General features: G+C 43.9%; 2 protein-coding genes across 5 annotated transcripts in view; both read left to right on the top strand.

The window, feature by feature from the left end:
• LOC134355029 (volume-regulated anion channel subunit LRRC8B-like) overlaps positions 1–22,290 on the top strand; it is a 69,944-nt gene extending 47,654 nt beyond the window's left edge. Inside the window, exon 3 of the mRNA XM_063064687.1 lies at positions 21,668–22,290. Within this exon, the coding sequence (XP_062920757.1) occupies positions 21,668–21,940 (273 nt within the window). The 3' untranslated portion in view covers positions 21,941–22,290. The remainder of the gene's footprint in view (positions 1–21,667) is intronic.
• An 8,862-nt stretch (positions 22,291–31,152) lies between these two features.
• Positions 31,153–127,850, top strand: lrrc8c (leucine rich repeat containing 8 VRAC subunit C). 4 transcript variants are annotated; one of them, XM_063064684.1, is made up of 6 exons: positions 45,769–46,400; positions 55,903–55,996; positions 57,394–57,434; positions 60,392–60,534; positions 111,974–114,297; positions 127,667–127,850. In XM_063064684.1, the coding sequence occupies exons 3-5, from the start codon at positions 57,422–57,424 to the stop codon at positions 114,257–114,259; spliced, it is 2,442 nt and encodes an 813-aa protein (XP_062920754.1). In that variant the 5' UTR covers positions 45,769–46,400; positions 55,903–55,996; positions 57,394–57,421; the 3' UTR covers positions 114,260–114,297; positions 127,667–127,850. The 4 variants fall into 4 exon arrangements, with proteins under 4 accessions (XP_062920755.1, XP_062920754.1, XP_062920753.1 ...); XM_063064685.1 differs by lacking the exons at positions 45,769–46,400; positions 127,667–127,850 and adding an exon at positions 31,153–31,257 and having other exon boundaries at positions 111,974–120,935; XM_063064683.1 differs by lacking the exon at positions 127,667–127,850 and having other exon boundaries at positions 111,974–120,935.
• Positions 127,851–144,179: the final 16,329 nt, after the last annotated feature.

The following is a 144,179-nucleotide window of genomic DNA, read 5'->3' as shown; positions in this document are numbered from 1 at the left end:
GGATTTGAAAGTTGGAGGGGAGGGGGAGATCCAAAATGATAGGAGAAGACAGGAGGGGGAGGGATGGAGCCAAGAGCTGGACAGGTGATTGGCAAAAGAGATATGAGAGGATCATGGGACAGGAGGCCCAGGGAGAAAGACAAGGGCGGGGGGAAGGAAACCCAGAGGATGGGCAAGGGGTATAATCAGAGGGACAGAGGGAGAAAAAGGAGAGTGAGAGAAAGAATGTGTGTATAAAAATAAATAACGGATGGGGTACGAGGGGGAGGTGGGGCATTAGCGGAAGTCAGAGAAGTCAATGTTCATGCCATCAGGTTGGAGGCTACCCAGACGGAATATCAGGTGTTGTTCCTCCAACCTGAGTGTGACTTCATCTTTACAGTAGAGGAGGCCGTGGATAGACATGTCAGAATGGGAATGGGATGTGGAATTAAAATGTGTGGCCACTGGGAGATCCTACTTTCTCTGGCGGACAGAGAGTAGGTGTTCAGCAAAGCGGTCTCCCAATCTGCGTCGGGTCTCGCCAATATATAGAAGGCCACATCAGGAGCACTGGATGCAGTATATCACCCCAGCCGACTCACAGGTGAAGTGTCGCCTCACCTGGAAGGACTGTCTGGGGCCCTGAATGGTGGTAAGGGAGGAAGTGTAAGGGAATATCAAAATCAGCCTGAAGAAACTCAACATTACATCTAAAAACTGGGAAGACATTGCACTCAATAGCTGCACCTGGAGGAAATCTGTTCAAGAGGGAGCTGCACTACATGAGAATGATCTCCAGTGTGCCAGAGAGAACAAGTGGCAGCTCCTAAAGGAGAGACTGAACAACTAAAAGACTCAGTCACTGACCACAGCCACCACTTACTCGTGTCCTACTGTATCAGAATACGTGGATCCTGGATCAGCCTCTACAGCCATTTGAGCGAGGAGTCACTAATAGACAATCCCTTAGGGGAACATCATACTCGGCTCGAGTGATTGCATTACTACTACTCAATGTTACAACTGCCCAGCCACTCTATGCTTCCTCAAGTCTGGCCGCTGAGTCACTGTCTCACCACTGAAGATATTAGACAGGTATAACATCCTTTCTGCCCACAGAAAGTTCTATAGTCACTTTTGTAGTCTGGTCACAGTTACTATTCAACAGGCAATTCATGAATAGCAAGCTCCCACATAGACCAATGTGCCTCGATGGCATTGGTTTATTCTTTCAGGTCATGAGTTATGACCTGCTGAGCTCCTCCAGCACCTTGTGTGCATCGCTCTAGATTTCTGCAGAATCTCTTGTGTTTATGATTAGTATGCCCAACCCCTGAAGTCAGAATCCCCTTCCCTGACTGACAACCCAATTCTCCCCTATCTGGAGCCTCCCTTTACAGCAGGAGTTCCCAGCCTGGGTTCCACATAACCCTTGTGTTATGGTATTGGCCCATGTCATAAGGAAAGTTTGGGAATCCCTGTGAAATTGATTATCAACGCCACAGTCTTTGCACAAATCATGCACCTACTACATCCGTCAATGCAGAAGAAGCTCCCGACATCTCTTCCTCCATACTCACAACACAAATTAAACTGCCGCGCTGTTATTTGTCCTTTGGCTCGGCTAGTCATCTATTATTTCAACACAAGCTGCCACACAGTGCAAGTAAGCATTGGTTTGTAAAATAGACCATAAAACCATAAGACATAGGAGCAGACTTGGGCCATTCAACCCATCGTGTCTGTTCCAACATTTGATCCTGTCTGATTTATTTTCCCTCTCAAACACATTCTTCTGTCTTCTCCCTGTAATCTTTGACACCCTTACTAATCAAGAACTCATCAATCTCCGCTTTAAATATACCCAATGACTTGGCCTCCACAGCCGTTTGTGATAATGAATTCCATTCCACAGATTCACTACCATCTGGCTAAAGAAATTCCTTCTTATTTCTGTTCCATTATAGCATTTAGGTGCCTAGTATTTGGGCATCTTTGTATTCTGAGGCTGTGTCCTCTCGTCCTGGACACCCCCACTATAGGAAACATTAAATACTATTATAGGATAAAAACCTCCTCGAACAAGACCACAACTTTGTCATTGGGTTTGGAGGCTTTTGTGACTCAATGACCAGGAGAGCTATGCTGACTGGAGTCAGGGCTTTATGCTTTGGCTCTTGGTAGGGTCACCCATGCCAAACAGATCAAAGGGTAGAGGCCAGACTGAGAGTGGTTCACTGGTCCTCCAGGTTCGGGGGTTCAGCTCAGGGCTACCAACACTGACTGGTAAAACAAAACCGTTATGGAAACAGCAATGAAGAATCATTCTACATCTGAGTGCGACGGTATTCCTGAGTCTCCGCCTGAGACCTGCATGACTGAGAGTAGTGAAAACTGAGAGGAGGCTACTGACATGATGAAGGAAGCCCTGAACACCACCAGAGATGGAGGACCTTCATTGCTGCCCTAAATGCCAGTGATACAATGGGCAGTAAGTAAGGACAAAAAACTGGTGCAGCAATTGGAATAGAAATCCAGCATTAGGGGTTACCTTTTCATTTCTATCATTTTTGTCTTTATGGTAAAAACTGGTCAATGTGTCCACTCTCTATATATGTCAATCACGCTCTGTTGACTCACTAGAAGACAAGGATTTTTTTTCATATACTTAAGGAGGTTATCCAGTTAGCTACAATGAGGTATTGCTATTGTCAAAAACAAATTCATTGGAAGGGTAGTTAATTTCTGACTTCAAATATGTTATGGCAATACGGGGCATCAAGGTAGCATAGTGGTTAGCACAACGCTCTACAGTACAGGCCACCCGGGTTCAATTCCCACTGCTGCCTGTAAGGAGATTGTATGTTCTCCCTGTGATCCTCTGGATTTCCTCGGGGTGCTCCAGTTTCCTCCCACCGTCCAAAGACCTACCAGTCATTGCAAATTGTCTTGTGATTAGGCTAGGGTTAAATAGGTAGGTTGCAGGCATTGCAGCTCAACGAGCTGACTTCTCTAACTTCCGCCATGAACATCGACTTCTCTAACTTCCGTCCTCCAACCTGATGGCATGAACATTGACTTCTCTAACTTCCGCTAATGCCCCACCTCCCCCTCGTACCCCATCCGTTATTTATTTATATACACACATTCTTTCTCTCTCTCTCCTTTTTCTCCCTCTGTCTCTTGCCCATCCTCTGGGTTCCCCCTCCCCCTTGTCTTTCTTCCCGGACCTCCTGTCCCATGATCCTCTCATATCCCCTTTGCCAATCACCTGTCCAGCTCTTGGCTCCATCCCTCCCCTCCTGTCTTCTATCATTTTGGATCTCCCCCTCCCCCTCCCACTTTCAAATCTCTTACTAGCTCTTCCTTCAGTTAGTCCTGACGAAGGGTCTCGGCCTGAAACGTCGCCTGTACCTCTTCCTAGAGATGCTGCCTGGCCTGCTGCGTTCACCAGCAACTTTGCTGTGAGCTGAAAGGGCTTCTTCTGCAGTGTACTTCAATAAATAAATAAATCTGTAAATCTCAATTTCATCTTTTCATTGTTGACATTATGCAATTGAGATTTTATATTAGTATTGAAATTATACTACTGTATACAGTACTGTGCAAAATTCTTAGACACACATATCTATAGCTAGCGTGTCCAGACACTTCCACAGTCCTCTAGTAATTTTATGTACTGCACTATACCACTTCTACAAAAAAAAAGCTAATTTCATGACATATGTGAGTGATGATAAACCTGATTCTGATACGGGTCTCTGTTGTGGACTGAGAGTGGGAAGGGGGCAGGGAGAGGGGAATCATAGTTGGGAAAAGGGGAAGGGAGAGAGGAAGGAGTGAGACGCACCAGAGAGACATACTGCAATGACCCATAAACTAGTTGTTTGGAATCAAATGACCTTGCTTGTTGTCTCAGAATTCAGTGTGTCTGGAACTGCGCCAACCACGGCTCCTGGCAACCCTTCCCTGCCATTCTCAACATCCTTTGCTCCTGCCAGATTTACAAACTTACTCTCCGCTCCACATTGACAAATGCAGTACACTGCAAAAGTCTTAAGCGCACTAGCTGTATACAAGACATTTGCGTATGTCACTCAAGTAGGCTGTAGTTAAGAGATTTGATCTTTGTTAAACAGTTTACAGCTGTAAACTGAATCCTGAAGAAGAATCTTGGCCCGAGACGTTGAATGTTTGTTCATTTCCATAGATGCTGCCTGACCTGCTGAGTTCCTCCAGCATTTAGAAAACATAGAAATCTACAGCACATTACAGGCCCTTCTGCCCACAATGTTGTGCCGACCAGAAACCTCCTAGAATTTGCCTACCACATAGCCCCCTATTTTTCTAAGCTCCATGTACCTATCTAAGAGTCTTGTAAAAGACCCTATTGTATCCATCTCTGCCACCTTCACTGCCAGTGCATTCCACGCACCCACCATTCTCTGTGAAAAACTTGCCTCTGATATCCCCTTGTACCTACTTCCAAGCACCTTAAAACTATGCCCCTCGTGTTAGCCATTTCAGCCCTAGGAAAAAGCCTCTGGCTATCCACACGATCAAAGCCTCTCATCATCTTATATACCACTATCAGGTCACCTCTCATCCTGTCGCTCCAAGAAGAAAAGACCAAGTTCTCTCAACTCATTCTATTAAGGCATACTCTGCAATCCAGGCAACACCCTTGTAAATCTCCTCTGCACGCTCTCTCTCGTTTGTGTGTATTGCTTTGGATTTCCAACATCTGTGGACTTTTTCGTGTTTACAACTGTGGACCTATCTCTATCAACCAGTAAAACGCATTTTACTGACCTGTTCTCATAGAAGGTTTATCAGTGGTGGCATGATGGAGCAAAATGATTTTTTTTCACATTAACTTAAGTAGCTTGATAGGTGCAGAATTGCAAATGAGCTCTTCAGGCACCTGAACAAGTTTGATCTTTGTGATGCAGGCTTTTGAAATGGGATATCAATAGTTCCTGTCCTGGCAGAGATGCTGCTCGACATGCTGAGTTCCCCCAGCCGATTGTTTGCTGCTGTATGTTCAAAGGTTCAGACAAAGAGGAAGGTTTCAAGTAGCTTCCTATAGGAGAACATAGACAGGTTCAAAACTGTGGTCCTGTTTACATGTGTGGTCCTGCTTCAGAACAATACAACAATGAAAAGGTCAAGCAGTCAGTAGCTGAAATAGGATGTGACTCTATTACAACGGATAAGGCTAAGTGACTGGCCTTTCAAATAAAGATGAAGATAACGAGTGGCTTTATTTATCACATCTACATCAAAACATGCAGTGAAATGCACCGTTTGCATCAATGACCAACACGGTCCAAGGATATGCTGGGGGCCTCTAATAACCAAAAGTGTCACCACGCTTCCGTCGCCAAAATGTGCCCACAATTTACTAATCCATATGCCTTTGGAACATGGAGGGAAATAGAGCACTCGGAGGAAACGTATAGGGTCACAGGGAGAACATTCAAACTCCTTACAGAAAGCTGCGGGTATTGAACACCAATCGCAGGTACTATAAAGCATAATGCTAGATGTTATGCTACCTTGCTGCCCTTTGTAGAACCACTTTCTTTTTTAAAAATGCCGTCAGTTATTTGTAAAGTCGTTGTAAATTGGTAACGAGAATGTGATCTCAGTTTTCGTTGGGACCGTGGAAAACACTGGACAACAAACTTTTTCGAAAGCATTGCTTTCTCAGAAGTTTTTTTGTTTACGATAGACCACTTGAAGCTGAACACAAATATAATTTCAGACTACTTGTGTCATGTAGGAGTTTGGAGGAACAAGAAATTAACTTATTTGAATATGTGTTTAATTGCATAATGCTGCAGATGTTTTGCAATAGTTCAACTAAGCTAAAAATGTTTTGCTGATGATTTTCATTTGTACTCAGTGCTTAAGGCTTTTCACTTAAGTGTCCAACAATAATCAACCAGCATTGATGGATTCCAGTTGCCCTGATATCGTTTCTCCATGACCGTAATGTCCTAGTGAAACCTTTCACCATGCTCATCACTGAATGGGAATGCAGAAAATTAATCTTTAGAGATAAGTTGAATTTCATGGTTTCAGCTTACATTGTGGGCAACATTTTAATTGATGTGAATTATGAATTGAAATAACGAATATGTGTGACTTTTTTCAAACATGGTGTGTGATAGGGAAATTTCATGGTGATTTTCATAATCAGCAACCCTAAGTCCATAAGATGCAGCCAAGAGTATTCAGGAAGCAAAACCTCTGTTGTCCAGAGAAACATTTGGAAAATTTTAAAGGTTCAAATGTTCATTTATTATCAAAGTACTGTATGTATCCATATTCAACTCTGTGATTCGTCTTCTCCAGATAGCCACAAAGCAAAGAAAGAATTTTAAATTAGTTCAGAGAAGCATCAAACCCACACCCTGCACAAAAAAATAGCATTTCAATCATCAATCCCAAAACCCTCCTCCCCCTCCCCTCCACACAAAACATAACAAGAAGATCAACGCAGAACCATGGTAACATCCTCCAACACCACCAACATCATCAAAAGCGAAGGACACCACACGAACGCAGAGGCCTATCCAGCGATAGCCACACAGCAACAGGCCACTCACACACTCTTTCTCTGGTAAAACGCAGGTAGCCGGTACTGAACTCTGACTCACCTTCTGCATTCGCCTCGATGTCTCAATCTTTCTCGATGCTTTAATTGGCGAAATGGAGTCGAACATTGGCTTGCGTCCCATTTCTAAGTTTCTTTGCACCAAGGTTGTCCATAGCAGTCTGTAGCAGGGACGGATTTCCTTTGCTGTTTTCCAGCGGGGAACCTATTTGACCAAGGCCTTTGATTGCACTGCTGGATTATTGAATGAATCAAATTTCAGCACATCACGGTTGAACAGAAGAGGACGAGACGATTTCCCCTCTGACTATCTCAAGAGTCAAGGCATTTGAGAATGAACCTGAGAACTGTCCAGGTGTCATAGACTCATACAGCACTACAGCACAGGAAAAGGCCCTTTGGCCCATCTAGTCTATGCTGAACTGTTATTCTGCATAGTCCTATTGGCCCTTCATACCATACCCAACTATGTACTTGTCCAAACTTCTCTTAAATATTTCAATGGAACGGGCATGCACTGCTTCTGCTGGTAGCTCCTTCCACACTCTCACCACCCTCTGAATGAAGAAGATCTCCCTCATGTTCCCCCTTGTGGAGAAATTAACTTTTTTTTTAAAGCAAATGGAATCCTGGTGTTTGAAGGAGCAAGTGATATAAACAGCTCAAAATGCCATGACATGTGATAAAAACAGTCTCTTTTGGGGCTTGACCTTGAAGTATTAGTTATGCTGAACAAATCTTAGCAAGTTTGCAAGGAGATTGCTTATTGTTTATTTGTGCAGAACCTAGTTTACTTCAATGGGAAGGAATCGGAAATAGCTGAAAACTTTAAGCTTGGGACAGGAGCCAGAAGCAGTTTGAGGCAATAGCGAGGCCTTGTATGACAACCTTGCTGCTATTTTAGACTGCGCCTTACATGAAGGACTGGCTGATGACTTACAGCAGTTGATTGGACAAGACCTGCGTGTCAGTTACTGTGCCAATGGAAACGACATCCCAGAATGCTCTAGCATTTCATCCTCCGCAAACAACTGGTTTCGCTGCGGTTCACATTCTGGTAACTACGACCAAAAAGCCAAGACAAGCAGCAAAGGCAGCTTCAGTAACAATCTGAAATGATATCAAAACATGAAGATTGCACAAACTGGAATTTCATACAGATAATAAGGAACACAGATGAAAATAGAAAATGTTGGAATACTTAGCAGGCTGGACAGCAACTGTGGAGAGAGAAATACAGCTAATGATCTGATCAATGGCCAATGATTAGAATTGTAGTGAGAGGAGGGCATATTTTATATTGGACAGCTGGAGAAAGGAGTCGACAGAGCAGAGGGAATAAACAACGTAATAAGCCACAGTCTATACCCAAGTTTTTCTTGAATCATTTTGGATAACCGGTTGGTCCAGCAGGTTAATTTTGAAAGGAAGCGATATAAGATGGCTAATTGAATCCCAAATTACTTTGCTGATAGGATGCTTCTCGGATTGGAAGCCGGTGACCAGTGGTACGCTGCAAGGATTGGTTCTGCGGCTATTGTTGCTTGTGACATATAATAATGACTTGGACGTAAATGTAAGAGGTACGATTATGAAGTCTCCAGATGACACAGAAGTTGGTGATGTTGTGGCTAGTCAGGCAAGTTATTTAAGGCTACAGCAGGATACAGAACAGATGGGAAGTTTGGTGGATGGAAGTTAATCCTGACAAGCTGGGCGGGCTAGTGATCGTATAGACTCATTGGAATGTGCTGTATTGCTCAGGGAATTTATGAGCAAGGTGATGCATTTTGAGAAGTCATTTTTATAAGGACATGACATATGCTCTAAATGGTAGGGTGCTAAGGATTATTGATGACCAGCAAGCCCCTGGTTCCCTGAAAATGACAACACTGTTAGATATGGCGGTGAAGAAAACAAAAGGCATATTTGCTTTCATATGTCAGAGCACTGAATATAAAAGTTGGGATATTATATTACAACTTTAGAAACCATTGGTTAGATTGCACTTTAAGTTTTATGCACAGTTGTAGTTGGCACACTATTGTAATGAAGTTAAAGTATTGGAGAGAGTGAAGTGGAGATTCACCAGATTGGAATAATTTAGCTATGGGAAGAGAATGGATAGGAGTGTTTTGTTCTGCCTTAAATAATGGAGGCTAAGCGATCACATGATAATAGACCATAAGTCCATAAGACATAGGAGCAGAATTAGTCCATTTGGCCCATCGAGTCTGTTCTGACATTCAATCATAGCTGATCCTTTTCTCCCTTCCTAGGCCCTACTCCCCGGACTCCCCCACCATGAAAAACATCCCTTTCACATCTACTCTGTCTTGGCCTTTCAACATTCGAAAGGTTTCAATGAGATCCACCCCTCATCCTTCAAAATATCAGCGAGTACAGACCCAGAGCTATCAAACGTTCCTTGTATGATAACCCTTTTATTCCTGGAATCATGTGAACCTCCTCTGAACCTCTCCATGCCAGCACAGAAAAGGAGCCCAAAACTGTTCACACTACTCAGGGTGAGTCCTCACCAGTGCCTTATAAAGCCTCAGCATCACATCCTTGCTCTTGTATTCTAGACCCCTTGAAATGAATGCTAACATTGCATTTGCCTTCCTCACCACTGACTCAACCTGCAAGTTAACCTTCAGGGTGTTCTGCACAAGGATTCCTAAGTCCATTCACATCTCAGATTTTTGGATATTCTCCCTCTTTAGGAAATAGTCTGCACATTTACTTCTTCTACCGAAGTACATGACCATGCATTTTCCAACAAGCCCTTCTGCAGCCTACCTCTTTCCTCAACACTACCTGCTCCTCCACCAATCTTTGTATCATCTGCAAACTTGGCAACAAAGCCATCTATTTCATCATCTAAATCATCGACATACAGCATAAAAAGAAGCGGTCCCAACACCAACTTGTGCGGAACACCACAGGTCAATGGCAACCAGCCAGAAAAGGATCCTTTTATTCCCACTCACTGCCTCCTACCCATCAGCTAATGCACTAACTATGCCTGTAACTTTCCTGTATTATCATGGGCTCTTACCTTGGTAAGCAACCCCATATGTGGCACCTTGTCAAAGGCCTTCTAAAAGTTCAAGTATACAACATCCACTGCATCCTCTTTATCTATCCTACTTGTAATCTCCTCAAAGAATTCCAACAGGTTTGTCACCAGGATTTTCCCTTAAGGAAACCATGCTGACTTTGTCCTATCTTGTCCTGAGTCATCAAGTACTCCACAGCCTAATCCTTGACAATTGACTCTAACATCTTTCCAACCACTGAGGTCAAGCTAACTGGTCTACAATTTCCTTTCCAAATCCTTTCCTCCTTTCTTAAAGAGTAGAGTGGCATTTGAAAATTTTCCAGTCCTTTGAAACCATGCTAGAGTCCAATGATTTTTGAAAGATCATTACGAATGCCTCCACAATTTTTACCGCAACCTGCTCAGAACCCTAAGGTGCAGTTCATCTGGCCCAGGTGACTTATGCACCCCTAGGTTTTTCAGCTTTTTGTCCCTTGTGATAGTAACTCACCCCCTTCAACATCTAGCACATGGGTAATTATAAGAGGCACAGACAGAGTCAATACCCAGAAACATTTTCTCGTAGAATGAGTATCAGAAACAAGAGGGAATAGGTTTAAGATGTGAGTAGGGGGTTTTAAAAAGGATTGAGGGGTAATTTTTACACTGGAAGTGGCTGATACCTGAAATGCACTTCCAGAGGAGTTGGTGAAATCACATATAACCTCTAGTAAGATAAATTGCATTCTTGACCTCACGATCTACTTCATTATGATCTTGCATCTTATTGTTTACCTGCACTGCACTTTCTCTGTGGCTGTTACACTTTATTCAGCATTGTTATTGTTTTACCTTGTTCGGTCAGTGCACTAATCTATACGAACAGTATGCAAGACAAGCTTTCCCCTGCGTCTCAATACATGAGGCAATAATAAATCAATTCCAATTCCAAGCCCTCCTTCATTACAATAATTTGCATGATTTGTAATTTAACGTCTGGATTAAACTGCAGTGTGGGTGTAATGATAAATCACTTGAGAGATGATGGGCAAAGGTAATCCATTATTCCTTAGACCCTCAAGGGGCAAGCACAATGCTGTGCAAATTAAAAAATAAGCACTCAAATCAACTTTAGAATCAAATATTCAATCAGATTTTGACCTTCATATATCAAAGTACTGAGTACAAGAGATGGGATGTTATGTTGAAGCTGTATAAGATGTTGGTGAGGCCTAGTTTGGAGTATTGTGTGCAGCTTTGGTAACCTACCTATAGGAAAGATATCAATAAGATTGAAAGAATGCAGAGAACTCTTACAAGGATCTTGCCGGACTTGAGGACCTGAGTTATAGGGCAAGGTTGAGTAGTATAAGACTTCATTCCCTGGAGTGTAGGAGAATGAGGGGAGACCCCATAGAGGTATACAAAGTCATGAGTGGTATACTGTAGATGGGATAAATGCAAACAGGCTTTTTCCACTGAGGTTGGGTGAGACTAGAACTAGAGGTCATGGGTTAAGGGTGAAAGGTGAAATGTTTAAGGGGAACTTCTTCACTCAGAGGGCAGTAAGAGTGTGGGATAAACTGCCGATGGAAGTAGTGGATGCAGGTGTGATTTGAACATTTAAGAGAAATTTGGATAAGTAAATGCATGGGAGGTGTTTAGAGGCTATGGTCCAGGAGCAGGACAATGGGACTAGGAAAGATAATAGTTTGGCATGGACTAGAGGGGCTGAAGGGCCTGTTTCTGTGCTGTAGTGTTCTGTGACTCTGTGATTCCATGAGAAATGAGTTATAATGCAAAGAACAACAAGGGAAGCCAAACTCTGAAGAGAAATTCGAACCTAAACTAAACGAAATATCAGTCGGCTAATTTCTTTCTAAGTACAAAATAACCCTGCACAGTGTCACAGTGTATACACCAGTGGAAGTCTTGATGAGAAAAGGATTGAACATTTGCCTATGCCTTTCTTGACCAGTCCCTGTGCAAAAATCTCCCCCTCAGATCTCCTTGGGGTCTAAGGTTGAAAACACATGATTGAGAATGCCGGCTGGTGGTGTAGTGACATCAGCACTGGACTTCAGGGCAGATGGTTCAGACCCAGCCAGGTCCCAACCTGGGCAACAGCAGTATCTGTGCGGAAGGAAGGCCTGGCAACCTACTTCCGTATCTTACCACGAAAACCCTATGGACCCTATGGTCCATGAGGTCATGTCGAGTCCTAAATGACCGAAGAACAACATGAGAATACTGATTGTGAATGATGATAATTATTACTTTAATGCTATGGAACATTTAAGGATTGTGCCATGTGACTAACTGCTCTCCAGGGTGCAACAATCTTTTGTAAAAAGTTTGTCAATAAATTAATACATTTTGACTACACCCTTTTCACAAGTCTGCAAATTCTGCAATGGATTTCATGGGTGTCTAGGAACCCAGTGACTCACACATTCTTTACATGAGTCACAGACATCACCACGGGACTCTTCAGAAAGAAGGCAATTACAAGCAAAATAAGTGTATTTATGTTCTTACATCAGATATATAAAGTTCATGCAAGTTTCAGAAGCAAAATGAATTTGGTGAAAAAGTCTAACGTGCTCAAGTAGAACAAATAATCTCTGCTGGGGATGAAGTTGCCTGTGTTGCATCCAGTGTAGACTCTGGGGACTAAGGGACCAAATCCAAATACATCACAGGACCATCAGACATAGGAGCAGAACTAGGCCATTCAGTCCATCCCACAATTCCCACTACATGCACATCAGCCACTCTTCTCCACAGGCTCTCAGCACCCTTCAGCTTTCCCATGCACTGTCACTTCACACTTACCCTCCACACCCCATACCTACACTGACACAGTCACCGTCCTGCTCTCTTTTCATCTGTCCTGCTGCAACCGAGAATAGTTTCTTTAGTCACTTTATCGCTTCCTGTCACAGTCAACTTGCTCCTGCACCTGGTGTCACTTTATGTACATCCAATCAGTCTACGTGAGGTACTGTGCAAAAGTCCTATTTTGTTAATATAGTTTCAGATGGTCTGGCCTCCACAGAGCCCTGATCTCAACATCATTGAGGCTGTCTGGGACTACCTGGAGAGACAGCAGCAAGCGAGACAGCCAAAGCGTGCAGACCTGTGGTAAATGCTCCAAGGTGCTTGGAACAACCTACCAGCCGATTTTCTTATAAAACTGCTCGACAATGTACCTAAGAGAATTGATGCAGTTTTAAAGGCAAAGGATGGTCACACCAGATATTGATTTGATTTAGTTTTTAACTGTTTACTGCTTTTCAGTCATTTTCTTGATATTTACAAATTTTTCAATTCATTATTTTTGAAAGCATCTTTATTTTATCTGCACTTAAGACATTTGCACAGTACCGTATAAGCTAATCTTACGTACGTATATATGGCCACACTCAAACAGTTACTTGTACATCGTGTTTTATAGGATTAGTTTTATATTTAAATGTATTGTGTTTGTTTTGTTTTTTATTGTGTTCTTTATGATAATTGTGTTTTTATAATTCTGCATCGGATCTAGAGTAACAATCATTACATGCTCTTTTACACTCACATACTGAAGAATGACAATATATTAACGATCTTGAGTCTTGAATATTTGACGTTGGGAACCTCTGCCTTCTTAAAGGAACTTCACAGTGACAAATGTTCTTTTTCATTGGAAAGGCAGCAGAGATTGAATCTCCAACTATCAGAATCAGGTTCAATATCTCCTGCAGGTATCATGAAATTTGTTGCTATGTGTCCTAGAACAATAACCAGGAAAACACTAGTTCAAAGTTCATATTTCAAAGTAAGTTTATTATCAATGTATGTCTATGTTACAATATACTACCCTGAGATTCATTTTCTTGCAGGCATTCACTAGAACAAAAAAGTACAATAGAATCAAAGAAAAACTACATACAAACAAAAAATGACAAACAGCCAATGTGCAAAAGAAGACAAAATGTACAAATACATAAATAAATAGATAGTTAGATAAATAATACTGAGAACAAATTGGAGAGTCCTGAAAGTTAGTTTGTAGGTTGTGGAATCAGTTCAGTGTTGAGGTGGGTGAAGTATTCCACGTTGGTTCAGGAACCTGATGGTTTTTGGTTAATAACTGTTCTTGTACCTGGTGGTATGGGAACAAAGCATCTAAGAGCTGACTGCTGACAAAACAATGTGGCACAAAGTGCTTAACGGGGCTGATGCATTGACTTTTATCATCATTTCCTGCTATTATTCTCAGCAAGCATATTTCTCTTTGCAAGCACTCGTATCTATTTTCTGGAATGCCCCTCTGGTTCTGTACCATTATAAGTTGCCAGGAACTTGTTTAGTGAATGCCTGGACTCCAGCTTCCTGAGTTTTAGTTCAGGTTTCTTGGGATCTTTTGTTGCAGTTTGTTGAGAGATGGGAACGACTATCCCACGAGGCCTTGGAAATGGTAAACAACAAGCTACACTGAAGTTTTCCCTTTGGTTCATGTCTGTATCTTAGCTTCTTGCCAGAACTTCTTGGAGATGGTTCAAAATAGAGATTCCACAGGACTCTAAAGTTATAATTGATTCAATAGTTTTAAAATTAACTCATAGTGAAACATAAAAAATCTCTTTGCTAATATTTGACCTTTCATACAACGTACAGAGGAAATTTCTCAACTCTCATTTCTTAAAACAAGATTGGTTTTCCATGAAAGCACATCAGAGAGAAGCCTCTATCACTGATCTCTCTGGTGTGGCAGTCACTGCAGGAAAAAGATATTTGCAAAAACTACGGTAATGGATTTGCAATTTGCTGCCTGGGAAAATAACAACAATGTGGATTGGCCTTCTGCTGCAACCATCAGGGAGGAGGTACAGGAGCCTGAAGACACACACTCAATGTTTTCAGCAACACACATCAAATTTGCTGGTGAACGCAGCAGGCCAGGCAGCATCTCTAGGAAGAGGTACAGTCGACGTTTCAGGCCGAGACCCTTCGTCAATGTTTTCAGGATAGCTTCTTCAAAGTTTGAAGTAAATTTTATACTCAAAGTACATATACTGTATGTCACCATTACAACCCTGTGATTCAATTTTTTCAGGATCATAATCACAGGCATGTGTCATGAAATTTGTTAACTTTTCAGCAGCAGTACATGATAAATATAGAAAAAACTGAATTACAATAGTTATATATGTACAGTTCATTAAATAGTTAAGTTAAAATAAATAGTACTAAACAGAAATACTCAATGGCCATAGTCAATGAATCTATGGGATGATAGAATAATCATAACAGAATCAATGAAAGACACCCAACTAGGACATTCAATCAGAGTGCAGAAGGCAACAAACTGTGCAAATATAAAACAGAAAATAATAATAATAAATAAATAAGCAATAAATATTGACAACATGAGATGAAGGTTCCCTGAAAGTGAAATTGAGTGAGGTTATCCCCTTTGGTTCAAGAGGCTGAAGGTTGAGGGGTAGTAATTGTTCCTGAACCTGATGGTGTGAATCCTGAGGCTCTTGTACCTTCTTCCTGATGGCAGCAGTGAGAAGAGAGCATGTCCTGGGTGGTGGGGGTCCCTGATGACAGAGGCTGCAGATTCCTCCCCTCTGCTTTCAGATTTTTCTAAGTACAATGAACCAGCCTATGGATACTACCTCACTACTTTTTGCTCTCTTTTCACACTGCTTATTTAATTTTTTAATGTATACAGATATATTTCATTGTCATTTATAGTTTTTTTAATGTATTGCAATGTACTGCCACCACAAAGCAACAAACTTTAGGAAACATGCCAGTGATATTAAATCTGATTCCCTCTACTACAGTTGCTGCCTGGTTCCAAGTGAAACGTGAGCAGGGACTCAGGGAGGTGGCAGTAATTAAACAGCGGGCACAGAAAAAATGGGCCAAAAGGCCTCATTCTTTGCTGTTCCACTCTATGAGCTGATGATTTGCTCAGCCAAGTGTATGCCCAGAGAGTGATATATTTCAATACAGTACACCAGCGTGGATGTTATTCCACACACTTGTTGAAATTCCATTTTTCATCCCTCTCACTCTCTATCTTTACAATCAATTCAGTCTGTCTTTCACTCTCTCTCCTTCCTGTTCTCTCTCTCCAAATCTAAGATTCTGTCTCTCCCTCTCCTTCCTTCTCTCTCCGTATCTAAGGTTCATTCTCTCCCTCTCCCTGTCCCTGTCTGATTCCTTCTCGCTCTCTCTCTCTCTCTCCCCCCCGCCCCTCTCCCCCTCTCCTCCTCTCCCCTTCTCTTACATCCCCTATTTCACACTCTCTCTCCCTTTGAAAGGGCAGGTCAAGAAGCTGGGAATCCTATGGCCGACTTCCTGTCATCGCAAAGCTTTTGCACCATCTGCAAAGCTCGTTAGGAAAGTGATACCCTAACCACCAGCTGCCTGGACGAGTGGAGGCTCAACAACCTCTCAAGAATCTAGACACCATCCAAGATAAAACCCAACCACGTGACTGACACTTCATAATTGCCCCAAATAAACCTCCCACTACCATTAGTGAGCCCTGGTCGCTGTGAAGAGTAGACTAGGTAAATAAGCCTCGGTAAGAAATTACAATGCATTTCACAGGAAGGATATAATTCTGGATATTAGAAGAATGAGGGGGATCTCATTGAAATTTATCAAATATTGAAACACCTAGATAGAGTGGACATGGAGAAGGTGTTTCCTATAATTAGAGGAGTCTAGAAACAGAGAGAACAGTCTCAGAATAGAGAGGTGACCCTTTAGGACAGAGATGAAGAGGAATTTCTTTAGCCAGAGGGGAATTCATTGCCACAGAAGGTTGCGGAGGCCACCTTCACAAGGCTGATAGGTTCTTGATCAGTAAGGGCATCAAAGGTTACAGGGAGAAGACCTGAGAATGGGGTTGAGAGGGATAATAAATCAGCCATGATGGAATGCTAGAACAGACTCGATGGGCAGAATGACCTAATTCTGCTGTTTTGTCTCATCGTCTAATGGTCTAATGGAGGGTCCAGAAAAGATGGTTTCAGTGATGAAGGATTTCACCAACTGGTTTAGATTGACACATGGAAATTATAAACTGCAGCTGCTGGAAATCTGAGTTAAATGCTGGACCACTCAGCAGGTCACACTGTATCTGTGAAAAGAGAAACAGGGCTAATGAGGGAGAACCCCTCACACACAATGTTTGCAAGACAAAGGAAATGACTGTGGACTTCAGGAAGGTGAAGTTGGGAGAACACACATCAGTCCTCATTGAAGAGTCCACAATGGAAAGGGTAAGCTGCTTTAAGTTTCTGGGTGTCAACATCTCCAAGGATCCATCCCAGGCCCAACACATCAATGCAATCATGAAGAAGGCATGCCAGCATCTGTAATTTGTTAGGAATTTGTGGAGATTTGGTATGTCATCAAAAACGCTTGCAAGTTCCTATTAATGTATGGTGGAGAGCATCCTGGCTGGTGGCATCAGAGCCTTCAACGCACAGGATCGCAAGAGGGTTCTAGACTCAACGTGTTCCATCATGGACACAACCCTCCCTGACGTCATGGGAACTTCAAGAGCTGGTGCCTCAAGAAGGTGGCATCATCATTAAAAATCCTCACCATCCAGGATGTCCCCTCTTTGCGTTACTACCATTGGGGAGGAGCAACAGGAGCCTGAAGGCACACACTCGACAGCTGAGGAACAGTTTCTTCCCCTCCGTCATTAGATTTCTGAATGGTCCACCAGCCCATGAACTCTACCTAGTTACTTACTTTTCTAACTATTTATTTAGTTTGCCATGTACAGTAATTTTATATCTGCACTGTACTGCTGTAGCAAAACAACAGAACACACATCATCTAAGACAGTGATAATAAACCTGGTTATTGTCCTGATTCAGAGGGGGGTGGGACGGAGAATTAAAGGAACAGCCAGCAGGAAGCTAAGGCAGCTCTGGGTATTGAATGCAAGTGCTATGCCATCACTCAATTTGCACTTGGAAAATATTCTGAACTCTGAGTACAGTGCATCAGAATTGCAAGTGAATCACTGTTGCATCTGGAAGGATTGCTTGGGTCACTGGATGGTGGAAGGGATGAGGTGAAAGGACAGTATCATTACTGTATCTTCCATTGACTTTCATTACTAATCTTACTTCATCAACGTCTTAGTCCCATCATCAGGTACCGTGTATTTCCTTTGTCCTATCCATTCCTCTCCAGCTTCTCCTCCATCTAACTTGTTTTCTCTTTCTTTCCATTTCTGACAAAGGGTCAAAGTCAATGTATTATCAACGTATGTACCATACACAGTACCAGATACTACTTTGAGATACGTTTTCTTGCAGGCATTTACAGGAAAATAAAGAAATACAATAGAGTTTATGAAAAACAATGCATAAATAAAAACTAACAATTAATGGGCACAAGAAGAAAAGTGTGCAAAGTAATATATATAGCATAACAGTTAGTGCGACATTATTACAGCTCCAGGCGTTGGATTTCAGAGTTCAGTTCTGGTGCCATCTGGAAGGAATCTGCATGTCCTCCCATGGAATGGGTGGTTTTACCCCAGGTGCTCTGGTTTCCTTCCACAGTCCAGAGACATACCGGGTAGGTTACTTGGTCATTGTAAATTGTCCCCAGAGCATGAGTTGTTGAATCCTTGGAAGTGCGTCTATAGGTTGTGGAATCAGTTCCGTGATCAGGTGAGTGAAGTTATCCATGCTGGATTTTTCCAGGATTATAGCTGTTCCTGAACCTGGTAGTGTGGGAGCTATGACTCTTGTACCTCCTGCCAAATGGTAGTAGTGAGAAAAGAGTGTGGCCTGGATGGTGGGGGTCTTTGGAGATTGATGATGCCTTCTTGCTGCAGCGCTTCTTGTAGATGTGCTCAGCGGTGGGGAGGGCTTTTCCTGTGATAGACTGGGCTGTAGCCACCACTTTCTCTAGGCTTTTCGGTTCCTGGGCAATGGTGTTTCAATACAAGGCTATGATGCAACCTGTCAGGATTATCTCCACTGTGCATCTATAGAAGGAACTGAAAGAACACAGTCTGAAAGACTGTGATAAACTTGGTGGATGATGACGTGTTGTTGCTCAACCTAATGCTGAGTCTCATTGTAATAATGTAAAAGAGGGACTAGAACGATGGGATTGCTATATTAGAAGCTAGGATTGTCTCAATGGATCAACTGCTGTCATGTGCTGTAACAATTCTATGATTGAATGATGAATGCAGTGAAATAAAATGCTGGAATCAATCATCTGGTCAGTTCTCTGTGGGAACAGAATCAGAGTTCAACTCAGAGACTTCACCATTCCTCTCTCCAATTCCAACCTTACTCCTTCTGAATGCAGTGCTCTCCACTCTCTCTGCACTAATCCTAACCTCACCATCAAATCTGCAGATAAGAGGGGTGCTGTAGAAGTCTGACGGACTGGTCTCTACTTTGCTGAGGCCAGGTGACAACTCTCAGACATCTCCTCTTACCCTCGAACAGGACCCCACTAGGGAGAACCAGACCATTGTCTCCCACACTATCACTGACCTTATTGATCTAGGGATCTCCCATCGACTTCCACCAACCACATAGTTCTCTCACCCCACACCTCCTGCTTCTATCTCCTACCCAAGATTCATAAATCTGTCTGTCCAGGTAAACCCATTGTTTCTGGTTGTTCCTGCACTGCCGAACTTATACTGCAACCTTGACTCAGATTTATCCATCCCGGTTCAGTCCCTTCCTACCTACATCCATGATGCTTCACATGCTCTTGATCTTTTCAATGATTTCAAGTTCCCTGACCTCGATCATCATATTTTCACTATGGCTGTCCAGTCCCTACACTCCTCCATCCACCATCAGGGAAAGCCTCAAAACTCTGTTTCTTTTTGGACACCAGACCCAACCACTTCCCCTCCACCACCACTCTCCTCTAGCTGGTGGAACAGGTCCTCACTCTCAATAATTTCTCCTTCGGCTCCTCCCACTTTCTTCAGACAAAAGATGTAGCCATGGGCACTCGCATGTGTCCCACCTATGTCTACCTTTTTGTCGGCTACGTGAAACAGTCTGTGTTTCAAGCTGACACTGGTATCACTCCCCAACTTTTCCTAAGCTATACCAATGACTGCATTTGTGCTGCTTCCTGCACCTATGTGAAGCTCGTTGACTTCATCAACTTTGCCTCCAACTTCCACCCTGTCCTGAAATTTACCTGGTCCATTTCCGACTCCTCTCTCCGCTTTCTCGATCTCTCCAACTCTATCTTTGGAGGCAGCTCATCTACTGATATCCTTTAAAACCCACTGACTGTCACAGGCTCCTGGACGATATTTCTTCCCACCCTGTTACATGTAAAAATGTCATCCCCTCTCTCAATTCCTCCGTTTCTGCTGCATCTGCTCTCAGAGTGAGGCTTTTCATTCCAGAATGAAGGAGATGTCCTCCTTCTTCAAAGAAAGGGGCTTCCCTTCCTCCACCCTCAACTGCATCTCTTCCATTTTGCGCATGTCTGCCCTCATCCCATGCTCCTGCCACCCCACCAGGGATAGGGTTTCTCTTGTCCTCACCTACCACCCCACCAGCCTCCGTGTCCAGCACAGAATTCTCCATAACTTCTGCCATCTCCAACAGGAATCCACCACCAAAAACATCTTTCCCTCCCCCTGCTTTCTAGTTTCCTCAGACATCACTCCCTACGTGACTCTCTTGTCCATCTGTCCCTCACCACCGACTCCCTGCTGGCACTTATCCTTGCAAGTGAAGCAAGTGCTACAGCTACCCCTACACCTCCTCCCTCGCTGCCATTCAGGGCCCCTCACAGTCCTTCCAGGTGAGGTGATACTTCATCTGTGAGTCGGTTGGGGTGATATACTGTATCCGGAGCTTCTGGTGTGGCCTCCTGTATATCAGTGAGACCCAATGTAGTTTGGGAGACCACTTCGCCGAGCACCTATGCTCCATCTGCCAGAAAAAGTGGGATCTTCCAATGACCACCCATTTTAATTCCACTTCCCATTTCCATTCCCATTCTGGCATATCAGTCCATGACCTCCTCTACTGCTGTGATGAGGCCACACTCAGGCTGGAGGAGCAACACCTTATATTCTGTCAAGGTAGTCTCCAAACTGATGGCATGAAGATTGAATTCTCAAATTTCCACTAACACCCCCTCACCCTTCACCATTCCCCATTCCCATTTCCCTCTCTCACTACCTGCCCACCACCTCCCTCTGGAGCTCCTGCCCCTTCCCTTTCTTCCGTGGCCTTCTGTCCTCTCCTATCAGATTCCCCCTTCTCCAGTCTTGTATCTCTTTCACTAATCAACTTCACCCCTCCCACCTCCCGGTTTCACCTATCACCTGCTACCTTTAACTTCTTCCTTCCCCTCCCCCCACTTTCTTACTCTGGCTTCTCATCTTTTCCTCCAGTCCTAATGAAGAGTCTCGGCCTGAAACATCAACTGTTTACTCTTTTCCATAGATGCTGCCTGGCCTCCTGGGTTCCTCCAGCATTTTGTGTGTGTTGCTCCAGTCAGAGGCCTTTCATCAGAAGTGAAGATGTTGGAAGGGATAGATAAGACAAAAAGGGGAATACCTGCAGTAGGGTGAGCTCTTTTGGGATTAATCAGGCTGTTAAAGAGTGATTATACTTCTGTGGCTGTTAACAGCAGATCTGTGGGACATTACCAGGAGGTGAGGTTATACTAATGGACAGAGAAAAGGTCAGCCTATATCACAAGTGGATGACTTATGGAGAAAAGCTCACTGGTGATACCGTTACCTTATCTCTGTACAACTTAAACCTACCCTTTCTATCTCCTTTTCTCAGCTCTAATGAATAATCTCCAAACTGAAATATCAATTTTGTTTATCTTTACTACAGATGCTGCCTGACTTGTTTATATTTCAGATTTCCAGCACCTGCAAGCCTTTGATTGATTTTCGTACGTAGTAAATGTTTTACAGTGGCTACCCTGTGACTCATTTGAAATCTGACATTCTTTTACAGCTGGAAGTTTTACCAAATGGACTTTTTCTGTGCAAGAAACTGCAGACTTTGCTTGTTGGGAGAAATAGCCTGACAATATTACCTCCTACAGTGGGTGATCTGGTGAACCTTGTGTCCCTTGAACTTATTGGAAACCAGTTGGAGATCTTACCTGAAGAACTGAGCCGATGCAGCTTAAAACAGGGTGGGCTTGTGGTGGAAGAGATCCTGTTAAACACATTACCTGCTGCTGTCAGAGAACATTTGAAAGGAAGTGATAAAGACCAAGTATAATCAGAACACGTTTCCAAATTGACTCATCACTTGCAGATGCTATGGGAAGAAATCTCCATTTTCTATTCTTGGTGAGGACCTTGGATTGCAGCCATGTGCATTTTCAGTGAGAGATGCCAGGCACCCAGGAGACATACATACTCTCCTCCCCCACAAAAAAAATCACTAAATGGACACGTGAGGGAATAAGTCGATCTTTGTGAAGTATTGTGCTAAGGGAGAAGGAAATGAATTGAACATTAATCAAGAAACTGAAAATGGCAGTGTAATGGTAAATCAGTCATCCTCCTTATAAGGTGACACCAGTTTGCTGCTGCCTGGCTTTTTGTAACATTTGCAGGACATTTAAATTTGCACATTGTATAGTCTGGGAATCTGTGGGTGGGGGTGGGGCGGAACTTATATTGCAGATTTCCAAAGTAAATATATAAAGTTTTAAATAAAATTGGATTAAAAGACTTTAAGAGATTTTGTTTAAATCCTGAATTCAGTTTCTTTTCTAATGAACAGTCTCATTGTAGGGCCACTCCCACCCCTTCCACAAATCCACAATTTACTCTGTGTCAAGCCCTTTGGAAATTCTATGTACTAACATAACTAAAAGATTTATTCATATTTCTCTGCTCTGCACTTTAAACTTATTAACTTGGGGAAACAAAACCAGAGCATGCCATGAATTGCATTACGTACTTCTGAAAATGCACTCAGTGGCCACCGGGTGTATTTCACGGTCTTCTGCTGCTGTAGCCCATGCGTTTCAAGGTTCAACGTGCTGTGTGTTCAGAGATGCTCTTCTGCACACACAACTGTTGTAATGAGTTATACGAGTCACTGTCGACCTCCTGTCAGGTGGAACCAGCCTGGCCATTCTCCTCTGACCTCTCTCATTAACAAGGCATTTTCACCCAGTGAACTGCTGCTCACTGGATGCTTTTTGTTTTTCACACCATCCTCTTCAAACTCCAGAGACTGTTGTGTCTGAAAATCCCAGGAGATCAGCAGTTTCTGAGATACTGAAACCACCCTGTCTGGCACCAACAATCATTCAATAGACAATAGGTGCAGGAGTAGGCCATTCAGCCCTTCAAGCCAGCACTGCCATTCACTGTGATCATGACTGATCATCCACAATCAGGACCCCATTCCTGCTTTCTCTCCATATCCCTTGACTCCACTATTATTAAGAGCTCTATCTAACTCTTTCTTGAAAGCATCCAGAGAATTGGCCTCCACTGCTTTCTGAGGCAGAGCATTCCACAGATCCACAACTCTCTGGGTGAAAAAGTTTTTCCTCAACTCTGTTCTAAATGGCCTACCCCTTATTCTCAAATTGTGGCCTCTGGTTCTGGACTCCCGCAACATTGGGAACATGTTTCCTGCATCTAGCATGACCAATCCCTTAATAATCTTATATGTTTCAATCAGATCCCCTCTCATCCTTCTAAATTCCAGTGTATACAATCCCAGTCGCTTCAATCTTTCAACATATGACAGTCCCGCCATTCCCCAATCAAAGTCACTTGAATCACATTTCTTCCCCATTCTGATACTTGGTCTGAACAACTGAATCTGTTGTATATACTTTTTATTACAAATTATTATAAATTGCACATTACATATTTAGATGGAGACGTAACGTAAAGACTTTTACTCCTCATGTATCTGAAGGAAGTAATAAAGTCAATTCAATTCAGTTGACCATATCTGCATGCTTTTATGCATTGAGTTGCTGCCACATGATTGGCTGAGTAGATATTTGCATTAACAAGCAGGTGTACAGGTGTACCTAATAAAGTGGCCACTGAATGTATGTTTTGGAAAGATGGAAATGTGTTTAAATATTTTGTGTGTGCTTTTGGTCTCATATCGTACGCAGAAGTGATGTGTTTCAGCATCACTGCTTTAAGACACTTCCCAATACTGTATTCCATCCGCCACTTCTTTTGCCCATTCTCCTAATCTGTCTGAGTCCTTTTGCAGCCTCCCTGCTTCCTCAAAACTAATTCCTCCTCCACCTGTCTTCATATTGTCTGCAAACTTGCCCACAAAGCCATGAAATTCATCATCTAGGTCACTGATATACAACATAAAAAGAAGTGGTCCCAACACTGACCCTTGTGGAACACCACTAGTCACTACTAAAACGGGACATGACTGCGCGAGTGCGTGGAGGTCAGCCAGTGAGAACAGTGGGAAGAGTTTAAAAGCGAGCAGAGTTTAAAAGGTGATGGTTATTTCTTCAGCGGTTTCAACAGGGCATGAATGCACAAGCACGTGGAGGTCAGCCAGTGAGAACAGTGGGAAGAGTTTAAAAAGAAGACAGATTTACAGATCGGGCATCGGCGGAGCGGGCGATGGAGTAGTGGGAGACAGAGTAGGAAGGCTTTGGCTCAACAGGGCTTAGGTGATAAAGGGTCGAGGCCAGGTAAGTTATCTGTTTAAAATAAAGACAGAAAGTATGTGTGTGAGGCCAGTTTTCTGTGCTCGGTGTCAGATGTGGGAGGTCCTAGAGAGTCCCGGAGAGAATTGCTGGGGGGTGGGAACCGAACTGAAGTGACGGAGGAAAGGGAGGTTGGCTCACAAATAGAGAAAGTTTGGAGACAGTGCGAAAGGGAGGATAGGCAGGTAATACAGAAGGGACGCGCTCAGACTGATGGTTTGAGATGTGTCTATTTTAATGCAAGGAGTATTATGAATAAAGCAGATGGGCTTAGAGCATGAATCAGTACTTAGAGCTATGATGTTGTGGCCATTACAGAGACTTGGATGGTGCAGGGGCAGGAATGGCTACTTCAAGTGCCAGGCTTTAGATGTTTCAGAAAAGATAGGGAGGAAGGTAAAAGAGGTGGGGGCGTGGTACTGTTGATCAGAGATAGTGTCATGGCTGCAGAAAAGGAGGAAGTCATGGAGGGGTTGTCTATGGAGTCTCCGTGCGTGGAAGTTAGGAATAGAAAGGAGTCAATAACTCTACTGGGTGCTTTTTTTTAATGGACCACCCAATAGTAACAGGGACATCGAGGAGCAGATAAAGAGACAGATTCTGGAAAGGAGTAATAATAACTGAGTTGTTGTGGTGGGAGATTTTAATTTCCTAAATATTGATTGGCATCTCCCTAAAGTGAGGGGTTTAGATGGGGTAGAGTTTGTTAGGTGTGTTCAGGAAGGTTTCTTGACACAATATGTAGATAAGCCTACAAGAGGAGAGGCTGTACTTGATCTGGTATTGGGAAATGAACCTGGTCGGATGTCAAGTCTCTCAGTGGGAGAGCATTTTGGAGATAGTGATCACAATTCTATCTCCTTTACCATAGCATTGGAGAGGGATAGGAAGTTAGGGAAATATTTAATTGGAGGATGGGGAAATATGAGGCTATCGGGCAGGAACTTGGAAGCATAAATTGGAAACAGATGTTCTCAGGGAAACGTACAGAAGAAATGTGGCAAATGTTCAGGGGATATTTGCTTGAGGTTCTGAGACGGTACGTTCCAATGAGACATGGAAAGGATGGTAGGGTACAAGATCTGTGGTGTACAAAGGGTGTTGTAAATCTCATCAAGAAGAAGAGCTTACAAAAGGTTCAAAGAACTAGGTAATGATAGGAATCTAGAAGATTATAAGGCTAGCAGGAAGGAGCTTAAGAATGAAATTAGGAGAGCCAGAAGGGACCATGAGAAGGCCTTGACAGACAGGATTAAGGAAAACTCCAAGGCATTCTACAAGTATGTGAAGAGTAAGAGGATGAGATGTGAGAGAATAGGACCAATCAAGTGTGACAGTGGAAAAGTGTATATGGGACCGAGGGGAATAGCTGAGGTACTTGATGAATACTTTGCTTCAGTATTCACTACGGAAAAGGATCTTGACGATTGTAGGGATGACTTGCAGTGGACTGAAAAGCTTGAGCATGTAGATATTACAGAGGAGGATGTGCTGGAGCTTTTGGAAAGCATCAAGTTGGATAAGTCACTGGGACCGGATGTACCCCAGGCTACTGTGGGAGGTGAGGGAGGAGATTGCTGAGCCTCTGGCAATGTTCTTTGCATCATCAGTGAGGATGGGAGAGGTTCTGGAGGATTGGAGGGTTGCAGATGTTGTTCCCTTATTTAAGAAAGGGAGTAGGGATAGCCCAGGAAATTATAGACCAGTGAGTCTTACTTCAGTGGTTGGTAAGTTGATGGAGAAGATCCTGAGAGGAAGGATTTATGAACATTTGGAGAGGCATAATATGATTAGGAATAGTCAGCATGGGTTTGTCAAAGGCAGGTTGTGTGTGGAATGGGCTGCTAGCGGTGGTGGTGGAAGCAGAAATGATAGGGACTCTTGAGGGACTCCTGGATGGTGACGTAGAGCTTAGAAAAATAGAGGGCTATGGTTAAAGCCTAGGTAGTTCTGAGGTAGGGACATGTTTGGCACAGCTTTGTGGGCCGAAAGGCCTGTATAGTGCTGTAGGTTTTTTATGTTTCTATGTTTCGGACCCCTTATCTTACAAAATTTGTAGAAAGGATATGCTGAACATTGGAGAGAGTTCAAAGGAGGTTCACGAAAATGATTCCAGGAATTAAAAGGCATCATAGGAGGAGTGTTTGATGTCTCTAGGCCTGTACTGGCTGGAATTTAGAAGAAGGGGGGGATCTCATTGAAACCTGTCGAATATTGAAAGGGCAGGATAGAATGGATGTGGAGATGATGTTTTCTACAGTTGGGGAGTCTAGGACCAGAGGGCACAGCCTCAGAATAGACGGGATGTCTAGTTAGAATGGAGATGAAGAGGAATTTTGTTAGCCAAAGGGTGGTGAATCTGTAGAATTCATTACCACAGGTGGCTGTGGAGGCCAGGTCATTGGGTGTATTTAAGGCAGAGGTTGATAGGTTCTTGATAGTCAGGGCATGAATGGTTGCAGGGAAAAGGCAGGAGAATGGGGTTGAGAGGGAAATGGATCTCCGTAATGAAATGATGGACATGACTCAAAGACCTATTTCTGCTCCTATGTCTTAAGGTCTTAATATTTAACACTGGCCCATGCACGTACACGAAGAAACAGTAAGGAAAGCAACTCCAGACTTCAGGGGTTTGCTTTGCTTCTGTGTTATTCCTTACTTGTATCCAAGGAAATGTGCTTAACTGTGAGTGTTTACATGGCTCGTCCATGTTGCAGGTCTAACCAACAGACCGAAAGAGTGTCACAGAGTCATAGGATCCTAGAACATCAAAAATTACAACACATTACAAGCCATTCAGACCTTGAGGTTGTGCCGACCTTTTAACCTACTCTAAGATCAATCCAACCTACATTGCCCTCCATTTTTTCTTTCAATCTTGTGACTATCTAACAGTTTCTCAAAAGCCCCGAATGAATCTGCCTCAGTCACCACTCCTGTCAGGGCATTCCACGCACCCACCACTCTCTGTGTAGAAAGACTTACCTCTGACATTGCCCCTATGCTTTACTGCAATCACTTTAAAAATTATGCCCCTTCTATTAGCCTTTTCCACTCTGTGAAAAAAGTCTCTAGCGCTCCACTCAATCTATTCCTGTGATCATCTTCTATACCTCTGTGAAGTCACTTCTCATCATGCTTTGCTCCAAAGAGGAAAGCAGCAAGGAATACACCTGTTTAGACCAACTTGTCCATCCTGGCCATGTTTCTACATGAATTATTCCCTTTAGCCTGCATAGTCATAGAGTTGTACAGTACGGAAAACAGCCCCTCCACTCAACTAGTCCGTGCTGATACCAAGGTGTCTATTCAAGCTACTTGCACTTGCCTGCATTTGGCCCATATCCCTCCAAATCTTTTCTATCCATGTACCTGTCCAAATGTCTTTTACATGTTGTATTTTTATCTACCTTTACCACTTCCTCTGGTAGCTCGTTCTACTCTACATTCTCACCACACTCTGTGTGAAAACCTTGCTCCTAAAACCTTTCCTTTTCCTCTGGGAAAAAGCGCTGTGACCATTCACCTTACCTATGCCGCTCACAGATGTATAAACCTGTGTGAGGACACCCATCAGCCTTCTGCGCTCCAGATGGAAAAGCCCCAGCCTCTCGATGTAAGGTGTGGGAGCAGAATAGTACCACTCGCCCCAGTCAGTCTGCTCCACCACTCAACCATAGCTCATTTATTTTCCCTCTCAACCCCAATCTCTTGCCTTCTCTCCATACCGTAGACACCTTAATTAATCAAGAACCTATCAACCTCCGCTTTAAATAAACCCAATGAATTGGCCTCCACTGCCACCTGCAGCAAAGCATTCCACCGTTTCACCACCTGTCTAAAGAAATTCCTCATTGTCTCTGTGCTAAAGGGACATCCTTCTGTTCTGAGCCTGTGACCTCTGGTCCTAGACTCCCCCACTATAGTGAACATCCTCTTAATGTCCACTCCATCTAAGCTTTTCAATATTCTGTAGGTTTCAATGAGATCTTCCCCTTCCGCCCCACCCCCTATTCTTCTAAACTCCAGCAAGTACAAGCCCAGAATTATCAATGCTCCTCATACATTAACCCTTTCATTCATGGGATCATCACGAGGTCCAAAACCTCCTCTGGCCTCTCCAACGGCAACACCTCCTTCCTTAGATAACGGGCCCAAAACTGCTCACAGTACTCCAAGTGCAGTCTGACCAATGCTTTGTAAAGTCTCAGCATTACATCCTTGCTTTTATATTCTAATCCTCTGGCAATGAATGCTAACGTTGCATTTGCCTTCCTCACCAAGTACTTAACCTGCACGTTTACCTTTTAGGAAATCCTGTATTTGAACTCCCAAGTCCCTTTGAACTTCCAATTTCTGAACTTACTCCCTGTTTAGAAAATAGTCTATGTCTATATATCTTTAGCCCTACAGTCCTGGTATCATCGTTGTGAATCCTTTCTGCACCCTCTGAAGCTTACTGACATCCTTCCTTTAAAGTGACCTCCAGGTATTTTACCGTCGCCAGATTAGAATCATAGAATTAACAGATCCCTGATACTGAAATGGAAATTCTCAAAACAAGATTCCCAGACACACCTCTTATGAAATATTGGATTCAGAGATGCATAACTTGCTTTTCAGCTAAAAGCATCATTTGATGTTCAAATATGGCATTCCTACAAACATAGGAATTGTAGTTGCTATTATTTATTTATTTGAGATTCAGTGTGCTTCCGGCCCAATGAGACACATCTCAATTTTACCCAGGTGACCAATTAACCTATTAATTTATTTGTCTTTGGAATGTGGGAGGAAACTAGAGTACCCGAAGGAATGTAGAAAGTCCTCGCAGACAGCGGCAGGATTAAACCAGGGTCACTGGCACGGTAATAGCGTTATTATAACCGCCTGTTGGTGAAAATTGAAATAGCCTGGAAAGCCAAGAGAGCCAATTTCTGTTGGAGGACCTCAGCGAGTCAGGGAAAACTCTATGGAGGGAAATAGACTCAACAATTCCAGTTGAGACCTTTCATCTGGACCAGTGTTTCCAAACTTTTTTAGCTTAAGGCCCTCCTAAACCACCTTCATACTTGCCAAAGTCCCTCTTAGACACAATATACTTTCCAGCACCCCCCCCACCATAGTGTAAAAACATGTCTACTATATGCTAACATGAGAAAAATGATTTTGCTTTAAATTTTTATTTGTCTTTAAATCTACCTGTGCACTATACAGCAGCTTCGATATCAGTGTGATCCTTGAGCTTGATGGTTTTTAGCAAGAGTTGAAATATCTGGTTCAAGTTATGGTAGTAAAAACCTTAAGTGACAATGTTCAAGCAGTTTCTGTTTTTTGTGAGTATATGGTTCACTGCACTGAAGCCTCTTTCATCAAGGTAGGAGGAAGTAGTTTGGCTCTTCTCCAAAGACCAGGAAACTTCGTATGACAGTGTAGCCACATACCACAAAAGCTAACATTCTTGAAAAGCACTTTTGCTTCTTCATCATATTGAATTTCAATAAATTCTTCTCGCAAGCTCCTGTTCTTCCACCTTGCAAATAAATGCGTTAATTACTCAGTCCGGATTTTCCAGAACATTAAAATCCTTGAATTGATTTTCAAAATCCTTCTTCAGTGACTGCAGATGTCAGCAGTACTCTAGCAAATCACGTCTGTGAAAGACAGTAACATACGTTCCATGCAGGGAAATTGTGAGAACATTCTTCTACCAATGTTTTGCTTGTATATTTCCAATTTGCTGATAAAAATAGATGCTGCACTTTTTGCCTGGATTAAATTGAAATTCTCACCCTGCAGTTTCATATTTAGTATGTTCATTTTGTCATACAGATCGGCTAGGTATGCCACATCTCCACATAGTTCAATCTTGTTTCCCCAAGCTCTTGTTGACTTTGAACAAAAATTCAACAACAGTGTCAAAAAGATCAAAGAAACATTCTAAGCAGCAGCCTTTTGACAGCCAATGCACTTCCGTGTGAAGCAAGCAAGCATTCAAATTCTTCACCGTTATCTTGGCATAACTGGGGAAATATTCTGCTCTTTAATGGATAAGCTTTAATTTTGTTGACAACAGCTATTAGAAGTCATGCTTGAAAAAGTTGAGGGTTTTGGTTGTGAGATGTTGATGATAAATTACACAATAGATTGCAAACAGAAATGGAATTTATTTTTCATAAGTGCTACTGAACCAGCATGGTGACCTGTCATATATGATTCCATCTGTTGTACAAGAAATCATGTTCCCAATTGGAATACTTTTATTCTCAATATAAATTTTGAGAAAGTCATAGATTGATTCTCTGTTGATATTTGTTTTAACTTTTTACAAAAGAGAATCTCTTCATAAACTTTTCAATTTTTGACAAACCATACATATTCCATTAGCCTCGTTGTCTCACACAGTTGACTCATCCAGTTGTATCCCAAATTCTGTTTGTCTTTGTAGCTCTGTGGTGCATGGTTGATACTCAATGCCTCCACTCATTTTGTCAATAGGATGATTTTAAAATACTGGTCTCCATTTTGAGAACAGTAGTGAGCATTTCTGATGCAGCAGGCACTATTAATCTCTCACCAAATGTGTGAGAATTTCCACAGATTGCTATCATTTTGGAAATGTTATAAGCAGTAATGAAACCACTATCAAGGTTATTTTTAGCTTTATTGGCAAATGACTCGATGTGCAACGCTTTTAAAATACTTCTCTCATCTTCTGGAATTGAGTAATAACGCAAGTAGCCTTTTCAGGGTGTGTTTTACGGAAGTGTTCCTGCAATCTTGATGGTCTCATGGCTTCAGTAGACAGTACAGTTTTACAAATAAGACACACGGGGCATCGCTGTTCTGACAGGAACGGAATAAAACCACACTCCAGGTCTGTAACGCTGTATTAACGCAATTTCTGCAGTTTCCGGTTCTTAGCAGGATTAGAATTCAAAGCTTCACCGCCTTCAGACTCAAGGAGATCGCTCCATATGTATTTATCTATCATTAACAGGGCTAAATTGAATTTTAAAAATTAACACAGACTGGGAATGCCTATCAGATGCCGACGACGGCAGCGAGTTGACACGGTTGGAACAATAGTAGTGGAATGCAAAGGAATGGCGAGGCGAAGATGAAGACGATCACAACAGCGAAAGTTACATTGACAAAGATTGGAACTTGAATGTTAGTCTGGAGAGGGCTGGTGTTCGGCAAGCTACTTTTAGACTATTCCAGTTCGCGCGATTGACCAATCACGTTAGGGTTTCATAATCCCCAAAGATGGTTCTTAACCGCACACACGAAACTGAGGTCGCTTTGAACACCGCAAGTGGAATCCTCGCGGTCGGCAGGTTCACTGACTTTGGTTCCAGCGCTGGATCGTTGCGTGACCTGTTTTCTCTAGAACTGTGAGAAAGTTGAAAGGGTGTACTTGATTGTTAAAATTGCATGAGTTCGTTCCGTGCTGTGAGTCAAAGGGAACTGTTGGCCACCCTGGTTGCTAATTGATGCATCCCCAATAATGTCTGTTTGGTCGGATGAGATGTCAGAAGCTTTGTCATGGCAGGTGCTCAGGTCTGTGGAGCTACGGTTCTTCCAGTGTCGCACTCTTTTTTTTGGGGGGGGGGGACTGCCTGCTCTACTAACGGTGGGTCAGGTCTCATGCCTCAAATTAGAGTGCCTCTTACCACCCCGCCCCTCCCCGCCAAGAATCATGAAATGCCCCCGGACGACTTCTATTCCCTAACGCACCCCCCTCCTCCGGTTGGGAATCACTGATCTAGACTTAAGGAATAGAGGGGAGATGACTGGGGTGGAGGGATGAATCAAGAGCAGGTGAATCCAGGTGAGGAGAAGTGATAGGGAAATTGAGGAGGGGCGGGTGTGAACAGCAAGAAGCTGCAAGGTGATGAGTGGAGGCAACAGATGATGGACTCTGATGGGAAAGGTAAGTGGAACACAGATCCAGATGATGGAGATGGGTTAGGCGGATGGGAACAGCAGAGGAGGAAACCCATTGGGAGGAATGAAACAGTGATAGGGAGCAGGAGGGGGAGTTTGGATTATGCTGGAGAACCTGGTAAAGCAGAAGGAGAGGGAAAGGAAAAGCAGGGCAGTAGGTTATGGGGAATTGGAGGGTTCAATACTGATGAAGTTGGGTTGTACACTATCCAGACGGAATATTAGGTGTGATCCTCTAGCTTGTGTTTGACCTCATGTTGTTACAATGGGGCATTGGGGGGTGAACCCAAGTGCAGGACACAGACACGGAGGTAACATTAACAGAAGTGTATTTTATTAACAGTTGCCAGGAAGGGAGGAGGGCGAGGATTAGATGCTTACATGGACATAAACGTTGGACAACAAACTGGAGGAGCCAGGACTCGAGATGACAAAACCAAACAACGACAGACAATTCGTACCTTGGCTCGGAGGAGCGGCAAATGGCCTGCAATCCTCAGCTGGACACGAGACGACAAAACCAAACAATGACAGACAATTCGTATCTTGGTACATGAAACGGCAAACGGCTGGCAATCACTTAGCTGAACATGAAGAGACAGAATTCCGGAAGCAACCCCAGGCACTGAAGCCACTTAGAATCCACCATTCTCGGCGGCCTAGAACATGCATTACCTCACTGCCTGAGGAGTCCAGTCTCAGCGGCCCTGGAAAGTGCATTGCCACCCTGGCTGCGGTGTGCCGGCCATCGAGTAGATGTAAGCCGGAGTTTTTATGCTGCCAATTCGGATGAGGATCAGGTGCCGTAATCAAGGAGCCCGGTAGAACACGGGGAAAAGGAAATTAACTGAAATGAGGAGTCAGTGGACCGGACCGTGACACATCCTGGCAGTGGAGGAGTATGGACAGGACACTGTGGGAATGGGGAAATGGAATTAAAATGGTGACCAACCAGGAGCCACTGGATAGCCAGGCATGAATATTACTTCTGAGGGGCAAAAAAAAAGAGAATAAAGTTGATTGGAAGGAAAAGGGAGACAGAGGAGAATAGAAGAACATAGAGAAGGAAGTCTGGGATTACCAAGAGGAGACCAGAAAGAAATTAATGTGGGAAAAATAAAAGAGCAAGAAAACCTGGAATGGATTTTCATGTTTTGGAATGTGCCCTGACCTAGTTTCCTTGCCATAAAGAAGATTTACAAGGATGTTGCCGGGACTTGAGGACCTGAGTTGTAGGGGAAGGCTGGATAGGTTAGGACTTTATTACCTGGGTCCATGGACCCCTTCCCTAATGGTATTGGTCCATGGCATAAAAAAGTTTGGAAAACACTGCCTTTTCTTATACGTTCTAGATATTGATAGGATTTGATAGAGGTATAAAAATTATGAGGGGTATAGATAAGCCAAATGCAAAGCAGGTCTTTTCCACTGAGATTGAGTGAGACAAGAGGTCCTAGGTTAAGGGTGAAAGGTGAAATATTTAAGGGGAATATGAAGGGGAAGCTTCTTTACTCAGAGGGTGATATGAGCGTGGAACGTGCTGCCAGCAAAAGTGGTGGATGTGGGTTCAGTTTCAACATTTATGAGAAGTTTGGAAAGGTGCACGGATGGGAGGGCAATGGAGGGCTATGATTTGGGTGCAAGTCATTGGGAGTAGGCAGATTAATAGCTTGGCACGGACTAGATAGGGTGAAGGGCCTGTTTCTGTGCATGTGGTGTTCCATGACTCTAAGACTCATCCATGTTTTCAATCTCTTCACACCCCAGATCAGCTTTGATCGAGAGATTCACAAAGGGGCAACATATGAGTTGAAACGTGCAGTACATGATTGATGTCATTGGGTGAGGCAGCATCCATGGAAATAAGTAAACAGTTGACGTTTCGGGGCAAGAACCTTCTTCATTCAAGGCCCGAAACACCGACTTATTAATTTCCATAGATGCTGCCTGGCCTGCTGAGCTCCTCCAGCACTTTGTGTGTGTCATTTTGGATTTCCAGCATCTGCAGAATTTCTCGTGTTTATGATTGACATCAGGACCTGATGCGCTGGAACTTAGTGGAACATTTTGGTGCAGTTGTAGGATGAACGTGATGCTGTGGTGTTTACCTCAGTGAGGCAGTTCAGGTGCAACCAATTACTATAGAGTGACAGACCACAGAAAACAGGCCCCTTAACTCAACTTGTCCACACAGATCAACTTGCCCACCTGAGCTAGTTCCATAGCCTATGTCTGGCCCACAACTTTCCTGTCCATGTACTGGCCCATAGGTCTTTTACATTCCTGTATGCTTTGCATAGGAATGTCTGAAACTTCCAACGCCATTCAGCCATGGAATCTTCAGCTAGATTTCCGGTACTGTTAAAAGCAGGTGGAATGGATTTAAGGTTTGACTATAGCAATAATATCAGCTCCAGTGAGATTTTGGATCTCTGATATCCACATTTCCATTGCTCTGTTTTTGCCCTCGAAGTCATGCTACACTGAATGAAAGATGTTGCCAGTCCCTAAGCTACCTGTATGTTTTCAAACTTCTTGAAGATAGAGAGCCCAAGCAGATGGGCCATAATTCCCAGATGGATAAAAGCCTATTCCATGTACTAGTGTGAACAAAATGACACAGTTGGAACTGGCCATGCTTTCTCATTGACCTTGATTGGCAGTGCAACACTTCAGCTATCATCACACTGAAAAACGCATGCATTCTCCCTTTTTCTGGTCTTTATTCTGGTTGGTATATCAAACGGCAGAACTGTTTATGAAATTGATATCCAAGAAAATGCAGTGATATACCTTAGTGTTTTTAATTTTTACTACCCATGATACCACTGGTGTTTAGGGTAGCAATGAGGGTCCTCCATCTCTGGTGGTGTTCAGGGCTTCCGTCATCATGTCAGTAGCTTCCTCTTGGCTTTCACTGCTGTCGGTCACACAAGTTCTGGGTGGAGACTCAGGAATGCCATCCCACACATGTAGAAGGATTCTTCATTGTTGTTTCCACAACAGTTTTGTTTTACCAATCAGGGGTGTTAGCCCTGAGCTGAACCCTCGAACCTTGAGGACCGGAGGACCTCTTCTAGTCTGTCCTTTACCCTTTGACCTGTTTGGCAGGGGTGATCCTACCAAGGGTCAAAGCATAAAGCCCTGACTTCAGCCAACATAGCTCTCTGGGTCATTGAGACACACAAGCCTCCAAGCCCAACAGCAAGGTGGTGGTCCTCTTGGAGGACACCTTAGTAAGTGAATGAAAATAGATTTGAGAAATGAGTTTGTAGAAAATCAGAACAACCTGCTAAATTATAACTGGAAATATGCTCCCTAAGACTATTTTTACAATTATTTCTGAGTTGCTGGATATTACCACACAAGGGCATTATAAATGCTTGATTTGAATGCTGAAGCTAAATTAATGCATTAATATTTTATGATTAATTCCTGACTGTCATTTGGTTGCAAATGGCAAGAGAAGATTTGGGGAATAATTTATCTGGGGCCAGATTTGAAAACTTATCTTTAATTGTTAATAATTATTATCCTGGCTACATTTCAATATTTTGCTGATAACACCACTTATAATTGTCTGACACGTGCACCATTCTTATTTTTTTCCTATATTTGGTTAAGGTAATACATTTGTTGGTTGGTTTCACTAATCCTGCCCTACAACAGTCATTTTAAAGAAAACCTATTAGTCAAATGTAATTCTTCTGTTTGCTTTGAAAAAGTCTTGGAAGCTCAATTCCTCCTTATATTAATAGCATTTTCTTTTTCTCTCTTGCCTAGCTGATAAAATTCTTGGCTTCCTTCAAATGTAGAATGTCTGGTTTATGTTCCTTTCAAGAAAAATAAGGGCCAGTTTCTGAAAAATTCCCATTTAAGGATATTGGGCGCTAGGCCTCAGACCCATGAAGCTATCACCTTTGGGGAAAATCCAGTCAATTTGCCGGTGAAAAGATTCCAACTGAGAACACGGGAGATGCGGCTGATGTGGGAAATCCAGAGTAACACATACAAGATGCTGGAGGAACTCAGCGGGTTAGGCAGCGTCAATGGAAAGGAATAAAGACTTGACGTTTTGGGCTAAGACTCTCCTTCATCAGGAACTAGAAAGGAAGAGGGAAGATGAGTGAATAAGAAAGTGGGAGGAGGGGAAGGAGTGCAAGTAGCAGGTAAGGCGGGATGGTAGGTAGGTGAGGGGAGGGGAGTGAAGTAAGAATCTGGGAGTGATAAAGGGCTGAAGAAGAAGGAATCTGATAGGAGTGTAGAGTGGACCACGGGAGGAAGAGAAGGAGGAGGGACACTGGAGGGAGAAGGGAAGCAGGTGAAGAAAAGAGAAGAGGTAAGACGGGGGAGAAACTGGGATACGGATGAACAGTGAACTCATGACAATGTTGGGAAGATAATTTTTTCCTAGCTGGAATGCTTTGGCCAGTTCCACAAAGAAAAAAATGATATCAGAATAGAGAATTACTACCTATCTGGGAAGATGGAAGAGGATGGAGCTCTTTGTACTAGACTTTGGAAGACTGAGACAATGGGCAGATGGGTGAGATGTTTCCATGGGACTGGGACTGGAATAGAACCTACAAATATAAGCAGTTCACCAATCAGTGCAAAGCATCATTTAAAATTAACATGTTCATCCAGTGAGTGGATGAAACTTGAAGCAGTCATAGTGCTTTTTTTTATGCTTTCAGCGTAAAAGTTGCTAAGCATTTGACGGAGGAACTTGGCACGTCAGGCAGCACCAATAGAGGGGAAGAAGTAATCGATGTTTCGAGCCAAAATGTCAACTGTTTACTCCTCTCCATAGATGCTGCCTGATTTACTGAGTACCTGCAGCATTTTGTGTGTGCTGCTTTGGATTTCCAGCATTTGGAGAATCTCTTGTGTTTATAAGCACTTGAAGGACTGTAGAATTAAAGGATGTGCTGGTAGGATTAAATATATAAGAGTTTGAGGAAGCTTGCGGAGATCTTAAATGCTAACAGTTATTTGATGTTTTTGTGCTCTGAATATTTTTGTCCCGTGTGTAAGTGGAAGCAAAATCTAAGAGGAGAGTCTTCTACCTGAAGGCTGGGTCTTCGGAATTTGACCGAGAAGAAGCTCAGGACAGAAGAGTACAGCTGAGACACCACTGTCAGCTAAGAGTTGGGCAAATCTTGCCAGCTTTGGTGCACTCGTAGTGCTGCCTCTTGCAAATTTCCAAGCAGCAGTTCAGCTCAGTGTCTGATTGTGTTTGATAGCACTTCAGTGAAGTGACTTACTTTACCATGAACAAAAATATTGTTGCAGTATTCATGTCAGTGTCAAAAGTGGCTGCATATATATGAAAGGTAAAGTAAATTTATTTTCAAAGCATGCATCTGTCACCATATACTACCTTGAGATTCATTTACTTGTGGGAAATAAAGGAATACAATAGAATTTATGGAAAACTATATATTAACAAAGACTGACATACAAACAATGTGTAAAAGACAAATGTGGAAATTTAAAAAATAAATAATACTGAGAACATGAGTTGTAAAGTGTCCTTGAAAGTGAGTTTGTGGGCTGTGGAATCAGTTCAGTGTTGAGGTGAGTGAGGTTATCCACACCGGTTTAGGAAACCTATAGTTGTAGAGTAATAATTTCTCCTGAATCTGGTAGTGTGGGGTCTTAGGCTCTTGTATCTCCTGCCTGAGAGTAGTCATGGGAAGAGAGCATGACCTGGATGGTGGGGGTCCATGACAATGGATACTGCTTTCTTGTGGCAGTGCTCCTTGTAGATAAACTCAATGCTGGGGTGAACTTTATCTGTGATGAACTTTATCTGTTGAATTTTCTACTCCTGGGCTTTGGTGTTTCCTTACCTAGCAGGGATGCAATCAGTTCGGATACTCTCCACTGAGGTAGCCAAGTCATCGTCTGCTGAAACCTAGTTACCATAATTAACAATATCCAGTTTCAGTTTAATCTCTGATGATCGAAGTATTAAGTAACTTTTTGCTTGTTTAATATCTGGGTACTTTAAGGCTCAATGAGTCAGAACAGGAAATTATCTCTCTTTAGAGATTAGTCATTTGCTGAAACAATGGATGTATAAGACTGATGTTACTGTTTGTAGCCCCTATGACAAATAATTACGGAGGCCATTTTGAGATAAATGTTGGTTTAAAACAATATTTTTGTTATTCTGAAGGAAAAGCATTCTGGTGACATACCTACTTCTGGCAACATCGATTCCTCTAACTTCCAGTAATTTCTACCCCTCCCTCCTTTTTTTTCCATTCCCCATTCTGTTTCCCTTCTCATAAGATCACAAGATAAAGGTGCAGAAGTAGGCCATTCAGCCCATCAAGCCTGCTCCGCCACTCCACCATGAGCTAAACTATTCTCACATCTAGTTCCAATTTCCGGCTTTTTCCCCATATCTCTTGATACCCGGACTAATTAGATACCTATCAATCTCCTCCTTAAACACCCTCAATGATCCGGCCTCCACAGCTGTATGTGGCAACGAATTCCATAAATCCATGACCCTCTGGCTAAAAAAATTTCTCCTCATCTCTGTTTTAAATGGGTACCCTCTAATTCTAAGACTGTGGTCTCTTGTCCTGGACTCACCCACCAAGGGAAACAGTCTTTCCACATCTACCCTGTCCAACCTTTTCAACATTTGAAATGTTTCTCTGAGATCCCCTCTCATTCTTCTATACTCTAATGAATACAGTCCAAGAGCCGACAAACGCTCCTCATATGTTACATAGAAACATAGAAAATAGGTGCAGGAGTAGGTCATTCGGCCCTTCAAGCCTGCACCGCTATTTATTATGATCATGGCTGATCATCCAACTCAGAACCCCGCCCCAGCCTTCCCTCCATACCCCCTGATCCCCGTAGCCACAAGGGCCATATCTAACTCCCTCTTAAATATAGCCAATGAACTGGCCTCAACTGTTTCCTGTGGCAGAGAATTCCACAGATTCACCACTCTCTGTGTGAAGAGGTTTTTCCTAATCTCGGTCCTAAAAGGCTTCCCCTTTATCCTCAAACTGTGACCCCTTGTTCTGGACTTCCCCAACATCAGGAACAATCTTCCTGCATCTAGCCTGTCCAATCCCTTTAGGATTTTATACGTTTCAATCAGATCCCCCCTCAATCTTCTAAATTCCAACGAGTACAAGCCCAGTTCATCCAGTCTTTCTTCATATGAAAGTCCTGCCATCCCAGGAATCAATCTGGTGAACCTTCTTTGTACTCCCTCTAAGGCAAGGATGTCTTTCCTCAGATTAGGGGACCAAAACTGCACACAATACTCCAGGTGTGGTCTCACCAAGGCCTTGTACAACTGCAGTAGTACCTCCCTGCTCCTGTACTCGAATCCTCTCGCTATAAATGCCAGCATACCATTCGCCTTTTTCACTGCCTGCTGTACCTGCATGCCCACTTTCAATGACTGGTGTATAATGACACCCAGGTCTCGTTGCACCTCCCCTTTTCCTAATCGGCCACCATTCAGATAATAATCTGTTTTCCTATTTTTGCCACCAAAGTGGATAACTTCACATTTATCCACATTAAATTGCATCTGCCATGAATTTGCCCACTCACCCAACCTATCCAAGTCACTCTGCATCCTCTTAGCATCCTCCTCAAAGCTAACACTGCCACCCAGCTTCGTGTCATCCGCAAACTTGGAGATGCTGCATTTAATTCCCTCATCCAAGTCATTAATATATATTGTAAACAACTGGGGTCCCAGCACTGAGCCTTGCGGTACCCCACTAGTCACCGCCTGCCATTCTGAAAAGGTCTCGTTTTTTCCCACTCTTTGCTTCCTGTCTGCTAACCAATTCTCCATCCACATCAATACCTTACCCTCAATACCGTGTGCTTTAAGTTTGCACACTAATCTCCTGTGTGGGACCTTGTCAAAAGCCTTTTGAAAATCCAAATATACCACATCCACTGGTTCTCCCCTATCCACTCTACTAGTTACATCCTCAAAAAATTCTATGAGATTCGTCAGACATGATTTTCCTTTCACAAATCCATGCTGACTTTGTCCGATCATTTCACCGCTTTCCAAATGTGCTGTTATCACATCTTTGATAACTGACTCCAGCAGTTTCCCCACCACTGACGTTAGGCTAACTGGTCTATAATTCCCCGGTTTCTCTCTCCCTCCTTTTTTAAAAAGTGGGGTTACATTAGCCACCCTCCAATCCTCAGGAACCAGTCCAGAATCTAACGAGTTTTGAAAAATTATCACTAATGCATCCACTATTTCTTGGGCTACTTCCTTAAGCACTCTAGGATGCAGACCATCTGGCCCTGGGGATTTATCTGCCTTCAATCCCTTCAATTTACCTAACACCACTTCCCTACTAACATGTATTTCGCTCAGTTCCTCCATCTCACTGGACCCTCTGTCCCCTACTATTTCTGGAAGATTATTTATGTCCTCCTTAGTGAAGACAGAACCAAGGTAATTATTCAATTGGTCTGCCATGTCCTTGCTCCCCATAATCAACTCACCTGTTTCTGTCTGTAGGGGACCTACATTTGTCTTTACCAGTCTTTTCCTTCTAACATATCTATAAAAGCTTTTACAGTCAGTTTTTATGTTCCCTGCCAGTTTTCTCTCATAATCTTTTTTCCCCTTCCTAATTAAGCCCTTTGTCCTCCTCTGCTGAACTCTGAATTTCTCCCAGTCCTCAGGTGAGCCACTTTCTCTGGCTAATTTGTATGCTTCTTCTTTGGAATTGATACTATCCCTAATTTCTCTTGTCAGCCACGGGTGCACTACCTTCCTTGATTTATTCTTTTGCCAAACTGGGATGAACAATTGTTGTAGTTCATCCATGCAACCTTTAAATGCTTACCATTGCATATCCACCGTCAATCCTTTAAGTGTCATTTGCCAGTCTATCTTAGCTAATTCATGTCTCATACCTTCAAAGTTACCCCTCTTTAAGTTCAGAACCTTTGTTTTTGAATTAACTATGTCACTCTCCATCTTAATGAAGAATTCCACCATATTATAGTCACTCTTACCCAAGGGGCCTCTCACGACAAGATTGCTAATTAACCCTTCCTCATTGCTCAAAACCCAGTCCAGAATAGCCTGCTCTCTAGTTGGTTCCTCGACATGTTGGTTCAAAAAACCAGCCCGCATACATTCCAAGAAATCCTCTTCCTCAGCACCTTTACCAATTTGGTTCACCCAATCTACATGTAGATTGAAGTCAACCATTATAACTGCTGTTCCTTTATTGCACACATTTCTAATTTCCTGTCTAATACCATCTCCAACCTCACTACTACTGTTAGGTGGCCTGTACACAACTCCCACCAGCGTCTTCTGCCCCTTAGTGTTACGTAGCTCTACCCATATCGATTCCACATCTTCCCGGCTTATGTCCTTCCTTTCTATTGCGTTAATCTCTTCTTTAACCATCACCTAATCTGATGTTAGCCCCTGCATTCCAGGAATCATCCTCGTAAATCTTCTCTGATCTCTCTCCAACATCAGAACATCCCATCTAAGATAGGGGGCCCAAAACTGCACACAGTATTCCAAATAAGGTCTCACCAGTGCCCCATAGAGCCTCATCAACACCCCCTTACTCTTATACACTATTCCTCTTGAAATGAATGCCAACATAGCATTCGCTTTCCTTACTGCTGATCCAACCTGGTGGTTAACCTTTAGGGTATCCTGTACGAGGACCCCCAAGTCCCTTTGCACTTCCGATTTTTGAATTTTCTCCCCATCTGAATAATAATCTGCCCGATTATTTCTTCTTCCAAAATGTACAACCGTACATTCTCAACATTGTATTTCATCTGCCATTTCTTTGCCCACTCTCCTAAACTGACCAAGTCTCTCTGCAACCTTTCCGTTTCTTCAACACTTCCTGCTCCTCCACCTATCTTGGTGTCATTCGCAAATTTAGCCACAAAACCATTTAATCCATAATCTAGATTACTGATATACATTGTGAAAAGAAGCAGTCCCAACCCCGACCCCTGCGGAACACTGCTAGTAACTGGCAACCAATCAGAATAGGATCCCTTTATTCCCAACCTTTGCTTTCAGCCTATCAGCCAATGCTCCACCTATTCCAATATCTTTCCTGTAATTCCCTCATCTTATTAAGCAGCCTCTTATGCGGCACCTCATCGAAGGCCTTTTGAAAATCCAAATACTGTACAGAACATCCGCAGCTTCTCCCTTATCAATCTTATTTGAGATTACCTCAAAAAATTCCAATAGGTTGGTGAGGCAGGATCTTCCCTTCATGAAATCATGCTGGTTTGGGCCTATCTTGTCATGCATCTCGAAGTATTTCATAACCTCGTCCTTGAGGATCGACTCTGATAACTTTCCAACTACTGATGTCAGACTAGTAGGTCTGTAATTTTCTTTTTGCTGCCTCCTTCCTTTTTTAAACAGCGGAACTACATTTGTGACCCTCCAGTCCTCCGGAACCATGCCAGAGTCTATTGATTCCTGGAAGATCATTTCCAATGCCTCCACAATCTCCAAAGCCACCTCCTTCAGAACCCGTGGGTGCACCTCATCCAGTCCAGGAGACTCATCTATTCTTAATACATTTAGCTTCCCAAGCACTTTCTCTCTAGTAATTTTGACTGTACCTAATTCTATTCCCTGAGACCTCTGGCTGTCAGGTATGTTGCTAATGTCTTCCACTGTGAAGACTGATGCAAAATACTCATTTAGTTCCTCTGCCATCTCTTTGTTACCCATTATAATTTCTCCAGCATCATTTTCAATCAGTCCTATATCTACCCGTGTCAATCTTTCACTCTTCATTTATTTAAAAAAAACTTAGTGTCCTTTTTAATGTTAATTGCCAACTTCCTTTCGTAATTCATCTTTTCTTTCCTAATGACTTTCTTAGTTTCCTTCTGTAAGTTTTTAAAAGTCGTCCAGTCCCCAGTTTTCCTACTAATTTTTGCTTCCTTGTACACCATCTCTTTTGCTTTTATTTTAGCCTTATCCTCTCTCGTTAGCCATATTTGTGCCATTTTTCCATTCATTCTCAACCCTTCTCTTTAACTCACCTACCCATCAGTTGCCACTAGTGCCACTCCTCCTTCCCTTTCTTCCATCATCCACTGTCCTCTCCTATCAGATTCCTTCTTTACTCCTTTGCCACTTCCACCTATCATCTCACAGCTTTTTCCTTCATCCCACCAATCCCCTCACCTGGCTTCATTTATCACCTGCTAGTTTGTACTCCATCTCCACCTCCTACCCTCTTATTCTGGCTTCTTCTCCCTTCTTTTCAGGTCCTGATGAAGGATCTCGGCTGGAAACATCAACTTATTCTCCTCCATCGATGCTGCCCAACCTGCTGAGTACCTCCAGTGTGTGTTGCTCAAAGCATTCCGTATGAAGTGCTCCTTTTAAGATAATGCATATTTTGCAACTGTTAATTCTCACAGATGGAGTTTATTAGAAAAAAAAAGCTAATTAAAGCTGTAAAATTATACAATGCTGGGAATTCTTAATAGATCAGGCAGAATCTCAGGAAAAATAGTTCTAATGTTTCAGATAAAACATTTCATTGCTAATAATAATTTTTATGAGATACTGATATCTGGGAATTGGATTAAAGTTACATGGAGTAAAAACATAAGTTTAAGCATAAGAGATGTTGCAGATGCTGGAAATCCAAAGTAACACACACACACACACACACACACACACACACACACAAAATGCTGAAGGAATTCAGCAGGTCAGGTTGCTTCTACGGAGGGGAATAAACAGTTGACGTTTCAGACTGAGACCCTTCATCAGGACTGAAAAGGAAGGGGGGAGAAGCCAGATTAGGAAAGTGAAGGGAGGGGAAGGAGTACAAGATAAAAAGTGATAGGTGAAGCCAGGTGAAGAGGAAGGTAGGTGGGTGGGGGAGGGGGATGAAGTGAGAAGCTAGGACGTGATAGGTGGAAGAGGCAAAGGGCTGAAGAAGGAACCTGATAGGAGAGTGGACCATGGGAAAAAGGGAAGCCCACCTTTCTCCTCACCTGGTCTCACCTACCACTTGTCAGGTGGATCTTCCTCTCCCACTACCTTCTTATGCTGGCTTATCCCCACTTCCTTTCCTGCCCTGGTGAAGGCTCTCGATCCAAAACTTTGCTTATTCTATGAAGTGCTGGATAACAACCATTTTCAACAAGAAAGAGTCTAGTCTAACACTCAGAAGTAGAGAGAGATGTACAGCAGATTAATGACAATCAGGTTTGTTATCACTGACTTATATGATGTGAAGTTTGCGGCTTTGCAGCAGCAGACCAGTGCAAAGATATAAAGTTACTATAAATTACAAATATATAAATATTAATTGGCCAGATGTTGCTCATTATTGCAGTATTTCTCATTCCTTCAATAACAAAATAACAAAACTGCTGGAGGCAGTCTGCCAGTCCAGATGACGGGTCTCAGTCTGCAATGCCAACTGTTCATTTGCCTCCACAGATGCTTGCTACCTGACCTTCCTCTGGCACTTTGTTTATTGTTTCTGTTTGGTACATTGTTTTTTTTTATTGCCCTACCAAATATTGCGAGGCCTAGATACAGTGGGTGTGAAGAGGATGTTTCCGATAGTGGGAGAGCCTAGGGCCAGAGGGCCCAGCCTCAGAATACAAGTATATCTCTTTAGAACGGAGATGAGGTGCCATTTCTGTAGCCGGAGGGCGGGTTGAGATGCTTATGGAAGCCAAGTTCTTGATTAGTAAGGGTGAGAAGGCAGGAAAAATGGGGCTAAGAGGGAAAATAAATCAGCCATGATTGAACAGAGGAGCAGATTGGATGGGCCAAATGCCACGATTCTCTTCCTATGTCTTACCGTCTAATGGTCTTGTCACTAGTACAGTGGGAAATCTTTGTTTTGCACGCCATCCATACAGGTCATTTCATTACAACAAAGCACTGACGTTGTACAGGAGAAAACAATAATAGAGTGCGGAATAAAGTGTTACAGAGAGTGGAGTGCGGGCAAGCAAACAACTCCAGCATCCAGTCTCTCGCAATCCGTTTCTCGTTCCTTTGTATCTAGAGAGAAGGTTTAAAAATACAGTTTGTCCTACGAGAAACCGGGGAGGGAGATGGGAAATCCACTGCATTGGGTGACCTCTCCAAGATGGTCCAATCTGGGAGTATATTTTCTAAATAGGTCAATAACCCAAACGCTTGCCCAAGATTTTCTGCAGTTTGTATCGTTCCGTGCACAGTTGAAAAGCCCCCTTCTATTCCGCAACAGGACACACCAATCCAGAAATAATCGCGTTGTTGCTGTCTGACTAGGAGCTGGTACAGCACAGACACCCAATGCGTCCTCCACCCTAACGCCGATTGCCCGAGATACCCAGCAAGCCCGCCTCAGCTCGGCTGACTCCCACCTCCGGTGCACATGGGCGCCGGGAGGGGCGGGGCCGGGGTCACATGACGCAGAGGTTCCTCACCCACCGTCTCCCACTCAGTGCAGCGAAGGTGGTGTTCGTCGTTCCCCTCCCCCCTCCTTCCTGATTAACTCTTAAGCGCGGAGATCTGGCTGAACGCTCCGTAGACCCGGAAGGAGGAGAGACCCGTCCTTTTTCCTGGAGAATAGACTGTAGCACCGTGTAGATGCGAAGCTAAAGCAGCCAGATGTGTCATTCTAGCCGGGGGGAGTGGTGTTCCGCGCTGCAGCGAGGCAATGGTTGTGGTCTGCATGAAGAGGGATGCTAGCCGGTGCGCCCTGCGGGCAGTAGCTGAAGAAGACACTAGCCACCGCTAACCAGCACCCCCAGTCCCACTTGGATTGAATGGTGACTCCTCATTCCCTGAAGGAAAAGGTGAAAAATGTGAAACATGCAACGTGACTTCTGCGACCAAGGGAATATCTCTTTTTTAGAATTAAGGCCAGGAAAGACCCGGATTGTCTGCCTCTTCGGGATGAACAGCTCCGGTTTTATTTTAAAGTGCTGGGAATCTTTGGGCGTTTGCCTCATGTAAAACGGTACACATGCTGTGGACTCAAACGCTCTCATTGCTAGCCGATGTCTCCTAATGTAAGTTATTAATATTAAACGTGCTCTGTCGTGGAAGGGAGGGGGTGGAGAGGAGTGGGGGCTACTACAGAAAAGCGCCCAGCTTCTTCATTCAGCACCGAGTCATTTACTTGCGTATCAGACCTGTATATTACCGAGGCCCAAGCACAAACGAGAGAAAACCTGCAGATGCTGGAAATCGAAGCAACACGCACAAAATGCTGAGTTCCTGTGGCTTTTTGTGTGAATTGCCGATGCCCCTAACGTTGCACAACAGTCGGCATTTCGTCCTCTCTCGCTGGGCTAAGGAAAACGAGACACGACGGGTTTTGTTTGGAGGCTGGTGCTTTTTTTTTGGAAGGGTCGGAGCGATCTATGTCTTGTCAGTTCAGTGGGTATTAACAGAAAGTTATCATTAATCTCTGCCATCCCGACTAATGCCAGTTTCTAATCGGAGTCGAACCGCCTGTTGACTTTACCTGACTGGGTTTCTGCAGCAGACAGTAGAGACGGCTCTGAGGGTGGGGTTAAATCTGCCTCTCTCTTTGTACACGCGGCTGCATAGAGAGTATGCATTTGTATGGGGCGACTCGTGCCAAGTATATGTAGCGGAATTAAAAGGTGTCTGGGTGGGTTAAGGTTAAGGTTAAGATTAAGGTTGCGAAGATGTAATGAATTAAGGTATAAATAACACAATAGAAAAATTGCGGTTCGAGACAGCCTGTAGCTCCCCGTTATCGCATGTGGCTTGAGAAGGTGTCACTTGGAAAATGTTTTGTTAGCAAGATTGGAAATGGGAATAATTCTGTTCTTAAGATGGGAAGGGGAGAGGCCCGAGCGTCTCATCGGCCTGTCAATGCCACACGCCGGTATTTGACGTTATAGTGTGAGGGAACTCCCGGTGTGTTGTTTGGGGCCGGATGGCGGTAACACGTCGCTCAAACAGCGGTGAATCAGCTACGCAACTCTGCTTCAGTTCGTCTTAACATTTTCTGATGCAGCAGGATGTTGGTCTGGATGGACAAACGCAGGAAACACCTGACCAAGACTTCATAAACAATTTACTTGGTGGAAATGGGTCGAATGTGGCATCATTATGTAGCTTTGTGTGAGACCGAATTTAAAGCCGGGGGTTTCCAGATTCCTTGCTGATTGCTGATTAATTAAGGAAAATTTGCGAGGTAGTGCGTCACGACTTGCAGCATTGCACCTCCCCTAGTTCATAACATTTCCCTGGAGTTTGTGTTTCAATCTAATGCACGCACTGGTGGGTCAGACAGCATATGTGGAGAAAGAAAGACAAGGTTTCTGCTGGTAGCCCACTAACTACATCCAGTACAGAGTCATGGCAAAGTACAGCGCAGAAACTGGCCCTTTGGCCCATCTAGGCTGTGCCAAGCCATGTAAACTGCCTACTCGCATCGACCTGCTACCGGACTATAGCCCTCCATTCCCCGACCGTCCGTGTACCGATCTAATCACAAACAAGAGAAAATCTGCAGATGCTGGAAATCCAAGCAACACACACACACACACACACAAAATGCTGGAGGAACTCAGCCGTTTCGAACCGAGACCCTCCAGCCGGACTGATGTACTGACCTAAACTTCTCTTTAACAACGATATCGAGCTCACATGCAGTTAGTTCCACATTCTTGCGACTCTCTAAGTGAAGAAGTTTCCCCTCATGTTCCCCTTAAACTTTTCACCTTTTATCTTTTACCTGTGATCTCTGGTTGTAGTCCCACCCAACCTCAGTGAAAAAAAAGCCTGCTTCCAGTTACCCTATTCAGACCCCTCATAATTCTATATACCTCGATCACATCTCCCCTCAATCCTTTATGTTCCACGGAATAAATTCCTGACCTATTCAATCTTCCCTGATAACTCAGGTCCTCCATTCGTTCAGCTTTGTTTCTATGTGTGTGTACGTAACTGCTTGGACAGACTGAGTCTTACCCTATTAGGCTGAGAAATTCCAAACCATAAACACTAGAGATTCTGCAGATGATGGAAATCCAGAGCAAAGGACCCAAAATTCTGGCGGCACTCAGCAAGTCGGGCAGCATCTATGGAGAGGAATAAACAGTTGATCGTTTGGGCTGAGACTGTTCTTTGGGACTGGAAAGAAAGTGGGGAGAAGCCAGATAAGAAGGTGTGGGGAGGGGAAGGGAAGAGATACAAGCCAGCGAGTGATAGGTAGAACCAGGTGAGTGGGGGGGGGGAATGAAGTGGCAAGCTGGGAGGTGATAGGAGGAAGAGGGAACCCCACCCGCCACAAAAGGCAGGATTTCCCGATGGCCACCCATTTCAGTTTGCCTTCCCAATCCGATTCGTCAGTCCATGGCCTCCACTACTGCCATGATGGGCCACTCGCAAGCTGGCGGAGCAACACCTCGGATTCTGTCCGGTGGCAGGAACATCAATTGCACCAAATTTCAGTAATTTCTCACCACCCCCCCCCCACCTTTTCCATTCCCCTTCTGGCTCCTCTATCACCCATTCACTTCTCACCTCCTTCTGCATGGTGAGCCTCCTCGTTCCCTTTCTTCCCATTTGTACTCCTTCCCCACCCCGCCAGCTTATTCTGGCTTCTTCCCCTTTCCTCTACATCCTACTGAAGGGTCTTGGCCTGAAACGTCCCCTGTTTATTCCTTTCCATGGATGCTGCCTGACCTGCTGAGTTCCTCCAGCATTTTGTGTGTGTTGCACAGAAACTCCAATGTGTAAAGACCCAATATTTTCACAGAATTAACCAGCATGCCACTTACATATTGAAACACCCCATGACAGTGCACCTTTCTGTACGGTCAGTGCTGATGTCAGTAATCATGCAATGGCACCTGCCCTAACAAACTTGTACACACTGTGGAGTGTGGGTGCGAAAACAGGTCTACACAACAGGAAGAATCCTTATGCCAGAGGTATTTAAAGGGCCAATGAACTTAGGACAGGAAGGAATTGGCCTGATTCTGAGAGACTGAACTTTTGATGTGGCAGCAGCTGGGGAAATGTACAGAACATAGAACAGTATGGGTCCTTCAGCCCACAATCTTATGTCAACCCTTAACTTACTCTACAATCAATCCCCTACTTAGCCCATATCCCTCCGCTTTTCTTTCATCCATATGCCTACCTAAGAGCCTTTTAAATGTCCCTATCGTATCCGCCTCTACCACCACCCTCAGCAGTGCATTCTAGACACTCGAGGATGTGTATATAAAAAAATCCACCTCTGGCATCTCCCCTAAACTTTCCTCCACTCGCCTTAAAATGATGTCCTGTGGTATTAGCCATTGCCACTCTGGGAAAAGGGAAAAGGGTGCTGGCTGTCCATCCTCCTCAAGGATGCTGTCCAAGTTGCATGCCATCTTAGACAATGTCTCCCATCCACTACATAATGGACCGGTTGGGCACAGGAGTACATTCAGCCAGAGACTCATTCCAGCGAGATGCAACACTGAGCATCATAGGAAGTCATTCCTGCCTGTGGCCATCAAACTTTACAACTCCTCCCTTGGAGGGTCAGACACCCTGAGCCAATAGGCTGGTCCAGGACTTATTTCCTGGAATTTACATATTACTATTTAATTATTTATGGATTTATATTGCTTTATTTATACTCTATTCTTGGTTGGTGCAACTGTAACGGAAACCAATTTCCCTCGGGATCAATAAAGTATGACTATGACTAATTAAATGCTGCCTGACCTGGTGAGTTGCTGGTGTGTTGCGTGTCGGCGCAGGTGGGAAAGTGAAGCAGAAGCTTTGCAAGAGCTGGCAATCAAGTTGTCCCTTCCCTGTGGCCTGGTCCTGGGTCCGCACTTTTCATGTAAGTCACATCTCTAAAAGCATCCAGTGCTGTGTAAGGACAGTCAGATGAACTGGACAGACATACACAGTCAGTGTCCTCAAAAAAACATCAGCAAATCATCAGGGGTCTCTGATAGGAGAAAGACATGAAAGACCTAGAGGAAAAATAACAATAAGATTGAAAGAATGCAGAGAGAATTTACAAAGATATTGCCAGGACTCGAGGACATGAGCTATAGGGAATGGTTCAATAGGTTAAGATTTTATTCCCTGGATTGTAAGAGAATGAGGGAGACTTGATAGAGGTGTACAAGATTATACCAGCCGATGGTATAGTGGCATCTGCACTGGATCTCGAAGCGAGTGGTGTCAGGTTCGAATCCAGCTGGCTCCTTGCACACTCTCCACCTGGGCTGAGTGGAGCATCGATCTAGCCACTTAGTCTCGTAAAAAGCAGACCGATGCTGAAGAATTGCTATATTTATACTCTATTCTTGGTTGCGGCAACTGTAACGAAACCCAATTTCCCTCGGGATCGATAAAGTATGACTATGACTATGACTATAAGAAAGGGCAAAGCTGCTGCCCAATGCGCCACTAGGTGTGGAGAGGGACAGTAACGCAAAATAATGAGGGATATAGAAAGGGTAAATGTAAGTAGGCTTTTAACACTGAGGTTGGGTGAGATGAGAACTAGATGTCATAGGTTAGGGGTGAAAGGTGAAATATATGAGGGAACCAGAGGGGGAATTTCTTCACTCAGAGGGTGGTGAGAGTGTGGAATGAGCTGCTAACGGACAGGGTAGATGAGGGTTCATTTGCAACATTTAGGAGAAGTTTTGATAACTTATGAATGGGAGAGGTATGGAGGTCTACGGTCCAGGTGCAGGCCAATGGGACTAGTACGGCATAGACTAGATGGGATGAAGGGCTTATTTCTGTGCTGTGATGCTTTATGACTCTATGAGGGTCATGGTGAGAGTGGAGAGGAAGCATGGGGTGTGCATGTACCCATCTGAAACCTGTATGGTGGAAGTGAGTATGTGATGGGAGGGATAGAACAATGAACATTACAGCAGAGTACAGGCCCTTCAGCTTACGGTGTTGTGCCGACCGTGAAACCTACTCTAAAGTCAACCTAACCTTTCCCTTCTACATTGCCCTCCATTTTTCCTATCATCCATGTGTCTACCTAAGAGGTTCTACCACCACCCCTGGCCGGGCAGTCCCTGCACCCAGTGCTCTATATTTAAAGACATCCCCACTAAACTTCAGGAAGAGGTGCAGTCGACGTTTCAGGCCGAGACCCTTCGTCAGGACTAACGAGTAAGGGATTTGAAAGTTGGAGGGGGAGGGGGAGATCCAAAATGATAGGAGAAGACAGGAGGGGGAGGGATGGAGCCAAGAGCTGGACAGGTGATTGGCAAAAGGGATGCGAGAGGATCATGGGACAGGAGGTCCGGGAAGAAAGACAGTGGGGGGGGAACCCAGAGGATGGGCAAGGGGTATATTCAGAGGGACAGAGGGAGGAAAAGGACAGTGAGAGAAAGAATGTGTGTATAAAAGTAAGTAACTGATGGGGTACGAGGGGGAGGTGGGGCATTAGCGGAAGTTAGAGAAGTCGATGTTCATGCCATCAGGTTGGAGGCTACCCAGGCTGCATATAAGGTGTTGTTCCTCCAACCTGAGTGCGGCTTCATCTTTACAGTAGAGGAGGCCGTGGATAGACATGTCAGAATGGGAATGGGATGTGGAATTAAAATGTATGGCCACTGGGAGATCCTGCTTTCTCTGGCGGACAGAGCGTAGGTGTTCAGCAAAGCGGTCTCTCAGTCTGCGTCGGGTCTCGCCAATATATAAAAGGCCACATCGGGAGCACCGGACACAGTATATCACCCCAACCGACTCACAGGTGAAGTGATGCCTCACCTGGAAGGACTGTTTGGGGCCCTGAATGGTGGTAAGGGAGGAAGTGTAAGGGCATGTGTAGCACTTGTTCCGCTTACACGGATAAGTGCCAGGAGGGAGATCAGTGGGGAGGGATGGGGGGGACGAATGGACAAGGGAGTTGTGTAGGGAGCGATCCCTGCGGAATGCAGGGGGGGCGGGGTTAGGGAAAGATGTGCTTAGTGGTGGGATCCCGTTGGAGGTGACGGAAGTTACAGAGAATAATATGTTGGACCCGGAGGCTGGTGGGGTGGTAGGTGAGGACCAGGGGAACCCTATTCCTAGTGGGGTGGTGGGAGGATGGAGTGAGAGCAGATGTACGTGAAATGGGGGAGATGCGTTTAAGAGCAGAGTTGATAGTGGAGGAAGGGAAGCCCCTTTCTTTAAAAAAGGAAGACATCTCCCTCGTCCTAGAATGAAAAGCCTCATCCTGAGAGCAGATGCGGCGGAGACGGAGGAATTGCGAGAAGGGGATGGCGTTTTTGCAAGTACGGAGAATAATATGTTGGACCCGGAAGCTGGTGGGGTGGTAATATGGTGACTTCTGCCGCCACCTCCAACGGGATCCCACCATTAAGCACATCTTTCCCTCCCCTCCCTCTGCATTCCGCAGGGATTGCTCCCTACACAACTCCCTTGTCCATTGGTCCCCCCCCATCCCTCCCCACTGATCTCCCTCCTGGCACTTATCCGTGTAAGCGGAACAAGTGCTACACATGCCCTTACACTTCCTCCCTTACCACCATTCAGGGCCCCAAACAGTCCTTCCAGGTGAGGCAACACTTCACCTGTGAGTCGGCTGGGGTGATATACTGCGACAAGTGCTCCCGATGTGACCTTCTATATATTGGCGAGACCCGACGCAGACTGGGAGACCGCTTTGCTGAACACCTACGCTCTGCCCACCAGAGAAAGCAGGATCTCCCAGTGGCCACATATTTTAATTCCACATCCCATTCCCATTCCCATTCTGACATGTCTATCCACGGCCTCCTCTACTGTAAAGATGAAGCCACACTCAGGTTGGAGGAACAACACCTTATATTCCGTCTGGGTAGCCTCCAACCTGATGGCATGAACATCGACTTCTCTAACTTCCGCTAATGCCCCACCTCCCCCTCGTACCCCATCTGTTACTTATTTTTATACACACATTCTTTCTCTCACTCTCCTTTTTCTCCCTCTGTCCCTCTGAATATACCCCTTGCCCACCTTGTCTTTCTTCCCGGACCTCCTTGTCCCATGATCCTCTCGCATCCCTTTTGCCAATCACCTGTCCAGCTCTTGGCTCCATCCCTCCCCCTCCTGTCTTCTCCTATCATTTTGGATCTCCCCTTCCCCCTCCAACTTTCAAATCCCTTACTCACTCTTCCTTCAGTTAGTCCTGACGAAGGGTCTTGGCCTGAAACGTCGACTATACCTCTTCCTAGAGATGCTGCCTGGCCTGCTGCGTTCACCAGCAACTTTTATGTGTGTTGCTTGAATTTCCAGCATCTGCAGAATTCCTGTTGTTTGCCCCCTAAACTTCCCTCCTTTCACCTCTCTGTGTAAAGAACATCTGACATTCTCCCTACTGTATACTCTAATCACCTCAAAATTATGCCTCTTGTTTTAACCATTTCTGCCTTAGGAAAAAGTCCCTGGCTGTCCACTCGATCTATGCCTCTTATCTAGATGTGGGATATGAAACTGATAATTAGAAAGGAGCATAAGCTCAACTTGAATTACCTCTAATCTTCTACTCTCTGGAGACTTTGTCGTCAATTACGGGATCAGCCAAAATTCATACTGCCGAGCTGTGGTGGTCACTCCCTTGGAGAGTGGGTTCAGCTTCAAGCTTGCTAGATCAACCCTGCCAAGTATGATTATGTATCATCCCTGACTGAACTAGAGTAAGAATGTGTTTATTGTGCTGGTGTAAGTACCCACCTTAGCTAAATAGCTGGAAAAAAAATCTGTGTTTAAGATCTAACAGTAACAGAACTGCATATCACCGGATGACATTTCTTTTGCACCATTCTCTGTAAACTCTTAAATTAAGACTGTTGTGTGTGAAAATCCCAGGAGATTGGCAGTTTCTGAGATACTCAAATCGCGCTGCCTTGCGCCAACAATCATTCCACGGTCAAAGTCACTTAGATCACATTTCTTCCCCGTTCTGATGTTTGAGATGAACAACGAACCTCTTGTCCATGTCTGTGTGCTTTTTATACAGGTATACCTAATAAAGTGGGCACTGACTGTATGACAAACCCTAGAAACAATTAAGCTGGAGTAATGCGCTCAGTTCGAGCTTTCAACATATAAGGGAGAGAACTGCGGAGATTTATTAGTATGTCACAGAGCAGAACCAAATTTTTTCTCGATAAGGTAGAAAAGATCAAGGGGAGGTTTGGCTGAGATGTTTAAAATTCTGATGAAAAACTTTGATAGCAAATTTGCTTTTCAGTTGTTAATAATTCACTATCTGATATGATCCTTGTCGGGGAACATATATTACATAGATTTTTGGAACCAGAGAGCTGGAATAGGGGCTTGCTCCGTTGACTTCACACATCGGTGCAGTATTGCAGTGTCCGGGAATGAGGGGAGCACAGTAACAACTTACAGCGTCAGCGATTGAGGTTCAATTCTCACCGCTGTTTGTGTGTTTTCCCCATGACCGCATGGGTTTCTTTCTCCCACATTAAAAATAAGGGTCAGTGAGTAGTCGGCATGATATAATAATAGTGAGTACTTTATAGATCCCAATGGGAAATTCTTTTGTTACAGCAGCAACAGTCAGCAGTGTGAAGACTTAACTAACAATAAAGTACAGAATAATGTGCAATAATGATCTACAAAATAATAAAACAGAGACTGTTGTGTGTGAGTTCTCTTGTTGCATAGAAATGAACTGTTGTATATGCTTATTGCATTTGGTAGGAAAGATTTCTTGTAAGATCCTTGTGACAGTGGAGCTGAGTGAGTCTGTTTGAAAGGGTGCTCCGCTGCTTATTCAGTAGGTCATGGAGAGAATGTGCCAGGTTGTCCATAATGGATAACAGCTTGTTTAGTGACCTCCTCTCCACCACAAACTCAAAAGAGTCCGGGTTGTAGCCAAGGACAGATCTAGTCTTCCTGATGAGTTTATTTAGTCTTTTTGCATCACCAGCATCAATGTAAAGGTAAATCCACAAAGAAGGTGCAGTCACTGCAACAGACTGGTAAAAGATCTCCAACATCCTGCTGCACACATATGTTGGTGCCAGAAGCATAGCTGCCCCCAGCACATCCTTAGACTGTGATGGTCATTGACACAAACTGTATGTTTCAGTCTACGTGAGACAAATAAAACTAATCCTAATCTATTTGAAAGTTTCAAAAGAGCTGAGATCAGATTTATTACCTCCCAAAAAAATTCGATTAGGGAGGTTTGAGGGGGATGGAATCTGAAATTATCCAGAAAATGGAGGTACAATCAGAATCTAAAGGAAAATGGTTTATAATGAAGGGAAATTGTGCAGGCCTTTGGGGGTATGACTAAATGGAGAAATCTTTCCGAGAATCAGACAGTTTCAATGGGTTAAATGCATGATCCAGTGATCAAGTAGCAATGTGCTGACTTGGAGTGTACATTGACAACATATATGTAATTCTTCTCCGTCTGAGATGTTTTTGAGCCAAGAAAAGATGTGTTAAAATGTCAAAGGGTATTTTATGGAGTAGTTTATTTTTGCTCTAACAGTTTTATAGAAAAACTTGTGCATTATTATTTTGCAGGTTTTGATAATTCTATTCATGCTGGAGTTATAGAAGGAGAGAATTTATAAAGTCACAAACCACCTCCTTGAAAGAGGCAATACTTTCTGTGTAGGTAAGTATGGAAATTGATAGAAGTTGTGTTTAAATTGAGGTCTGGCTGGGGATTTGTGATAGTTGGGACAATCAGCTGGGAACTGGCATTTCAACAAGGTTTGTAGTTCTACCAAAGTCCAGCTGATTGGTGGAAACCACCTAAGATGAACAAATGCCATTGGCTTCTGTCCTTTAGCATACTCCCTGCATGGTTACTCTGAACAGCTTCTCCGAGGATCGTCATCTCGTGGTGGTGGAGAGGTTTGTGTATTTCTGATATCATGAGAGTGATTTTGTCTGGAGGTCAGTTCCTGGTAGGGTCACCGATGATGATAAGATCACGGGAGAGGTTCCAGACAGAACAATCCAACCAAGACCTCAGCGGTGGATTTGGCAGAAGATGATGACACATCACAATGGCAATGTATGCGAAGGAGGCTACAGCAGTGAAGTTATCTTGCATTCCATGTCACTGGACCCTGATCCCGATCTGTTAATGATCTTGTGGTGTCTGCTCACAGTTTAGCCTCCCCACATTAAACAAAGCCATGTACACTCATTCTCCATTAAGGGAATCCACCCTAAAGCCCCTTAGAACATTGTACTCAATTCAAGGAATCACACTACTACCTTGAATAGAAACTTGTCTCCACAGTAATACTTGCACCGAAATTTTATCATGAATTAGAATTAGGTTGTGTCAAATAAGAGTAAGAATTTTTTTTTAACCTGGAAGTATTCTTTTTAACCAAATTAGTGAATATCTTAAGCAAGGTTTTCTTCTGAAAAGAGTTTCACAATTCCTAAACTGGAAGTGTAGTGAAAAAGCAATGTCATTAAATGCACATTTTATGGCACATTGAGTATGCTACACCGTTCCATTATGGCTGATTTATTATCCCTCTCAACTCCATTCTCCTGCCTTCTCCCCCTAACTTTTGATGCCCTTATTAATCAAGAACATCTCAACCTTCACCCAACGTCTTGACTCCCCTACTATTGGAAACATCCTCTCCACGTCTGCTGTGTCTAGGCATTTCAATATTTGGTAGGTTTCAATGATAACCACCACCCCCCCCCCCCATTCTTCTAAACTCCAGTAAGTGCAGAGACATCAAACACTTCTCATCACAGGGGTGGATCATATGAGCATGTGAAAAAGCATAATGTGAACAAAGATATTTTAAGAACCTTTTTCCAGATGAGAATGATGGAAATTCATTTCCTAACAGCAATCGTAGCTTTAACTTTTAATTCTTTTGGATTAATGAACTGTTGTTAGGAGCACATTGTAATCCTGTTACCTGAAATTTACAATGAATAAGCCTGAATTTCCAACTCTATACCACTTGTGGCTCCTGTTTGGATTTATTCTCATTTCTGTTCTTAAAAGAGCTTTTATTTTCTTTTTGGCAGATTGGAAACCGCATGGGCTAACCGCTAGATGTCGTTCCCACGTGCGTACTTCCCATTCCTCTTGCAATGTGTATGCTGCAATGTTCAGGAGCTATTACTCGGAAAAGGGCATCACTCGCGTTACATGTCTGCAAAGTCTAGATACTGAAAGGATGCTGACATTTCCTTTAATCAAGAATGGTCATGAATGATTGAAAATGGTGGGGATGAAGCCACCAAGAAATACCGTGGCTGGAATATGGAGTGTTGGGTACTCAGTGAAGCAGGCTAAGAACATCTCGAGCTAGTTTCTGCAGGGTTTGCTCCCTTTGGCCTCAATGTTCTGCAGAGGCCTCTGCATTAAAGCCCTTTGACTGTAAACGTGAGGAGATGATCAAAATCTCCTTGACTTCCTTCTTCATTCATTTAATTTTTCAGAGATACGGTGTGGAACAGGCGCTTGCCCAGCAACTTGTCTATTTAACTCTGGCCTAATCACATGACAATTTACAATGACCAATTAACCTAATAGCACTTGCGTCTTTGGGCTGTGGGAGGAAACCAAGGCACCCAGAGGAAACCCATTCAGTCATGGGGAGGATGTACAAACTCCTCACCGATGGTGCCAGAATTGAACTCCTGGCTCTGACACCTGGAGCTTCAATAATGTCACGCCAACCGCCATGCTACCATAGCCTCCCGTCTAATATCTGACAGTCAGGATGTTGGTGGAAGCTGAGCCTTCACCGGCTCATCAATCATCTGATAGGCACACATGGTCAAGGACTTTGATAAGCAAGATACGATGGAGGCTCTTGGAGTGAAACTCCAGCGCAAGAAATTATCTTTAGGAGAAGACAGCACAGAAATGGAATTAGTCATCCAGGCCTGGCCAATCACAGCGTGGCAGAGAGATGCCAGATATGTACTGCATGCTCTTCACTAATCCTAATCTAGCTGTGACAATCCTGCTAAAGAATTTCTTTCCACTTCTCCTGCCCTACTGATCTGGCTGTCACGAAGATGCTGCATGCTTCCAGGTCATTCGCTCGTTGGCTTCCAATCACCACCTCATTCAGAAAACAATATTTTTGCCATGCTTAAGAAGAGAATGCTGAGTAATCTCTCTCTTAATTTTCACTCTCTACTTTGCCTGCAGCCCATACTTCGATGTGTACTCAGCTAACTCTCATACCGCCTTGGATGTTCTTGTTGGTTCCAGGATCATTAGTATATATTTTGTCATCACTTTTGCATTCATGCTCAGTACTAATGTCGTGCATGTGTGGACATCTGCATATCATCCCTTCCTGCATTGCGTGCCAGTTATGATCTGGCATCATAAACTTCTGAACTAATGTGCTTCTGTGGATTTCTGCCTATCATCCTTTCCAGATGGGATCTGAACAAGTGCCAAATGAGTAGTCCCCCATGCTATGGTTCTCTAACTTCATCTGAAAGTACTTTCGCCATGCTGTCTTGGATGGAAAGAGTCTGAATTCAGGGTGTTCCTTGTGTTTGCTCTGTTTCCTGATGTCATTATGCTCCTTCCTTCACTATCCAGTTCATTTGCGAAAGGTTTAGTTCTAAAATTCACAAGCTTCTTTCAGACCTCCTGAAGCTAAGTGCTGACAGACTTTATTGTTTTCAGCTCTTAGGCTGAATTGCTACATCTTTAGCTCTTCCATAGCCTTGGTGGGGGGGGGGGGGAATGAACATCTAATCTTTTCAATTCTTCTGTGGAACAGTTTCATCAAGTTTCTCTCAAGCATCAGCTATGTACTTTTGCTGTGATGGCTTCATCCATAGTATTTGATATCCTATTGCCATACTTAGCCCGCAAGTGAGATTTTAGACTTCTTCTGATGCCAAATTTCAGTAATGTTTGTCGCTGTCCTTTGTCTCCTTTTTGACACTTTACTAATCATTGTCAATCCAGGCAAGTAATAACTGCTGCCAGCATCAGAGAAACTCTTCCCAGATACTTTTCTTCTAGCTAGGATACTAGAGCAAAATGCTTGCAGGCTTATTTTTTCTTGATTCCTTTTTGCAGTGGTAAGTGCTCCCATTAATGTTCATCTTTCTTTCTTATAGGGGCCATCCTGAGTTGTGACATCCTGTCAGTCCCCTTGCCTTTTAAACCTCCCCTTGTGCTCTTCAAACTTTCAAGTCCATCCCCAATAGCATCTCACCGCTACTTGTGGCTTGCCTTATTTATTTCCCACAGTTGGCAGTCTCTAATCCATGCAAACACATCAAAACTCCTGAAAGGGTGGAGGGAATATAAATCAACACAAACCAACAGAGCACTAGGAATTTAGAGCAAGTTTCCCCTCAGTTGTTAAACATTTTGAGATCCATGGATGCCTGATTAGTCACTGGGGAAACGTGCAACAGACAGCCTGCTTATTTAATCTTTATGTAAATAAATCTGCTTAATTCAAATATGAAAATAGAAAATAAAATACAAATTAAAAGTAGTATGTTTCTGTGTAAGACAATCTGTTAGTCACTTAAAATAGAAACACTCAAAATCCTTAAACAGAAGTGGAAAACTTTTGGTGAGCCAGTGCTGGCAAACATTACAATTCTCACAGCACAACTTTTAAAAGTACAACATTTGCAACTGTATTGTTGCTTTTGCATTCTTAGAATTTTTCATAATCAACAGGGTACATCTGAAGGATTGTCACTATTGTAGTGCATGTTAATTTGTCCAAAATTCAACTGTATTCACAGTAACCGGCCCTTCTGGCTGCCCAATTATACCCATGTCACCAATTAACCCGCCAATCTGTATGTCTTTCGGGTGTGGGAGCAAACCAGGGCACCCTGAGGAAACTCATGCGGTTACGGGGCGAAGGTACAAACTCCTTTCAGATTGTGGCGGGAATTGAAACTGGGCTGCTGGGACTGTAACAGCATTACACTAATCGCTGCACTATGCTGCTGCACAAATATGTGTCCTCTTATGATTATACGTATTTTAATTGTTAAATCTTTAATTTTCTTCTGGCAGGAGCAATGATTCCAGTCACGGAGTTTAAGCAGTTCACCGACCATCAACCTGCGTTCAGAGTGCTGAAGCCATGGTGGGATGTTTTCACCGACTACATAGCCATCGCCATGCTGATGATTGGTGTATTTGGATGCACATTACAGGTAGGTCTAGTACCTTAAGCTGAGTAGCCACTTGTTCAAAGTTCAAAGTAAACTTATTGTTGAAGTACACATATGTCACCATATACATACTACCCTGAGATCCATTTTCTTGAGGGCATTCACCATAGGTACAAACAAACACAATAGAATCAATGAAAAACTACTCACAAAGACAGACAAACAACCAATGTGCTAAAGACAAGCTATGCAAATCAAAAAATAATAATTATAAATAAGTAAGAAATAAGTCAAGTCAAGTCAAGTCACTTTTTATTGTCATTTCGACCATAACTGATGGTACAGTACACAGTAAAAACGAGACAACGTTTTTCAGGACCATGGTGCTACATGTTGAGAACATAAATTGTAACGTCCTTGAAGGTGAGTCCATAGGTTATGGAATCAGTTTAGTGTTGAGGTTACCCACGCTGGTTCAGGAACCTGATGGCTGCAGGGTAATAACTGTTCATAAACCTGGTGATGTGGGACCTAGAGCTCCTCTGTATCCTTCCCAATGGCAGCAGTGTGATTTCTTTCCACGAAGGATGATTTTCATTGTTTTTTTAGCTAAAAGTGGGATGATTTTGGATCTGTAAGGACATGGTTTCCCAGCGAACAGCTATGAAGCATTTCTGAATAGTGTTAAAGACATCGACATCAGCGGTGAAAGGTGGCTGGAGGGAGGCTTGTGAGCAAATTTCCACCTCCTGCATTAACCATTTTGATTTAGTAAATTCCTCACACTGATATCTGCAGAGATACCCAAAGCCCTCCCCTTTTATGAGTCCATAAGACATTGGAGCAGAATTAAGCCATTTGCCCCATTTGAGTCTGTGCCCCCATTCCATTATGGCTGATTATATCCTTCTGTTGTTTTGCTGGCCCTATTTCCCTTACCGTGCCATGGAGGGGAATCTGTCCTGCTTACTGTCTGGTATGGGAATTACAAGGCATCTAACCACAAGACCCTACAAAAGTTGTGAGGACTGCTGAGAGATCATCGGGATCTCCTTTCCACCCATCAGAGGTATTTGTCAGGAGCGCTGCATTCGCAGGGCCTTCAGCATTATCAGTGATCCCTCCCATCCGTCCAGCAATCTCTTTAACAGCCCCTTCCAACGGGCCCTCGAACGTGTGGGTTTCCTCCGGGTGCTCTGTTTTCCTTCCACTTTGCAAAGACGTACGGTTAGGGTTAGCGTGCTGTGGGTATGCTAAGTTGGCACCAGAAGTGTGGCGACACTTGGGGGCTGGCCCTAGCACAATCCTCACTGATTTGATTTGATGCGACCGACCTATTTCACCGATGTACGTGTGACAAATAAAGGGAATCTTTAAAAACAGTTTCAGTGTGGAAAACCGCAGGCACAATTGCTAAGTCCTTTAGGTGATCATCCAGTCGGCCTTTAGTTTGCCCAGCGGGGAAATTAATTCAAACAAATGTAAGGAGCCCTGAACGTCAAAGAGGAGATGTTTCTGATTGATGCCCCCTTTTTCTTTTAATTTTCTTAAGTTTGCTGACATTGCTCCCTCTCTTTCACTCACTGTCATCAAGTTCAAACTCAAAGTTATTGTCATTTCAAACATACACGTATACTGCCAAAGGAAACAATGTTCCTCTGGGCCAAGGTGCACAACACATTACGCATAACTCACACACAACATATAAAGTAATGTTACCACAAAGAAATTAACAAATAATAAGGTGCATTTATGTCACAAGTTAAAAAGTAAACAGTGCCGTTTAATACCCGATGAGAGCTGGGTGGTAGCAGGGAGTTCAGTAATCTCACAGCGTTGGAGAAAAAGCAGTCTCCCATCCTAACAGTTGTTGATCTAATGCTATGGTCCCTCCTGCCTGATGGTAGGAGGTCAAAGAGATTGTTGGACGGATGGGAGGGATCTTTGACAATGCTAAGGGCCCTGCGATGCTGCGCTCCTGTTAGGTGTCTCAGATGGGTGAAGTAGAGCCCCCGATGATCCTCTCAGTTGTCCTGGCAATCCTTTGTAGGTGTTGCAGTCAGATGCCTTGCAACTTCTGTACCAGACAGTGATGCAGCTGGTCAGGACACTCAACGGTCCTCCTGTAAAATCTGGTTAGAATGCGTGGCGCGGGGGACTTGGAAGAGCCTTGTTCACATCAATCTCTTCAGGAGGTGCTGTGCTTTCTTAACTAAAGAGGTGGTGTTGAGGGACCAGGTGAGATCGTTCATTACGTGCATTCCCAGAAACTTGGTGCTCCTAATTCTCTCCTCGGAAGAGCCATTTATGTATAGTGAAACTGCACCTTTCTGAAGTCCACATTCTTCTCTTTAGTCTTGTCCAAGGCATATACACAGAAAGGGAAATGCCATTCTGTAACAGAGGTTGTTTCAGAAATGGGCAGCTTCAACATTTCCTCTAAGGTGTGTGCGTGTGTGTGCACGCACATAGCTTTTGCTACGAGCGCACAAAGGAATTTAGATTGCACTCAAAAGGCTGTCACCCTCTACCTCGTTGGCATGTTAATGGATTGTACACAATCACATTTTCTTTTCCAGTTTCTTATGCAGACGGTATTGACAACATGGAGTTTACGATGACTTGTCTGCAGATTTTAGAACTCATTTATTTATACTGTTTTTGCTGAAGAAATTATTGATTCACTCTGTCGAATTCCAAAGAAACAAAGGGTGTGAAGCACAAAGGAACTGCTAGTTCCTTTAAAGCAGAATCGCTCAATGAAACAGTGCAAACTGCGACATTGAAAGCTCATGAGGTCAAGAACGTGCAGCTACAAGTGTATTGTTGTGATGCAAAAGTTGCTGGAGAATTTTCAAGTGGGAAGAAGTGAAGTGATATTTGGATATTTGACTTTTTAAAGCGTCACTTAGCAAGCAAATCACATATGGACAGTGTGCAAAAGCTCTGGTGAGAAAATCCTTCATTACCCGCTACAGGCTTGCAAGGGTTAAAACGGTCAAACTCAGAGGAGATCAAAGCTCTTATTGACAGTGTTTTGATAGCTGTTAAAATGAATACCTCTATGTATAAAATTCAGTGCACACAAATTGTTGTCACTGGGCAAAAAAATTGCACAGCTCAAGATTTTTGCACACACTGGTCATTACAAATTAGAGGGAACATTGGGCCATCAAGCATAGGAGAAGAATTAGGCCATTTGGTCTGTTTACTCATTGCCATTGATGCTGCCTGGCCTGCTGAGTTCCTCTAGCGTTTTGTGTGGGTGTTGCTTTAAATTTCCAATATCTGCAGATTTTCTCATGTTTGTGGCACTTTAGATGTTTTGTAATATGTATACTATGAATATTTAAAAAGAAAATTGAAACATCACATACTTTTGAATACTTACCATGGAAGTCAGAATATAGCATTTTTCACATCAAACAAACACAAACCACAACTCACAACACAAGTAAATGATGTAAGACAGTCAAAGCAATTGACAGGCACAATGACTAGACAATGCTGGTGTCCAGCAGACTAGTGGTTTATTAACAGTGAGCGACTGACTTCCATTCTGTGTTTATTGTTACAATGTGTAACAGTGTTGTAATTTGAAACACTGACAATGTAAATATGTCGAAACTCTAAAATGTTTCAAAGTAAAGGTTGGTACATTTATTATTTAGAAAATTTATGGATTATGTTCATTAGCACATTAATCACAATTATAACATAGATTTCAACATTATATTAACAAATTCAAATCTATAGTAACATAAATTCAAATTATATTAATGTTATTTAAAAAGAAAATTTCTCCTACATGGCAACAAAGGCTATGTGTGTGGAAGGATTGCAGTTACTGTGTGGCCTATGCATCTGTGCAGCCTAGAGGGAACAGTGAATTGGAGGTAAGGTTCACTCCACCTTGCAGGATAAGTAATGCCACCAATGATAGGTTGGCCCTTGAGAATGTCAGGTCTGATTGAAATGTCTGTGTTTGTTCACACATAAAATGTTGGAGAAATTCAGCAGGTCAGGCAGCAGCTATAGTCAGTGTTTCAGGCTAGAACTCTTCATCGGAATGCAGCCTGAACTGTTGACTTCTTATTCCTCTCTACAGATGCTGCCTGACTTGCTGAGTTCCTCTGGTATTTTGTGTGTGCTGATCTGGATTTCCAGCATCTGCAGCATCTCTTGTGTTTGTGTTTGTTTCATTTGTATCTCTTTCCCAGTTCTGATGTAGAAACCCTGATGAAGGGTCTCAGCTTGAAATGTCGACTGTTTATTACCATCCATAGATGCTGCCTGACCTGCTGACTTCCTCCACACATTATGTGATTTGCTCTACATTTCCAGCACCTGCAGTACCTCTTGTGTCCCTGACCTGAAGTGTTAATGGTTTCTCTTTCTGTGGACGCTGCCTGACCTGTTGAGTGTTTCTAGCATTTCTGCTTTTCATGTCATTGGGCAAATTTCTTGGGGGCCAACAGCGTACACACAACACAATTCACCTACTTCATAATTGCCAGATAACAATCTTGAATCTGCCTTCGTATGAAGAGTCCAAAAGCATCTTAATTGAACAGAAAGTCTGGGTGCAATGGGGAACAGGGGACTTAAAAAAATATGTAAAATAAAAGTACGAGGCAAAGTAATGGGACCATTCTTCCAGAGCTGAAAGTATCCATTGGGTTTCAAGACATCAAGTGATTCAAGATAAAGTATGAAACCAGATACACAAAAGCCAAACTGTCTGACTCAGCCCCTGTACATTTTGTACATTAACTACCCCTCATAGACCATCAAGCATAGGAGAAGAATTAGGCCATTTGGTCCATCAAGTGTTCTCTGCCATTGCACCATGGCTGATTAATTATCTCTGTCAACCCCATTTTCCTGCCTTCTCCCCACAACCTTTGATGCTCTGACTAATCAACAACCTTATCAACCTCCACTTTAAATATACTCAATATACTTGGCCTCCACAGCTGTCCGTGGCAATAAATTCCACAGATTCACCACCTTCTGGCTAAAGAAATTCCCTCTCATCTCTGTTCTAAAGGGAAGTGTTTGTATTCTGAGTCTGTGCTCTCTGGTCCTAGACTCCCCCACTATAGGAAACATCCTCTCCATGTCCATTCTATCTAGCCATTTCAATATGCAACAGGTTTCAAAAATACACTCCCCCCCCCATTTTTCTGAACTGCAGCCGGTACAGGCTTGGAGTTATCAAGTGCTCCTCTTTAGTTCTTGGGATCATTCTCGCGAACCTCATCAGGACCCTTTCAAATACCAGCACATTCTTTCTCAGATAAGGGGGGCCAAAACAGTTCAGAATTCTCCAAGTACAGTCTGACCAATTCCTTCATATAGTCTGAGCATTACATCCTTGCTTTTATTTTCCAGTCCTCTCAAAATGAATGCTAGCATTGCATTGGTCTTCCTTGCTACCAACAATCCTTTATCCTTCAAGTGGCTTACCAGCATGTCCAGGGCTTCAGATACCCGTCTCTAGTGGGTCCGCTTAGTAAAATGTCATCTGTATATCAAGTAGAAATGCATTTACTTAAGGAGGCTTTAATATCAGCCTGTTACACAAGGTAGGGCTCTGAATGTACCCCAAGGCAATCTGGTGAAGGTGTACTGTCTGCCTACCCTTGAGAAGGTGAGTGGCTGAGTCCAGAACCAGAGGCCACAGTTTAAGAATAAGGGGTCGGCCATTTAGAACGGAGTTGAGGAAAAACTTTTTCACCCAGAGAGCGGTGGATATATGGAATGCTCTGCCCCAGAAGGCTGTGGAGGCCAAGTCTCTGGATGCTTTCAAGAAAGAGATGGATAGAGCTCTTAAAGATAGCGGAATCAAAGGTTATGGGGATAAGGCAGGAACTGGATACTGATAGTGGATGATCAGCCATGATCACAGTGACTGGCGGTGCTGGCTCGAAGGGCCGAATGGCCTACTCCTGCACCTATTGTCTGTTGTCTATAAATTGATCTTCTGACTCTGGCGACAGAGCATTGGAAAAGAATAGATTAGCCAGATCTGTTAGGGCGTGCCATTTCTTGTCTCCTCGTCAAAGTTCAAAGTAAATTTATTATCAATATACATATATGTCACCCTATACTACCCTGAGATTCATTCTCTTGCAGGCATTCACAGTAGATACAAAGAAACACAATAGAATCAATGAAAAACTGCTCACCTAACAAAGATGGACAAACAACCAATGTCCAAAAGTAGTCAAACTGTGCACTTCCATTCAGAGCCGTGGTGAGTGAAGTTATCCGTGCTGGTTCAGGACCCTGTTAGTTGAAGGTCCCCGAGCTGTTCCTGAATCTGGTGGTGTGGATCCTGAGGCTCCTGTACTTCCTCCCCAATGTCAGCAGTGAGAAAAGAGCATGGCTTGGGTGGTCGGGGTCCTTGATGGACGCTGCTTTCTTGTGGCAGCCCTCCTTGTAGATGTATGCAATGGCATGAAGAGTTTTTCCTGTGATGGACCGGGCTGTAGCCACCACTTTTTGAAGGGTTTTCCATTCAAGGGTATTGGTGTTTTCATACCAGCCTGTGATGCAACCAGTCATGATACTCTCCACTGTGCATCCATAGAGGCTTGTCAAGGTTTGAGATGGCAAGCAAAATCTGTGCAAATTTCTTTTTAATAGCTCTTAAATGCTGGTCTTAGAATAGATCCTTTGAAATGATAACACCAAGGAATTCAATGTTACTGACCCTCGGTGACTCTCTCTCCACTATGAAGTCCTATGTTCTGGAAAGCAATAGTTAATGGAGATGCATGTTTATTTAGCTGGTGATAATCATCTGTTGCATTTATAGCGAGAGGATTCGAGTACAGGAGCAGGGAGGTACTACTGCAGTTGTACAAGGCCTTGGTGAGACCACACCTGGAGTATTGTGTGCAGTTTTGGTCCCCTAATCTGAGGAAAGACATCCTTGCCATAGAGGGAGTACAAAGAAGGTTCACCAGATTGATTCCTGGGATGGCAGGACTTTCATATGAAGAAAGACTGGATGAACTGGGCTTGTACTCGTTGGAATTTAGAAGATTGAGAGGGGATCTGATTGAAACGTATAAAATCCTAAAGGGATTGGACAGGCTAGATGCAGGAAGATTGTTCCCGATGTTGGGGAAGTCCAGAACAAGGGGCCACAGTTTGAGGATAGAGGGGAAGCCTTTTAGGACCGAGATTAGGAAAAACTTCTTCACATAGAGAGTGGTGAATCTGTGGAATTCTCTGCCACAGGAAACAGTTGAGGCCAATTCATTGGCTATATTTAAGAGGGAGTTAGATATGGCCTTTGTGGCTACGGGGGTCAGGGGGTATGGAGGGAAGGCTGGGGCGGGGTTCTGAGTTGGATGATCAGCCATGATCATAATAAATGGCGGTGCAGGCTCGAAGGGCCGAATGGCCTACTCCTGCACCTATTTTCTATGTTTCTATGTTTCTATGTTATCCTTCAACTATCATCCAGTTTCCTCACTGACCAAACAGAACTGCTGTATTCTGAGGTTGCGTGCTTGGAAGTACCTTGTGTTAATAACTCCACTATAATGCCCAAGACCTCTGAGTGTTCTCCTGGTATCCGGCACCACTTTACGCAGATCACATTGCTAGATGACAGTCTCATGAGAGACTCCCACTTTGCTAACTGTACTATAATAGTTGCCTTTAAAATGCCAGATGTGACTTTGCCCAATTTAGGCCATTCAGCCCATCAAGTGTGCTCTACTATTCAATCATGGCTGATTTATTATCCCTCTCAAACCCACTCTTCTGGCCTCTCCCTGTAACTCTTGATGCCCTGACTAGTCAAAGTTCCAGCTTGTACAGAGAAGTAGCCCCTTTTTATCCCCTCGTAAGCCTCTACCCTCAGTCTAATCCATTCAGCTATGCACCATCTTACCTCTTGTGATTTTTTGGCCCGCAGACAATCTTAAACAGAAACAGTATGTTATGCAGTATAAAATTATAAAATAATATGAAAGTAAATAAATAATACTGAGAACAAGTTGTGGAATCCTTGAAAGTGAGTCTGTAGTTTGTGAAATCAGATCGTTGTTGAGGTGAGTGAAGTTATCCAAACTGGTTCAGGAGCTTGATGGTTGAAAGGTAGCAGCTGTTCCTGAATCTGGTGGGGTAGGGCCTGAAGCTCCTGTACCTCCTTCCGGATCGATGTAACGATGTGCGAGTGTGATCTGGATGGTGGGGGTCTTTGATGATGGATGCTGCTTTCCTGTTGCTCAGATGTACTCAGTGGTGGGGAGTGCTTTGCCTGTAATGGATTGGACTGTGTCCACTATCATCTGTAGGCTTTTCCGTACTTGGGCACTGGTATTACCATACCGGGCCATGATGCAACCAGACAGGATACTCTCCAGCATACTTATACAGGTGTCCCCTGCTTTTCGAACGTTCGCTTTACGAAACCTCACTGTTACGAAAGACCTACATTAGTACCCTATTTTGACTTTCAGAAGGTGTTTTCACTGTTACGAAAAAAAAATCAGCGCGTGATAAAAGACAGCGCGCGCGCCGAGCAGCCGCTCTCCCCCGGATTCGGAACTTCTTTGCTTTAACACGTGCCTGTGAGCAGCCGTTTGCAAGATGAGTTCTATGGTATTGGAAAAGCCTGAAAGAGCTCGTAAGGGTGTTACACTTACGGTAAAACTAGACATAATTAAGCGTTTTGATCATGGTGAATGAAGTAAGGACAACGTGAGTTTGGCTTGTGGAAGTTGACGAGCATGATGTTGAAGAGGTTTTGGCATCCCATCACCAAGAACTGACAGATGAAGAGCTGATGCAATTGGAAGAAAAAAGGATAACATTCGAAACCGAATGAGTAATGATAAAGTACGACTTTAATTTTGAAAGGGTACGTCGGTTTAGGAGATATTTGCAGGATGGTTTAACTCCTTATTAAAGAACTGTTTGATAGAAAAATGAGCAAGGCTCAGCAGTCAAGCAAACCTTCCACATCAGCCACAGCAGACGACGAACCTCGACCTTCGACATCGAGGCGAGCAGTCATAGGAGAAGATGAGCTGCCTGCTCTAATGGAAACAGGCGACGAGATGACAGCCCAGTGTCCCACCACCCCAACCCCCAGGCCACGGACAGATACCAATTCGCGGAGAATGCAATGGTAGCTGGGAGGCACACAGCACATCTTTAAGAAAAAAGCGGAAATAAACATGCTAATTAATTAGGTGCCGCCGACACGTAATTGTCAGCCCAGATCAGAGACGACGCCATCGGAAATCGGCACTGATCTGGGCCGACAATTATGGGTCAGGTGGCACCTAATTAATTAGCTTGTTTATTTCGGCTTTTTTCTTAAAGATGTGCTGTGTACCTCCCGGCCACCGCTGCATTCCTTCATGCTTCGCGAGACAATGTATCGCTCGGCGGCCTGGAGGGTGGGGGCCACTGCACCACCCAAACTCCGACGAATCAGTCTAACACACCATCATCAGTGTGCTCGGCAAGCTATCTTCCGGATTCCCGTAAGTGATACTACACTGTACGTACATTATTTCTACTTTATATCAGCTGTGTATTTTTACGTGTTATTTGGTATGATTTGGCAGCTTCATAGCTTAAAGGTTACCGGAGAGAGTGTTCTTGCCAACAGTGCTTGCGTGAGATTTTCTGCCGACGGCGCTTGCGTGAGATTTTCTGCCGACGGCGCTTGCGTGAGATTTTCACTCCGGAGAACAGTTCAGTAATGATTGTGGAAAAGTACTTCTACTTTATATAGGCTCTGTATTTATCATATCATTCCTGCTTTTACTATACGTTACTGTTATTTTAGGTTTTATGTGTTATTTGGCATGATTAGGTAGGTTATTTTTGGGTCTGCGAACGCTCACAATTTTTTCCCATATAAATTAATGGTAATTGCTTCTTCGCTTTACGACATTTCGGCTTACGAACCGTTTCATAGTAACGCTCTACCTTTGGATGGCGGTGGAAACCTGTACATAGAAATTTGTCGAAGTTTTAGATGGCATGATGAATGTGTTCAAACTTCTAAGAAAGTAGAGATGCTGCCATGCCTCCTTTGTGATAGCACTTAAGCACTGCTCCCAGGACAGATCCTCTGACATGGTAACATCTAGAAATTTGAAGTTAGTGCCCCTCTCCACCTCTGAACCCCTCTAGTTGTATCTGCCTCTACGGCTTGTTCCATATACCCTTCGCTCTCTGTGTGGGAGAAGGTGCCTCTCAGTGCCCTTTTAAACCTTTCCTCTCTCAGTTTAAATCTACAGTGTGTCCTCCAGTTTTACACTCCCCTACCCTGGGATAAAGACTGTGACCATCAATCTTATCAACGCCTTACATGATTTTATTTACTTTTATAAATCTCCCCTCAGTTTCCTGTGCACCATGGAAATATTTCTCTTTGTGCAAAGGGAATGAAGTTAAAAAGCTATGGAACTCTTGCAGCTGTAGAAGGTGACTTGGATGGAAATGTAGCTAGGCGGGTTAGTAAGTTTATAGAAACTTACTAACAGGGTGATTCGTTGGGGTGCCCTTTGAGAGATGGGTAGTGCAGTCTGATGTGACCAGAATGGACATTAAATTTTCCTGAATGCTATTGGTATCGCTTTGCTTTGGAAACTAAAGTAGAAAACCTTAGTTTATGAAAGAAGAACGACATGTAGCAAAGCAAATATAGCTGCTCCTCATTTAACGAGGGACACTTTTGATGGCATCATTTCTGGTTTATCTGCCACCCTTGTGCTTCTCGTTGTCATTCTGGAGATGTGCAGCCCTTTCATCCCCCATCTCTTCAGCTCTTCTGCTGTTTGTTGTTTGTCTCTGATCCTGGAGACGTGCATGCCTCTCCTCCTCTGTCTCTTCTTCTCTCATCTTTTTTTCTCCTGACTGTTTGATCCTGGAGTCGTGCGGCCCTGGCCTCATCCGATTCTTGTTCTCCTCCTCTCCTTGTCGCTTCCTGACGACATTTGGCGTCATCTCTTGACCATAATGTCCCTCTTCCTTTTCCACGGGGCAGAATTAGGCTGACCATTTTTTTTACGCTAATGCTGGATAGAAGATATGAAGCAGTAACACCAAAGGATGCTGATTATTGTTGATGATGTGGGTGGCGCTCTCCTAAATGGACGTGATATAGTCACCGCTGTCCTTTGACTGCACCAAAGGGTTTTACGGGTGTCTCGAAGTACGTCATTACAATAAGATTTAATGGCCTCTTATTGATGGATGGCAGTTAGATCTGTCCCAATCCTGCACATGCTGATGGTGATTAGCAGAATGTGACCTCTCGAAATAGAACTGCCCTGGCCTTTCGCTCCGGTAAGTGTGTGAGATAAGGGTAGTGCAGTCTGATGTGAGGGATAGTGTAGAAGACTGGCAAGGAATACAGGGGCATATAGATCAGTTGCAGATAGGGGTGGAGAAATGGCAGATGGAGATTAACTTGGCCAAATGTGAAGAGACAGTATACTGTTAAGGGCAAGATCCTTAACAGTGTTAACGAGCAGAAGGATCTTGAGGTTCAAGTTCCTGGCTCCCTGGAAGTGCCTACACAGGTTGATAGGGTGGTTAAGAAGGCATACAGCATGCTTGCCTTCATTGGTCAAGTTATTAAGTTCAAAAGTCAGGAAGTTATGCTTCAGCTTTATAAAACTCTAGTTAGGTCGCATCTAGAGTATCGCATGCAATTCTGGTTGCCCCATAATAGAAAGGGTGTTGAGGCTTTGGGGAGGATGCAGAAGAGACTTACCAGGATTCTGCCTAGATTGGAGAGCATGTACAATAACGAGAGGTTGGACAAACTTGAGTTGTTTTCTCTGGTTACAGAGGCTGGGGGGAGATATGATTGAGGTTTATAAGATTACGAGAGGCTTGCTAGAGTAGACACGCAGTATCTTTTTCCCAGAGTTGAAATGTCTAGTACCAGAGGGCATGCATTTAAGATGAGGGGGGTAGTTTTAAAGGAAATGTGAGGGGCAAGTTTCTTTTTACACAGAGAGTGGTGGGCGCCTGGAATGTGCTCCCTGGTGGGGTGGTGATAGAGGCAGAAACATTAGAGACTGCTAACAAACGTTTAGATAGGTACATGAATGTGAGGAAAATGGAAAGATACGGACATTGTGTAGGCAGAAGAGATTAGTTTGGTTGGCTACTTTATTACTAATTTAATTGGTTCAGCACAACATTGTGGACCAAAGGGCCTTTGCCTATGTTCTTTGAAACATGGGAGGCTTGCAAGTATATTCATCTTCAAATTCATTGATTAACTCAGGAGAAATAACTGAGTAGGTTGGATACAGAACTCTGAGAAGACTTGACAAATTGATGCTGGGAGGACGTTTCTCATGGTGGGCAAATACAGAATACAGAACACAAAAGTGTATAATGGTGATAACAGAAGTAATTATTAGATCTACAGAGTAGTTTACAATGATTTGCCAATCTCCTGTACCATTGTGCTTTTATTATTCATTTATTTATGTCTCTCTCTCTAATCTCCCTTTTTCTAATCTGTCTCCATCTCTCTCTCTCTGTATCTCTCTCTAATCTGTCTGTCTCTAATCTGTCTATCTCTAACCTCTCTCTCTAATCTGTATCTCTCTCTAATCTGTCTATCTCTCTAATCTATCTTTCTCTAATCTCTCTCTCCATATCTCTCTCTAATCTGTTTTCTCTAATCTGTCTTTCTCTTTCTAATCTCTCTCATCTCTTCCAATCTTTCTCTCTCTCTAATCTGCCTATCTCTCTCATTATCTCTCTCATCTCTCTCTCTAATCTGTCTATCTCTCTAATCTGTCTTCTATAATCTGTCTCTCTATAATCTCTCTCTCTTTAATCTATCTCTCTCTAATCTGTCTCTATCTCTCTCTAATCCGTCTGTTTTTCTGTCTCTCTATCTCTATCTCTCTCATCTATCTCTGTCATTTATCTCTCTCATCTCTCTCTGTAATCTGTATCTTGCTCCAATCTCAGTTTGAATCTGAATCTGAATCAGAATCAGGTTTATTATCACTGACGTACTTTGTGAAATTTGTTGGTTTGTTAAAAAAAACTACCATACAATAGTGCAAAAAGAGAGCCAATTAGAGACAAGGGTTCAGGGACCATTCAGAAATTTGATGATGGAGGTGAAGCAGCTGTTCCTGAGTCATTGAGTGTGTGTCTCCAGGCTTCTGTATCACTTCCTAGATGGTAAAAATGAGAAGGGGGCATGTCCTGGATGGTGAGGATCTTTCATGATGGACACCAGCTGCATGAGGCACCCCCTGTTGAAGATGTCCTCGGGTGGAGAGGCTGGTGTCATGATGGAGCTGGTAGCGTGTACAACCCTCTGCAGCATTTTTCAACCCTGTGCATTGGCGCCTCCATACCAGGCTGCAATGCAACCAGTCCGAATGCTCTCCACCGTACGTCTGTCAAAATTGCTAGATCTATTTATTTCAATTGTTTCCTGTCCATGAACTTTTCCGTTCGTTACAGCCAATGCCATATACTCTCAGTTTGCATAATAATCTTGGGGGGGGGGGGGAGTGCCGAGCCTTCTAAAAGTCCAATTGCAGCACTTTAGCTGATTCACCCTTATCTATTGTGCTGGTTACAGCAAGAAACTGCAGCACTTGTTCAATACGGCCTACCCTTTTATGTCCATATTTACTCTAAGTGCCCTTTTTCTAATATGTTGTCAACAAAGGAAGGTAAAAACAGGGCCATGCATGAGTCCCCTCAAGCCTGTTTTGTCATTCATTGAGAACGTGACTGTACAGTAGCCTAACATCAAAAGTCTCTAAAACAAGAGAAAATCTGCAGGTGCTGGAAACCAAAGCAATACACACAAAATGCTAGAGGAACTCAGAAGGCCAGGCAGCATCTAGAGATTGAAGGAGTGGGGTGGTGTTGCTAGTCAGGGAAAATGTCACAGCAATGCTCCATCTGAGCAGACTGAAGAACTCATCTCGTGAGGCTTTTTTGGGTGGAATTGGGGAATAAGAAAGGTATGACCAAGTTAATGGGATTATATTATAGACCACCCAACAGTTTAGAGGAACAAATTTGTAGAGAGATCACAGACTGTTGTAAGAAACATAAGGTTGTGATAGTAGGTGATTTTAACTTTCCTCAAATTGACTGGGACTCCCATACTGTAAAAGGTCGAGATGGGATACAGTTTGTCAAATGTGTTGAAGAAAGTTTCCTGAATCAGTACATAGAAATCCCAACGAGAGAGTGTGCAACACTTGATCTCCTGTTAGGGAATGAGACAGGGCGGGTGACAGAAGTTTGTGTAGGGGAAGACTTTGCATCTAGTGATCATAGTGCCATTAGTTTCAACGTAATTATGGTAAACTCCTCAATCAGAAGCCACAAAAAATCAACTTCCGATTATTTTCTATAACAAGTTTCCTGTCCTTTCTTGTCAACACAATCATACCTTCAGTACTAATCAACAAGCTTCAAAACCTGGGCCCCTGGACCTTCCTCTGCAACTGGATCCTTGACTTCCTCTTCTGGAGACCACAGTCAGTGCAGATCTGCAGAAACATCTTCTCACTGACAATCCCTCAAAGAAGCATGCTCTACTCTCTATACACCCGTGACTGCGTGGCCAGGCAGACCGCAAACAGTGTCTACAAACTCGCTGATGACACCACTGTTGTCAGCAGATTCTCAGATGCTGATGGGGAGGCATACAAGAGTGAGAAAGATCAGCCGGTTGAGTGGTATCACAACAACAACCTCGCACTCAATGTCAGTAAGACCAAAGAACTGATTGTGGACTTCGAGAAGGGGAAGTTGAGGGAACACACACTAGTCCTCATGAAAGGGCTGAGCAGTTACAAAACAGGACAAGTGAACAAAACGTATCTGGGATCTTTTCCATTATAAGTAGAAGCATAGTTTCTGCCTTCAGCTTTCCGTGTACCTCATCGCCAGCTATGCACTGACTCATAGCTATTTATTGGCTTTTAGTAATACTTCTTTCCTTCCTTATGCGCATGGGCCACCAACAAGGTCTGTAGCTTCTAGGATGACTTAAAGCACAAAGTAGGAAGCTGATGTAACTTCCCCATCAGCAGAGTTTGCCAGTGTTTGTATTCTTCGAAATTGAACAGCTTGCTACACGCAGTTAGTCAAAAGGAAAGTAAAAAAAATAGAATATTGGAAGATTCTTCGGGTCTTACACTAAGAGATTTTTAAAGTCTTACATAAAAGCTTAGTTCTAATTTGAGTATGGTGTCCAGTGCTCAAATAAGCATGATACGTAGTTACACACATCAAAGTTGCTGGTGAACGCAGCAGGCCAAGCAGCATCTATAGGAAGAGGCGCAGTCGACGTTTCAGGCCGAGACCCTTCGTCAGGACTAACTGAAGGAAGAGTGAGTAAGGGATTTGAAAGCTGGAGGGGGAGGGGGAGATGCAAAATGATAGGAGAAGACAGGAGGGGGAGGGATAGAGCCGAGAGCTGGACAGGTGATAGGCAAAAGGGGATACGAGAGGATCATGGGACAGGAGGTCCGGGAAGAAAGACAAGGGGGGGGGTGACCCAGAGGATGGGCAAGAGGTATATTCAGAGGGACAGAGGGAGAAAAAGGAGAGTGAGAGAAAGAATGTGTGCATAAAAATGAGTAACAGATGGGGTACGAGGGGGAGGTGGGGCCTTAACGGAAGTTAGAGAAGTCAGTGTTCATGCCATCAGGTTGGAGGCTACCCAGACGGAATATAAGGTGTTGTTCCTCCAACCTGAGTGTGGCTTCATCTTTACAGTAGAGGAGGCCGTGGATAGACATGTCAGAATGGGAATGGGATGTGGAATTAAAATGTGTAGCCACTGGGAGATCCTGCTTTCTCTGGCGGACAGAGCGTAGATGTTCAGCAAAGCAGTCTCCCAGTCTGCGTCGGGTCTCACCAATATATAAAAGGCCACATCGGGAGCACCAGACGCAGTATATCACCCCAGTCGACTCACAGGTGAAGTGATGCCTCACCTGGAAGGACTGTTTGGGGCCCTGAATGGTGGTAAGGGAGGAAGTGTAAGGGCATGTGTAGCACTTGTTCCGCTTACACGGATAAGTGCCAGGAGGGAGATCAGTGGGGAGGGATGGGGGGGACGAGTGGACAAGGGAGTTGTGTAGGGAGCGATCCCTGCGGAATGCAGAGAGAGGGGGGGAGGGAAAGATGTGCTTAGTGGTGGGATCCCGTTGGAATATTGTGCTCAGTTCTGATCGTCTCATTATAGGAAGGGTGTGGAAGCTTTAGAGAGGAGGCAGGGGAGATTTACTAGGATGATACCTAACTAGAGAGCGTAACTTATGAGGTTAGACTGAGCAAGCTTATGAAGTGTAACCAAGTTCTATTTCCATAACTTGGCTCCATAACCCAGTGCCCTCAGACAACAGAAGGCTACCTCACCGATACTTGTGCTAATGTAGGCGTTCAAACATATACCCCACCATCCACCTACCCATCATCTCTCAGCTAGTACTCCTCCCCCTCCCCCTCCCCCCACTTTTGTATTCTGGCTTCTTCCCCTTTCCTTTCCAGTCCTGATGAAGCCTCTCAGCCTGAAGCATCAACTGTTCATTCCCCTCCATAGATGCTGCCTGTCTTGCTGAGTTCCTCCAGCATTTTGTGTGCGTTACTCAAGATTTCCAGCATCTGCGGAACCTCTGGTGAGCTTTCACATTCTCTTCAGTCATCCTTCATTGCTGTGGTCCAGTGGATCGGTGGTCCTTCGTCACCATCTATTGCTCCTCTACTTCCGTAGTCCAAGGAACTTTTCCAAATATCTGTTATGGTCTTCTGGGAATGTTGCTGCTTTCTTGTGACTTTGGAATAATTAAAGTGCAGCTGAGCATTGGGAACACAGAGAGATCATAGGAACCATAAAATCCCACCCATATCTACTGTACACTCAGTGGCCAGTTCATTAGCACCTCCTGTACCTAATAAGGTATCATGGAGTGTAAGTTCATGGTCTTTTGCTGCTATAGCTCTTCCACGTCAAGTGTTGATGTGTTGTGTATTCAGAGAAGCTCTTCTGCACACCACTGTTGTAATGCGTGGTTATTTGAGTTATTGTCAGTTTGAACCAGTCTGGCCTTTCTCCTCTGACTTCTCTTATTAATGAGGCATTTTTGCCCACAGAATTGCTGCTCATTGGATGATTTTTGTTTTTCGCACCATTGTCTGTAAACTGTAGAGACTATTGTGAGTGAAAATCCCAACAGTTCAGCAGTTTCTGAGATACTCAAACCACCCCATCTGACACCAACAATTATTCCATGGTCAAAGTCATTTGGACATTCCTTCCCCATTCTGATGTTTGGTCTGAACAACAAATTAACCTCTTAACCATGTCTGCATGCTTTTATGCATTGAGTTACTGCCAAATGATTGACTGGTTAAATATTTGTGTTAATAGGCATGTGTACAGGTGTATCTAATAAAGTGGCCACAGAGTGTATATCAGGAGAAAGATGCGCACACACTGATGCCCAATGACTCCCCCTGGTGGATGGATGCCTCACACTGTCAGTCCTTGCAGGGCAGTTTCCAGTCAGAATCAGAATCAGGTTTATTATCACAGGCATGTGACATGAAATTTGTTCACAGCAGCAGCAGTTCAATGCAATACATAATCTAGCAGAGAGAGAAAAATAATAATAATAAGTAAAATAAAACATAATAAATAAACAAGTAAATCAATTACTTGTATTGAATAGATTATTAAAAAATGTGCAAAAACAGAAATGCTGTATATTAAAAAAGTGAGGTAGTGTCCAAAGCTTTAAAGTCCATTTAGGAATCAGATGGCAGAGGAGAAGAAGCTGTTCCTGAATCACTGAGTGTGTGCCTTCAGGCTTCTGTACCTCCGACTTGATGGTAACAGTGAGAAAAGGGCATGCCCTGGGTGCTGGAGGTCCTTAATAATGCACGCTGCCTTTCAGAGACACCGCTCCCTAAAGATGTCATGGGTGCTTTGTAGACTAGTGCCCAGATGGAGCTGACTAGATTTACAACCTTCTGCAGCTTCTTTCGGTCCTGTGCAGTAGCCCCTCCATACCAGACAGTGATGCAGCCTGTCAGAATGCTCTCCGCTGTACAACTATAGAAGTTTTTGAGCGTATTTGTTGATGTGCCAAATCTCTTCAAACTCCTAATAAAGTATAGCCGCTGTCTTGCCTTCTTTATGACTACATCGATATGCTGGGATCAGGTTAGATCCTCAGAGATCTTGACACCCAGGAACTTGAAGCTACTCACTCTCTTCACTTCTGATCCCTCTATGAGGATTGGTATGTGTTCCATCGACTTACCCTTCCTAAAGTGTACTGATTCTCTCTTGGGGAAGAGTTCCACAGAAGACAGGCTTACAGATATTGACTTACATGGGTGTGGATCCCACAGAGACTAACTCTCATGTCTCTAAATTTGCCCCAAAATAGAATCCGTTAATTGCTCTTTAATAAGCGTAACGTAAAGCAACAACATAGTGTACCCCACAAATGATAACAGCAATAGTAATATAATGAGACATGTCATTTGGACGTTGCGTGGTGTTTGAAATAACAAAATATTAAAACAAAAACTTCACACTTTCTTCTTCCCCCAGGCAATTAATCTGATCAGCCATTCTGGTTAGTTCCCCCCACTCCTTCTACAAATTACCATGTCACTACACTGCACTGTAAACACTTTAAACCACTTTTTATAAATGGTTTACATTTTAAATCATGTTGGTGTTAATGTATCTATGCACTTTCGTTCCATATCCGTATTTTAACCTCTAACTTATTTTTTATATTATTCTTTATAATTGTTGGATGTTGCATTTCACATTCTGACCAACACACCACAGCAAATTCCTAATACATGTAAATGTGTATGGCAAATAAAGATGATTCTTAATATCAATATTAAAATTTTATATAATTATACTTGGATTTAATTATTAATTCATTCATTAATAGCAATCCTTGAAGCACTTTAGATGCCTGTAACTAATAGCACAATAATGTAAGCATTCAATTCTTTGAATATTCACTCAGTTTATTTACCGTTAAATAGTTTTTGAGTTTGTTGATTGAATGCTTTGAGCAGTTGTGGGTCTAGTTGTTTACAGAGCGGGATGCACTGCCATCTTGTGGTCACTATCAGAATTGTTGAGACGCATTTGGGGGTGGAAGGCATTTCATTGAAGCCTTTCAAATATTCAAAGGCCTAGATAGACTGGTCATAGAAAGCATGTTTCCTGTCGTTGGGGAGTCTTGGTCAAGAGGCACAGATTCAGAATGAAAGGACGTACCTTTAGAGCAGAGTTGAGGTGGAATTTCTTTAGCCAGAGGGTATTGAATCTGTGGAATTCATTACCACAGACGTCTGTGGAGGTCAAGTCATTGGGTATTTTTAAAGTGGAGGTTTGGTGGGTTCTTGATTAATAAGGGTGTCAAAGGTTATGGGGAGAATGGATTTGAGAAGGATAATAAATCAGTCATGATGAAATGGTGGAACAGACTCGATGGGCTGAATGGCCTAATTCTGCTCTATGTCTTATGGTCTTAGGTCAGGTAGCCTCTATGGAGAGGAATAATCAGTCAACATTTCAGCCCAAGCCCCTTCATCATGACCTGCTGAGTTCCTCCAGCATTTTGTGTCACTCTGGATTTCTTGTGTTTGTCCTTTTCTATATCGCATGCTGAGCACACGTGGCTAAGAACTGTAACAGGAAAAAAATTGGGGGTAAAAAGGTCAAGGGTTTCTTGGGAAAGAATTTCAGTTTGCCACATTGGTATTTGAAGGCATGGCTGCCAGTGATGGGGCAATAAATATCTGGGGTAGTTAAAAGGCATATAGGAGAGATGTAGACAATTCAGAACGTTGGTGCACTGCAGGGATTTACACGACCAAGGATGAGTGAGCCCATGGATGGATTTGATAGCTAGGTTGAGAATTCTAATATTGAGGCATTAAATATTCAGGCACTAAAAAGAACTAATCCGGACATCGGAAGTTTTGAGAGGAGGGGATTTCAATCAGGTCCACCACCCAAGGATAAAAGGCAGCAGCAGGTCACGGCAGCGAGAAAGAGCTTTGACTAGCGACCGGTCGGCATTTGGGATTGATTAGTAAGAGTAAATTAAAGGAAGGCAGGGGCAAGCGCAGCGATCATCGTCTGAGTGGTGATCTTGAGGCTTTAGCTCCTCGAGGCTTCAGTCAGAGAAAGCAAAGGAAAGAAAAGCTCAAGCTTTTTTCATTCTTTTCTTTATATCTGCTCAGCTCGGACAGTAGAGACACTAGGCAGGATAGGGAAATGCTCCTCTTGCAGGATGTTGGAAGGCAGGGAGGCCTCCAGTGTCCCTGACGACTACAACTGTGAGAAGTACATCCAGCTGCAGCTTCTAACAAACCACGTTAAGGAGTTGGAGCTGGAAATGGATGAACTCCATATCATTCAGGAGGCTGAGAGGGTGATAGATAGGACATACAGAGAGGTTGCTACGCCAAAAGGCGAGGGCACAGGAAACTGGGTGACAGTCAGGAGGGGGAAAGGGGTTAAGGAGGGAGTGTAGAGCATCCCCCTCAACGACAAGAATGTCACTTTGGATACTGTCGGGGGGATGACCTCACAGAGGAAAGTCACAGTGGTTGAGTCTCTGGCCCTGAGTCTGGCTCTGAGATTCAGAAGGGAAGGGGGGGAAAAGAGGCACGCTGTGTTGTTAGGGGATTTGTTAGTTAGGGGAATGGACAGGAGGTTCTGTGGGCGAGGAGGAGATTCCTGGATGGTACGTTGCCACCCAGGTGGCAGCATCTGGAACATCCCAGACTGAGTCCTCAGCATTCTTAAATGGGAGGGTCAACAGCCAGAGGTCGTGGTCCGTGTAGCTACCAATGACATGGGTAGGATGAGTGACGAGGTTCTGCATAGGTAGGTCAGGGAATTAGGTGCTAAGTTAAAGGACAGGACCTCCAGGGTTGTGATCTCAGGATTGCTAGAAGAGCCATGTGCTAGCGAGGCCAGAACTAGGAAGATTATATAGTTTAATACGTGGCTAAGGAGTTGTGTAGGAGACAGGGTATAAGATTCCTGGATCACTGGGCTCTCTTTCAGGGGATGGTTTTCACCTGAACTGGAGGGGGACTAATATCCTAGCGGGAAGGTTTGTTAATGCTGTGCAGTGGGATTTAAAGAGGAGTTGCAGGGAGATGGGAATCAGAGTGCCAGAGCAGTTAGTGGAGACAGATGTTGGTAAGACATGAAAGTTAGGAATCAAAAGGTTGAGCATGATGCAAGCAATGTCCTGATCTGCATATATTTCAATGCAAGAAGTGTGTGGATAATAGTGTTGAAGATGAGGAAGCTGATTTACAAACAGAGGCAATGTGTAGTGAGGAGAGGCTGTTGATAGGGTAAAACTGTGGTCAACAGGATGAGTTGCAATGTAAAAGGTGGGCAAAATCAATTAGGGTGAATACAGGACTGAAGGTGTTGTATCTGAATGCGTGCCATATACAGAATAAGTTAGATGAACTTGCAGCACAGTTGCAAATTGACATGTATGATGTAAGCATCACTGAATCATTGCTGAAAGAAGCTGGGAGCTTCTGGGAGCTTAATGTCCAAGGACACACATTATTTCAAAAGGGCAGCCAGGGAGGTAGAGGGAGTGGAGTTGATTGTTAAGGATGAGGTTTCAGGGTACTTGGAGGCACATGATACAATAGGCCATAGTCAGCATGGCTTCCTCAAGGGAAAATCTTGCCTGACAAATCTGTTGGAATTCTTTGAAGAAATAACAAGCAAGGTAGACAAAGGAGAATTGGTTGATGCTGTGTTCTTGGATTCTCAGAAGTCCCTTGACAAGGTGCCACACATGAGGCTGCTTGACAAGTTACGTGCCCACAGTATTACAGGAAAGATTCTAGCATGGATAATGTATGGTCATGCACTTTGTAGAAGACATGAAAAAGTTGACTATTTTTTAAATCAAGAGAAAATACAAAAAGTGAGGTGGAAAGGGGCTTGGGAGTCTGTAGTGTTCTTGTGCAGTGTGTTGAAACTCTGACTAAACACCAAGTCAAACCGGAGCCAATGAAGACAGAGTCGTAGTAAGGTTAACCATTTAGTGTTCACTCTTCCATATTAACATCGTATGGTGAAAACTGTTGATAAAAAAATACAAACATATACAGTGTCTGTTTCATTCTGGAGACGACGCGCGCTCTTTTCTTTTAGCGAGTGTCTTCAGCCGCCCAGGGGAGGGAGGGGGGTCGCGTCAAACCGCCGCCGGGCTCGAGCCGACCCCGCGTTTGAAATTGAAAAGCCACCATGCGCGCCGCTTCCTTTAACAGAATCCGCATTAATATTTTTACTTCAAATACTGTCATGGGAACTTACGGCGTTGCTTCTATAGTGTTTCTTTGTGGGTAGACACAGAGCTCTCCACATTCATGCTGCACGCACAGCCCCACCTTTTCACCTTCTCCGAGCCAGAGAGTTACCCCCAAAGCACGGCGAAACCGGAGGTGACATCATCACATGCCGCGATATACCATAGACAATGAATTTTATCTTTAACTTTAACTAGAAAATAGTTACAAACAAACTATTTAAAGCAGAAATTTAACAAAGTCAAATAAATGCCTTAAGGGCAACACACTCCCCGCCTGACCTTTGTAAGGTCACTACGAACATGGTATAGAACTTTAGTCTCTAGATCTGTCTTTAGGTAGAAATAGAATGACCCCTACAACTGGTCTCTCTCCACTTCTGTCTTCTTAGTACTTCCCTTGGAAATTGAAAGCTTTTCTTCTATGTTGATAGCAAACGTTCCAATGCCTTCATGAAGTATACTCACAAAATTGTCCATGCTTTGAATTTCTATTTCTTCATCTGTATTCTCATTCGCATAGTCAAGATCTGGATCTTGACCAACACCGTGGGCTAACTGGCATATCATTAAGTCCCTAGTTGCTCGCACGTCTTTTAAAAGTTCTACTTTAGAAATATCAGGATTGTGCAAATTTATAAATGGGTTTCTGGCGTTTACCTGAATTCCGTCGCTTTTTTCACATGCTCCCGGGCTTCTTTTCCTTCTGATAAGCCAAATCTGTCCAAAATAAGACCCACAATTACCTGAGATACTGCTTTGATTAGCTCTGGATTAAGATCAGGGAGTGGCTCAGACATCACTTTTGAATGTCTTTTTTTGTCTTTGACCTTTGGAGCTTTTGTGTCTTCGTCTGGTACTTGTTTTGATCCTTTCTCTATTTGTTGCTTTAGTCCTTTATCCATTTGCTGTTTTGATTCTTTGTCCATTAGTGGTGCTGTATCCTTGTCCATTGATAGAGCTGATTCCTTGGTTGGTAACTCTTTGTTGCTGGAGGAGATTCCTTGGCTGGTGATGGTGCTGACTCCTTATCTATTGGTGGAGCGAGTTTACTGTCGTGCTCAGTTTGGGTGAAGACTGACTGTCTCAGTTACTTTACTATGCTCGTGCTTTTGTTGTGCTTCCTTGATACACATAACACTTTTGCAGGGCTGAGAAATGGAATGGCGGCCTCTCTCTAGCACATTAGTCTTGAGCGTGTTAACTGTCGGTTTGTGTACGTTGCCAGGGCACACCTCTGCTATCACCACCCAGCCCAGATCCAGACATTGGGCGAAGGGGGCATTGTGTGGTCCATTGACCTGCTGCCTGACTTTGTGCACCCTAAGACGTCTCTTCTGAGTAGCAGGAGTATTTCTGCTTCCGGATCCAGTTCGGGGATGTGCTTGGCAATGTAGTGGAGATGGGGCTGGTGTAGCACTGCACTTGGTATTGGAATCTTGGATCGGTTATTCAAGATCTCGTTGCACTCTAAGAGTGGAGGGAGATTGATGACGACTTTGCCATCCATTAACTCGAGCCAGAAGCCTTCTGCCTTCCTGCCATGTGTTTCTGTGATGCCAGAGCAAGTTCTGAGGTAGTATGGGAATGGATTACCCTTTACGCTGAACAACTCGAAGAGCTCTGGTCTCACTAGTGACCGGTTGCTCTGGTCGTCCAGAATTATGTAGACTTTGATGGCCTTGCCCTTGGCTCCCTTAGGGTATACCTTAGTGAGGCAGATCTTTGAGCACGAATGGCTTGACTGACCTGGACCGCAAACTTCTGTGTAGCTCGAGCTGACAATAGTTGTATCGGAGTGATCCTCTCTCTCCCCGCCATCCTCTGTGGGAGTGAAGGAGCCTTGGCAGTTTGCAGTGACAGGTCGGGATGCATGGATCCATCGTGATTAGTGCTGTTACATTCCGAGCACTTTATGGGGAACATACACACTTTAGCGAGGTGGGAAGTAGAGGAACAGCACTTAAAACATAGTCTTTTTGCCTTGAGAAGGGCCTTTCTTTTGTCAAAGGATTTGTTTCGAAACATTCTGCATTTTTTGAGGGGGTGGGGTTTGTTGTGCAAAGGACAATTCTTGCTAGGGTCATCGTTGGTTGTGGTGACTTCAATTTTGTGCCCTGAGATGGGTTTATTGATGTCAAAATTGTTCGAAATGGGTTTGACTGGATTGGTGTGAGTTGTGGTGCTGCCTTGATTCATGAAGCTAGGGTCGTTTCGCCTCTTCGCCTCCTTGCACACAAACCTACTAAAATACTCAAAGGGAGGGAATTGACCAACGCTCTCTTCTTTGTACTCTGAGCCAATAGACACCCACCTTTCCTGCAGCCCAAATGGAAGCTTGTCCACAATTGGTCCAACTCTGCGTGAAGTATCCAGATACAACAGGCCAGTTAAATAGCCGTCTTCTTTAGCACTTTGAATCTCCATGAGTAAATCTCCGAGTTCTCGTAATTTAGTGTAGTCCTTGGCTGACACCCTAGGAAAAGGCTGGACTGGTGAATGAGGAGTACCACGCACGGTAATTTTCAGGCTTATCGTGAAACTGGTACCGTCCTGAATTGATGAGGTCTCGTCGCGCTAAACACTGCGCCAAGCATTCTGCTGCAGGTGGCGTGCTAGCTGGGGGAATATGTTGGGAGACGTATGACTGGGCATGTACATTCGTGATGGGATTTGATGTGACTTCAGCCTTTGTCTCTGCTCTCGCCGGATCTGGTAAGTTTGGTGTCGGGAAGTATTTGTAGTCAGCCCTTTCATACTTGAGTTTGTTGCAAAGTTGCAATTGTGAGTTGTCTTCCCCAGGTGGACGCAATACAGTGAAGCTTCCCTGTAATTTCACATGAGATGGGACGCCAACAGGCAAGTATGGAGAGGGAGACTGAATCTGCAGGTCAACTTGAGATTGGACATATTCGCTGGTGCGTTCCAATTTGGCCCTTTCTGACATAGATTTTCCTGCTTCGTCTAGAACATGCATTTCTTCAGCATTTTCCAACACTTGTGCTTCCACCGCGGCCGCATCAGCTTCTCGTTGTAGCGTCAGCACTTCTAACTCTGTATCTATCCTTGCCTTTTCCAACTGGTTTTCCGCTTCTCTGGCAGCCTTTTCCATTTTCAGTTTAGCCTCTTGATTAGCGTATGACGCTCGCACGTTGGCGGCTTCTGCTTTAGCTCCTGCGAGGGCAGCCACACTTGTCGATATCCTACTGCTCTTGGCGCTGAGTGCAAGTGACTTGGTGCTTGATCGCGAAGCCATCGTACCACTTGTCGAAACATCTAATGATTCCACCTTTTCACTGTAGTGTTCTCGTGCAGTGTGTTGAAACTCTGACTAAACACCAAATTAAACCAGAGCCAATGAAGACAGAGTCATAGTAAGGTTAACAATGTACTGTTCACTCTTCCACATTAACATCGTATGCTGAAAACTGTTTTTAAAAAAAATACAAACATATACAGTGTATGTTTCATTCTTGAGACCACACAATCTCTCTTCTTTTATCGAGTGTCTCCAGCCGCCCAGGGGAGGGAGGGGGTCACGTCAAACTGCCGCCGGGCTCGAGCCGACCCCACGTTTGAAATTGAAAAGCCGCCACGCGCGCCGCTTCCTTTAACAGAATCTGCATTAATATTTTTACTTCAAATACTGTCATGGGAACTTACGGCGTTACTTCTATAGTGTTTCTTTGTGGATAGACACAGAGCTCTCCACATTCATGCTGCATGCACAGCCCCACCTTTTCACCTTCTCCGAGCTAGAGAGTTACCCCCAAAGCACGGCGAAACCGGAGGTGACATCATCACATGCCGCGATATACCATAGACAATGAATTTTATCTTTAACTTTAACTAGAAAATAGTTACAAACAAATTATTTAAAGCAGAAATTTAACAAAGTCAAATAAATGCCTTAAGGGCAACACAGAGTCCTTGTGCAGGAATCCCTAAAGGTTAATTTATAGATTGAGTCTGTGGTGAGGAATGCAAATGCAATGTTAGTATTCATTGCAAGAGGACTAGACCACAAGACATAGGAACAGAATTAGGCCATTTGGCCCATCGAGTCTGCTCCACCATTCAATCATGGCTGATCCGGGTTCTTTCCCCCACCTCAGCCCTCTCATTGGTGAATACCGAAGAGAAGTATTCATTGAGGACCTTGCTCACTTCCATAGCCTCCAGGCACATCTTCCCACCTTTATCTCTAATCGGTCCTACCTTCACTCTTGTCATCCTTTTTTTCTTCACTTAATTGAAGAATGCCTTGGGGTTTTCCTTTACCCTACTCGCGAAGGCCTTCTCATGCCCCCTTCCTGCTCTTCTCAGCCCCTTCTTAAGCTCCTTTCTTGCTTCCCTATATTCCTCAATAGACCCATCTGATCCTTGCTTCCTAAACCTCATGTATGCTGCCTTCTTCCACCTGACTAGATTTTCCACCTCACTTGTCACCCATGGTTCCTTCACCCTACCATTCTTTATCTTCCTCACCGGGACAAATTTATCCCTAATATCCCGCAAGAGATCTCTAAACATCGACCACATGTCCATAGTACATTTCCCTGCAAAAACATCATCCCAATTCACACCCGCAAGTTCTAGCCTTATAGCCTCATAATTTGCCTTTCCCCAATTAAAAATTTTCCTGTCCTCTCTGATTCTATCCTTTTCCATGATAATCCTAAAGACCAGGGAGCGATGGTCACTGTCTCCCGGATGCTCACCCGCTGAGATATCTGTGACCTGACCCGGTTCATTACCTAGTACTAGATCTAGTATGGCATTCCTCCTGGTCGGACTGTCCACATACTGTGACAGGAATCCGTCCTGGACACACTTAACAAACTCTGCCCCATCTAAACCCTTGGAACTAATCAGGTGCCAATCAATATCAGGGAAGTTAAAGTCACCCATGATAACAACCCTGTTATTTTTGCACCTTTCCAAAATCTGCCTCCCAATCTGCTCCTCTGTATCTCTGCTGCTACCAGGGGGCCTATAGAATACCCCCAATAGAGTAACTGCTCCCTTCCTGTTCCTGACTTCCACCCATATTGACTCAAAAGGGGATCCTGCTACATTACCCACCCTTTCTGTAGCTGTAATAGTATCCCTGACCAGTAATGCCACCTCTCCTCCCCTTTTTCTGCCCTCTCTATCCCTTTTAAAGCACTGAAATCCAGGAATATTGAGAATCCATTCCTGCCCTGGTGCCAGCCAAGTCTCTGTAATGGCCACCACATCATAATTCCATGTATGTATCCAAGCTCTCAGTTCATCACCTTTGTTCCTGATGCTTCTTGCATTGAGGTACACACATTTCAGCCCTTCTCCCTTACTGTCTTTACACCGTTTATTCTGCTTCTCTTTCCTCAAAGCCTCTCTATATGTTAGATCTGGCTTTACTCCATGCACTTCTTTCACTGCTCTATTGCTCTGGGTCCCATCCCCCTCGCAAATTAGTTTAAACCCTCCTGAACCATGCTAGCAAACCTACCTGTAAGGATATTGCTCCCCCTCGAGTTCAGGTGCAACCCATCCAATCTGCACAGGTCTCACCTTCCCCAGAAGAGATCCCAATGATCCAAAAATCTAAAACCCTGCTCCCTGCACCAACTCCTCAGCCACGCATTCAACTGCCATCTCCTCCAATTCTTACCATCACTGTCACATAGCACTGGCAGCAATCCTGAGAACGCCACCCTTGAGGTCCTGTTCTTCAGCCTTCTGCCTAGTTCCCGAAACTCACACTTCAGGACCTCATCCCTCTTCATGCCTATGTCGTTGGTCCCAACATGTATCACAACTTCTAGTTGCTTTCCCTCTCGTACCAGGATGTCCTGCACCCGGTCAGAGACATCCCGGACCCTGGCACCCGGGAGACAACAAACCATGCAGGTGTCCTTCTCACGTCCACAAAATCTCCTGTCTGCTCCCCTGACTGTAGAGTCTCCAATGACGACAGCTCTCCTCTTCTCCATCCCACCCTTCTGCACCATAGGGTCAGACTCAGTGCCGGAGGCCCTGCCACCATGGCTCACACCTCGTTGATCATCCCCGCCAACAGTATCCAGGAAGGTAGACATTATTCAGGGGAATGGCTACAGGGATGCTCTGCACTACCTGTCTGCTCACCTTCGCTTTCCCCCCTCTGACTGTCACCCAACGGCCTGCTTCCGGCAGCCTAGGTGTGACTACCTCCCTGTAGCTCTCATCTATGACTGCCTCATTCTCCCTTATGAGTCGAAGGTCATCCAGCTGCTGCTCCAGATTCCTTACACGGTCTTCCAGATCACCCAGCCGTATGCACTTCTGGCAGATGTGACTCTGCGGGAGAGGGGAGTTCCCCCAAGACTGCCACATCTCGCATGAGAGGCACATCACCATCTCAGGAGACATTGTAAAAACTAACTGCGAGCTAGCTTGCCCTTCACCTCTTCTAAGCCTCTCGAGTCAAAGCCTCAAAGCTCCACTCCTTCACTGGCTCAGTCACTCACTGGCCTCTTTCCACTGCACGGCTTATTCAGAAAGTCAGAAGGCATGGGATCCAGGGAAGTTTGGCCAGGTGGATTCAGAATTGGCTTGCCTGCAGAAGGCAGAGGGTCGTGGTGGAGGGAGTACAGTCAGATTGGAGGATTGTGACTAGTGGTGTCCCACAAGGATCTGTTCTGGGACCTCTACTTTTCGTGATTTTTATTAACGACCTGGATGTGGGGGTAGAAGGGTGGGTTGGCAAGTTTGCAGACGACAGAAAGGTTGCTGGTGTTGTAGGTAGTGTAAAGGATTGTCAAAGATTGCAGAGAGACATTGATAGGATGCAGAAGTGGGCTGAGAAGTGGCAGATGGAGTTCAACCCGGAGAAGTGTGAGGTGGTACACTTTGGAAGGACAAACTCCAAGGCAGAGTACAAAGTAAATGGCAGGATACTTGGTAGTGTGGAGGAGCAGAGGGATCTCGGGGTACATGTCCACAGATCCCTGAAAGTTGCCTCACAGGTGGATAGGGTAGTTAAGAAAGCTTATGGGGTGTTAGCTTTCATAAGTCGAGGGATAGAGTTTAAGAGTCGCGATGTAATGATGCAGCACTATAAAACTCTGGTTAGGCCACACTTGTGTCCAGTTCTGGTCACCTCACTATAGGAAGGATGTGGAAGCATTGGAAAGAGTACAGAGGAGATTTACCAGGATGCTGCCTGGTTTAGAAAGTATGCATTATGATCAGAGATTAAGGGAGCTAGGGCTTTACTCTTTGGAGAGAAGGAGGATGAGAGGAGACATGATAGAGGTATACAAGATATTAAGAGGAATAGATAGAGTGGATAGCCAGCGCCTCTTCCCCAGGGCACCACTGCTCAATGCAAGAGGACATGGCTTTAAGGTCAGGGGTGAGAAGTTCAAGGGGGATAGTAGAGGAAGGTTTTTTACTCAGAGAGTGGTTGGTGCATGGAATGCACTGCCTGAGTGGTGGAGGCAGATACACTAATGAAGTCTAAGAGACTACTAGACAGGTATATGGAGGAATTTAAGGTGGGGGCTTATATGGGAGGCAGGGTTTGAGGGTCGGCACAACATTGTGGGCCGAAGGGCCTGTACTGTGCTGTACTATTCTATGTTCTATGTTCAGCCCCGCTCCCCAACCTTCTCCACATAACCTTTGATAACATGGCCAATCAAGAACCTATCAATCTCCGCCTTAAATACACCCAATAACCTGGCCTCTACAGCTGGTAACAAATTCCACGAGTTCACCACCCTCTGGCTAAAGAAATTTCTCTGCATCTCTGTTTTGAATGGACGCCCCTCTATCCTGAGGCTGTGCCCTCTTGTCCTAGACTCCCCCACCATGGGAAACATCCTTTTCATATCTACTCTGTCGAGGCCTTTCAACATTCAAAAGGTTTCAATGAGATCCCCCCCTCAGCCTTCAAAATTTCAGTGAGTACAGACCCAGAGCCATCAAACGTTCCTCAAATGATAACACTTTCATTCCCAGAATCATCCTTGTGAACCTCCTCTGGACCCTTTCCAATGCCAGCTCATCTTTTCTTAGATGTGGAGCCCAAAGCTGTTCTTAATACTCAAGTTGAGGCCTCACCAGTGCCTTATAAATCTTTAGCATCACATCCTTGCTCTTATATTCTGGAAATCTTGAAATGAATGCAAACATTGCATTTGCCTTCCTCAACACCAATTAAACCTGCAAGTTAACCCTTAGGATGTTCTGCACAAGGACTGTCAAGTCCCTTTGCATCTCAGAGTTTTGGATTTTCTCCCTGTTTAGAAAATAGTCTGCACATTTATTTCTTCTACCAAAGTGTATTACCATACATTCTCCAACATTTAATTTCATTTGCCACTTTCTTGACCACCCTCCTAATCTGTCGAAGTCCTTCTACTGCCTTCCTTATTCCTCAACGCTACCTGTCCCTCCACCAATCTTTGTTTCATCTGCAAACATGGCAACAAAGCCTTCTATTCCATCATGTAAATCATTGATATACAGCATAAAAAGAAGCGGTCACAACACCAACACCACTGGTCACTGGCAGCCAACCAGAAAAGGATCCTTTTATTCCCACTCGCTGCCTCCTACCAATTAGCCAATGCTCTAACCATGCTAGTAACTTTCCTGTATTACCAAGGGCTCTTAACATGGTAAGCAGCCTCATGTGTGACACCTTGTCAAAGGTCTTCTGAAAGTCCAAACATACAACATCCACTACATCCCCTTTATCTATCCTACTTGTAATCTCCTCAAACAGTTCCAACAGCTTCATCAGGCAAGATTTTTCCTGAAGGAAACCATGCTGACTTTGTCCTATCTTGTCCTCTGTCACCAAGTATTCCATAGAAACATTCTTAAAAAATGACTGCAACATCTTCCCAACCACTGAGGTCAGGCTAACTAGTCTATAATTTCCTTTCTGCTGCCTCTCTCCTTTCTTAAAGAGTGGAGTGACATTTGCAATTTTCCAGTCCTCTGGCACCATGCCAGAGTCCAATGATTCCTGAAAGATCATTACTAATATCTCCACAATCTCTACCACTACCTCTTTCAGTACCCTAGGGTGCAGTTCATCTGGTCCGCGTGACTTATGTACCCTTAGGTCTTCCTGCTTTTTGAGGACCTTCTCCCTTGTAATAGTAACTGCACTCACTTCTCTTTGCTTACGCCTTTCAACATCTGGCACACTGCTACTATCCTCCACAGTGAAGGCTGATGCAAGATACTCATTTAGTTCATCTTGTACCTTGTTATTATTTCTCTGGCCTTATTTTCTAGCGTTCCTATATCCACTCTCAACTTTCTTTTACCTTTTATATACTTGAAAAAGCTTTTTCTATTGTTTGTTAGCTTGCTTTCATATTTTATCTTTTCCCTCCTAATGATTATTTTAGTTGCTTTCTGTAGGGTTTTAAAAACTTCCCAATCCTTTACATTCCTGTTAATTTTCGCTTTGTTATATGCCCTTTTCTTTTGCTTTTATATTAACTTTGACTTCCCTTGGCAGCAGTGGTTATACAATTTTGCCATTTGAGTATTTTTTTTTGTTTGTGGAATACACAAGTCCTGCACTTTCCTTATTTTTCCCAGAAACTTACACCATTACTGCTCAGCTGTCATCCCTGCCAGCATCTCCTTCCAATTTATTTTGGCCAACTTCTCTCTCATACGACGGTAATATTCTTTACTCCACTGAAATACTGTCTAACTTTACTTTCAAGTTGAACTCAATCACATTGTGATCATTGCCTCCAAAGGGTTATTTTACCTTAAACTCCCTAATCACCTCCAGTTTATTACATAACACCCAATCCAGTATAGCTGATGTCCTAGCAGGCTCAATAATGAACTGCTCAAAAAAGCCATCTCGTAGGCTTTCAGCAAATTCACTCTCTTGGGATCCATAACCAACCTGAGTTTTCCAATCTGCCTGCATGTTAAAATCTCCCATTACTATCATAACATTGCACTTTTGACATGCCTTTTCTATTTCTCATTGTAATCTGTAGACCATATCCCAGCTACTATTGGGAGGCCTGTATATAACTGCCATCAGGATCCTTTTACCCCTGCAGTTTCTTAACTCAACCCACAAGGATTCAACATCTTCCGATCCTATGTCACATCTTTCTACTGATTTGATGCCATTCTTTACCCACAGAGCCACGCCACTCCCTCTGCCTACCTTCCTGTCCCTCTGATACAACATGTAACCTTGAACATTCCGCTCCCAACTACAACCATTCTTCGGCCACAATTCAGTGACAGCCACAATATCATACTCAACAATCTGTGAAAGTGCAACAAGATGATCCACCTTATTTCTTATACTCCATGCATTGAGATATAACACTTCGATTACTGTATTTACTACCCTTTTGATTCCAATGCACTGAGACTCACCCTACTAGCTTCATTTTTGTCCTATCATCTTCCTGCCCTCCTGACAGTCTGACTGCACACTAACTTCGCTTTTTTACCATCCATCCTATCCTGAGTCCCTTCACCCCAGTTCCCATCTCCCTGCCAAATTAGCTTAAACCCTCCCGAACAAACCTGCCCGCAAGAATATTGGTCCTCCTCAGGTTCAGGTGCAACCTGTCTCTTTATACAGGTCATGCCTCCCCCAGAAGAGATCCCAATGATCCAAGAACCTGAAGCCCTGCCCCCTGCACCAGCTTCTCAGCCACGCATTTACCTGCCAGATCATCCTGTTTCTGCCCTCGCTGGTATGTGGCACAGGTAGCAATCCAGAAATTATTACCCTGGAGGTCCTGCTTCTCAGCTTTCTGGCCCAGCTCTCTAAATTTTCTCTTCAGGACCTCATTGCTTTTCCTTCCTATGTCATTGGTATCAACATGTACCAGGACATCTGGCTGCTCTCCCTCCCCCTCCAAAATGCTGTGGACGCAATTTGAGACTTCCCTGACCTTGGCACCTGGGAGGCAACATACCATCCGGGTGTCCCGTTCACGTCCAAAGAATCTCCTGTCTGTTCCTCTGACTATTGAGTCCCCTATCATTACCGCTCTTTCCTTCTCTCTCTTTCCCTTCTGCACCATGGACCCATGCTCAGTACCAGTAACCCAGTCTCCATGGCATCCCCCTGGGAGGTCATCCCCCACAACAGTATCTAAAACAGTGTGCTCATTATGGAGGAGAATGGCCACAGGGGTGCTCTGTGCTAATTGCCTAATCACCATCCCACTCCTTCTCCTGACTGTCACTCAGCTACCCACCTCCTACGACTTAGTGGTGACTACTTTATAACTCTGATCGATTATCTCCTCACTCTCCCGTACAAGTCAAAGGTCATCCAGCTGCTGCTCCAGATTCCTAACACGGTCTTCAAGGATCTGTAGCCGGATGCACTTCACACAGATGTAGTTCCCTGGGAGACTCTGGGTCTCTCAGGAGTCAGATATCCAGCATGAAGAACACACAATGGCCATTTAAACTACACTAACTACCTCTGACACAGGAAGTAAAAAAGAGAAACTTAACAGAAACTTACCCAGAGCCAAAGCCTCCTTTGAGCCAAATCCTGACACTCCCACTCTCACCACAGGCCCACTCCCGAAAATGGCCGCTTCCGCTTGTGCCTTCTGTACATTTATTTTCTGGTGCCTGTGCTGCTCCCGCTGACCTGTGAGAAACCTCCTCACTGTGAGCTGATTGGGCCGCCGGAGTGTAAAAGCCAAGGATGTAATATTGAGACTCTATAAAGCATTAGTAAGGCCTTGCTTGGAGTATTGTGAGCTGCTCTGGGCCTCTTATCGTAGAAAGGATGTGCTTAAACTGAAGATGGTTCAAAGGAGGTTCACGAAAACGATACCAGGATTGAGTGGCTTGTCATATGAAGAGCGTTTGATGGCTCTGATCCCGTATTCGCTGGAATTCAGAAGAATGAGGGGTGACCTCATTGAAATCTATTGAATGGTGAAAGGCCTTGATAGAGTGGATGTGGAGAGGATGTTTCCTATGATGGGAGAGTCTAAGACCAGAGGACACAGCCTCAGAATAGAGGGCCGTCTTTTGAGAATGAATTTCTTTAGCCAGAGAGTAGTGAACATGTGGAATTCTGTCACAAGCAGCTGTGTATCTTTATGTATATTTAAGGCAGAGGTTGGTCGGGGCATGAAGAAATATAGGGAGAAAGCAGGAGATTGAGGCTGAGAGGAAAAATTGATCAGCCATGATGAAATGGCGGAGCAGGCTCGATGGGCAAGATGGCCTAATTCTACCCTTATATTTTACAGTCTTATGGTCTAAAGAGGATGAGGTGGGAATGGCACTCGGTACGTTAGAGTTTACTGTATTTTGAGGCTGTCTGGGAATGCAGACTTCCATAAAAGGGGACTTGTTATCTTAGGGAGTGCCACGGTTGCGTCAGAATCAGAGTCAGGTCTCATATCACTGGCATATGTCATGAAATTTCTTGTTTACAGCAGTAGTACATTGCAATAGGTAATAAACCTACACTATATATTTCAGTAAGAAATGTAAACACAATAAATTAAATAAGCAGTGCATAAAGAGGGCAAAAGAATGAAAGAAGTGAAATGGTGTACAGGGGTTCATTGTCCATTCAGAAATGTGATGATTGAGGGAAAGAAGCTTTTTCTAAAGCACTGAGTATCCGTCTTCAGGCTCCTGTACCTCCATCGTTGAACAGGCCGTATGTCCTGAGTGATGGGGATCCTTAATGATAGATGCTGCCTTTTTGAGGCATCACTTTGTGATCTTTTGGTCTTATGGTCTTAGAAACTGAAGAAGATAAGTATTTTTTTCACACATTAGGTGTTTGATGGTCTTTTTTTAGCGGGTTCTGTTGGGTTTCTTTGGTTCTGTGGCTGCTTGTAAGAAGTCAAATTTCAAGATTGTATATCGTACGATGTATATCAATGATTTGGACTATGGGATTAATGGATTTTATGGCTAAATTTGCCGATGATACAAAGATGGGTGGAGGAGCAGGTAGTGTTGAGGAAACAGAGACTTAGATAGTTTAGGGGAATGGACAAAGAAGTGGCAAATGAAATACAATGTTGGGAAGTGTATGATCTTGCACTTTGGTGGAAGAAATAAATGGGAAAACTGTTATTTAGATGGGGAGAGAGTTCAAAATGCGGATTTGAGTCTGTTGTGAAGAGGACGAATGCAATATTGGCATTCATTTCTAGAGGTATTGAATATAAGAGCAGGGATGTGATGTTGAGGCTCTATAAAGCACTTGTGAGACCACACTTGGAGTATTGTGTGCAGTTTTGGGCTCCTTATTTTAGAAAGGATATACTGACATTGGAGAGGGTTCAGAGAAGATTCACGAGAATGATTCCAGGAATGAAAGGGTTACCGTATGAGAAATGTCTGGCAGCTATTGGGCTGTATTCCCTGGAGTTCAGGAGAGTGAGGAGGGATCTCATAGAAACATTACAAATGTTAAAAGGCCTGAACAGGTTAGTTATTTCCCATGGTAGGGGATTCAAAGACAAGAGGGCACGGCTTCAGGATTGAAGGACGTCCTTTTAGAACTGAGATGCAGAGAAATTACTTTAGTCAGAGGGTGGTAAATCTGTGGAATTTGTTGAGATGAGGGGTTGTGAAGGCCAAGTCATTGGGTGTATTTAAGGCAGAGATAGATAGGTTCTTGATTAGCCAGGGCATCAAAAGGTATGGGCTGAAGGCAGGGGAGTGGGGATGACTGGAAGAATTGGATCAGCCCATGATTGAATGGCGGAGCAGACTCGAGCCAAATGGCCTACTTCTGCTCCTATATCTTATGATCCTATGGTCTTATAGTATACATAAATTGATAATAAATGAACTTTGAACTTTGTGTCAGTAAAAATAAGTATTAGAGAAACTGGAGGGACTAAAGGCTGATAACCCTCAGGATCTGATCTTCTACTTCCCAGGGATTTGAACAAGGTGGCGTTTGAGGTGGGGAACACACTAATTATCATCCTCCGATGTGCCATAGATTCTGAAATTGTACCAGTTGATTTGAAGTTATCAAGTGTGACCACACTCTTTAAGAAAGGAGAAAAAGAGAAAACAGGAGGTGTTATCCTAACATCAGTGATAGTGAAGATATTGCATTGTATAAAGAAGTTTGTAATTGCAGAACACTTTATAAGAAGAGTATTTGACCATAACAAATTAGCCCATGGGAGCAAATTGGGCCATTCAGCCCATCAAACTGCTCTGCTTTTCTGTCATGGCTGATTTATTTATTGAACAGTCTACTTGGATTTTATAAAGGAAATAATTAATTTATTATGAAAACCAGTGACTTATCCTTCGGAGTTCTTTGAGGATTTATCTGATGCAATAAATAAGGGGATAAATAAATGTGATGTGCTTGTATTTTCAGCAGACTTCTGATAAAGTTTGGACAGTTAAGTCAGAGCTCTTGATGTCTGGAGTTGTGTAATAACATGAACTGAGAACTGGTTATAGGACAGAAACTGGAGATTTCTAAGGTTCATAAACTGTAATAGTGGGGTACATCAGTGTTTAAACAACAGCTATTCGCAATCTAAATCAACAATATGGCTGAGGGGAATGAATGTCATATTTCCCACATTGGCAAATGGTTCTAATCTAGGTAGGATGTCAAGTAGGACAGACGAAGTTTGGGGGCAGCACTGTAGAGTAGTGGTTAGCACAATGCTTTACAGTACAAGTGGCAAGGTTCATTTCCCATCACCACGTGTAAGGAGTTTCAAGCAACACTCTAGGGAGAAAGAAAAGGGGAAGGGGAAAAAGCCCAGAGGATGGGCAAAGGGTATAGTCAGAGGGACAGAGGGAGAAAAGGGAGAGAGAGAAAAAGAATATGTGTATACAAATAAATAACGGATGGGCTACGAGGGGGAGGTGGGGCATTAACGGAAGTTAGAGAAGTCAATGTTCATGCCATCAGGTTGGAGGCTACCCAGACGGAATATAAGGTGTTGTTCCTCCAACCTGAGTGTGGCTTCATCTTTACAGTAGAGGAGGCCGTGGATAGACATATCAGAATGGGAATGGGATGTGGAATTAAAATGTGTAGCCACTGGGAGATCCTGCTTTCTCTGGCAGACAGAGCATAGGTGTTCAGCGAAACGATCTCCCAGTCTGCGTCGGGTCTCGCCAATATATAGAAGGCCACATCGGGAGCACCGGACGCAGTATATCGCCCCAGCCGACTCACAGGTGAAGTGTCGCCTCACCTGGAAGGACTGTCTGAGGCCCTGAATGGTGGTAAGGGAGGAAATGTAAGGGCATGTGTAGCACTTGTTCCACTTACAAGGATAAGTGCCAGGAAGGAGATCAGTGAGGAGGGATGGGAGCAATGAATGGACAAGGGAGTCACGTAGGGAGCGATCCCCGCAGTAGGTAGAAAGAGGGGAGGGAGGGACAGATGTGCTTAGTGGTGGGATCCCGTTAGAGGTGGCGGAATTTACGGAGAATTATATGTTGGACCCGGAGGCTAGTGGAGTGGTAGGTGAGGACAAGGGGAACCCTAATCCTGGTGGGGTGGCGGGAGGATGGAGTGAGAGCAGATTTGCGTGAAATGGGGGAGAAATTCCATGTCCCATTCCCATTCTGATAAGTCTATCCACGGCCTCCTCTACTGTAAAGATGAAGCCACACTCAGGTTGGAGGAACAGCACCTTATATTCCGTCTGAGTAGCCTCCAACCTGATGGCATGAACATTGACTTATCTAACTTCCGTTAATGCCCCACCTACCCCTCGTACCCCATCCGTTATTTATTTATATACACACACATTCTTCTTCCCTCTCTCCTTTTTCTCCCTCTGTCCCTCTCACCATACCTCTTGCCCATCCTCTGGGCTTTTTTCGCCCTCTCCCTTTTCTTTCTCCCTAGGCCTCCTGTCCCATGATCCTCTCATATCCCTTTTGCCAATCACCTGTCCAGCTCTTGGCTCCATCCCTCCCCCTCCTGTCTTCTCCTATCATTTCGGATCTCCCCTCCCCCTCCCACTTTCAAATCTCTTACTAGCTCTTCTTTCAGTTAGTCCTGACGAAGGGTCTCGGCCTGAAACGTCGACTGTACCTCTTCCTAGAGATGCTGCCTGGCCTGCTACATTCACCAGCAACTTTTATGTGTGTTGCTTGAAATTCCAGCATCTGCAGATTTCCTCGTATCAGGAGTTTGTATGTTCTGCCCGTGACCGTGTGGGTTTCCTCTGGGTGCTCTAGTTTCCTCCCACCATTCAAAGTTGTACCAGCTTGTAGGTTAATAGATCATTGTAAATTGACCGGTGATTAGGCTGGAATGAAATCTGGGGATTTCTGGGTGGTGTGGCTGGAAGAGCTCGTTTCATGCTGTATCTCAAAGAAAAAAGTTATAAGGAGACTTTGGGGACGGAGGTGGAGGGGGGATATAAGTAGTCTGAATGAATGGGCAAGATCATGGCAGACACAATATGGTATTGTAAAGTGTGAAGTTATTAACTTCGGTGCACACAGCAAGCAAGTTGTGCATGTCTTAAATGTTGACAAAATGGGCAGTATTAATCCAAAAGGTCCCTGGGAAACCTCATACCCAACATACTGAACACACAGCCACAGCAAACACTTAGAAAGACTACAGGTATGTTGCCCTTTATTATGAGATGATCTGAGCACAGGAGGAGAGAAGTCTTTCTGTAGTGAAGTAGGGTCTTGGGTGTGGCCTTACCTGGTCTATAGGAACAGTTCTTAGCCCCTTACCTTAAAAACAAAAAATGCCAGAAATGCTCTGTGGGTCCGGCAGCGTCTGTGAAAAGGGAAACAGTTTGTTGTCCTCTGCACCCTGGTTGAACACCATAGTTGGGTGGTCTTTCATTGATTTTGTTATAGTTATTATTCTATACCTTTGTTCAATATGCCCACAAGAACATGGATCTCAGGGATGTATATGGTGACATACATGTACTTTGATAACAAAATTAACTTTGAGCTTTGAGAATTCATTTGATGTTGAAGCCCCTTCAGTTCTAAATTGGTAACTATGTTTCTCCGATGCTGCCATGTGTTTCTAGCATTTTCTACATGTAGCTTCTGTTGTTTATAAAGTTTCATTTTCAGGGGGAGGGGGAAGAAGGAAGAGGAGGAGAGAGAAGGAGGGGAGGGGAGAAGAAGGAGGGGAGGGGAGGGAGAAGGAGGGGAGGGGAGGAGAAGGAAGGAGAGAGTGCAGCAAGCCTACCCCACAATGTTGTACAAACCTCTTAACCTTTTCCAAGATCTATCTAACCCTTCGCTCTTATAAAGACCTCCATTTTTCTAACCTCCACGTGCCAATTTAAAAGTTTCTTAAATATCCCTAATGCGTCTGCCTTTACCACCACCCTGACAGGGCGTTCCATGCGCTCACCCCTCTCTGTGTAAGAAATCTACATCTGACATTCACCGCACCCCCCCCCATACCTTCCTCCAATCACTTTAAAATAATGCCCCCTTGTATTAGCCATTTCCGCCCTGGGAAAGAGTTTCTGATTATCCATCTAATCTATATCTCTTATCTTGTACACCTCTATCAAATCACCTCTCAATCTACTCTGCTCCAAAGAGTAAAACCCGAGCTCACTCAATCTATCCTCATGAAATATGCACTCTAATCCAGGCAGCATCCTGGTAAATCTCCTCTGCACCCTCTCTAAAGCTTCCACAGTCTTTCTGGAATGAGGTGACCAAAACTGAACACAATATTCCAAGTGTGGTCTAACCAGGGTTTTATATAGCTGTAACATTACCTCACGGCTCTTAAACCCAGTCCCCTGACTACTGAAGGCCAACACACCGTACACCATCTTGACAACTCTGACAACTTGTGCGGCAACTTTGAATGATCTAAGCACATGGACCTTCTGTTCCTCCACACTGCCAGGAATCCTGCCATTAACCTTGTACTCTGCCTTCAAATTCAACCTTCCAAAGTGAATCACTTCACACTTTTCCGACCTTCATGAGTTGTGCAGAAGGGTCAAAATGTCAATTGGTCATCTCATGTTTTGGCATGGACCTGCTGGACTGGAGGGCCTTTTCCTGTGCTGTACTTTTCTATGACTCTACATTCTCAAGTGGCATTTGCCACGGGAGTAATGGGACTTTGCCAAACTTCCACAATTACTCTGAAAACTATATAGTGGGACAGTTCATATCAGTACATGTGGACAATTGGTGAACATTGGTATACAGAGGCGTGCAAAAGTTCGAGCACCCCGGTCAAAATTTCTGTTACTGTGAATAGTTAAGTGAGTAAAAGATGAACTGATCTCCAAAAGTCATAAAGTTAAAGATGAAACATTCTTTTCAACATTTCAAGCATGATCAGTGTATTATTTTTGTTTTGTACAATTTTAGAGTGAAAAAAAAGAAAGGAGCACAATGCAAAAGTTTGGGCACCCCAAGAGATTTGAGCTCTCAGATAACTTTTGCCAAGGTCTCAGACCTTAATTAGCTTGTTAGGGCTATGGCTTGTTCACAGTCATCGTTAGGAAAGGTCAGGTGATACAAATTTCAAAGCTTTACAAATACCCTGACTCCTTAAACCTTGTCCCAACAATCAGCAGTCATGGGCTCCTCTAAGCAGCTGCCTAGCACTCTGAAAATTAAAATAAATGATGCTCACAAAGCAAAAGAAGGCTATAAGAAGATAGCAAAGCATTTTCAGGTAGCCGTTTCCTCAGTTCATAATGTAATTAAGAAATGGCAGTTAACAGGAACGGTGGAAGTCAAATTGAGGTCTGGAAGACGAAGAAAACTTTCCGAGAGAACTGCTCGTAGGATTGCTGGAAAGGCAAATCAAAAACCCCCGTTTGACTGCAAAGGACCTTCAGGAAAATTTAGCAGACTCTGGAGTGGTGGTGCACTGTTCTACTGTGCAGCGACACCAGCACAAATATGACCTTCACGGGAGAGTCATCAGAAGAAAACCTTTCCTGTATCCTCACCACAAAATTCAGCATCAGAAATTTGCAAAGGAACATCTAAACAAGCCTGATGCATTTTGGAAACAAGTCCTGTAGACTGATGAAGTTAAAATAGAACTTTTTGGCCCCAATGAGCAAAGGTATGTTTGGAGAAAAAAGGGTGCAGAATTTCATTAAAAGAACACCTCTCCAACTGTTAAGCACGGGGGTGGATCGATCATGCTTTGGGCTTGTGTTGCAGCCAGTGGTATGGGGAACATTTACTGGTAGAGGGAAGAATGAATTCAATTAAATACCGCAAATTCTGGAAGCAAACATCACACCATAGAACCATAGAAAACCATAGAAAAACTACAGCACAGAAACAGGCCTTCTGGCCCTTCTTGGCTGTGCCAAACTATTTTCTGCCTCGTCCCACTGACCTGCACACGGACCATATCCCTCCATACACCTCCCATCCATGTATCTGTCCAATTTATTCTTAAATGTTAAAAAAGAACCCGCATTTACCAGCTCGTCAGGCAGCTCATTCCATACTCCCACCACTCTCTGTGTGAAGAAGCCCCCACTAATGTTCCCTTTAAACTTTTCCCCCCTCACCCTTAACCCATGTCCTCTGGTTTTTCTCTCCCCTTGCCTCAGTGGAAAAAGCCTGCTTGCATTCACTCTATCTATACCCATCATAATTTTATATACCTCTATCAAATCTCCCCTCATTCTTCTACGCTCCAGGGAATAAAGTCCTAACCTATTCAATCTTTCTCTGTAACTGAGTTTCTCAAGTCCCGGCAACATCTTTGTAAACCTTCTCTGCACTCTTTCAACCTTATTAATATCCTTCCTGTAATTTGGTAACCAAAACTGAACACAATACTCCAGATTCGGCCTCACCAATGCCTTATACAACCTCATCATAACATTCCAACTCTTATACTCAATACTTTGATTAATAAAGGCCGATGTACCAAGAGCTCTCTTTACGACTCTATCTACCTGTGACGCCACTTTTAGGGAATTTTGTATCTGTATCCCCAGATCCCTCTGTTCCACTGCACTCCTCAGTGCCTTACCATTTACCCTGTATGTTCTACCTTGGTTTGTCCTTCCAAAGTGCAATACCTCACACTTGTCTGTATTAAACTCCATCTGCCATTTTTCAGCCCATTTTTCCAGCTGGTCCAAGTCCCTCTGCAGGCTCTGAAAACCTTCCTCACTGTCTACTACACCTCCAATCTTTGTATCATCAGCAAATTTGCTGATCCAATTTCCCACAGTATCATCCAGATCATTGATATAGATGACAAATAACAATGGACCCAGCACTGATCCCTGTGGCACACCATCTGTAAAAAAGCTGAAGATGAAAAGAGGATGGTTTCTACAACAGGATAATGATCCTAAACACACCTCAAAATCCACAATGGACTACCTCAAGAGGCGCAAGCTGAAGGTTTTGCCATGGCCCTCACAGTCCCCTGACCTGAACATCATCGAGAATCTGTGGATAGACCTCAAAGGAGCAGTGCATGCAAGACGGCCCAAGAATCTCACAGAACTAGAAGCCTTTTGCAAGGAAGAATGGGCAAAAATCCCCCAAACAAGAATTGAAAAACTCTTAGCTGGCTATAGAAAGCGTTTACAAGCTGTGATATTTGCCAAAAGATGCTACTAAGTACTGACAATGCAGGGTGCCCAAACTTTTGCTTTGGGCCCTTTTCCTTCTTTGTTATTTTGAAACTGTAAAAGATGGAAATAAAAAAGTAATCTTGCTTAAAATATTAAAGAAATGGGTCATCTTTAAGTTTATGCCTTTTGGAAATCAGGTCCTCTTTTACTCACTTAGCTATTCACAGTAACAGAAATTTTGGCCAGGGGTGCCCAAACTTTTGCATGCCACTGTATATGATAATTGTTTGATAACTTTTGCATTTTCCTTGAGGGTTAGCCGGAACATGGACAGTTGAAGATACTATTTGGCATTAGCCTTGGCTCAGTGTTCTCATCTCCATGCTGATTTTCCTGTTTCATTCCTGTAGAATTAGATAGCATGCCTGCAGGGTTAGTGCTTTGTTCAGGGTGTCAGATGTGGGAATCTGGGAGACCTCCAGCCTCCCTGATGGCCACATCTGCACCAGGAGCACCGAGATGCAGCTCCTCAGAGACCGTGTTAGGGATCTGGAGCTGCAGCTTGATGACCTACTGCTTATCAGGGAAAGTGAAGAGGTGATAGACAGGAGCTACAGGGAGGTAGTAATCCCTAGGCTACAGGGGTCAGAAAATTGGGTGACTGTCAGGAGAGGGAAGGAAAATGCCTGGAGAGTGGAGAGCACACCTGTGGTTGTCCCCCTCAGCAACAAATATCTTGTTCTGGATGCTTTTGAGGGGGATGACCTGACAGGGGACGTCCACGATGACCGGGTCTCTGGCACTGAGCCTGGCGCTGTTGTGCAGGAGGGAAGGAGGGAGAAGAGGAATGCGTTAGTCATAGGGGATTCCATAGTCGGGGAACAGACAGGAGATTCTGTGAGCCTGACAGAGATACCCGCATGGTGTGTTGCCTCCCAGGTGCCAGGGTACGGGATGTCTCGGATCGGGTCCAGAATATTCTGAAGGGAGAGGGCAAGCAGCCAGTTGACTTGGTACATGTTGGTACCAATGACATAGATAGGAGAAGGGAGGAAGTCCTGAAGAGAGATTTCCGGGAGTTAGGAAGGAAGCTGAGAAGCAGGACCTCCAGGGTAGTAACCTCGGGATTGTTACCTGTGCCACATGCTAGCGAGGGCAAGAATAGTAGGATCAAGCAGATGAATGCGTGGCTGACAGTCTGGTTCAGGGAGCAGGGCTTCAGATTCTTGGACCATTGGGATCTGTTCTGGGGGAAGTATGACCTGTTCAAAATGGACAGGTTACACCTGAACTCGAAAGGGACCAATATCCTGGCGGGAAGGTTTAATAGAGCTGTTAGGGAGGGTTTAAACTAATTTGGCAGGGGGATGGGAACTGGAATGATAGAGCGGAGGAAGGAGGAAACAGAAATAAATCTAAGATAGTGAGCAATAAAGATGTCAGGAAAGACAGGCAGGTGATGGGGCAAATTTGTAGCCATTGTGATGAGTTGCAGTTCAATAAAGTTGCAGTGAAATCAAAGTGAAAAGTACCAAATACTGGTCTTAAGGTGTTCTACTTAAATGCACGCAGCATAAGGAATGAGGTGGATGATCTTGTCGTACAGTTACAGATTGGCAGGTATGATATTGTGGCCATCACTGAGACCTGGCTAAAGGATGCATGTCTCTGGGAGCTGAACGTCCAAGGATACACGGTGTATTGGAAGGATTGGAAGGTAGGCAGAGGGGGAGGTGTGGCTTTATTGGTAAGAAATGATATTAAATCATTAGAAAGAGGTGATATAGGATCGGAAGGTGCAGATTCTTTATGGGTTGAACTAAGAAATCGCAGGGGTAAAAGGACCCTGATGACAGTTATTTATAGGCCTCCAAACAGCTGCAGTGATGTGGACGACAAATTACAACAGGAAATAGAAAAGGCTTGCCAGAAGGGCAGCGTTATGATAATTGTGGGGGATTTTAACATGCGAGTGGATTGGGAAAATCAGGTTGGCACTGGAACTCAAGAGAGAGAATTTGTAGAATGTCTGCGAGATGGCTTTTTAGAACAGCTTGTTGTTGAGCCCACTAGGGGATTGGCTGTACTGGATTGGGTATTGTGTAATGAACCGGAGGTGATTAGAGAGATTGAGGTGAAGGAACCCTTAGGAGGCAGTGATCATAACATGATTGAGTTCACTGTGAAATATAAAAAAGAGAAGCCGAAATCTGATGTGTCGGTATTTCAGTGGAGTAAAGGAAATTACAGTGGCATGAGAGAGGCACTGGCCAAAGTTGACTGGAAAGGGACACTGGCAGGAAGGACGGCAGAGCAGCAGTGGCTGGAGTTTATGCGAGAAGTGAGGAAGGTGCAAGACAGGTATATTCCAAAAAAGAAGAAATTTTCGAACGGAAAAAGGATGCAACCGTGGTTGACAAGAGAAGTCAAAGCCAAAGTTAAAGCAAAGGAGAGGGCATACAAGGAAGCAAAAATTAGTGGGAAGACAGAGGATTGGGAAGTTTTTAAAAGCTTACAAAAGGAAACTAAGAAGGTCATTAAGAGGGAAAAGATGAACTCTGAAAGGAAGCTAGCAAATAATATCAAAGAGGATACTAAAAGTTTTTTCAAGTATATAAAGAGTAAAAGACAGGTGAGAGTAGATATAGGACCAATAGAAAATGATGCTGGAGAAATTGTAATGGGAGATAGGGAGATAGCAGAGGAACTGAACGAGTATTTTGCATCAGTCTTCACTGAGGAAGACATCAGCAGTATACCGGACACTCAAGGGTGGCAGGGAAGAGAAGTATGCGCAGTCACAATTACGACAGAGAAAGTATTCAGGAAGCTGAATAGTCTAAAGGCAGATAAATCTCCCAGACCAGACGGAATGCACCCTCGTGTTCTGAAGGAAGTAGCTGTGGAGATTGCGGAGGCATTGCGATGATCTTTCAAAAGTCGATAGATTCTGGCATGGTTCCGGAGGACTGGAAGATTGCAAATGTCACTCCGCTATTTAAGAAGGGGGCAAGGAAGCAGAAAGGAAATTATAGACCTGTTAGCTTGACATCGGTGTTTGGGAAGTTGTTGGAGTCGATTGTCAAGGGTGAGGTTACAGAGTACCTGGAGGCATATGGCAAGATAGGCAGAACTCAGCACGGATTCCTTAAAGGAAAATCCTGCCTGACAAACCTATTACAATTTTTTGAGGAAATTACCAGTAGGCTAGACAAGGCAGAGGCAGTGGATGTTGTATATTTGGATTTTCAGAAAGCCTTTGACAAGGTGCCACACATGAGGCTACTTAACAAGATAAGAGCCCATGGGATTATGGGAAAGTTACATACGTGGATAGAGCGTTGGTTGATTGGCAGGAAACAGAGAGTGGGAATAAAGGGATCCTATTCTGTTTGGCTGCCGGTTACCTGTGGTGTTCCACAGGGGTCCGTGTTGGGGCCGCTTCTTTTTACATTGTACATCAACGGTTTGGGTTATGGAATAGGTGGCTTTGTGGCTAAGTTTGCTGATGATACGAAGGTAGTTGGAGGGGCCGGTAGTGCTGAGGAAACGGAGAGTCTGCAGAGAGACTTGGATGGATTGGAAGAATGGGCAGAGAAGTGGCAAATGAAATACAATGTTGGAAAGTGTATGGTTATGCACTTTGGCAGAAGAAATAAACGGGCAGACTACTATTTAAATGGGAAGAGAATTCAAAGTTCTGAGATGCAATGGGACTTGGGAGTCCTCGTACAGGATACCCTTAAGGTTAACCTCCAGGTTGAGTCGGTGGTGAAGAAGGCGAATGCAATGTTGGCATTCATTTCTAGAGGAATAGAGTATAGGAGCAGGGATGTGATGTTGAGGCTCTATAAGGCGCTGGTGAGACCTCACTTGGAGTACTGTGGGCAGCTTTGGTCTCCTTATTTAAGAAAGGATGTGCTTACATTGGAGAGGGTACAGAGAAGATTCACTAGAATGATTCCGGGAATGAGAGGGTTAACATATGAGGAACATTTGTCCGCTCTTGGACTATATTCCTTGGAGTTTAGAAGAATGAGGGGAGACCTCATAGAAACATTTCGAATGTTGAAAGGCAAGGATAGAGTGGATGTGGCAAAGTTGTTTCCCATGATGGGGGAGTCTAGTACAAGAGGGCATGACTTAAGGATTGAAGGGTGCCCATTCAGAACAGAGATGCAAAGAAATTTTTTTAGCCAGAGGGTGGTGAGTCTATGGAATTTGTTGCCACAGGCGGCAGTGGAGGCCAAGTCATTGGGTGTATTTAAGGCAGAGATTGATAGGTATCAAAGGATTAACGGTGGATATGCAATGGCAAGCATTTAAAGGTTGCATGGATGAACTACAACAATTGTTCATCCCAGTTTGGCAAAAGAATAAATCAAGGAAGGTAGTGCACCCGTGGCTGACAAGAGAAATTAGGGATAGTATCAATTCCAAAGAAGAAGCATACAAATTAGCCAGAGAAAGTGGCTCACCTGAGGACTGGGAGAAATTCAGAGTTCAGCAGAGGAGGACAAAGGGCTTAATTAGGAAGGGGAAAAAAGATTATGAGAGAAAACTGGCAGGGAACATAAAAACGGACTGTAAAAGCTTTTATAGATATGTAAAAAGGAAAAGACTGGTAAAGACAAATGTAGGTCCCCTGCAGACAGAAACAGGTGAATTGATTATGGGGAGCAAGGACATGGCAGACCAATTGAATAATTACTTTGGTTCTGTCTTCACTAAGGAGGACATAAATAATCTTCCAGAAATAGTAAGGGACAGAGGGGCCAGTGAGATGGAGGAACTGAGCGAAATACATGTTAGTAGGGAAGTGGTGTTAGGTAAATTGAAGGGATTGAAGGCAGATAAATCCCCAGGGCCAGATGGTCTGCATCCTAGAGTGCTTAAGGAAGTAGCCCAAGAAATAGTGGATGCATTAGTGATAATTTTTCAAAACTCGTTAGACTCTGGACTAGTTCCTGAGGATTGGAGGGTGGCTAATGTAACCCCACTTTTTAAAAAAGGAGGGAGAGAGAAACCGGGGAATTATAGACCGGTTAGCCTAACGTCGGTGGTGGGGAAACTGCTGGAGTCAGTTATCAAGGATGTGATAACAGCACATTTGGAAGGCGGTGAAATGATCGGACAAAGTCAGCATGGATTTGTGAAAGGAAAATCATGTCTGACGAATCTCAGAATTTTTTGAGGATGTAACTAGTAGAGTGGATAGGGGAGAACCAGTGGATGTGGTATATTTGGATTTTCAAAAGGCTTTTGACAAGGTCCCACACAGGAGATTAGTGTGCAAACTTAAAGCACACGGTATTGGGGGTAAGGTATTGGTATGGGTGGAGAATTGGTTAGCAGACAGGAAGCAAAGAGTGGGAATAAACGGGACCTTTTCAGAATGGCAGACGGTGACTAGTGGGGTACCGCAAGGCTCAGTGCTGGGACCCCAGTTGTTTACAATATATATTAATGACTTGGATGAGGGAATTAAATGCAGCATCTCCAAGTTTGCGGATGACATGAAGCTGGGTGGCAGTGTTAGCAGTGAGGAGGATGCTAAGAGGATGCAGGGTGACTTGGATAGGTTGGGTGAGTGGGCAAACTCATGGCAGATGCAATTTAATGTGGATAAATGTGAAGTTACCCACTTTGGTGGCAAAAATAGGAAAACAGGTTATTATCTGAATGGTGGCCGATTAGGAAAAGGGGAGGTGCAACGAGACCTGGGTGTCATTATACACCAGTCATTGAAAGTGGGCATGCAGGTAGAACAGGCGGTGAAAAAGGCGAATGGTATGCTGGCATTTATAGCGAGAGGATTCGAGTACAGGAGCAGGGAGGTACTACTGCAGTTGTACAAGGCCTTGGTGAGACCACACCTGGAGTATTGTGTGTAGTTTTGGTCCCCTAATCTGAGGAAAGACATCTTTGCCATAGAGGGAGTACAAAGAAGGTTCACCAGATTGATTCCTGGGATGGCAGGACTTTCATATGAAGAAAGACTGGATGAACTGGGCTTGTACTCGTTGGAATTTAGAAGATTGAGGGGGGATCTGATTGAAACGTATAAGATCCTAAAGGGATTGGACAGGCTAGATGCAGGAAGATTGTTCCCGATGTTGGGGAAGTCCAGAACGAGGGGTCACAGTTTGAGGATAGAGGGGAAGCCTTTTAGGACCGAGATTAGGAAAAACTTCTTCACACACAGAGTGGTGAATCTGTGGAATTCTCTGCCACAGGAAACAGTTGAGGCCAGTTCATTGGCTATATTTAAGAGGGAGTTAGATATGGCCCTTGTGGCTACGGGGGTCAGGGGGTATGGAGGGAAGGCTGGGGCGGGGTTCTGAGTTGGATGATCAGCCATGATCATAATAAATGGCGGTGCAGGCTCGAAGGGCCGAATGGCCTACTCCTGCACCTATTTTCTATGTTTCTATGTATCTGAGTAGCCAGGGCATCAAAGGTTATGGTGAGAAGGTGGGGGAGTGGGACTAAATGGGAGAATGGATCAGCTCATGATAAAATGGCAGAGCAGACTCGATGGGCTGAATGGCCAATTTCTGCTCCTTTGTCTTACGGTCTTATGGATTTTTGAGTTCAAATCCCACTTCAGGGATATAATCCAATTAACTTTCGGGATGTTCTGGTGAGGGAGTACTGCTGTTGTGATTATGTCAGTTTTAAGGTGAGATTTTGAATTGAAAAGATCCTGTGACATTTTTTTCAAATCAACCTCCCACACTGTCCTGGACAGTCCTTTATACCTCAACCAACATCACTTGTTACTCTTTGCTACCTGCACAGTTTCCCATGATAGGTGGAGCAAACTGGGTCTTTTCTCTTTGGAGAGAAGGTAGTTCAGAAGTGACTTGATAGAGGTGTACAAGATGATATGAGGAATGTGTTGAGTGGATAGCCAGAGACTTTTACCAAGGGCAGAAATGACAAATATGGGCGGGGGGGGCATAAATTTAAGGAGGTGGGAGTAAAGTATGGGGGGGGGGGTAATGTCAAATGAATGTTCTTTTGCAATGAGTGGCATGTGTGTAGAATACTCTGCCAGTCTAGTGGTTGATGCAGATACAGTAGGGACATGAAATTAAATCAAATCAAGTTTAATTAGCATTCAACCATACACTGTTACAGCTGAACGAAACATAATTTCTTTGGGACCAGGGTGCAAAACATACACAGCACACTCAAGTTCAGCACGGGCCCCCAAATCCTCAAGACCGCCTGCAGGGGCACCATCGAGAGCATCCTGACTGGCTGTGTCACCACCCGGTACGGGAACTGCACCAACCTTGACTGTTGGCACCGCAGAGAGTGGTACGGGCAGCCCAGCACATCTGTGGATGTGAACTTCCCTCTATTGGGGGCATTCGTAGCAGCAGGTGCAGAAAGAAGGCCTGGAAGATCATCAGGGACACCAGTCACCCCGACCATAAACTGTTTCAGCTGCTTCCGTCCAGCAAATGCTACCGCAGCATTACCTCAGCATCAGTCCTGCTGAAGGGTTTCAGCCGGAAACGTCGACTGTACGTTTCTCCATAGATGCTGCCTGGCCTGCTGAGTTCCTCCAGCATTTTGTGTGTGTTGCACAGCATTAAAGCCGGGTCCAACAGGCAATGGGACAACATCTTTCTACAAGCCATTAGACTTTAAAATTCACATGTCTGTACTTTGCAACTTAGTCATAACGCAAGATTTTTACTCCCTCATGTTGTGGGATGGATGAAAGATTTAAATAAATTCTAATTCTAAATAGCCAGCAAAAAAAAACATGTTTAAGAGGCTGTTAGCTAGGCCAAGATTAGTGTGAGGACTGACTTTCGTTCCAAATGCTGTTTGCTTGCTTTTTTTTCCGCCTCTGCACATTGGGTGTTTGTCAGATTTTTTTAATGGGCTCTTTTGGGTTTCTTGTTTTCCGGCTGCCTGTAAGGAGACGATTCTTGTTTAATGTATACATTCTTCGATCATAAATATACTTTGAACTTTGTTAGGTGCATGAATGAAAGAGGAATGGAGGGCTATGTGGTAGACAGGTCTTGGAATAGATAAAAGTCTTGGCACAACATCATGAGCCGAAGGTCCTGTGCTGTGCTGTCGTGTTTTATGTTCTACATTACAAAATTGATCTCATTTCCGATGTGTCTCATTAACTGTGAAGTATTCTGCAGCCTGAATGTCCTTTACAAAAGCAACAAAAATAATGTAGATAATAATCACATTGTTTGCTTTTTTTAAAATCAGATAACATGCTCTGATATGTCATTAACATGAAATATTAAATTGTTTTCTCTCTCTGTAGATGCTGCCTGACCCACTGAGCATTTTCAGCATTTTGCTTTCATACTTCCTGAATTTTTTTTTGTACAGGAACTGTAAAGCTCAGGCTAGCAGCAGAATAATGAAAAGAGTGGGCAGTTTTTATGGTGTAATTTCTAAAAATAACATGACTCTTTGTTAAATATGTCAATTTAAACTAGCACAAACATTATCCATTGTAATGCCTTGGGTTTCTGCCTTTCCCAGGTGATGCAAGACAAGATTATTTGTCTTCCGAAACGAACTTCGCACTATAACCTGCATCCTGTTCCAAACCAAACTCTGGTCAACATTTCTTCCAGTAAATACACAACACCCACCCCGTCACAGACACCGATGTCAGCTTCTACCAATGAAATGAAAGGGTTGAAGACTAACCTTGACCTCCAGCAGTACAGCTTCATAAACCAAATGTGCTATGAGCGGGCCCTGCACTGGTACGCCAAGTATTTCCCCTATCTCGTCCTGATACACACCCTGATTTTCATGCTGTGCAGCAACTTTTGGTTCAAGTTCCCCGGGTCCAGCTCCAAGATAGAGCATTTCATCTCAATCCTGGGCAAGTGCTTTGACTCTCCCTGGACGACCCGCGCTCTCTCCGAGGTCTCTGGCGAGAATCCGGAGGAGAAGGACAGCAAGGGCGGCGAGGTGAACAATGCGGCCAAGGTAGCGCCAGGCCTGTCTGTCTCGGAGGGTAATCTGGCCAAGACCCAGTCGCTGCGCTCCATCCCCGAAAAGATAGTGGTGGAGAAACCAGCTGTAAGTGCCCTGGACCAGAAGGAAGGTGAGCAAGCCAAGGCTTTGTTTGAGAAGGTCAAGAAGTTCCGACTGCACGTGGAAGAAGGAGATCTGCTGTATTCCATGTACGTGCGCCAGACCATCATCAAAGTCATTAAGTTCATTTTCATCGTGGTCTACAACAGCATCCTGGTGTCCAAAGTCAACTTCATGGTGGATTGTGAGGTCAACATTCAGGAGATGACTGGCTACCGTAAGTTTTCTTGCAACCACACCATGGCACACTTGTTCTCTAAGCTGTCCATCTGCTACCTGTGCTTTGTCAGTGTATATGGCTTGACCTGCCTTTACACCCTCTACTGGCTCTTCTACCGTTCCCTTAAGGAATACTCCTTCGAGTACGTCCGGCACGAGACAGGCATCGACGACATCCCCGACGTCAAGAACGACTTTGCTTTCATGCTGCACCTCATCGACCAGTACGACCCCCTGTACTCCAAGAGGTTCGCCGTCTTCCTCTCCGAGGTGAGCGAAAACAAACTCAAGCAGCTGAACCTCAACAACGAGTGGACTCCGGACAAGCTGCGCCAGAGACTGCAGACCAACAGCCAGAACAGGCTGGAGCTGCAGCTCTTCATGCTGTCCGGGCTGCCCGACACGGTGTTCGAGCTGACCGAGCTGCAGTCGCTGAGGCTGGAGATCATCAACAACGTCACCATCCCGGCCACCATCGTGCAGCTGGAGGGGCTCCAGGAGCTCTCGCTGTACCAGTGCTCCGTGAAGATCCACAGCGCGGCGCTGGCCTTCCTGAAGGACAACCTCAAGGTCCTGAGGGTCAAGTTCGACGACATGCGGGAGCTGCCCAGCTGGATATACAGCATGAAGTGTCTGGAGGAGCTTCACCTCCAAGGCACCCTGAGCCCCGACCTGTCCAAGAACATCACGCTGGAGTCGTTGCGGGAGCTCAAAAGCCTCAAAGTCCTGTGCATTAAGAGCAACCTGACCAAGATCCCGCCGTCCATCGTTGAAACCTCCAGCCACCTCCAGACTCTGTGCATCCAGAATGACGGCACGAAGCTGGTCATGCTCAACAGTCTGAAGAAACTAACCAACCTGGCAGAGCTGAGCCTGGTGCACTGTGACCTGGAGCGCATCCCCCACGCTGTGTTCAGCCTGACCAGCCTGCAGGAGCTGGACCTGAAGGAGAACAACCTGCGGTCGGTGGAGGAGATTATCAGCTTCCAGCACTGCCGCAAGCTCGCCGGCCTCAAGCTGTGGCACAACAGCATAACGTACATCCCGGAGCACATCAAGAAGCTGACCGGCCTGGAGTGCCTGTACTTCAGCCACAACAAGATCGAGGTACTGCCCTCGCACCTCTTCCTGTGCAACAAGCTGCGGACACTGGACCTGGGCCACAACGACATCCGTTTCATCCCGCCGGAGATCGGGGTGCTGCAGAACCTGCAGGACTTCTGCATCACGGGCAACAAGGTGGAGAGCCTGCCTGATGAGCTGTACTTCTGCAAGAAGCTCAAGGTGCTGAGGATGGGCCGCAATAGCCTCTCCATCTTGTCGCCCAAGGTCGGCAACCTGGCACTACTGACCCTGCTGGAGCTGAAAGGCAACCACTTGGAGGCGCTGCCCCGGGAGCTGGGAGACTGCCGCTCGCTGAAACGCAGCGGGCTGCTGGTGGAGGACACCCTCTTTGACGGGCTGCCTTGCGACGTCAGAGAACAGATGAGGGCGGAATAGAGTGGAAGGTGACCCCCGCACTAGCCCGGCGCTCCTGGGTGAGTGCAAGCAAGAGGCAGTCCTGATGAAGGGTCTCGGCCCAAAACATCGACGGTTTATTCCTCTCCATAGATGCTGCCCCACCTGCTGAGTTCCTCCAGCGTTCTGTGTGTGTGTGCGTGTGTGTGTGTGTTACTCTGGATTTCCAGCATCTGCAGAATCTCTTGTGTTTGAGCAGCCACCTTGTCAATGTTAAGTTTTGTTATCGCTTCCCATCCAGTCGAATTCACCAGCATTATTTTTAACATTAACCTCATATTTTAAAATGCATTATTTTATACATATATATATATATATATATATATATATTTTTAGCTGCGCCCATGTGAGACAACAGATGGAATATCGCGGTTGGTGTCTCGCTTCTGCTGGGAATAATGTTACTGTGCATCTTAACTGTGCCACGTTTTTTGGGAGCGCAGGAGGAGAGGTGTTGACGGGTGTCTCCCAGCCTTTAAATATAGGTAATATTTATGATATCAGGATTTCAGCACTCAGTAAACTGTTGGGTGGTTTTATCCAAACTTATTTATAGAGATAAAATAATAACTTGGGAAAATAACGTGCCTTTTGGAAGGGCTTTACCTGACAAAGCTGCCCAAGAAGATGCAACGTACCAGAAGGTTGAAGAACCCCGATCAGAATCAGAGTCAGCTTTACTATTACTGACACATATCTACAAATTTGTTGTGCTTTGTGGCAGAGGTACAGTGCAATATATAAAATATACTATAAGCTACAATAAGAAATAATCAAAAAATAAATTAGTAGTGCAAAATGGTGAGGTAGAAGAGGTCAAGAGTTATAAATTATAAGAAGTGCTAAAAAGTAGTGTAAAAGAGAGCAAAAATAGTGAGATAGTGTTCATGGGTTCATAGAGCATTCAGAAATCTGATGGCAGAGGGGAAGAAGCTGTCCCTAAAATGTTGAGTGTGTGTCTTCAGGCTCCTGGACCTCCTCCCTGATGGTAGCAATGAGGAGAGGGTATGTCCGGGGTGTTGGGGGTCCTGAGGGCTGGATGCCGCCAGGAGAGAGTAAAGGGTGAGGTGGAAGGGTATAAGGGTATAAGAAAAGGCATGGACAGAGTGGATGTGGCAAAGTTGTTTCCCATGATGGGGGAGTCTAGTACGAGAGGGCATGACTTAAGGATTGAAGGGCGCCCATTCAGAACAGAGATGCGAAGAAATTTTTTTAGTCAGAGGGTGGTGAATCTATGGAATTTGTTGCCACGGGCAGCAGTGGAGGCCAAGTCATTGGGTGTATTTAAGGCAGAGATTGATAGGTATCTGAGTAGCCAGGGCATCAAAGGTTATGGTGAGAAGGCGGGGGAGTGGAACTAAATGGGAGAATGGATCAGCTCATGATAAAATGGTGGAACAGGCTCGATGGGCCGAATGGCCGACTTCTGCTCCTTTGTCTTATGGTCTTAAGATAGTGAGATAAAGGTTTCCTGGGCAGATCAGTTGCTTGAAGCACTGCTTGGAAAGGAAAGAAAAGCCTTTGCACTCGAGGTAATGGGGTTGCATGACCCAGGCAGGGAGGTTCCAGATTTAAGGCAACGGATCGGATATCGGAGAGGAGTCGTGGAACTATATATGTATTTGTTCATCTAGAGAGTAGGGGGCTGGGTTTACTGGAGCTCACTTCCTGTACAGCAACAAATCTCAGGGCTTATGTCTCAATTCTGGCTTCTTCCCCCAGTCCTTTCTGGTCCTCATGAGGGGTCTCAGCCCAAAATATTGATCCTGTCCATTGATGCTGACTGACTTGCTGCATTCCTCCAGCATTTTGTGCATGTTATTACAGAAGGTGCTTGGACTTGGAACGAAGAAACGCCTCACGCTAGAGCTGGGAATGGGAAATTAGTGTGAATACCTGTAGGGGGCGCAGTCAGTTTTTGCGATTCCTGTGACCCCAGAAGGGACGTTGGGTGGGATAGGAAGGTTGGTGAGGGCTGAAATAGAGGCTGTTGGGTGAGGGAGGGCCGCAGTGGCAGAGAGTTGGAAACAAGCTGCTGGAGGACCCAGCAGGTCGAGCAACATCTTTGGAGGAAAAGGGGTGGTCCACCTTTTGGGTTGAGATGCTTGAATTATGGAAATTGCGGAAGGAGGGAGTGGATGGATGAAAGAAAAATGGAGGACTATGTGGGAGAGAGGGGTTAGATTGATCTTGGAGTGGGTAGGTTCATCTGTGGTGGGAAATAAATAGTCAACTTCTCGGCCCAAAACATCGACTGTTTATTCCCCTCCATAGATGCTGCCTGTCTCGCTGAGTTCTTCCAGCATTTTGTGTATGTTGCTCAGGATTTCCAGCATCTTCAGAATTTCTTGTGTTTACCATATACTTTTGTATGTGTACAAATTAATTTAGTGTATATAGACAAATGTTTTATTTGTGGGGAAGAGGACAAGTTAGCATTTGGTCTTTGGTTACTAGTCCTGGGATCGGTCCCTGCTTATAGTTAAAAGAACGAACTGCTGGACGAACTCAGCAGGCTGAGCAAGTGTCTGTTGAGACGGAGGCCCTGCATCAGATGCAAAACATCAACCATCCCTTTGCCAACGAAGAGCGGTTTCAAGTCAAAGCCCTGACTGACCGTCTGCCTGCACAGACTCTGCCACGTTCTTGTGGCAGCTCGTTAGTTGCTCCAGGCTCCAGCATCTGCAGTCTCTTGTAAGCCCTATTGTCATGGAGCACTACAGCACAGAAACAGGCCCTTCAGCCCATCTAGTTCAGGCCAAACTATTATTCTGCCTAGTTCCATCGACCTGCACCTGGCCCATAGCCCTCCGTATCCCTCCCATTCGTGTACCTGTCCCAATTTTTCTTAAATGTTGAAATTAATCCCACATCCACCACTTCCACTGGCAGCTCCTTTCACACTCTGACCTCCCTCTGAGTGAAGAACTTCCCCCTCATGTTCTCTTTGGATAATTCACTTTTCACCCTTAACCTATGACCTCTAGTTGTAGTTCCACCCAACCTCAGTGGAAAAAAGCCTGCTTGCGTTTACCCTATCGGTACCCTTCAGAATTTTGTAGTGATTCTGTCAAATCTCCCCCCATTCTGCTATGCTCCAGGGAATAAAGTCGGAACCTGTTATTCTGAACCCGTGTGTCATTCCTGTGCATTCACTTCAGCTGAATGGGGAGCAAGGGAGCAGTCGCCCTCTCACACGTTTTCTGTCACCGACGACGAGCAAAGTCGCCTCCCTTTTTGACGTTTGTGAATGCGAGCTTGCTGCCTTGTTGCAGCTGCTACAGCGTGACGGAGAGATGCAAGTCATTGTGAAGGATTGACGTTTGACACCCACCCCCCCCCCCCCCACCGGCTCCCCACCACTGATATTGTACCTTGCATGCACCTTGACCCTAGCAGTCAAAGTATGCATGTGTTTTTCCTAGAAAGCGGTCCCTACATATTGAACCATGTTTCCCATTGACCAATTAATTTTAATTTCAATAGCCTTAACTTGTTCCTGGCTTACAGAGAGCTTGTAATGGGTGCGGTTTGCACAATAGCCACAAGTGACTGCAGATCCTGGAACATGAGTTTTCTGGAAGTCAGTGCTAAGGTGATAGTACAGTCGTTTCGACAGCAGAGGGTGCAAAGCACCCATCATTGGCCTGTACAGCCCCAGTGTCAAAATGAAGCAGGAGCCAGGAGCGGGTAAGTAATGACGGCAAATGATAATAAGGGTCTCAGACATGAAATATTAACGCTCCCTCTTTACATGGACGCTGCCTGACCTGCTAAGGTTTTCCAGCAAATTCTGATTTTGTTAAAATATTGAGAGAAGTATTTATGGAGGAAGTGTCACTTTATTGCCTTCGGTTACTGAAGGAATGTCAACTCAATCACTGTTCCAAAAGAAAAACACTGTAGATGTTGATTTTTAAAAAAACACAGAAAATGCTGGAGATAAGCAACAGTGTGGACATGATTTGTGGAGAGAGAAAAAAGAATTAATTTTTCACTTATTTACTTGCTGCTCATTACACTGCTGGCATGTAGAGCAGCAATGAAGGTCCTCCATCTCTGGAGGTGTTCAGGGCTTCCTTCATCATGTCAGTAGCTTCGTCTTAGTTTTCACAAGAGTTAGCCATGCAAGAACTGGGTGGAGACTCAGGAATACCATCGCACACAGATGTAGAAGGATTCTTCATTGCTGTCTCTGTAACAATTTTGTTTGACCACTCAGGTTGTTAGCCCTGAGCTGAACCCCCGAACCTGGAGGACCAGTGGACCACTCTCAGTCTGGCCTCTACCCTTTGACCTGTTTGGCATGGGTGACCCCTTCAAGAGCCAAAGCATAAAGTGCTGACTCCAGCCAACAAAGCTCTTCTGGTTATTGAGGCCCACAAGCCCCCAGACCCAATGACAAGGTTGTGGTCCTTTGGAGGAGATAATGCTCCAGGTGGATAAAAATGATCAGAGCTGAAATGTTAACTCTGCTTCTCTCTCCACAGAGGCTGTTAGACCTGTTTTTTTAATTTACAATTACATTAATCATTTGCTTCAAGAAATTAGGTAGATGTTGAGCTGGTTTTCAGATGAATTTAGCTGGATGATTGGTCTGAATGTCATGTTCTTATTTCTGTAATATATCTGATGTCATTCCAATTTTTTTACGTAGCGCAAGAATGCATGTACTTAGCTGCTTTAGTCCACATTGTGGTAGTGTGGGTAAAACCACTTTTTCTTCACCTAATGGCGAGAAAATGGATTACATCTTCAAGATAATGACGAGTGTGTTAAATTACATTTAGACAGGTACATGGATGGGTATGTGTTAGAGGAACATGGGCCAAATGCATGCAGTTGGGCAATTTGACTTGGGCGAGATGGCTAGGATCTATGCTGTATAACTATGACTCAAGGACTTTCTCTTTGCATCCCTAAATCCCGATAAAATCCACAACACATTCCTTTATCCTTTAAGTGAGAACTCCAGATGATTTTTAAGTGGCATATTAAAGCTAACAGTCTTGTGTATCAGGATATGCTCATTATAAAAACAGTAGGTTCCCAGGGTCAGATTGATATTCCATTATTCCTTCCCTGGGTTCTTCTGAATTAACGACTTGTTCAGAACAAGTGCCTGCAGTGATATATACTCAGTACCACTTCGTTAAGTACCTCCTCTACCTAAGTAGCCACTGAGTGTATATTTATGGTCTTCTGCTGCTGTAGCCCATCCACTTCAAGGATTGACATGTTGTGCTATTTGAGTTACTGATGCCTTCCTCACTGGATGTTTTTTTGTTTTTGGAACCAGTCTCTGTAAACTCTAAAGACTGTTGGGTGTGAAAATCCCAGGAGATCTGCAGTTTCTAAGATACTCAAACCTCTCCATCTGGCACCAACAATCATTCCACGATCAAAGTCACTTAGATCACGTTTCTTCCCCGTTCTGATGTTTGGTCTGAACGGCAGATGAACCTCCTGACCATGTCTGCATACTTTTATGCATTGAGTTGCTGCCACATGATTGGCTGGTTAGATATTGGCATTAACAAGCAGGTGTACCTAATAAAGTGCCCACTGAGTATAGAGGCCAGACCCAGTGAGGGTGGCAGATATGCTTACCTGAAGGACATTATTGAATCAGGTGGCATTGAAGTCAACCAAATCCTTTCATGGTCACTCTTCCCAAAGTTCCAGATCATCAAGTTTGTTGTCATTTAAGTATATACATGTATATCATCAAACGAGATATTGTTTCTCCAAACCTAAAGCACAGTAGTACAAATAAAACACATATAACGCACATTAACTTAGGACAGTAAGGATAAAATATAGTTGAATTACACATAAGTAAACAAGGGTGCATAAATTAAATATTGTAATGTACAGAACAGATTAATCAGTGACACTTCGAATGCGATGCGGCAGGGAGTTCAGAAGCCTAATGGCCTGAGGGAAGAGACTGTTTCCCATCCTGACCGTTCTTATCTTTATGCATCGGAGTCTCCTGCCTGATGGTAGAAAGTTAAAGGATGCTGGATGGGTGGGATCCTTAATAATACTAAGGGCCCTGCGTACTCAGCGCTCCTGATAAATGTCCCTGATAGGTGGTAGGACGACCCCTTATAATCCTCTCAGCCATTCTCACAGTCTTTTGTAGGGACCTCTCGTCCAATGCTCTGCTGCTCCCATACCATATGGAGCTGCAGCTTGTCAGGACGGTCTCAAAGGTGCTCCTGTAAAATTCAGTTAAGCTGGGGAGGAGGGAGATGGGGAAGCTTCACTTGTCTCAATCCTCCTAGGATTTATGTACTTACTCGAGTTCTAATTCCCCACCTGCTGTGATGAGGTTTAAACTCGTCTCCAGATCGAGTGTCAACCCCTCAGGATACAAGAGCAGTAGTTTAGCCCCAATGCTATTAACGCTTTATTGTCAACACTGTCTGACCCGTAGTTCAAGGTTCAAAACTGTTTATTGCCATTCTTCTTATACGAGAAGGAGAACAAAATGATTAATCCTGGATCTGATACACCATAAAAACACATTAATCATAAAGAACACAATGTAAAAACAATCCTATGAAATACAATGTACATTAACTGTTTGAGTGTGGCCACATATAAGTATGATTAGCCTACATAGACTGCCTATACATACATGCCTGGCACCAGCTGCTCATACGACCATCTCCCACCTGCTCCCACGGCTTCACGTGACCCTGATCTGGGGGGGGGGGGCACTACACCTTGCCCAAGGGTGACCTGCAGGCTAACGGAGGGAAGAAGCACCTCACAGCTCCTTTGATAGAGACGTATCTCCACCCCGCCACCCTCAGGAAGCGGAGTCCAGAACTAGAGTGAGACAGAAAAGATTTTAAAAGGGACCGGGGTCGGGGGGGGCAAATGTTTCACACAGATGGTGTGAGTATATGGACTAAGCTGCAGAGGAAGTGGATACAATTGCAACATTTTGAAGGCATTTGAAATGTCCCATAGTTCGGTAAAGTTTAAAGCAGGGGTTCCTACCTTTTTGTGCCTTGGACCAATACCAATAAGCAAGTGGTCTGTCGACCTCAGGTTGGGAAGCCCTGATTGAAAGGGATATGGACCAAATGCAGTCAATAGTACTGACTCAATCCGACAACATAATTGGCACAATGGGGTGCCCAAAGGGCCTGTTTTCACCCTAAAGGTTATTGGTTTGTAATTAACATAATTAACTAGTTGGCAAATTGAACTCTGGGTTGTAAATCTGTAACTAGCCGATGAAAATTACCACTCATATATTACTCATATAATGGCGTAGGTCCATCACCCCTACTGGGGCATACACCACCGACAGCGGCTTGCTCGAATCCTTTGTGCTGGGCCAACCTTTCAGCTTGTTTCCAAGTGCAGCCCATTTTCATTGATCCTTCCTCTCCCAGGGATGAGGTCTTTGGAGCTTCGGTTGGCATCTCTGTAGCTCTGGGTTTTTACAGGATGGGGTTGCTAGCCCCATGCCCAAATCTCCTCGTTTGGCGGCCGGGCTTGGCACTGTCCATGGCAGAGTTCCATATAATACCACCTGGTAAATATTTTATCATGTCTTTCCCAAGGCACCAAAATGTCACTCACTGAGGCATGAGAGAGATTCGTCTTAGAGGGTAGCATTAGTAGATTTAGGATATTTACAGGCCATTGTCACTGATTTCATAAGGATCTCCTGAAAGCCAGAAGAAGCTGTAGGAAAAGTGGGATAAAACCGAGGGCAAACCTTGTGGATCTATAATAACAAGTTTGTGCCAGAGTTAATGTTCTCTTCCTTTGTCAGTTATTGCAAAGATAATGGAATAAATGTACTAATGGCAGTGTGACAATGGCTCTTCAGAAGGATGGCGTGTAATGAAATTCCATATTAAAAGGGCTTTTACAGTCAGAAATAAGATTATGCTTGAAACGAGACCCACGTAAGACCATACACCGTAAGGTATAGGAGCAGAACTAATTCTGCCATCAAGTCCGTTCCTCCATTTCATCTTGGCTGCTCCATTTCCCCTCTCAGCCCCAATCTCCTGCCTTCTCCCCACATCCCTCAATGGCCTGATTAATCAAGAACCTATCAACTTCTGCCTTAAGTATACACAATGACTCGGCCTCCACAGCTGTCTGTGGCAATGAATTCCAGTGATTCGCCAGTCTCTGGCAAAAGGAATTCCTCCTCATCTCCATTCTAAATAGAAGTCCCTCTGGTCGTAGACTCCCCCATTTTAGGAAACATTCTCTCCACATCCGCTCTATCTCGGCCTTTCAACTTTTGGTTAAGTTTCAATGCAATCCCCGCCCCCTCATTCTTCTGAATTCCAGTTACCACAGAACCCAGATGTTATCAAAGATAAAGATTAGATTGGCTTTATTTATGAGAATCAGAATCAGGTTTAATATCACCGGTATATGTTGTGAAAATGTCACACGTACATCAAAACATACAGCGAAATGTGACATTTGCGTCAAATCAAATCAGTGAGGATTGTGTTGGGCAGCCCACAAGTGTCACACGCTTAACTTTTCTCTGATTATATGAGTAAATATTGACAGAACTCTATCTATGAATCAGAATTTAAAAGATACTACCACATACAAGGTGGCCAATTATCCCATTATAACTCTACAGGCTCTTAGTATTAGCAGTTATTGCACAAGTCCAACTATCCTTTCTGTTTTATGTGTACCTGTACACTCAAACCAATATCGCGTTCCCATTTATCCTTCAGTCTGCTTCTGTTATGCATGGTGGAAGTGCAATTCAAAATCCATAGAATTAAGAGAGGATCCCTCAGCCTCCCTCTGGTTCTTTATCCAAAGTGTGGTCCCGATCAGATTGATGGAGGCTAGCCTGCTGCACGTTATTTTTTTTTCCTTCTAGCTTGGTCGGGATGTTACCGAAGGAGAATGAAATGTCCTAGAGAGCCCGTGCAGCGTAACGGTAGAACAGTACATCCCAACACTTTGTTTGTGCTGGAGTTTCCTCAGAGGTTTTAAACCCAAAGTTCAGAGTAAATTTATTATCAGAGTACATACACTGTATGTCACCATATACTGCCTTGGCATTTGTTTTCTTGCAGGAAAATAAAGAAATGCTGCAGAATTTATGAAAACTTTACATAACAAAGACTGACAAACAACTAATGTAGAAATGAGTTCAAATCATGCAAAAAATAAATCATTCAATAAATAAATGTGAGGACCGTGATTTGTAGAGACCCACTGTCATGAAAACCTAGTTAAATAACTGTTACTTAAAAAATATCTTACTGCTTGTCCAGCATTGTCAGGGAAAGGAGATGCCAGGTGCAAGATGAATTCACAGTGAGTTGCTTTTTAATTGCACTGAGAATTGTTCAGCAGATAAATATTATTTCAAGCAGCAATGACTTAAGCTACACTCACAAAATGCTGGAGGAACTCAGCAGGTCAGGCAGCTTCTATGGAGAGGCATAAAGAGTCGACGTTTCAGGCCGAGACCCTTCATCATCATTGAAAAGGAAGGTGGAAGAAGCCCTGACTTGCTGAGTTCCAACTGCATTTTGTGTGTGTTACTCTGGATTTCCAGTATCTGCACAATCTCTTGTGTTAAGAAGTTAAGCAACTGGTTTATCTGCCTGTCCTTTGACTGGGGTAGGAATTTTAGCCAGGACTGCAAACTCCGCTTCACAGCAATGGAGAAATGTACCCTGTACTTTTGAGGGTCTTTAATGTGACAGTGATTCAGAAGTGTTTCTTGGAATGGGGGAGCTACTGACAAACACAAGTTTTTGACTCTTGCTCGTTGGCCTTTTAAAGGTGGGGCTGACTACACCATTGTTCCTCATTGTGTCAGTTCCACTGCACTGCTGGGCTAGGGTGCCCAGGAATTTGAGTGAGGAACACCTGTCTATTTAAATATTGAATGCTGGAACAACGATGTTTCCATTCTTATGGTGACTTTGTCATAGATTCACCAAGTTCAGAAAGATGCCCTATTGACCCATCACATCCATGCCAAGCATTGCACCCATCTATGCACCTGCGTTTAGTCCTTGCAATTCAAATACTTCTTAAATGTTCAGACAGGATCCTCCACTTCTGGCAGTGGATACCAGATTACAATCAATCTCTTTTTGAAAATATTCCCCTTCAGTTTCCCTTTAAACCTCCTACCTCTCACTTTAAACCAATGCCCTTTGGTCTTGGACACCCTCACCATGGGACAAAGATCATTATTTTCCTTGTCCATTCCTTCATAATTTTGTAGACTTCCAACAGGCTCAGCTACATTTAAGAGACTCTGAGATAGGCATATGGATGAAAAAGAAATGGGAGGGGGCTATGTGGGAGGGAAGCATTAGATTGATCTTGGAGTAGGTTAAAAGTTTGCACAGCATTGTGTGTCGAAGGGCCTGTACTGTGCTGTAATGTTCTATGTCCCTCTGCTCCTGGAAAAACACGCCCAAAGGCAACAAACATTGGGAAGTTCCATGGAAGAGTGTCTGGCAGATTCTAGCAGCCTGTGTCTTCTAGACAGTGCTTATTTCTAACCCAATACAAACAGGTTGACCAGTTGATCTCATGTGTCATTGTTATTCAGTCACTCCCTTTTTGCCAGCCCTGTCTCAAATGTGGCACTTGGTTATCTGCCGTGCTCTAGGCTAGTTAAGACAAAAGTTGGTCATGGCTGCTGTCTGCACTTTACTACTGATGCTGCCTATTTACTTCGTTTCAAAAGAAGTGCCCGTTTCCTTTCATATTCGGAGTGTGTTTTTAAAAATAAATTGCTTTGATATACTAAGTTCCACAGGTTAAAAATAGCAGACCTGTGAAGTATTTTGTGTGAAATCTTCAAAGTAAATAATATATTTTGAATAATTCAACCAAAGAACATTAGAATTAACTAACAGATCAATGTGTGTTTAGAAACGTTCATAAAACATTTAAAAGGAATGACTATTCATGATGTTTCTCATTTAAGATGTCTATGCGTTTGCAATACAGGGGGAATTTCTATTTTATTTCATGACTGCTGGAATAATATTGTAATCAGGTAAATGTACTGAATTCACTACTTTTCAGACTGAGGGTTAAAAAAAATCAGCAAAGTAAGTATAAATCTCACATTTTCTGAAGTCCGTCTCACTAATAAGCTGCATTTGTTTTGATTAAGGGCTTCTTTACAATCAGCTTGAAACAGAGTGGAGTCCCTGCAGGGCAGAGTCTCACTCTACTGCACTTTCATATCTTATACACATTGAGCAATTTCTGAAGCTAAAGTCATTTGCACGACTGTCTCCTGTAGAGATTTCCAGAAACATGCATTCATAGCATAGAGACTCGGTTCAGCATTTTCATTGGGTGAATGAGATTAACGGACTGCTTTCTTAGCCACTCCTGCAATATGAATAAAGTTTACTTGTTCGACTGCAGGGAAGCCTTCGTGTGTTCAAAATATTATCATCACTCAACTCTGCACTTACTTATTAGGGCAAACTAAATAGTAATTATTTGTGCATTCTTGTGCCATTGATAATAAGCTAGGGAGTTTGCCTTTTTCTGCCTGAAAATCCAAATTATCCATCAGTAACAAAAACCATATCACTGCATTTCAGATTCACTGGTTTATCTGCTGGAACCTGTATGGTATGTGTGTCCACTACTGATTTAGAATTAAATTGCCTTTTTTAAAACTTTTTTAATGTCAATTTTTATCACACTGTACATATCACAACATTGTATTTTCTTGACGTACATTACTATAAAGTTGAGTATGTGAACTGGGACACTTTGTATTAGTAAATTATATTTCAAATAGTAATATTATATATAATTATGTTTCTGAACAGCATCCAGCAGTGTTTTAATTGACTGCCAATGTAGCTATGTAACTATATTTATGACGGTATATGTGTAGGAAAGATGTATTTGCTTAATCAAGTTCAAAGTTATTGTCATTTCAACTGTATACATATAAACTGCCAAATGAAACAATGTTCCTCCGGACCAAGGTACACAACACACACGCGCGCGCACACACACACACACACACACACACACACACACACACACAGTAATATTACCACAAATAAATTAACAGATAATAAGGTGCATTCATGACTCAAGTTAAAAAGAAAACAGTATAACGCTACTGGCTTTTTAAACATGATGAGACCTGGGTGGCGGCAGGGAGTTCAGTAGTCTTAGGGCTATGAAAAGAAGCTGTTTCCTTTTCTAACAGTTTTTGTCCTAATGCTACAGTACCTCCTGCCTGATGGTAGGGGGGTCAAAGAGTTTGGTGGACGGATGGGAGGGATTATTGATGATGCTAAGGCCCCTCTTTACTCAGCGTTCCCGATAAATATCTCGGATAATGCAGTTTATAATCACCTTTCAATCAGTTGACTGTCAATTAGTTACTTCGTGCAAGGGTTAACAGCAAAGCAGAGTTTTCTACTGAAACTTGTGCAGGAGTCTAGCATCGTGTTGTTTATGAAAATGATTTTTCTATTGTTAACACAAATATGATTTCAGAAATTGTTCAAATTATTGTTGAAAGTCCAAAAGTATGTATATGTCGCTATACACTACCTTGAGATTCATTTTCTTGTGGGCATTCACAGTAGAATGAAGAAATACAATAGAACCAAAATCCATGAAAGACCACACACTAAGACTGACAGCCAATTGGCAAACAAAGGCAAACTGTGCAAATACAAAAGGAAATCAGACAAGCACACAAATAAGTAAATAAATAAAATTGGGAACGTGAGTTTAGGAGTCTTTGAAAGTGAGTCCATAGGTTGTGGAATCAGTACAGTGTTGGGATGAGTGAAGTTATCCGCACTGGTTCAGGGGCCTAATGGTTGAAGTGTAATGACTGTTCCTGAATCTGGTGGGGTGGGTCCTAAGGCTCCTGGACCTCCTTTCTGATGGCAGCAGCAAGAAGAGAACATGGCCAGGATGGTAGGATTCCAGTTTAAAAAACAGTGCAATTGTGTTTCCTGGATTACCATGGATGAGTATACTGCATTAATGGCACAAACAGCTACGTTAGAACACCTATAGACAGTCTGTTCAACAGAATAATCTGTGCAGATTTTGAATATGCTCCTTCCTAAATCGTATAGATTTCTTTAATTCACTTTAAGTGTATAGGAGGATATGCAGAACTGGAAATGCAAGAAGACTCCTGATGTTACAAATTGCACACAGTGTTTTAAATTTTGACTCATGGTGTCACTGCAGAGGATGATAGACAGAACATACCTTTGTCTTTTGGTAGTTATCCTAATGATACCTTAAAACTGTTTTAATTTGTCAAAACATTTTGTACATAATAAAAATAAATCTGTTGATAAAAGTTTACAGACTGTTTGTTTTTCTGTATTGCAGAGTCATTGAAATTCAGCACAGAAACAGTCCCTGAGTCTGCACTGGCCATCAACAACTACACCAATCTCATATTCGTCTCATTTCAGAATCAGGTTCATTATTACTGGTGTATGTCATCAAATCTGTTGCTTTGCAAAAACAGGACAGTGCAATACATAAAATATACTACAAATTACAATAATATATAATCAGAATCAGGTGTAATATCACTGAATATGTCCTGAAATTTGTTGTCTTTGTGGCAGCAGTACAATGAAATACAAAGTAATAGGGGTAAACATGAATTACAGTAAGTATACGTGTGTGTGAGTGTATATATATTATATATACACATGCATACATATATACTTATTGTAATTCATGTGTACTTATATATAATAGTTAAACAAGCAGTGCAAAGATGAAAATTAAGAAGTGGTGAGGTAGTGTTCAATGTCCATTCAGAAATCAGATGCAGAGAAGAAGAAGCTGCTCCTAAAATGTTGAGTGTGCCTTCAAGTTTCTGTACCTCCTTCCTGATCGTAGCAATGGGAAGAGGGCATGTCCTGGGTGGTGGGGGTCCTTAATGATGGATGAAGTAAATAGTGCAAAAAGAGAGCAGAAAATGGTGAGGCAGTGGTCACAGATTCATTGTCCGTTCAGAAACCTGATGACAGAGGGGATGAATCTGTTCCTAAAATGTTCTGTTACGATCCCGTAATGTACCAGCAGCAAGAGATGACAAATAAAGTCGGGTGTTAATATTAAAATCATTATATTTATTTACATCTACTCAAAACATAGAAAATTAAATGAACTACTTTCTTAAACAGAAGTTAACAGTGTTATGCGTCTGTAGATCCCTTACAGTCAAACTTAGAATTCGTTCTTAACAGATCTTACTCAAGGACAGTCTTGAAGTGGCAGTTCAGAGAGTCCCAGTAATTCACAAAATAGCTGAGAGGAGAGACTTGTGGATTCACAGTGCAACAATAAGGCAATCACAACGAATTCCAGAGATTCCATGGCCAGCGAACGAAGAAACGGTTACCAAAGATCCCAGCCAAGGAGTACTGTTCCGAAGTTATGCATCTTCTGCAGAAATACGATGGCCAAGAAAGTTAATAATCAATCTGTGTTGGCTTAAGCACTGAAAAAGTGTGCAGAGATGAGATACGTGTTCAGATTTGGAAGCACTGGCTTATGTTTTTTATGTTTTTTTTCTTTTCTTATGTTTACTTATAACAATTGAGAAAATAGAAAATATATTTTCCTAAGTATGTCATCCAGATAAACAAAAAGAAAATCTATGTCTTTTAATAGAGAGTTCATCAGACGTTGAAAAGTCTGTGCTGCATTTTTCAGCCCAAATGGCATGCGCAGAAGTTCAAAAAGACCATACAGGTTATCACAGCTGTTTTGGGGATGTACTTCGAGCACACAGGCACCTGATGGTAGCCCCTAACTAGATTATCTTTGTTAAAAAAATTAACTTAGATTAGATTATGAGAACACGCAGTCTTCATTTATTGTCATTTAGAAATGCATGCACGTGTTAAGAAATGATACAATGTTCTTCCAGAGTGGTATATCAGAAAAACAGGACAAACCAAAGACTAACACTGACAGAACCACATAATTATAACATATAGTTACAGCAGTGCAAAGCAATACCGTAATTTGATGAAGAGCAGACCTTGGGCATGGTAAAAAAAAAAGTCTCCAAGTCCTGATCGACTCCCGAGTCCCCGATAACAGGCGGCAAAAGGGAGAAACCCCCTGCCATAAACCTCCAGGCACCGAAAACTTGCCGATGCACTGGAAGCACCCAATACTGAGTCCGTCCATCCGAAAACTTCGAGCCTCCAACTTTCCAGCTAAGCATGCCGAGAAACCTTGGATGTGTGGGACTAGGTAACAATGGGAGGTGGTGACCTCGTTAAGGCATCTGTAATCACCACATGGGCAGCAACCACCATCAGACTTAGGGACCATATGGAAGGGTGAAGCCCAGGGGCTATACGAATGGTGCACAATGCAGAGTCTTCTCATGTTGGCAAGTTCAGTCTTCACGGTTGCCAGCTTTTCTAGGTCTAGTCTAAACATGCAGGCATGGACTGACAGGCCAGTTGTGGGAATATGTTTTGCAACAGTAGTGGAGAATGTGGGCTTAGTGAGGTTTGGGAATTCGCCCAGCAGTCGAGTAAACTCATATGAAATGGTGCATATGCATTGTGGGGAATTTACTGGGGGAGCAGGGTAACAACTCAAAGTCCTTGACATCCACAAGCCGACAGTTCTTAAGTCCTTGGGCACACAGGAAATCCGTACCAAGCAGAGATCTAGCTGCTTTAGCCAGGATGAAGTCCCATGTGTAACGTTGCCCCCTGAAGCAGAGTGTCATCTGTCATGTCTTGTAAGTGTGGATCTTGCTGCTGCTGGCAGCCTCCAGTGAAGTCTCGCCGCTCTTTGCCTTCTCACCATTAGGCGCTGCTAGCAGGACACTCACTTGAGCACCCATGTCACACTGGAAGCCTTGTCACCAGGTTCGGATATGGCCCAAGTGCAGAGTGAGAGACACTGAACCAGCTCAATGGTTCACAGACTTTAATGCGAACAGTGTTACTGGGAAAATAAAACACTAGGCCAAACAGGGCCGTTAACAAAAACACTCAAATGGTATACGAAGCCTACACTGTGGCTGAAAAGAACATCTAAACATTAAACAATTACCGCCAGCCTACAGAGTCAGTTGACTCGACAGTCCAATTTCTCAGGGAAGGCCGAATGCAAACAGGCAGCAAAGCATTGCTGTGCTCTGTCCAAGTCTCGACAAGCACTACGATGACAAGTATGGAGTTAAATACTATCACAATTAAATAATAATTAGCTGACATGTGCATATTCACAAGCGCAATTGCCGTACCTACTGCGCTGTCGAATCCGTGGTTATGACCAGCATTGCCGGAAATGGTGTCCGTGATGACTCTAGGCATCCATGGCAGCTGGAACCTATGGTGTTCACAGACCTCCGATGTCCCAATGCACAGATACTGTTGAAGCTGCAAGATGGTCAGCACTTCCGAGCATTCCTACCAAAGTGAGCAAGATAAAACCACAGGTCCGGCCTTGTCTGCTTTGTGGCTGTGGATGTTGGGGACTTTGCTGACTGGGCTTACTGAGGCACGGAAAGAGGAGGAATTATGTGTCTCTGCCTGGCTGAGTGTAGACTATCAGCCATTTTAGCAAGCTCCCTATGGTCCTTCACAGGTGCATTAGTGAGGGCTATGCAAACTTGATCAGGCATTTGCTGCATGAAGAATTCTTTAAAAATAAAACAAGGATGGTGATTTCCCAGGACAGACAGCATGTCGTCCTTTAGCTCTGCCGGTTTTGCATCATCGAGACTGGGCAAGGAGAGCAACTGTTTGGTGTGCTCAGACTCCAATAGTCCAAAAGTCTGCGAAAGGTGAATTTTCGGTGATCGGTATTTATTGTGTTCAGGTTCGAGCAGACTCACCACTCTTGCAGCTATCGAATTGCTGAGTGTGCTACCACGTACAGTCGACCTTCCCTAATCCAACTACCTGTAATCCGGCACTGACTATGCTTAATGTGATCCTTCTGTAGTTCGGCATTCTCACTAATCCGGCACTCCTCAGGTCCCAATGGTGCCCAATTAGTGAAAGTCGACCTGTAGTAGAATTTGGTGCCGTCAGCAGTAATTTCTTGCAGAGCAAATCGGGCTAGTACAAACTCTGCATTTTGCTCCCAAAGCTCCAGCAGTTTCTAAGCAACTGTGTTGTCTGACATGTTCAATAACTCTGGAAATGTCCTAGAGCATCAGGATCACCAATGTAGGGTTTCACAAATAAAATGAACATAGGACATAGAAACATAGAAAACCTACAGCACAATACAGGCCCTTCGGCCCACAATGCTGTGCCAAACATGTACTTTCTTTAGAAATTACCTAGGATTATTCATAGCCCTCTATTTTTCCATTCTTTATGAAGTCAGGCATTTTATGTTTAATGAAACCTGTAACACATTTTTGAACTCCAAAACCTAAAAACAAAAGGAAGCTAAAAATCTTTAGGTAATAAGGTCATCATGTCAGACCAGCTGCTTAAACTGAAAGGCCACCTCAGTGTCAGTGATTGTGAATTATGAACATTTCTCCCAATTAAGTTACCCTGCAACAGCAACAGCATTGTACGCAACGGCAGTAAGACCAAAGAACTGATTGTGGACTTCAGAGAGGGTAAGATGAGGGAACACACATCAGACCTCATTGAGGGATCAGAAGTGGAGAGAGTGAGCAGTCTCAAGCTCCAGAGTGTCAATATTTCTGAGGACTTATCCTGGGCCCAACATATCGATGCAGTTATGAAGAAGGCACGACAGCAGTTATATTTCATTAGGAGATTGAGGAGATTTGGTATGTCATCAAAGACACAAATTTCTACAGATGCATTCCAACTGGCTGTATCACCATCTGGTATGGGGAGGGAAGGTTACTGCAGAAGAACGAAAGAAGCTGCAGGAAGTTGTGAAATAAGTCGGCTCCATCACAGGCATTAGCTCCCTCAGCATCCAGGGCATCTTAAAGGAAGGTTGCTGAACACCTACTCTCTGTCCGCCAGAGAAAGCAGCATCTCCCAGTGGCCACACATTTTAATTCCACATCCCATTCCCATTCTGACATGTCTATCCACGGCCTCCTCTACTGTAAAGATGAAGCCACACTCAGGTTGGAGGAACAACACCTTATATTCCGTCTGGGTAGCCTCCAACCTGATGGCATGAACATTGACTTCTCTAACTTCCGCTAAGGCCCCACCTTCCCCTCGTACCCCATCTGTTACTCATTTTTATGCACACATTCTTTCTCTCACTCTCCTTTTTCTCCCTCTGTCCCTCTGAATATACCTCTTGCCCATCCTCTGGGTCACCCCCCCCCGTCTATCTTCCCGGACCTCCTGTCCCATGATCCTCTCGTATCCCCTTTTGCCTATCACCTGTCCAGCTCTCGGCTCTATCCCTTCCCCTCCTGTCTTCTCCTATCATTTTGCATCTCCCCCTCCCCCTCCAGCTTTCAAATCCCTTACTCACTCTTCCTTCAGTTAGTCCTGACGAAGGGTCTCGGCCTGAAACGTCGACTGCGCCTCCTCCTATAGATGCTGCCTGGCCTGCTGCATTCACCAGCAACTTTGATGTGTGTTGCTTAAAGGAACGATGTCTTAAAAAGGCAGCATCCATCATTAAGGACCCCATCACCCAGGACATGCTCTCTCCTTATTGCTATCATCAGGGAGGAAGTACAAGACTTGAAGGCACACACTCAACAATTCAGGAACAGCTTATTCCTTGTGATGTACACAACATAAACCAATTCTCCTTTGTCCATCCTGCTTGTTACTTCTTCAACGAATTCCAACAGTTTGTCAGGCAAGATTTTCCCCTGAGGAAACTATGCTGACTACAGCCTATTTTATCACATACCTCCAAGTATCCTGAGAACTCAACCTTAATAATGGACTTCAACATCTTCCCACTCACTGAGGTCAGACCTTTCTTCTGCCTCTCTCCCTTCTTGAAGAGGGGAGTGACATTTGCAAATTTCCAGTCTTCTGAAACCATTCCAGAATTTAGTGATTCTTGAAAGACCATTATTAATGCCTCCGCGATCTCTTCAGACAGCTCTTTCAGAACCCTGGGGTGTACACCATCTGGTCCAGGTGACTTTGCTACCTTCAGACCGTTCAGATTCCCAAGAACCTTCTGTCTATTTATGGTAACTTCACACACTTCCTGCCCCAACACCAGGGAATTTCACCATACTGTTAGTGTCTTCTGCCATGAAGACTGATGCAAAATACTTATTTAGTTCATCCACCATTTTGTTGTTCCCCAATTAGTACTTCTCCAGCATCATTTTCCAGTGGTCTGATATCCACTGTCATCTCTCTTTTACACTTTATATATCTAAAGAAGCTGTTGGTATTCTCTTTAATATTATTGGCTAGCTTACTTTTGTATTCTATCTTTACCTTCTTAATGACTTATTTAGTTGCTTTCTGTTGGTTTTTAAAAGCTTCCCAATCTAACTTCTCACTAATCTTTGTTCTATTATATGCCCTCCCTGGCTGCTATGTTCGTTTTGACTTCTCTTGTTAGCCACGGTTGTGTCATCTTGCCTTTAGAATACTTCTTCCTCTTTGGGATGTATATATCTTGTGCCTTCTGAATTGCTTCCAGAAATTCCAGCCATAGCTGCTCTGCCATCATCCCTGCCAGTGTTCTTTTCCAGTCAACTCCTCTCTCATGCCTTTGTAATTCCCTTTACTCCATTGTAATATTGATACACCTGACTTTAGCTTCTCAAATTTCAGGGTGAATTCAATCATATTATGATCTCTTTCCCCTAAGGGTTTTTCTGCCTTCAGCTCTTTAATCAATTCTGGTTCACTGCACAACACCCAATCCAGAATAGCTGATCCTCTTGTGAGCTCAACCATGAGCTGCTCTAAAAAGTCATCTTGTAGGCACTCTAGAAATTCCCCCTCCTGTAATCCAGCATCAACCTGATTTTCCCAATCTCCTCGCATATTGAAATCTCCCATGACTATTGTAACATTGCAATAACAATGTGCCCTCATGAATAGAAGTGATGAGTAACTTTGAAAAGGTGAAAAGTTTAATGAGAACATGAGGGAAGGCATCTTCACTCAGAGCGTTGATGGAGTGTCGAATGAGCTACCAGTGCAAGTGTTGCATGTGAGCTTGATTTCAATGTTTAAGAGAAGTTTGGATAGATATATGGATGGTACGAGTATGGAGGGCTATGGTCCGGGTGCAGGTCTTGTCTTGTCTTGTCTTGTCCATACTGCACCAACTGCCTCCTCTGGGCTGTAAACATGCAGGAGCAATGTGTGGTGAAGTGCCTTGCTCAAGGACACAATACGCTGCCTCAGCTGAGGCTCAAACTCGAGACCTTCAGATCACTAGTCCAACACCTTAACCACTTGACCACGCGCCACTTGGTCAATGAGAGGAGGCAGTTTAAAATGGTTAGGCATGGACTAGATGGGCCAAAGGACCTGTTTCTGTGTTGTACTTTTCTATGACTCTACATTCTCCAGCTTTTTTTTTGTGATTATACAACAAGGAAGAGAATTACTGGGTGATCTGGTGTTACATCGAGTAGCGCTGCTGCCTCTTGGACCCAGAGGTGTCGATTCAGTCTCGACCTTGGGCGCTCTCTGCGTGGAGTCTGCAAGTTCCCTCTGTGACTTTGTGAGTTTTATCTGGATGCTCCAGTTTCCCTTCACATCCCAAAGACATGCCAGTTGGTAAATTAATTTCCTACTGTAAATTGCCCCCAGTGAGCGGTGAATTTGGAGGAAATTGATTCGAATGCAGGGAGAATTGAAAAAAGAGAAGAGATGCAATGAAATGACTCGCATCACCCTCTGGTATGGAGGGGCCACTGCACAGGATTGGAAAACGCAGCAGGGAGTTGTAAACTCAGACAGCTCTATCATGGACACTAGCCTCCTCAACATCGAGGACATTGTCAAAAGGCGGTGCCTCAAAAAGGCAGCATCCGTTATCGAGGACCCCCACCACCCAGGCTGGTGGAAGAAAAAGCCATGGTCGTCAGTGCATGGCATTCGCAAGTTACATCAAGGAATGGACAGGCAAAAGTTATGAAGGGATTTTCAGAACGTTTCAGATTAAAGATAGATAGAAGACCACGATCGCCCACGTCATACAACACGGCACATAATAATAATGATGATGATGACCTCCCAGGAAATGCCTCTACAATCAGAGAGGAGGTAGACGATCTTGAAGGCACGTACTCAGTGTATCTACTTCAAGAAGCACATCCTAAATCACAAACAGACTCTGCATTACGTATCTCACGTAAGCGAAAAAGATCCAGGCAACGTTCAGCCACTTAGCCAAGCAACTGTGACAGGATCTGTAGGTAGGGATGAGACAAAAGGGTACTTGGAGGGTCATAATATGGATAACCACTTCCATTATCAATTTATGAATAAGGAATTTCTCTTGTGTGCTTGGGCAGCACAACAGTATAGTGGTTAGCACAACGCTTCACAGTACAGGCAGCAGCCGACCCATCCCCACCACTGCCTGTAAGGAGTTTGTACCTTCCCCCCGTGACCGCCAGGGTTTCCTCCCACAGTCCAAAGTTTGGTTAATTGGTTATTGTAAATTGTCCTGTGATTAGACTAAGATTAAATTGGGGATTGCTGGGCGGTGAGGCTTGGAGGGCTAGAAGGGCTTATTCTGCACTATATATCAATAGATGAATAAATGGGCCATATCCACTACTTTTTGTAGGATTTTCCATTAAAGAAATTAAAATAATCTTGAGTTGTAATTCTTTACTACTATAGATTTAAAAAAGGATCATTTTCCAAGTGATAACCCAGGAATTCCAAAAATTAGCTGAAGTCACAATTTTAACAGCATCTCATGGAAAACTGTTAATGATAAACTGGATATAACTCAAAACAGGGCAGGCTGCTGAATAATTTACAGATGTCGACTAAATGTAGTCAACTTAGAAGGATGTCAACTTTGACCCCTTCCACTTAAATACATTCAGCTTCACCACACGAAGTTAATTTATAAACCAACATGAAATTCCTGTGTCTTTGGACTGTTGGCACCAAAATTGACCCAGCTTAAAAATAACAATTGCACGTGGGTTTCTTGAAGTGTGAAGGGTGAAAATTAATAGAAGTTTATCCATATTAACACTGGAGGTTTGAATTCTGCAGAAAGAAAAGTAATGAAAATATGCAATTAAAATGGTGTTAGGAGTAATCTCTTACTGTGTCAGAACAGCATGAACTCTCCCAGGAAGCCAGTCAAAGCACTGAAAGCATCAATGTTTCCCGACTGAAAAAAATACATCGTAACGCGCACTAACTTTGAACAGCTGGTTAATATTTCAAATAGCAATGCTCATGGCAAGGGAGTAATATGGATAACGGGCTGCCAAACTTACAAGAAACTGGATGCTTGAATAAATGGGTCATAGTCACAGTGTGAAAACAGGCCATTCAGTCCATCTCATCCACTCTGGCTAGTGGGCATCCATCCATTTAGATTAGATTATGAGAACACTCAGTCCTCTTTTATTGTCATTTAGAAATGCATACATGCATTAAGAAATGATACAATGTTTCTCCGGAGTGATATCACAGAAAACAGGACAAACCAAAGACTAACACTGACAGAACCACATAATTATAACATGTAGTTACAGCAGTGCAAAGCAGTACCATAATTTGATGAAGAACAAACCATGGGCACAGTAAAAAAAGACTCAAAAGTCCCCGAGTCCCCGATAGCAGCGGCAAAAGGAGAAACTCCCTGCCATAAACCTCCAGGCACCGTCAACTTGCTGATGCCTTGGAAGCAGCCGACCACAGCCGACACCGAGTCCATCCGTCTGAAAACTTCAAGCCTCCAACCAGCCCCTCTGATACAGCCTCCCGAGCGCCTTCGATCTTGCCCCGGCCGCTGAAACACGCAAAGCCGAGGATTTCGGGGCCTTCTACTCCGGAGATTCCAGTTACCACACAATAGCAGTGGCAGTGAAGCGGGCATTTCAGAAGTTTTTCAGATGTTCCTCCGTACTCTCACATCTGTCTCCATCAAATCAGAATTGTGCACGGTCCCCTACTTGACAGATAACAGATTTTCATCACCAGAGAGGCCGCGCGTGCTGCCATTTTAGTCAAAGTCAAAGTTAAGTCAAAGTAGAAGTACATGTATGTCACCATGCGCTATCTGAAGATTCACTTTCTTTCAGGCATTTACAGGAAACTAAAGAAATACAATCTTGAGGTTCTCCGTTGGTTGGGATCGACCACAGATATTGCGTCCTAGCTCTCTACTGATACTCAAGCAAGTACGTAAGTCAGGGCAGCACAATATGGATAGATGAAGGGAAGTAGCTGTTCCCAAAGTTGATGATGGGGAGCTTCAAGCTTCTGTATCTGCTGCCTGATGGTGGCAGCGGGGGGGAGGGCATGACCCGGATGGTGGGGTTACCTGAGCATGGATGTTGTGTGCTAGCTCCCTAAGTACGCAGGTCAGGGCAGAACAATATGGAGGGCAAGCTGTTGCCCACGCAGCTGATGAAACCAAAGGAGCAGCAGAGACCTGTACAGTTTGGCATCAGTGGAGTCGCAGGAGTTGCCAGTCAGAGCTGAACTCATTGAACGACTGCCTTAGGATCTCCTGCTTTTCCCTCCGGGTTTACTCCCAATTCCCTTCCCAAGGCAGAGGAGGTCTGAGATCAGGTTTTCTTTCTAGATGCGCTGCCGACCACAGCTGACAAGCCCCATCTACCCAAAGTGAGTGACCTTAAGGCACCAGTAAACCAACTTTGCTCCTTCTCCACTCAGTAAAAACAGATCCTTCGGGTTTAGTAGCTAATCCACATGTGACAGTCAGGAGCTGCACTTGGTGTTCAGGGGCTATTTGACACACCCCCCATTGGGAGCATTTAATAGGCAGCTTATCCCCGCTACCACCCCCAGCTATAACAACCTTAAGAAATATAATACAATTTATTAAAATATGTACATAAACAAAAGCTGACAAACAACCAATATGCAAAATAAGACAAATTATGCAAATAATTTAAATAAAGTAAATAAATAATACTAAGAACATGAGCAGTGGAGTCCTTCAAAGTGAGTCCATAGGCCGTGGAGTCAGTTTAGTACGGAGGTGAGTGAAGTTTTCCATGCTGGTTCAGGAGCCTGATAGGGTAATAACTGTTCCTGATCCTGGTGACAAGTAACCTAAGGCAATCCCATCTTTCCACACTTAACCCATAGCTATCTATGCCTAGGAGTTTCAAGTGATTGTCTACATACCTCATAAATGCAGATAGTGACTCTGCATTCACTACTCCCTCCTGTACTCCGCACTGTCTTGGTGAAGAAGGTTCTCTTTCAGTTCCCCTCTGCATTTCTTTCCCCTTACCTTAAATCTATGTCCTCCAGTTCTGATAAGGGGATATGTTTCTTGCAGCCTACTGTATCTATACACTCATTATTTTGTATATTTCAGTAATGGCCTCTCTTGTCCTGCTGGGACAGGGAGAATAGATCCAGTCTCTCCCCAAAACAGAAATATTCCATCCTAGGCAACAGCCTGGTGAATCTCCCCTGTACCATCTCTTCCCCTGTTAAATGCTTACTTGGATTGATAAGTGATAAATATTGAGGGGTACCAGAGGTCGGTGGTGTTGGCTCAATTACTTGCAACCTGCAATTATGACAGAGATGGCGTTTGACTGCTAAACTAATTGATGATATGAAGATAGGTGGGAGACAGTTGTGAGGAAACGCAATGGTAGGGAACTGAGGAGTGTAATAGACAGAGGGATCTGGGAATACTCATCCATAATTCCTTGAAAGTGGAGTCATAGGTTGATAGGTTGTCAAGAGAACTTATGGCACATTGGACTTCATAAATCAAAGTATTATGCACAGGAGTTGGGATGTTACGTTAAAGGTGTAAAAGATGTTGGTGAGGCCTTATTTAGATGAAGGGTCTCAGCCCAAAATGTCGACTGTTTACTATTTTCCATATGTGCTACCTGGCCTGCTGAGTTCCTCCGGCAATTCGTGTGTGTTGCTTTGATTTCCAGCTTCTGCAGATTTTCTCTTGTCCCTAATTTGGAGTATTGTGTGCAGTTCTGGTCACCAACCTACAGGAAAGATATCAATAAGGTTAGAAAGTTTACAAGGATGTTGCTGGGGCCTGAAAACCTGAGTTATAGGGAACTGTTGAAAAGGTGAGGATTTTATTCCCTGTAGTGTAGGACAATGAGGGGAGATTTGATAGAGGTATACAAAATTATATATAGGGTAAATTTTAAGCCAGCTTTTTCCACTGAGGTTGGGTGAAACTAGAACTAGAGGTCATGGGTTAAAGGTGTAAGGTGATATATTTAAGGGGAAACGCCGCTAAGAGGGTGGTGCGAGTGTGGAACGAGCTGCCAGAGGAAGTGGTGGATGTAGATTCCATTTCAACATTTAAGTGACGTTTGGATAAGTTCATAGATGTGATGGGTGTGGAGGGCTGTGATCCACACATGTCTCATTGGGACTAGGCAAAATAACAGCTCAGTAGGGACTTAGTGTTTCTGTGCTGTAATGTACAAGAACTCCATGACAAGGCTCTAAAAGACTGCAGATGCTGGAACATAGAGCTGCAAACGATTTGCTGGAGGAGCAGCATCCGTGGGAGAAAATGTATTGTTTAATGTTTTGGGTGTAAGCTCTGCTGGGGAGGGGAGAAGGCCAGTATCAAGAAGGAGAGCCATTGCACTGAGACAGGAGCCAAGGCGATTGGTGCACTGGGGAAGAGTGAAGGTTGCTAGGCAGATTGAACCAGCGAGGGGAAGGAAGAGGGAGTCAGGAATGTGGATGACAGATGGAGCATGACATAAGTAAGGAGAGGTAGGTGGAGCAAGGTGGGGGACAGGAGGGTAAAGGTGGAGGCAGGTTTTCAAGGTGTCAAGCTGAAACGCAAAGGCAACAAATGCCAGCATCTGATAAGAAAGGAAGGTGATCATGGGAACTATTAGGGTGAACAGCAGAAGGAACCAGAATTAAGTGGTGGGAGCACCAGTGGGCAAAATGTGTGGGGAGTGACAAATAAATCCAGGAGGAGGGAGGATGGGAATAAAAAATTGTGATGGGAAGCGGGGGAGGGGTTAGGGAAAGTGGACAAAAATAGGAGGACCTAAAGGTGTGAGGGCACATCGGAGGTGACTTAACAGAAATTGTAAAATTTATTGTGCATTTATTGTGTACTCAGACAGAATATAAAGTGTGGTTCCTCTGGTTTACATTGGGCCTCACCCTGATAGTGGGAAAGGCCAAGGACAGATAGATCAGTGTAGGCCTGGAAAGGGGAATTGAACAGTACAGTTACTGTCTGTATCATCTTGAGAGCTTGCCATATCACTCAACCAACTTAACTCAAGATAATTTCATTGACCATTCGTTGGTATTTATTTGTTCTTACTGAGAATGAATTGCCTTAACTTCTAACTACTTTGCAATTGTCTCCACCGTAGCTACTTTACTTGGGCCCTGAGCTGCAAGTGGAGCATAGACCATCAGGAATCTCCATCATCCTCTGAACTCGATGGTATGACTGGAGTTCATCAATACCTCTGCAATCCACTGCGTTCACCGCACAGCAATTGTCTCCAAGTCATTCTCAGTCTTTGTGGAACATTTGGACACAATTCCAAAGAAAACTTCATTGAATTCCAAGAATTTGGAATAACATTCAGATTTAGCAGTGATTTATCACATAAGTAAAGGAGAGGATAGGAAGAGAAAATAAGAGGCTGTCTATACTTTTACTTTATAAGTATGACTTTGCACTATATTACAAAGTATTTTTCTTTGTAAAGGTACATGCAGTTTGAATTATATTACAGGATTCATCTATATCGCTACTGTCTAAATCTAATTTATTGCTATATGATACACACTCAGTTGTCACTTTATTAGGTACTCCTGTACACCTGCTCCCTAATGCAGGTATCTAATCAGCCACAAAATAATCTGCAGATGCTGGGGTCAAAGCAACACTCACAACACGCTGGAGGAACCCTGCAGGTCGGGCAGTATCCGTGAAAATGATCAGTCGACGTTTCAGGCTGATGAAGGGTTCCGGCCCAAAACGTCAATCGATCTTTTCCATGGATGCTGCCCGACCTGCTGAGTTCCTCCAGCGTGTTGTGAGTGTATCTAATCAGCCAATCGTGTGGCAGCAACTCAATGGCATAAAAACATGCTGACAAAGTCAAGAGGTTTAGTTGTAGTTCAGATCAAACATCAGAATGGGGAAGGAATGTGATCTAAGTGACCCTGACTGTGGAATGATTGTTGGTGCAAGATGAGTATCTCAGAATCTGCTGATCTGCTGGGATTTTCACACACAGCAGTCTCTGGAATTTACAGAGAAAAGTGTGAGAAACAAAAAAAAATCCAGTGAGCAGCATTTCTTGTTAATGAGAGAGGTTCACTCGTCTCCACACTGAACTTCAACTCGTTACTCCGCGAGGGTTACTCATCTCTGCACTGAGCTGTGGCTGTGGCCTGCAACTATCACAGTGTGAACTCACTTCTGTGAACTTCAGTTCTGAATGCTATTCATTTGCACTTTTTTTTCTTTCTTTATTTCTCTCTGTATGTTGGGTGTTTGACGGTCTTTTGTTCTAATGGGTTCTATTGGGTTTCTTTGTTTTGCAGCTGCCTGTAAGGAGACAAATCTCAAGGTTGTATATAACCATATAACATATAACCATATAACAATTACAGCACGGAAACAGGCCATCTCGGCCCTTCTAGTCCGTGCTGAACTCTTACTCTCACCTAGTCCCACTGACCTGCACTCGACCCATAACCCTCCATTCCTTTGCTGTCCATATATCTATCCAATTTAACTTTAAACGACAACATCGAACCTGCCTCAAAAACTTCTGCTGGAAGCTCGTTCCACAGAGCCACCACTCTCTGAGTAAAGAAGTTCCCCCTTATGTTACCACTAAACTTTTGCCCTTTAACTCTCAACTCATGTCCTCTTGTTTGAATCTCCCCCATTCTCAATGTCAACTCTATCTATCCCCCTCATAATTTTAAATCCCTCTATCAAGTCCCCCCTCAACCTTCTACTCTCCAAAGAATAAAGACCCAACTTGTTCAACCTAAACATACTTTGATAATAGCTACACTTCGACTTTGACTGATTAAATTTAACACTAATCACTCATTTTACTCTATGTTTTGATGTAGATGTAACAAATAAGGTCAATCTTTCTATCTTTCTTTCTTTGTTGCTTTTTCTGCAACCCATTAAAAGAGGAATAAGAACATAAGAAATAGGAGGAGGAGTCGGCCGTCTGTCCCATCGAGCCTGCTCCGCCATTCAATAAGATCATGGCTGATCTGACCATGGACTCAAGTCCACCTTCTTGCCTTTTCCCCACCTTTTAGCATACCTTTCTCCTTTCTGAATGTGCTTCACATTTCCGTCATATCCAAATCTTTCTCAAGTCTGCAGACCTTGTATGTGAATGGAGGGCTACACAATGTATAAGAAAGAGAGATAAATATTTTCAAAAATACTGATTTTCTGCATTTCCATGACATTCGAGCCATTGACTACACTGTAGGGGTGGGGGGAGGAGATGCAAAGGAAATGTAAGGCACTCCTCCCGTCCGCTAGCCTGCAGGTCACCCTTGGGCAAGGTGTAGCATCTGATGAGCACTCCACCCCCGCCCGATTAGCCATGGGAGCAGGTGGTGGATGGTCATATGAACAGCTGGTGCATATCGCAAGTCCTGGTTATGAGACCAGTGATGCCAGGCAATCTCTGAAGAGCATTGATAATGGCCGTGGTCACCCGTCTTGTAAAGACACGACCCAGAAGAAGGCAATGGCAAGCTACTTTTGTGGAAAATATGCCAAGAACAATCATGGTCATGGAAAGACCATGAGCACCCACAGACTAAATGAGCGAACAACTCAATTGATGACTCTAATGACTCTACTGAATGCACATGTGATGAATAAATCCAAACTATTCTCATCTAAACTAATCGATTCTGAATGGAAACAACCCCAAATCCAGCTAATATTTAGACAGGGCCACACAGTGAACACTGTTTCACTGCACTGTCTTTTAAAACGAAACAAAGCATAAGTATATAATGGAAAGCAATCTCCCGTTTCTATGGGAACAGAATATGAAAGGAATGATAGGTTGTGAACTGAAGCAAACAATATGTTTTCAAAGATACCGTGCCTTGAAATAGTATTCAGCCCCACAACTATTTTCACAGTTTACTGTCTCATTTTCTAAACTTAAAATATGTTGAAGTAGGATTTTTAACTAATCCACAAAACATTGCGTGTCATGTCAAATCAAAAGAAAAATTCCAAAACCTGTCAACAATTTAGTAAAAATAAAATTACTACACTAACTTTCCTCAAGTGCAATACGGTATTGTTAACTCACCCAATTAGTTGATGTAGAAAATTTGAGGATCACCTGTTTTGAATGAATTCATAGGGAAAAAAAATCCTCCTTCTCTAGGTAAGGTCCAGCAGTATGGTAGATTTTCAACAGAGCAAATAAAATGAAGACAGAAGAGCATTCAAGGCAAGTCAGGGAAATAATAATAGAGAAACACAAGTCTAGGGAAGGGTACAAGACCATCTCAAAGGCACTGAGCGTACCTCAGAGCTCAGCGCAGCCCATCATGAAAAAGTGGAAAAAATATGAAACCACAGCCACACTGCCTGGGGCAGGCAGCCCCTCTAAACTTAATTGCCACTCTCTTAGAATGGCACTTGTGAGAGAGGTTACTGTGAAACAAACAGTCATTCTGGGTGAGCTGTAGAAGTTAGTGGCTGCAATTGAAGATGACGTTCACGGTTTCACAAC

Source organism: Mobula hypostoma, chromosome 12, assembly GCF_963921235.1.
Source record: "Mobula hypostoma chromosome 12, sMobHyp1.1, whole genome shotgun sequence".
NCBI classification, from domain to species: domain Eukaryota; kingdom Metazoa; phylum Chordata; class Chondrichthyes; order Myliobatiformes; family Myliobatidae; genus Mobula; species Mobula hypostoma.
Note: the sequence above shows the minus strand (reverse complement) of the source record. Positions and strands in the feature narration are given on the sequence as shown.

Bases quoted from the DNA above. Each gene is read 5' to 3' on its own strand.
- lrrc8c (XM_063064684.1), top strand. The intron at 60,535-111,973 runs GTAGGTCTAGTA...TGCCTTTCCCAG, and splicing joins TATTTGGATGCACATTACAG to GTGATGCAAGACAAGATTAT.